Source organism: Tenrec ecaudatus, chromosome 2 (assembly GCF_050624435.1).
Source record: "Tenrec ecaudatus isolate mTenEca1 chromosome 2, mTenEca1.hap1, whole genome shotgun sequence".
NCBI lineage: Eukaryota > Metazoa > Chordata > Mammalia > Afrosoricida > Tenrecidae > Tenrec > Tenrec ecaudatus.
In genome coordinates, this window is record NC_134531.1 from 94,813,629 (window position 1) to 94,957,807 (window position 144,179).

The 144,179-nt window shown below is 41.3% G+C and overlaps 3 protein-coding genes and 1 non-coding gene across 6 annotated transcripts; 2 read left to right on the plus strand and 2 right to left on the minus strand.

Moving 5' to 3' along the window:
* Positions 1–5,619: 5,619 nt before the first annotated feature.
* On the minus strand, positions 5,620–79,618 carry SKIC3 (SKI3 subunit of superkiller complex). 2 transcript variants are annotated; one of them, XM_075541287.1, is made up of 41 exons: positions 79,516–79,618; positions 76,150–76,240; positions 74,759–74,902; positions 73,951–74,042; positions 72,900–72,975; positions 72,376–72,516; positions 67,773–67,871; positions 67,549–67,657; positions 65,462–65,602; positions 62,984–63,085; positions 61,623–61,762; positions 60,414–60,500; positions 60,206–60,309; positions 59,626–59,752; positions 58,132–58,311; positions 57,820–57,944; positions 57,232–57,485; positions 55,981–56,083; positions 53,168–53,344; positions 52,943–53,087; positions 52,666–52,744; positions 52,519–52,580; positions 52,363–52,419; positions 50,874–50,942; positions 47,905–47,979; positions 47,139–47,280; positions 44,772–44,865; positions 41,596–41,673; positions 40,402–40,526; positions 39,472–39,595; positions 37,549–37,770; positions 36,587–36,659; positions 30,106–30,159; positions 29,826–29,934; positions 26,541–26,669; positions 22,112–22,233; positions 17,842–18,000; positions 13,710–13,862; positions 10,506–10,636; positions 8,392–8,515; positions 5,620–7,806 (listed from the first exon to the last, which is right to left on the minus strand). In XM_075541287.1, exons 2-41 carry the CDS (start codon positions 76,237–76,239, stop codon positions 7,732–7,734), a joined length of 4,692 nt encoding a protein of 1,563 aa, XP_075397402.1. In that variant the 5' UTR covers position 76,240; positions 79,516–79,618; the 3' UTR covers positions 5,620–7,731. The 2 variants fall into 2 exon arrangements, with proteins under 2 accessions (XP_075397402.1, XP_075397403.1); XM_075541288.1 differs by lacking the exon at positions 79,516–79,618 and adding an exon at positions 79,021–79,315.
* Positions 59,162–59,296, minus strand: LOC142441546 (small nucleolar RNA SNORA2/SNORA34 family). Its single transcript, XR_012782918.1, has one exon. It is a non-coding gene; the product is annotated as a small nucleolar RNA SNORA2/SNORA34 family (small nucleolar RNA).
* On the plus strand, positions 79,476–110,731 carry ARSK (arylsulfatase family member K). Of its 2 annotated transcripts, none has more exons than XM_075541291.1 (8): positions 79,476–79,645; positions 84,319–84,448; positions 85,273–85,432; positions 95,444–95,726; positions 99,825–99,996; positions 101,769–101,993; positions 104,018–104,242; positions 109,328–110,731. In XM_075541291.1, the coding sequence occupies exons 2-8, from the start codon at positions 84,379–84,381 to the stop codon at positions 109,600–109,602; spliced, it is 1,410 nt and encodes a 469-aa protein (XP_075397406.1). In that variant the 5' UTR covers positions 79,476–79,645; positions 84,319–84,378; the 3' UTR covers positions 109,603–110,731. The 2 variants fall into 2 exon arrangements, with proteins under 2 accessions (XP_075397406.1, XP_075397404.1); XM_075541289.1 differs by lacking the exon at positions 79,476–79,645 and adding an exon at positions 79,712–79,968 and having other exon boundaries at positions 109,328–110,730.
* Positions 110,732–114,285: 3,554 nt separating this feature from the next.
* On the plus strand, positions 114,286–116,446 carry GPR150 (G protein-coupled receptor 150). Its single transcript, XM_075543075.1, has one exon. It carries the CDS (start codon positions 114,458–114,460, stop codon positions 115,721–115,723), a length of 1,266 nt encoding a protein of 421 aa, XP_075399190.1. The 5' UTR covers positions 114,286–114,457; the 3' UTR covers positions 115,724–116,446.
* The last annotated feature ends 27,733 nt before the right edge of the window (positions 116,447–144,179 follow it).

Consider the following 144,179-nt stretch of genomic DNA (forward strand, 5'->3'; position numbering starts at 1 on the left):
ATGTCAAATCTCAAAGTTCCTTCTGTGGTTACATTTTTCTGACATCTTTTCCATGTTTTCTGTTAGATTGGATTGGGCCCATCCCCCAAAAAAATCTAAAATAATCTCCCTGTGTCAAGACCCAATCACTTATTGACATCTGCAAAGTCCCCTTCTTGTGAGGTAAGGTACTCATGGACTTCGAGGGGTTGGGGGGGAGCGCAGTCATTATTATGCCCATCACAAGCAAAAACAGCAAGATACGTATTTTTCTTTGAACCATTTCTTCCTTTTTTTAAAAAATATAAATCTTTTTATTGGGGTCTCTTACAGCTCTTATAATGAAAAAAATATTTTTTCCTGTGAATTAGGTGAAAGTTTTACAGAGCAGCTCCTGTTGCACATTGAACAAGTCATACATTTTGTTTCAACTCATCCATTGCCATCCCAATGTACCATCACGTATCCCACTTCCTCATGTTCCTGTTTCCATTACCCCTTCTTCTTTCCTAAGCCTCTAAACTTTGTCCTTGGGAAAATGCTCTATGTTTGATCTTAAATGGTTGATTATTCTAGCATGAGGGTGAATTCAGTCTGAGACCCAGAGACTAAAGGCCATACCCTGGGGGTTCCTCCCACCCTCTATTTGACCAGTCACCCTGGTTTCTTTTTTTGAGTTATTTTCCACATTTATTTTCCTATTCTATCCAGGACCTTCTACTGTGATCCCTTTCTGAGCTGTTGGCAGTGGAAGCTGGGCACCATCTAGTTCTTCTGGTTTCAGGGTCGTGAAGACTGGTGTTTGCCTAGTCATTAGTCCATTTTCAATACTCACCACCGTTCTTTCTTCTGGACAAGGAGAGAACCACGAGTTGCTTTGCGCTTTCAAGACTCCGTTGCTTCTCACCAGAGTTAGATGTAGAACATCGTCTTTGTGAACTCTTAAGCCAATTAACTTGGTTTCCTCCAAGACCTACCGTCCTCGGTCGCCAAACCCCGCAACTCACTCCTTATAGGCATTTGTTATGTCTAAGAAGTTCTCATAACTTTGGCTCCTGTATGCTCCACCACTTTCAAAGCAAAGGCAAAGGAACAAATTTCCTATCAAACCAAGTTCCTTGTTTTCCCTCTAGCATGTGACTTCCCCTCCCTCCCCGTTCTTCCTAACCCTTTTTCTAATGGCGGTCTCATACACCATTTGTCTGTTTATAATGAACTGATTTCACTCAGCATGATGTTCGCCAGGCTCATGTGTGCTACGAGGCACCTCACCATTGTTCTTTACCGATGTGTAGCATTGTGTAGACATAACTTTATTATCCATTCTTCCTCTGATGGACAGTTGGGTATTCTATCTCTTTGCTATTACAGTGCTGTGATGAATGTAGGTGTGCGTATACTTATTCCTTTTATTTCTCTAATCCTTCAAGTGGGATTGCTGGGTCAAATGGTATTTCTACTTCCAACGTTTTGAGGAAAGGCCATCCCACTTTCTGCAGTGTTTGCACAATTTTACAGTCCCACCAACATGGTTTCAGGCTCTCCACATCCTTGTCAGTATTTGTTGCTGTATTTTTTTTAACTCTGTTGGTAATGCTGGGGCAAGGTGATATTTTCCCATGTCTGTGATCTCTTTTTATTTTTCATGAAATCTTCTGATACAGTTAAGTGTCTAATTTTGGGGGTCCTAGCCATCGATTTTATCATCTGTTGTTTAAAATTGTGTCTTATTGTGTGTATTATTAGAACCACAATTGAGAGCGCCTAAAAAACTCTCACTGCCATTGAGTCGGTTCTAACTCACAGTGACTCTAGAGGACAAAGTAGATCAGCCACTGTGGATTTACAGGACCATGTATTTTTATGGGAGTAGACAGTCTCATCTTTCTCCCACAGAGCAGCTGGTAGTTTCAAACAGCCAACTTTGCAGTTAGCAGCCCAAACCATAACGCTAAAAATTTGTCTCTATTTTTTCATCGATGATCTGTGCAGTTCTAGCTTTTACAGTCTAGATTTTATTTCTTTTTTGACAATCTGAATGTCTTTAATTTCCTTTTCTTGCTCGTGGTTCTAAGACTTCCAGCACAATACTGAAATTAATGATGATAAAAGGCATCTTTTGTCTAATTTCTGTTCACACAGGGCATGACTGGTTTCTCTTCATTGAGAGTAATATGGCTATTGATTTTAAATGTGTCATTTATCATCCTGTGGAATTGCCCTTCTATTCAGTGATTTTAGTTCTCCTCTTTTTTTTTTTTTGAGTGCTCGGGAGAGTGAGTGAGAGAGTGAGTTTGACAGTGAGTTATTGAGTGAGTTAGGGAGTTAGTGGGAGGGTGAGTGAGTTAGTGAGAGTGAGTGAGTGAGTGAAAGAGTAAGTGAATGAGTGAGTGGGAGGGTGAGTTAGTGAGAGTGAGTGAGTGAGAGAGTGAGTGAGTGAGTGAGTGGGAAGGTGAGTCAGTTCTTCTCTTTTAATGTGTATAATTGCCATAAATTGTGCTCTAACTCTTGCTTTTGTTAGAGCCCAGAAGTTTGGATAGCTTGCATTTTTATTCTCATTTTATTCAAAAAAATGTTTAAAATTTCATTTACACTACTTCCAATTTTTAAGTACAGGATTATTCAACTTGCATTACTTTTCCCCTTATATTTTCCTAGTGTTGATTTCTAATCTTATAGCACTATGGTGCTTTATATTTCATAACACACAGTTTTACATTTATTGAAGCTTGCTCTGTGGCCTAACACGGTCTACTCTAGAGAATGTTCCACATGCACTAGAAAATAATGTGTACTGTCATAATGTTGTTGAGTAGAATGTTCTGTATGTATTGATGAGGTCAAGTCTTTTGATTGTGTTCAGTTCTTTTGCATCTTTGTTGTTTCATTTTATCTTCCCTCAAATGTGGAGTATTAATGTCTAATACTATGCTTGTGGAGTTATTTCCTCTTCCTCAGTTCTGTAGGCTTAATGTATTTTGCGGCTCTCTCATTGCATGCATACATTTTATGGTTATGTCTTCTTGTTTCGTCAACCTTTATTAATTACATAATACCCTTGTCTAATGATGGATTTTTCACCAAAGTGTATTTTATCAGAAAAAATATTGCCACTTCTGCTCAATTATCATTAGCTGTTTTTTTCTATCCTTTGATTTTTTTAGTCTATTTTTGTCTTTGTGTCTAAGGTGTGTCTCTTATAGACAACATATTGATGGTTGTTTTTTTTAAATCTATCCTGCTATCTCTCTTGATGGGTACATTTAACGAATTTACATTCAAGTGTAATTGTTGATAGGTATGAGCTTAGTGTTATATTGCTGCATTTTTGTGGTGCTACTAATTTCTTTATTCCACATTATTTTTGTATTAAGTTCCTTTGGTTTGTGGGTTTTTTGATATTCTTTATTGCTGTTTAGTCCACCAAATATGACTTTGCACTGGTTTATTTTTATGAGATTTGCCATTTATATTACTCTTCCTCTTTATAGAAATATTAATACAATTCATGAGTTGCTTTTTATAAGAGACACTATACACAGGAAAAATATCTGGTGTAAAATGATGCCCAAATGACATTGTACACTGATTCAAACTCAGCAGTAATAAGGACATGCAACCAATCCTTTTTCCCAGTGTGTCCGCCAGTGAAATTAGTTTGTTCTTGGTACATTTTTCCTTAATTAAAACAAATAGGTGTTTTTCAATTATAAGTTAAAATATTTCAAACGTTTCTTAATAGCTATTCATTAATGAGTTAACTGAGCCTACGTTTCCTACTTCAAGACATTTGAAGTGTAATTATCATTAATATTTATTAACAAATTTTAACTGAGTAGGGGATTTGTTTAGGTACATTAGAATTTAAAATACTACCATTATAAGATTCCTATTTCATTAAAGAAAGGGAAACACATTACTATACAGAAGGGACAGGTACACATCATGAGTCATCTCTGAGTATAAGAGGGCTCACACTCTAAACAAAGGAATTTTCTTATTTTTTACTTGTCTATATGAAGTCTTATAGAAGCAAATATGGGAAAATACACAGAAATATAACAACTATATTTGTATATACAAAATACATCCTTCTAATATTAAAAAAAAACTTCTGGATAATTGGGGGTCAACTAACAAGCAGCAGGTGTGTGCTATACCTTATAACAAAGAGCAAAGTTACCTGAGAAGTCCCCTAAAGTAGGAAAAAGACTTGTTTCAAAAGCGGGGCCAATTTTAGCAACAAAAATAAGTCTCATGTTTTAAATATGCAAAAATTAAACTACAACTGCAAAATTCATGTCAGATATACTAAATGTTTGTGTTTCTATAAAAATTCCATTATAGATCAAATATGGAACCAAATATATTTTATATTTTCATTACATACCTGTATTTACCTAATACTCTATACTTAAAAAATAACTGTATCATTTAGTTCTCTTAAGGTACAACTAGAACATTGTGTCCAACCTCATTTTTGACATTTCCCAAGTTAAAGGAAGTTTGTTAATAACTTATAAAGTTAAGAAGAGTTCAGCATTTTAAACTATTGTTGTTTCCCGATAGAAACGAATGTCAAGAGCACTTCGGGAACATGACGGGGGGGTGGAGGGGGTAATCTTTACTGCCATTGAATCAATGCTGACTCACAGCGAAACAGCAGGCCGGGGTAGAATTGAGCTCCTGAGACTGTGACTGTTTTGGGGAGTAGAGAGTCTTTCTTCCTTGGAGCAGCTGGTGGTTTCAAACTGCTGGCCTTACAGGTTGTAGGCCAGCCCACAACCTCCAGGTCTTCTTGTGGCAGGAGGTCAGATGCTTACAGACATCCTCCCTGAAGACAGTTCATCACCAGACTCCCTGCTCCCTGCTGCTGGGGACAATGGATTACTTCTCCCTGAAGCTTGCATCCATTAGCTTGGTTCCTGTAGGTGGGGTTTACACCCTACTGATAATGGTTCTTATGGAGATCCAGAGAACAGGTCAAAGCTAAGCTGCTATCCTGACTCTAGGATCTTCCCATCTTGTCACATGTATACCCCCAATCCCTCCTCTTCCTATTGCATGTATGTCCCTAGACCACGCCTCACTGCTGTATAACCTATAGTGCAACCCTTCCTTGTGACGTGTCTTGCACGCCCCCAAAGGTATGTACATATGCCTCCCATCCTCACTCCCCTTTCCCCTTCCCCTCCTTCCCTTCCCCCTCTCTACACATGGACCATCAAGCAGGGCTGAGATGAGCATGCTACCACGGCTGACTCCATTATTGCAATATCTCTTTTATCTCTCATGCTCTCAATGTCTTTAATATAACACATATATATCTCAACCGTACAATTGTGCTTACTGAACCCGTGATTAGTGGTGGGGGGCTGGCATCCTCCCAACTCATACCACAGCTTAAGGAGTCAAGTGATCCCAAAATAGCAGATTATGCTCCAAGAATTCTGTTATAAGCTGTGATACACATTTTTAAATGATCAAATTGTCCATTAAAAACTAGGACATGTTAGCTGATGCCCAAAGAGTCTATGATAATCCAATTAATCAATAATAGCTACATTAATAAAAATTAGCAAATAATAAATTGTTAAAATTTTAAAGAAAAATAATTAATATGCTAATATTAGTACATCAGGACATAAGCTTTGACTTAATTTAGTAACACTTTTTCATCACTTCACACTTTCTTTGTTTTAAAAGCAGGCTGTGCAGCATTTCTCTGCTATCCTAACTAGAATTAAATGGCAATGCTTAAAACACAGCCCAGGTGATCCGAGTGAGCTACATAGAAGTTATCAGTGACTGGACAAGAATTTGAAGCAGCAGCAGCAACAAGAGACTATGTGAATGCAGCAATGCAAAAAAGAATTACCTGAGAAACTATTAACTACGTACGGTGTCTTCCAATCTTGCTTTCTAAACACCTGGATCTGAGATCCCTGGAAGCAGAGTTAGGCTGTGTAACCTTGATTTGATTAGTCTTGCCTGAAGCAACGGCTAACCAGGGATTGAAACCAGTCCAATCGCTACTGAGAATTTCCACAGATCATACATGTATGTATGCACGTATGGAAGAACCACACAAGGATCATGCTAGCTGGAGATTCTGATTCACGATATCCGAAGTGTAAGTGCAAATTCTCAGCAGGAGATCAGGCTGGAATTAGGGTTTGAAAGTCTGCTGTAAAATCCCAATCTAGGTGCAAGTAACCTTGGGAAGCAAGGGACAGGGCAGAAAGCAGATGGAAGACAAGAACTGAACCCTAAACCTTCCAACAAGTGCAGCCGGCACATCCTGAAAGCAGATGCTGAAGCGTTTCCTAAGGGAACAGGAGAAGCACAGGAACCAGGGCTAAGCAGGCAGCCGTTTTCTGTGCCTCTCTGGTAAGGTCTTTGGCTTGACAGTGTGAGCATAAGAAAGAAATGGACAGTGAATGATACTGCTTGATCCTGTTACGGAAGAACTAATGGAAAGACACATCATTCATTGGGTTAATCCAGTGGCTCACACACCTGAACGAGCAAAAGAATCCCAGAGGTGTTCCTTTACAATGCAGAGTCCTGGGTCTCCATCCTTAAAGATTCCGATTGCATAGGTCTCAATTTTTTTATTCATTTCAAATAATTACAATGTTCAGTTCAATGTGGGGTTAACCGCTTTTAGAGTTCAGTTCAGTAGATCACTGAGAAGTATATTTTAATACTGCATATCTATATATAACATGCATAGCATATAGGAAACAGCACTCAAAGGAACTGAGTGGCTTGCCGAAAACTGTATAATGCAGCAATAATGTGAAGGTGCTCATTTGGAAAAATGTATACATAACATATACAACCACAACCATTTCCATACAATAAATAAACATCAACATCTGAACACATTTCTAAAAGTCATAGTAAATATGAAGTAAAACTAAAAGTAAATGACAAATTTCTTAAAATATAAAAAGTAAAAGCCATTTGGAAAAAAAATAATAAAATAGATAACTGTGCTTTCAGGTTTTAAAATTTGGAGGTTACACCTGATAAAGAAAATAAGACACTATATTTTTTTCTATTTAAAAAGATCAGTCTTTTCATAATTGAAAGAATTACATGATTAACTATTGTCAGCACTACTGTCCAAACCATTCCATTTAATATTTTTAAATATAGTCACACACCTGAGTATAAAATTACATAAACAAATTCATTAGTAGTCTAGGACTCACTACAACATTTATGTTATGATTCTTCAACATAATCTGAGATGAACTAAAAAAATAGGTTACACGACTGGATTTCATCATGAATTGCTCTGCTGAAATGTAGTATTCATAGAATTTAATTTACTTTGACAACTGAAAATTCTACATTGTGGGAATCTGTTTTTGCATATTCTTGAGAATATTCTATAAGGCATTTTTAAGGGATTATAAAAAGAGGAATCCTATTGTGGACCACAGAAGATGCAGAAAACAATGGTTTACAAATGATTGTGGAAGAGCTCTGGGCAGTCATGGTTTTCCTTTCATTAGGGAATTTCCAAATTCAAACATGTTTTTCAGATTCAAGTTAGATGAAAAGTTCATGGAAATTACATCACTAGATTAAGAACGTCAGCTTTTTTAGATTTCAGAGAGAAAAGGAGTAGATAATAGTTAACTCTAGTTTAAAGAAAATTTTGCCTGCAGGGACGTCTTGATTCATTGCTTCATTCTTTCTTACAACTTCTTTGCTTGCTTATAATAAAATAATCCATTGTTACTGTGAGGACAACTTCTGATTCAGTTCCAAGGCTCTTATATCTCCATGAGTTTGGGCATTTTTTACTAGTACCTGTAAAAAATCAAATACAGAAGCATTACTCTGTACATTATCTATATTAAGTTATTATCATAGGAAAACATTCCTAGTTGGGCAGTTTTGAAAAGGCATAGGCAACTCTACAAGAAAATGTGATACAATCACTTCTCGGCCTTTTGGCTAAGATCAAGTGTAAAAGCGTGATACAACATAATGTTTCCACAGCTGCTGAACGAACTGCTTAGCAAGGCTAGTGCAGACAGAGCACAGTTTATTCACACGGTCAACATGTTGGCAGTTACCACGATCAGCAATGCATAGAGAAACACAGGGTTTACAGGGTGGCTTTGCTTACGATCTTGGTCACCTCTAAACCATTACTCAAAATGATTTTATATACAGAACTGTCCAACTGATGTCACCCACCTTTAAAATGATAGCTTAGGGTGCAGACTTTCATTTGTAGGCTCTACCAAAGAGCTATGGAAATGGTGGAAAAACCACAAAAACACACACTCATTTTATAAACGTCCAAATACAAAGAAGAGTAGTTTTGAAAAAGCAGCTCCAAAATGCTTAGAGCTGAGTGAAATTAAAGAATATATATATGTATCTTACATCAATTAGCTCATCATCATTTTTGGCATGTAAGTGTCTCAGCAGGTACCAACGAGCAGTTGACACAATAGATTTGGGATACCCAGGCTGATAAACCACTCTCTCCAACAGTCGCCGTGTCTCTCTGTGGAAAATAGACTTATATTTAGTCCAAAGCTTTTTAAAAAAATTATTTTATTAGCTCTTACAGATATCACAACATTCTCATACTTCAATCAGATCAAGCATAATTGTACAATTGCTACCACCATCAGTTTCAAAACATTTTATACTTGAATTCTTAGATATCAGCTCCCCTTTGACCCCTCCCTCCCTAGAACCCTTATTATTCTGATTATATATTATTACTTAGTCCAAAGCTTTTAAATTCACATAAGCTATTTCAAAGACTAGTATCACACACAGAGCACAATTCTCTTATTTTTAATAAATATGATATCTATTTTATTAATTTATTCAAGTAATAATACACTTATTAATTGTTATGCTAGGTATTATGCCAGTGTTTTACACATATGGTTATATTTAATATTCACAACTTTACAAGGTAGGTCACAATTATATTCCCATTTGGTAGATAAGTAAATTAAGGATCCCTTCATATAGAAAGGGAAAGGCTCCTGTTTTATGAGCACTTCTCAGCGGCCCACTTCTAATCATTTCAGAAAAGAAAATACATAAATCAGTCACTAACACACAGGTGATGTACGAGGTGGCCTGCAAACGTTTGTGGAAAACTTCCATTGTCTTTTAATTCCATTTCCCCACAAATATTTTGAAGTTCTCATGGAATGGGAGAAGTAGACATATTTAACACCTGCACTTGAGGTTTAGCATGTAACGCCCGGGTTGGGCTGGGCACAAGTGCATGCGTTGAAGGAGTGGAGGGTAGAGGCACCTGTGTCCTAGGGCTGCCCTTAGGAGTTGTGGTCTAGCCTTGTCCTTCCCGGTTTGGCACATCTGTGTTCCAGTAACCTCTATGCTGCAGGAACAGCATCAACAGCAGGTAACTTCAGAACTACCAAATAGGCCGCCAATGGTTGGAAGCAGGAGCGAAAGCAAAGATCTTCCAGCTGCTTTTGAAAAGGAAGCACCGCTTTCCTTAGGCTGGTTAGGGGTGGCAGCCATTGTGGGACGGGGGCAAGAGAAAAGGGGAAGTGTCGCTAAGCTCCTCTAAGGAGGTCACCCCACTGAGCAGCAGCAGGAAGAATTGGTTAGGGTGTTCGCACTAAGCTTAAAACATTTCCCAGTAAAACTCGTCAAAGGGGGAAAGGCTCGGGATAAATATTAATAAGATGCCACGGGGATGCTAGTTAGCCACAGTGTCTCAGCCTCCCCTCCCTGCTATTTGTGGCAGGACCTTTGCCACCTACTTAGGTGTGGAAGTTCAACTGCTACACCACCTGTTCTGTCCGCTTTACTTGCGGTTGCTTTTTTGGCTTGTTTTTGCATTATGTTTGATAGTGATTAGAACTAGGTGCTATTTTCAGAATTCTAAATAATCATCCCATAGAGTCCTCTATATGCTCTTTGAAGTCATTTTAAAAAATTAATTCCTCCCTTAACCCATGTCCACTCTCCAATAAAAATATTTGTAGCTTTTATATTTTAAACTGAGAAGCATTGGATTTTCCCCTTGTAAAATCATATTATTTGCAAATAATATGGCTCTGTCCCTTCAATAATACTTTTCCATCGCTGTTATGTTTGTGAAAACCTCTGTTACTGTGTCCTAGAGCCTCTGTCTTTCTGACTTAGGTCCTTTGGAGAAGCCACACCACACTGGTAGCTCATTCTACCGCAGGAGAGGAACCCCCCACCCCCAAGCCTTTCTCCTCTCCAAAGGCTGGCCAGCCAAACCTCCATCTTATCCTGCATGCCGAGTTACTTTTTAAAACAAATGCAAGATTTAATTTTCCCCATTATTGGGTTATTACAACCAGCTTTTCCAAAGTTGTTGCAGCTATAAGACTAACGTCAGTTTGTTACATGACTTTAACTCACTATAAAGCTTTCAATTCTAAATTTGTTTTATTTCCTCTAGAAGGGATGGAAGGGGACAAACATTTCTCAGAAACACGAAAACAAAAAAATGAAACAAATATTCTTCATACCTTGCACCCATTTTACAGTTGAACTGCAGCAAAGCTTGGACAAGAACAGCCAGTGGACAAAAGCAAAGCTTCAAGGCCTCGGTTGTGGCTTCTTTGACCAAGGACGGCCAGTGGTCACTGGATATATTTGCCTGTAAAGTGAGAAAGGCAGATGTTAAACTATGCACCCGTTTCCTTTCAGAGTGCACACTTCACCTCTCACCCCTGGCATCCACCGAGACAAATCCCCACGGGAAGGCTCAAGAGATCATCATGACGGCACAGCGGTCAAAGTCGCATGCCTTCCCACAAGAAGCTGCAAGAAATAGGACCAGCACACACTTTTACCTTTGTTTCCCACTTAGCTCTTCAATGGAAGTTGGATTTTCGTCCACTCCTGGATGGACACTGTAGGCCCCGTGACCCTTACACCCATGGTTCCTACATCCAGTCACAGTCTCATGAGAACGCCCTCTGCGTTCGCAACACTCCAGTATGCAGTCACAGGTAACACGGACACCCCACGCCCCGGCGCCCAGCCAGGGATGGGCACAGCGGCGACAGACGGCTAGCTCTTGTAGTTTCTGAGCCCCACAGAACTGACCAGAGGTTTGCAATTCACGGGAGCCTGACAGAGATGGAAAGCTCTTATTCTCAGGAAGAGATGCTCCTGGTTTGATCGGAAACTCACAGCTTCACGGGTGGCGTCTCATCTGAAGGAACAGCTCAGAGCCTAATGAAAATGGAGGCCCCTGTCCAGAGTGTCAAGAGCGTCATGATGGCAACTACAGAGCCTTAAGCAAGCACAGAGCTCTGTGCAACAGCGCAGCACCTGGCTTGTGACGCTAGCCCCGCTCCTGGCTAGTTCCACCAACCTGACAGGTGTACTCAGGGCTGCTTTGTCCCTTCCCCTCTCTAGCAAAGTGGAAACTTCTAGCTGCGACACTCGTTCTGGGCTCTCACAAACTCTGGGAATACTGCGGCCCCAAATTATAGCCACTCTCCTTCACTTGCTCCATCCCTATTCCAGACAGAAAGTGTATGGCTGCCCATTCTCTCCTGGAAGCACCCAGCCACTATCCAGAACACTGGGTCCCTCCCAGGACCTCAGACTAAGAGCCATGTATCAGATGCTCAACCAGATGCTTCTAGGCAGGTGCCTGCAGGGCTCCAAGAACACACATCAGAGCCTGCCTCTCTCTGGGAGCACGCCCTTGCTCACATTTGTGCTCAGGGACCCGAATGAAAATGTGTATTGGTAGTCCTCACAACCAGGCAATGGCTGTCTTCCTCACAGAGCCTTCCTCAGTGATGACTCTCTGCTGCTCACACCCTCACACTCACGACCATCCGGCCGATGCCAACCCAGGGAACCTCCAGGGCAGGGGAGAGCTGCCCCCACGGGGCTTTTCCATCTCGGGGTCTCCTCTGCTGTATTCTGCCATTGTCGTTAGCTTTCCAGACTTTCTGTTATGGACTTTACTACACTTTTCGGTACACGAAACCCGGGATGGATGAGTCAATAGAGAAAATAACTAGAATAAGGGTTCCTGGGGGGGGGGGTGGCAGGGCAGATGGGGAGTGGGGTCCATAGGGGCTGATATCAAAGAGTTCAAGAAATAAAATAAGTTGATATTGACTGTGACAGTGATTATAAACACGACTTGATAGGACTGAAGTATGGAATGATATGCTGTCTGGATTACGTCCTAATAAAATGGTTTGAAAGGAAAATATATATGTGTGTATCTATTTAAGTGGTCTCTAGCTATGGTGACATAGGTTATGCACTGAGTGGCTAACTGCAAGATCAGAGGTCAAACCTACCAACTGCTCTTTGGAAAAAGTTGAAATTCGCTACTCCCCTAAAAATTGCAGCCTCCGAAACACAAAGGAGCAGTTCAATTCAGTTCTGTGGGCTCACGATGAATTAGAATAAACTCAGTGAATGTTTTCTGGGTCTTTTTGGTTTGGTAGTTACAGCACCAACACTGAAAAGAGAATCCTAGTTCCTGTATTTCGCTGTGAGAGTGTGCGGTGACTGGGCATAAAGCACATCCGCCCTGGTTACTATGGAGAACACAGGAGGTAACGCAGGCCCGTCTCGAAACTTCTTCTGCTCATGCAAACTAGAAACCCAAATACTTCATCTTTTAATTAAAGAACACACATACAAAATGACTCAAGCACTATCAATGGCTATAAACTGAAAACTGCTCCTCTGCCATGCCTTAAAGCCACACCTTCGTCTCTAGTGAACTACTCTTAAGTTTCTTTTGTCTGTCCACTGCGTTCTTGAATTGCACTTTCCTATGTACCCATAAGAACATAGGCATGCTCATATATGCACACACAGGGCCATATTTAGAGATTTACAACCTTAAAAGTATACACAAAATATAAATACACCCAAGTCATGCTGCAGCCCCTATTTAAATGTTTATGATTCCACATCCACACATAAATGTTTGTCCATGCCAGCAGATAAGGCGCTGAGATGAATATCCCCAAATTGGTATAAGGAATCAGGATGTCAAGCCATAAATTTGTCAATCTTTAAAATATCCTCTAGTTCTTTAATGTTTCCTCCCTTTACTATTATGGTCTTAGCTTCACCTCATTAATCTTGTGAGACCTGTGCGTGTTCACTTGTATAACTAAGGTTGTTCAATACATGAAATCCAAGACAGAGAAACTCTCCAGAAATAGTGATGTTTCCCTGAGGGCACAGGAAGGCGGGGAGAGGGGGTGAGAGGGGGGAGAAATGAGGACCAATATAGCGATGATGACTGTAAAACCCCACTCAAGGGGAACGAATAACAGAATTGTAGATGAATGGACACATTGGATGGTGCAAGATAAGGCAAATAATAAGGGTTCCTGGGGGGAGGGGAAGAGGGAGGGAGGGAGGGAGGGAGGGAGGAAGGGAGGGGAATAAAGTGAGCTGATATCAAAGAATTCAAGAAGGAAATGTCTTGGAAATGATGGTGGCAGCAACTGTGGAATTATGCTTATCTAACTGAATTCTGGATTATTATAATATCTGTAAGACCTCCCAATAAAAAGATAAAGAGAAAAATGTAAACATGAATTGAGAAAATGGCTGCGGTGTGAATAGCTGCATCTTTAGGCTAATTCCAACTTAATTCACCAGAAAACAAGAATGCATATTCTATTACAGATCAACTCTTAATGTTCACACTCATGATTGTAATATGATCTTACCATGCAGACTTCTAATGCAAGAAGCGCTAGTCTCAGGAGACTCGAGAGCTTCCCACTCCAGCTGCCCTGTTGGGAGGCCACTTGTAGGCTCTTTCTGTAGCACATCTCTGCAGCACCCATCATTCCTTGAGACTGATACACATGTGCCAGCCACTAAGAACAGAAAAGAATGGGACCCAAAGACTCATTTCGTACAGTCTAGTAGCCCAGTCCAACAAATTCAGTCAGCTTGAGGAAGGTCACACTTTCACTTAACTACATTTACCCCTCACTTACTGACTATCCTATTATTCACATTCCACATTTACAATAGTAAAAAATCTACTATTTTTGCACATTAACAACCTACGTCTGGTAGTAACAAATGCCAGAGGCAAGATAACACTGGCAGTCATGGTCAAAGGTACGTGTCAATTTGGGTGTGTGTGTGTGTGTGTGTATGTGTGTGTCATGATTCTTAGTGGCCTGTGTGTGTGTGTGTCATGATTCTTAGTGGCCTGGCAGTTATGTAAGTATGCACTTTGACAGTTACATAATGATGTGAAGGTACCCTGGGAGCACAACAGGTGACCCATTGGTGGCTGACTGAAAGGTTGGATATTCAAACCCACCAACCACTCTGCAGAAGAAAGAAGTAGCCTGCTTCCATAAACATTTATAATGTCCAAAACCCGAGGGTGCATCTACTTTCTCCTACAGGATCGGTAGGAGTTGAAACACAAGTCTATGGCATGGGTTTGGTGTTTTGGTGTGAGATAATGTAATTTGGCAGTTGTGTAATGATGTACTTATCCTCTAGTTTGTAATTTTAAGTAGACAATATTCATTTTCAAGTAACACTGATTTTCTCATTAATGACCTGTCTTTGAAATGTAGCCATGTCAGTAAGTGAGAAGTGAGTGTACTGTTTTTATGTCTGAAGGTTTATGCTTGAAAAACAAAAACTACAGGTAAAAGTGACAGGACTGAAAAACTTATTTTCAGTACAGAAGTCTTCTAAAAACAAAATCAAGATGTCATGTGAAAGCATATAACTACTAGTCCAAAGCAAGTTATTTAATATCAGATAAAGTATCAGATAAAGATTAAAAATATTAAGATAGTACGAGATTTTAAAATAATTCAATAGGAAGCTACTACAGTCCTGTATGTGTACGCAAATCCTAACAGCTTCAACATTTATAGGCAAAAGACAGTAGAAACTAAAGAACCAACAGAAAATCAAGAATCCCAGTTGGAGTTTTAATACACTTATCTCACCAAATAATTTAGGAGACTGAATCAGCAAGAATATAATAGATTTAAACATGATTAAGCAGCTTGACTTCAATGACATCGTTAGAAGACTACCCTCAATGACTGGACAATATGCATTCTTGGCCAGTGTGTAGGACAATTTATTAAATTTGACGATATGCCCAAACATAAAGCAGACCTTAACAAATTTTAAAAGGTTGAAATTAATTTAATTTAATTACACTAGAGATCAGTAGCACATGACTAGAAAACTCCTACCAATTACTTGAAATTTTGCAACATGCTTTAGAGCAAAGGGGGAAAAATTAGTCAAAAGAAGAAATATTAGAAGATCTTCTGAAATAATAACAATAAATTAACTACATAAAAACTGAGAGGCTACACAAATTAGAGGAAGACTAAAAATCTCTAAGTTTCTATCTCAAGAAATGAGGGGAAAAAGAAGACAACTATATTAAATTCAAGGAAAGGAGAGCAAGCCAACAAAAAATGAAAGAGAAAAAAACAAAACAAAAACCAGTAATAAGTAAAAACAAACCAAAAAAGCACTGCAATAAGGACATCCAACAAATCCAAAAGACAGCTTTTTATAAGTTCAATAAAGCCCATCTATAGCTAATTAGCTATCTCGCCCCACCCCCAGAAGGCTAATAAGAAGGATGATTCAGACAAGGTGCAGTATAGCGCTGACCAGACACACATCACCCCTCTAGTCCCTGAATGCTTCACCCTGCCCCCACCCCCACCATGACTCAGTTCTACCTTACAAATCTGCCAGACCGGAGAACACACACTGGTACAAATGAGTGCTCTCCACACATGGAATTCAGGACAGATAACCCCTTGGGAACAGTAGTGAGAGTAGCATTATCATGAGGGGAGGGGGACAGCTGGGGAAGAGGTAGGGGGTCAAGGGGAACCCATCACAAGGTTGGATATACCCCTTTAAAAGGGATGAATAGCAGAAATGTGGGTGAAGGGTGACAATGGATAGTGTAAGATATGAAGTAACAACAATATATAACTGATCAAGGATCCACACGGGTGGGAGATTGGGGGAGGTAGGGGGAAAAAGAGGAATTTATACCAAGGGCTTATGTAAAAATGTTTTCGAAATGATGGCAACATATTTGCAAATATGCTTCATGCAATTGTTGTATAGAATGTTGTAAGAAAGAGCCCAATAAAATGATTTTTTTAAATAAAGGGGAAAAAAGTTGCTAAAGCTACCAAGAAAGAGGAGAAAACTCAGGAAGACTAAAAGAGAGAGAATCATTACAGATCTTACAAAAGCGAGTGTGATGAACTAACTTGATGCCAATATAGTTGACATTTAGTGAAATGTCAAAGCCAGTACCAATACACTTCACAGATCTTCCCGCACAGAGTCCTTGCAAGACACCAATGGTAATGAAGAAATCTTAAGAGTGGCATGGCTATTAAAGAAATGCAATCTTCATCTCAATTTTCTCACAAAGAATACTGCTTGCCTCAATAGCTTTACCAGGGAAATTTCCAAACATTTCAAGAGTAAATGACAAAAAAGTAAAAAGTGAAAGACAAACTTTTCCAAAAATTACAGGACAAGTAACAAAAATAAAAAATGGCAAAACCTAACGAGGACTTTATGGCAATGAAAAATCATGAGCTACAAGTAAAAAGGAAATGTTTTGAAAATGATGATGGCAACATATGTACAAATGTGCTTGACACAAGGGATTGTGATAAGAGTGGTATGAGCCCCCGATAAAATGATTTAAAATAAATAAAATTAAGAGCTATTCGTTCTTTAATTCAAGTGTAACATCTCTAAACAAATTGAATTCAGCAATATATAATATATATTCCAAAAATGTGATTTTGATATAGCACTTGAAAATCAACACAATCTGCTACATTAAGAGAAGAAAAGGGGGAGGAAAAAAAAGAAGAAAAGGGATCATCCCCACCCCCAAATTGGATAAATTCATCACCCATTCATAAAAATAAGCAAACAAATATCTCTAAAAAAATCAGATTAGACAAACTGCCTTAATCTGGTAAATATTCTACAAGTATCATACTTAATAATTAAATATCAGATAGTTTCTACCTGAAGTTGAGAATAAGTAAAAAATATTTACTTACCGTATACACTCATGTATAAGCCAAGTTTTTCAGCACATTTTTAGTGCAGTTTTTGTGGGAAAATTAGGTGCCTTGGCTGATATTCAGGTCAACTTATACTCGAATATATACGGTAATACTGTATTAGAGGCTATTGACAGTGCAATAAACCAAGAAAGCATTTTCAATATATTAGTATTAGAATGAAAAACGTTAAGCCATCATTCACAAATGTCAGGATTATGTACTGAGAAAATTCAAAATCATTTCAGAAAAGTGTACTTATTAGCAAGGTTGCTTTGCTGGAGAGTCAGTGTACAAAACTCAATTGCATTTTCTAAATGTTTGATCTACTAAAAACACATCCGGTACCATCAAGTCAATTCCAACTCAGAGTGGCCCTATATAAAGTTTTCAAACCTGTAAATCTCTACAGGAGAAGCAAGACTCATCTTTTGCCCACAGCATCCCTGGTGGGTTTGAACCGCTGACCTTGCAGGTAACAATGAAACATCTAATCTGTTAATGCCATAAAAGCTCCTTTACATACAGCAGAGCTGGTGGAAGACACTCAACAATTAAGAAAACGTTGAAGAATTACATAAGTAGATCCCAAATTAGTACTCAACTTCTTTAATTAACTACAAAACCCTTTTTATCTTGAAAGTAGAAAATCTATTGAGAGTTTAATAGGGGCAAACAAAAATGGAGCATGCCCCCGACCTCATCAAATATCACGCAGTATTTCCTGAGAAAGAAGGGAACATACCTGCCAGGCAGGAGCAGAGGTGGAGTTAGACAGAACTGCTTTTTGCAGCTCTTCAAGAACGGCATCTGAGAGAGGTTTTTGTGACTCCAAGAGTGGTTGACACTGAACTTGTCTCAAAAGTAAGATAACAGCTGGCTGATCAGGGTTACTCTTTAAATTCTGAAAATTAAATGCCACATTGAAATACATCAAATATGTTCTTAAATTTTAAATGTAAACAATAATTATGCTATTTTCCATGCTAGAAAAAAACATTTCTGGAATTAGATTCTTTTATGAAAGAGTAAATGACTGCAAAATCTGAATAAATACAACTTTGAACATCCTTGGTAATATTAAACTACATATTTAGGCATTCTTTAAAGACAGCTGAGTAATTTTACACATTATAAGCCTTTTCTTTTACTTTGTTTTTATTATCAGGTGGGATCCTGAAAAATTTAGGTTCTGGATATAGATAGCTGAATTAAGAACATATAAAATTAAGAGTGAAGGCAAGCTCTATTCCTTACTGGAACAAACTATATTATATAAATAAAGAAATATTCGCATTGTCTTTCTCAATCTCTTAAAAAAGGTATCTAATAAATGTCCTTTTCTAGGCACAAACTTCTTCAGATCTGGAGCAAAAAATTCACCTGTTTTCCCATTCCCCTAAGCTAATACGTATACTCTGAAGCGCATACACACATGTACTTCTGCATACATGTAATTCCTGAGGGTATCACACTCATCTCCTCCATCACAAACTCACTGCCCGCAAGTGGGTGCCCCTCATAGCAACCCCACAGGGCGGCGCAGAAATGGCCCTGCCAGGTTCCAGGACTGTAAGTCTTGGCGGAATAGAAAGCCCTTTCTTCTGCAGTGCAACCGGTGGTTTTGAACTGCGAACTCTGAGGTTAGCTCAGTGCATAACCACTCTGCCACCAGAGTTCCTCTTTCCAGACAAATATATAAAGTTAAGTAGTTCTTCAAATAAACCCCCTCTATTGTTTTAACTTCCTTTACTTTCACCTTTCTCTATTGCCTGTCCCTGAAAAACACACTTCTGCTTTTTATTTAGTCAATCACAGACATAAGTGTGTTTCTAACAAGCATTTGCTTTCTTCTAACTAAGACAACAACAATATAGGGAGGAAATGTCCATAACTACCTCACTTATTCTTTCAGAAAGCGCTCCACTGTCAATGAATGCTTAGTAAGTACCCACTGCATCTCAGCGGGCATTCCCGGTGAGGTAGGCACCGAGTGGTAAGGGGTCAGGCAGGAAAAGACCGAGAGTCTCTGAAACCCAAGGATCAGTTCCACTCCTTCCTTAAGGTCGCTGAGTCGGAACCTACTCAATGGCAGTAGCTTTGGGTTTGGAGTATATTACCTTGCCCCATCTCAGAAGGAATTCTTTAAACAAGACAAAATGTATTAATATTTTTCAGAGTTCAAAAACAAACAGATGGTTGTGACCTTCAAAAGTCCATCATCCTTTCTCTATAAAATCTATACTGATCTTTCAGAACACATTTCTAGGAAGGCAATGCCATCTTCCTGGTATGGAATATGTTCTAATGAAAAGTTATGCTTCAAGCTCTCTTTTTCTGTTGAATTATTTCTGAGTGGGTTTATGAAGCTGCTCCTTCATTCAATACATAGGCACTGATCCTCTACCCAGAACGAGGCAAACAGAATGCCCGACCCACAGCCGTGGTGTTTGCTCCAGCTCAGGCAACCACACCCAGGGTTTTACAAGGCTCTATGTCATTTTAAGGGAGCCTTAGCCTCACCGTTCTCCTGAACCACAGCTGAGGGGTTTGAGCCCCCGGTCATGCGGTTGGTTAGCAGGCCAATGCTTATCCCAAAGTGCCAGCCGAGCTCCTGGCCTACTAGACAAGGCACTAGGAATTGAGAAAAGAGTCTGCATTCACAGGTCCCTACAATCCTGGCACAGAACTGACAACTGAAGGTCTATATTTCCAGGTGTCCATTAAGTAACTGTCACTGTCATTCTGTATGGTCTAAAACTTTGGAAAATAAACGGGCATTAAAAAACAGCAGTCTGAAAGTAGTCATTAAAACTGAAAGTAAAATACTACTTCTCTAATGCATTTTTAAAGAAAGAATATGAAGAGTCAAGGTCATATAGTCAAGGTAAATGTGAGTTCAAATGTCAGTTTCTGGCTGAGAGGACCAAAGATTTCCCCTCTGTACCTCTACTGTTCTCATTTGTAAAGATGGGGATGCTAACAAATATCTGCAATGTCACAGAGGTGCTGTGAATGTTAACTATAAAGTGCTAGACATCGTGATTGGCTTACATCAAGTACCCAATATACTAGTATCATCATCCCTATCACCACATTCTTTTTATGAGATTATTTCCCAAGTAGAATAAAAATTAGGGAATCTCAGGGGCTATATCAGAAGGACTTAACATAGAGACCTAGCTGAATGAACTGAGCCCTGCCTCAAAGCTGCTTGCACCCTTAGGTTGAGGACCGGGGTAGTCAGATGGACGGTGATATGACAGGTTTTGATCTAGTGGGCAGGGATCTGCACTTGGAAGAACTGGTCCAGGAAGATTCCCCTGACTTCGATCCCCAATGCTTAGTGCAAACAGGGCAATCGAATGGGAGATGGAACTTGTAGCCAACAACTCATGGGTTGTGGCTCATGGTGGGACTGTACTCGCAGAGATGCCTCATATGGACAGTGCCCAGAGGGCCGTGTCACTGGGCAAATTGATGATGCTATCGGTGCAATTACCTTACACCCAGGGGGAAGACTGACAGTGTTGTACTTTTGTTTCTTTGGGTTTTTGCTTTCTTGCCTTTTGTTTCTGTTCGCTTGCTTGCTGGTTGGTTTGTTGCTGTTGTTGGAGCAGTTGGTCTTCTAGGGTTTGGATTTTGTCATAATATGACTGCCAAAGCCGCCCTGAGTCGTGCACATCCCAGGGACAGGCAGGTGGGCTCTGGCTCCCGCTCAACTCTAGCCCCGATGCAAGAACAGTTAGTTCTGATCACATGTCCCTGCTCCAGACTCACCTTCATGAAATGGGCACTGAAGATAAGGGTGCTACAGCAAAGTGTGGAGAAGAAAGAAGATGGTGTCCGGCTATCAAACCAGAATAATGTCTGGGGTCTTAAAGGCTTGTATTCAAACAAGCAGCCATTTAAGTGAGGAGTCAACTCAGTCCACATGGAAGAAGCACACCAGTTTGTGTGATCCAAAGATGACAATTACAAAATCCAAATATGATGAAGGGGAAAATATCAGAGCTTAAATTGGGAACACCCAATTTATAGGCGGTTATGGAGGACAGTGGGAGCCCAAAACCCATCTGCAGAGTATCTAGTCAGATTCAGACTTTGGCAGATCCCCTCCAGCCATAGGCAAGGGGCTCCAACAGCATTACTATCCGACAGAGATTATCGTAAACTGGATTATGCTGGATCGAACTTGATACTTGGTCAGTTGATCTCCCCCTTGACCCAACTTGAATTTGTTCTAGGCACTAGTATTTCTTGCTTCTTTCATGACAAAAATTTCTTCCCTGGCTTTTTAAAATACTGATGCTTGTCTTTTCTTTCTTACTCATTATTTGTTATTTTTATCTTGATCTCAGCCTTATCACTTTGTTTATTATTGTTTGTGAAACAGAAGGAGTAGCTGCACAGAGATGACAACTGATGCACGGGCTTCTAGAGGTTGGCTGTAGGGGTGGGAGGCGGGAGATGGGAGGGTAAGGGGATTTGGGGAGCATACAATGAATGAGGGTGGGTAGAGGGAGCACTAGAACAGATTGCGATTACACAACTCCTCTTAAAAGCAATTTAACCATGAAAATATATGATATGTGGGCACTACATCAAGAAAACCACGGAACAAGTTTTAAAAGAAACCAGCCTGGACCACGGGTGACTACAAGTGAGGGGAAGGGCTGCTGCGTTTCGGTCGATGGTGGAAGGACAGTTTGGCAAAGGACATCCCTGTAGCTGTGCAGAACAAAGAGTATGCGCGATGCACTGAAGTATACAAGGAGAAGTTGTGGATTTGGAAAATGCTCTTTGCGCATATTTTTGCCACGATTAGAAAAAATTACATGAATACCAATGACAAGGAAGAAGGAAATGTTCTAGAATTGAATATGATGACAATTATACAACTCCTCTTGATATGACTGAGTGACTGAACTGAATGGCAGGTGGGTAAAGTGCTAATAAAACTGTTAAAAGTAAAAGGAATCGGGGCATCCTGGTGCCTAACTCCAAAAAAATACCTTTGCACACAGGGCTTCAGCTTCAGACGTTCTTCCTGTCTCTAGGAGACCACTGACCGTTTGGGAGAGAGACCACTTCTCCAGAGACTGTTTATACTTCTCAGGGAATGCATTTTCTTTTACTAAACGAAATAGAAAGAAATTAAATGCTATCATCGTCTGCCATTTGTGCTCTCACAGTAGTAAATAGTTGCTAAGAGGTATTAGGTAGGTCATGCATATATAATTTTTTGTAGTTACAATAAAATACAATACAGTTTATTCTAATAGAAAAGCTTTATGTTAGTATTTGTGGTTAAAGAACTTACTATTTGTGAATTACATCAACAATCACTAAACCTTAAAAAAACTACAAGGAATTCATCCATCAAGACACACAATAAACCATGAGTGTGCATATCTTTAAGCGATACAATTGAATATTTTACTTTGAGAGTACAATCGAGGCGATCTTTTCCTCCTACACCTTTGTAATCACTTCTACCTCCAATACGCCCTTACCAACCAATCCCTTTATGCGGTCCCCAGGTAATCATGAATTAATCTGTTTGCTTTTATAGTAGACTTTATTTAATATTCGGGGAATCAGTGAAACTTTCGTCTATCAACAAAACTCATTCCCTTTATTGTTGAGCGGTATTCTATTGGCATAGCGATTCCGCAGTGTGCTATATCAATGGCTAACCGCAGTGTTTTATCATTTCACCCGAGGGACACATGGGTTGTTTCTAACTAGATATCAACTTGCTACAAACATTCGGGTACAAGACTTCACAAATGATCTATGTTTCCATTACTCTTGGGTAAATACTTAGGAGTGCAATGGCTGGTCTGTTGGTTTTTTGATTTTGGGCTTTTTCATTTGTAAGTAATTGTCACATTCCTCCAGAGTGGTAGAGCATTTCCACGTCCTCATCAGTACGGCAGGAGCATTCCAGTTGCTCTGCATCCTCAACATGCATTGTGGGCAGGCTTTATCATTTTAACTATCTAGTAGGTTAGTGATATATCACTGTGGCTTCAATGTCCATTTCCCTAGGAATATTCAATCATCTCATATGCATGTGAAAATGGATACTGAATACGGAAGATCAAAGAAGAATCCATGCATTTGAATTATAGGGCTTACAAAGAAACTGAAAGCACCATAGACTGTCAGAAGAACAAACAGATCTGTCCTGAAAGAAGTGCAGCCAGAATGCTCCTTAGAAACTAGGAGGGTGAGAGTGCACCTCATGTACTTTAGACGTGTTATGCGGAGACCAGTGCCTAGAAGGGAGCGCATGCTTGGTAAAGCAGGACAGTGAGAAAGAAGCAGCCCTTAGTGAGATGAACTGCACAGCGCTGCAGCAGTGGGCGTGAATTTAACAACTGTGAGGAAGAGGCAGAACCAGGCAGTGTCTCCTTCCGTTGGATACAGAACTGCAGAGTTAGAACCAGCTTGACAGTCGGCCACAAGTACTGTTACCCTACTTTTCATGTGCTTATGAGGGCTCTTCAAACATTTCTCAGGAAAAATGTATTGTGAAAAATTGCTCATTCCCCTCATCAAATAATTTCCAATTGTTATACAGTATATAGAGAAATATCAAATGTCCCTATTTGGACTGTGGAGGGCACATCTGACCTCTTCTGGCTACACAAAAGGGAAGGAGAATCCAACTCCACAGCTATGTAAGGATGACTCTTAGGAAGCAACGGTCTACACACCTCTACCTTTCAACCTGTTTTACCCTGTTATGACCCACCTTCTGGCCTTTACTGTATTCAGAGCCTACCTGTCCGTACCATAGTATTCACAGTATTTCTCTGCTGGGTTTGAGAATCAGTTGCAATGGCAACACAGAATTCATAGCTCACTCTCCTCATCATGGGTGGGTTTTTAGGAAAGAGCGCAGGTTATGTCAAGCCTGGTTCAGAAAACATTAAGGATACAGTCCTTTTGTCCGCAGCACCTTTTCTCAGCCTCTCTCTCTCTCTCTCTCTCTCTCTCTCTCTCTCTCTCTCTCTCTCTCTCTCTCTCTCTCTCTCTCTCTCTCTCTCTCTCTCTCTGGTCCTAGGCCTCTCAGCCATGTAGTCCATTGATCTCTGCCACATTTAGGCAATTGTTACAAAACTCCTTCAGCCTCATAAATGCTCAAAGGGCACCTCCACTCTGCAAGTCAGCCTACTGCTGGAAGATACTCATCTTTACAAACCAGCAGACCAGGAAGTCTTCCACTGTGTATCACCACTGCCTTTCCTCACAGGGATCTTGGATGTGCTCGGCTCCTGGCTCTTCATTCTTGGTGGCGATGAGATTCTCTCTTCCTGTTTCTCAGATGGCTCACTTTATACCCATTAGAATGAGAAAACTAACCAATCCTCTCCTATTAATTTCATACACCTTATTTGCATGCTCCCACACAGTCATTTGATGGACGTTACAAAGAATGTATAGAAGAGTCATAACAAGTAATTTTACTTCACTGCAGACCTGGTGACCCACAATGCTGCTAAATTCACTAACCAGCTGTTTTGTGTAGATTCCACAGGATTTTGTACATAACAATCACACTGCCTATTAATAAAGACAGTTTTATCTCTTCCGTTGCAGTTCATATACTCTTTCTTCCTCATTCTTGCCTATTGCACTGGCTGGAACCCCTATTACCTCTAGATGTACGCGAAGAATCTTTGTCTTATTCTTGATTTTATGGGAGGGAGTTCAAGTCTTCATCATCAAATGTTAGTGGTAGGTTCTTTCAGATGGCCTATTTCAAGTCTTCATCATCAAATGTTAGTGGTAGGTTCTTTCAGATGGCCTATTTCAAGTCTTCATCATCAAATGTTAGTGGTAGGTTCTTTCAGATGGCCTATTTCAAGTCTTCATCATCAAATGTTAGTTGTAGGTTCTTTCAGATGGCCTATTTCAAGTCTTCATCATCAAATGTTACTTGTAGGTTCTTTCAGACGGCCTATTTCAAGTCTTCATCATCAAATGTTAGTTGTAGGTTCTTTCAGACGGCCTATTTCAAGTCTTCATCATCAAATGTTAGTTGTAGGTTCTTTCGGACGGCCTATTTCAAGTTGAGGTAGTCCTCATTCTTAGATTACTAAGATTTTATCAGGCATAATTTTGTTACATATTTTTGCTTTTTTAATCCATCAGTATACTGAATTACACTGAATTTCACATGTCAAAGCAATCCTGCATTCCTGGGACAAACCTCATTTGGTAACAATGCATTATTATCTCTTTGTGTATAATTTTATTGATCTACTAATGTTTTTATTATGAATTTCTGCATGTACATTCAGGAGTGCTATTTTTCTAATAATGTCGTGTGAGTTTGGTATGAGGGTTATACTGGCCACATAGTAGTTAGGAAATGCTCCCAGCTCAATTTTCTGGTAGAATTTGTATAGAATTGGCCTTATTTCTTCCTTGAATGTTTCATAAAATCAGGAAAGCCATCTGATCCTGGAGTTTTCTTTATTGGATGGTTTTAAACAAAAGTCTCTTTAATATAAAGCTATTCCAATGACTTCTTCTTGAATAAACATTACTGTTTTGTGTCTTTTAAGGAATGCATCCAATTCATCTACATTTTCTAATTTAATGTCATAAACTTGTTTACAAGATTTTCTTGCTAGCTACCCCACCGCCACCATAGTTCATTGAGGGCAGCTAATAATGGTCGGTATTTTCTAGAAAAAAAGAGCTGATCGCTTAAAACAAATTCATTGAAAAACTAGTGCCCTAAGGCAAAAAGTAGGTTGGCTGCCTATTTTGATGCTATCTAGAGAGCAACTTTTCAATTAAGTGATTTATGGATATATAAGGCAAAAAACCCTCGGCACTGCTATGGCGTTGATTCGGTAACTGAATATCGTAACTGAAACTACCAACTCTGTCCACGATCCATGCGAAGATTCACCGGACAAAGTCAATGCTGGCTAAAGACCCTTTGCTGGTTCTGCGTATCCATGAAACAGCAGTCAAGAGAAGAAACAGGCGCACTCTGTGAAAGAAAGGTTTTCGCTAACAGAATATACTGGACTGTTAAGTCATACAGGAGAAGAAAACGCACACGCCCATTACCTTTCTCCATAGCTATTATACATGCACGACCCAGTGGCTTGTGATAAACGGCTAAACTAAGTGTTGGTGGTTCGAACCTGCCCAAAAGACTTGGTGGAAAAGAAAGGCCTGGTAAACATAGCCAAGAAAACCCAAAGCAGCAGCGTCCCCCTGTTACACATGGGGACAACGTGTGTTAGGGGCCATGGAGTGTAGATTTAAGGGCAGCTAGGGACAACATTGTACCTACAAATCTTTAGTTAATGTATCTTTATAACCTATGCAACTTAGATGGTTTGTGTTCCTGATTTTAATAACCCTTTAAGGAATGTGAATTAAATAACACCTAAATGCTTTTTAACTTACGTGAAGCAGAAATAGCAGAGAGAAGTGCTAAGTATAAATCCATCCTCTTTGGCTGAGCGTTGCTCACTAGAGCCAGCTTGTCATCAGCATAACAGGCTGCCATCAGCCCAGCCCAAACAGCAGGGTCGCCTAGAGACAGGGAATATAAGTCCATATTGCTACTGTCAACATGTTGCTTACAAATTACAAATAAAAACAGAGTTTACAAGTTCAAGAAAGACAATGAGTTGTATCCCAGAAATCTTGAAACAAAATGTCCCTTTCCGTGGGACACTGAGGACCTGGCAGAAAGTGTAAGCGGCCTACTCTGTGATTATATAGCCGGTCACTCCACTGATTTGCCCTACCTTCTTTCACACCTTGACAGAGCTTCAGGGAACCAGGAGAAGCTTAGCGGCAGAGGGCCGGGGAGATAGCTATAGAAAGAGATTATGAGAATAGACTCCTCTTTCTTCCAAAAACGCTAATTGTGAGAAACGGAAGTTGGCAGGAGATCGGGAACACAGGACTTCTTCGCTCTTTTATTTTTATAAATTTTGTAACTCACTTCAATGATTAATATTTTAGTCCTGCTACTCTTAAAAAAATTTTAAATCCACAAAAGGGGTCCTTGTTAAGAAGTCATTTAAATATAATTTTTCCTTAATTTTTCTGATGGCCCTAACAAATACCTGAAAATATACATCTATTTCATTTATAAATGATCACTCTTACCACTAATAGTACAACAATCATGATAAGTTTTACACAGATAAAAATTGATAAAAAAATTCAATTCATAAATCTTTATTATAAAAAATGTTTCAGGAATTTACATTTATTTTAAACAAGTATAAAAACAATGTTGAGATGTAATAACATTTCAGGATAAAGAAACTAGAACCATTGTCATATCATGGATCATCAACCCTCAGATCTGGGTTTCATGCCTAGCAAGAGCACTAACTTCCCATGGGGCAGTTTTTCCTTTGAGACTCATCTATCAAATGAGGCAACTGAAATAAATGAGTGACCTGCCATCTCAGTGTAAACTCCTGTAATTCCAATTGAACTGAAGTTGACTCAATTTCAGAAGAATACTAACTTACTTCTAAAATCAAGCGGGCACAATCTCTAGGGATCTTAGATATTTTATAGTTTAGATTTGAGGGATACTGAATAAGTATTAGCAGGCAGTAACGTTTTCCATACAAAAAATTTACTGTTTCCATTAATTCTTTCAAAGATATTCACTGATCCAAATTCTCCACGAAACAAAATGTCTCTGGAACAACACAAAATGACAAACTTAACAGAATTTAAATATGGTTTGTCAAAACTACATTTACTTCCTAATGTCAAAGAAGCTCTGATCAAAAACAAGTTGGACTCCATTCAGTCTGATTTCCATTTTCCGGGGCTATATTTAAATTCCTGAGAAGATTCCTATGAGTACTCTCTCTCAATACCATACTTCGTTCAACTAAAGACCCACGGAGACTAGGTTTACAGCCATCGCTTGTCGCTGTTGTTAGTCAAGTGTGTCCTGACCCACAGTGGCCCTGTGCGCGACAGAACAGAACACCGGAGCCATCTTCACAACCGTTAGGTTTCGACACCTGGTTGCAGCCACTGACGGTGCCAAGCGATTTCAGTCCTGGGTCTTCCTCTTTTTCGCTGCCCTTCAACTTTACCAAGCATGTCCTTCTCCAGGGATCGGGCTGGCCTGACAAATCCAAAGCACGTGAAGCGAAGGCTCGCCATCCTTGCCTCCAAGGGGCATTCTGGCTGCCCTTCTGAGGCAGATTTATCTGTTCCTTTGGCAGTCCATGGCACTTTCAATATCGTTAGCCAGCACCACAATTCAAATGGGAATGCGCACAACCGCATTACATTCACTGTCACTGGACCCCGGGACAAACCTCAAGCAGGTGCTCATCTTCCTCACTCGGTGCCTGATTCAAAGCACCTCCTCTGATGGCTGGGCCCTGCCCGAGTATGCATTTCTCTAGGAGATTATCAGACAAGACCTTCCCTGGGCAATCTTACTTTTCTAAAGTTTATGCCGCCTACACAGTCAAAGACGTACAGGTCGTCTATGATCTTGGGTTCAAAGTAAGACTCCTTGAGAATAATTCATTCTACTATTTGCTATCAAAAATCAGGAACTCAACCAATGCGTGTAATAGGCAAACTGAAGTCTCCCAGATATCTTGTTATTCATTGAAGAAAGTGGGATGTTGGTTTGTTTCCTTGTTTTACAGTATAATCTAGGAGATGTTGGATATTTTTCAGTTTAGTAAGGATGTTTACAATTTATTATGAATATAACATTCGATCTGAGTTTTGTTTCCCGGGACTCTAACCAAAAACAGTAATATTTGAACTAACAAACAGTGGATGTGTTCTGGGGAAATCACCGCTTATGCAATATTTCATATTTAAATAATAACGATACACTTCACAGCCCTGCAAATGCTACACAGTCAAGTCTTCTACATCATTTTCCCCAGAAAGAGCAATGATAGAGTGTCAACTGCAACCCCGCCTTGCCCTTTGTGATCACAAGAGCACAGGTTACAGGTAACTGGAATAAGGGAAGGCTAGCTCAGGTGAGGCCACACAAGACCCAGCTCCTCCCTTTAAGGTGAGAGCAACAACATATCAAAGCAACTAATTGTGCTCAGTAGCTGCAATTATTAAACAAGAGTGATAAAAAAAATAAAATACAACTACTTGGAAAAATGTAATTCAGATTTTTAGGAAACAGTACAAGCTGAACATCTAACAAGGAGGGAAGTTCTAACCACCAGCTGCTCCGGAGGAGAAAAATGATGCTGTCTGCTCCCATGGAGACTGACAACAGTGGATGCCCTCCCTCTCTAGGGAGACTAGGAGTTGGGAAGGGTCCCCTGGTAGCACAGTGGATCACTCGCGGGGCTGATAGACACGAGAACCAAGGAAGAGAGATGAGGCCGCTGCTCCTATGAAGATTTACAGTCTCAGGCAGTTCTACTTTGTCCTCTCGGATCATTGTGAGTTAGAATGGACTCAATGTCAGTGGGTTGTTTTTTTTTTTGAGTAAAATGGTCTCTTTAAGTAAGCATTCCTTTCAACCCACTTTCATAATTGATTATTTTGTAATTATTAGCAGCCTGATGCAGATAATCCAGTGACTGGCAAAATTTTAAAACATTTTCTTAAAATTCACTTTTGATCTTATTTCATAGAACTACAAATGCCACCTTTTTAAATCACAAATGCAACATGTAAAAATATTTAAAGAAATGATTATACTATATTCACCTGGAGAAAGGAAAGCTGCCTTCTGAATGGTCTTTAGAGCAATATTTTTTGCATCATCGGTTAGACTGCTCCCCATGGACAACTGATTCACTGCTGTGTACAATAGTGCCTTTTACATAATAAGAGAAAGAAGTATATGAGTCAATCTATAGACACTTTATTTCAAAGTAATTAAGGGATGCAAGTTCTTGATAATACGATACAATCCAGAAAGCCGTCAAGAAAATTAATTCTAGTCCTCCCTCCAGGTGAACACTCCTTGTGACTGGGGCAAACTCACCTTTCCATGATTTGAGTCCAGTATGTGAGCCACATGTCCTGCTATAGCACCTCCCTAAAATAGAAAATATTGATTATTTAGACAGTGGGAAAAACCTTCACTAATAAAAATTAAGACAGCTAAAATATTTCCATTATATCAATTTAAATACATGTTTTGCTACCTTCACAACTTTCAAATTCCTGAATGGTTTAATTACTACTCCATGGTATGAAGACCACTGGGATATTTGGGGGAAAGGAAATCATTTCTTTTGTGATCTGCTTTCAACTCTGTCCTTCTATGACACTCACAGAGTCCAAAGTGACATGATTTGACATTCGTATTAAATATGTTTATGCATTTCCAACAAATAGAAATATGAAATGGAAGAAGGGTAAGACACTAAGATACAGATCTGTACAAAAAGATAAACAAATCTGAATTGTGATAGTACATAGTATTAATAAAAATCACTGTCATTACTATTGACTCAGATCTGACTCAGAGAAACCCCACGGACCATGGATCTAAACATTACCTGTCCTGTGCCATGCTCACAATTTGTTATGTTTGATACTATTGCTACAAGCACTATTTTAATACATCCCATTGAGGGGCCCCCCCCTTTGTCATTGACATTCTGCTTCCCCAGCACAATGTCCTCTCTAGAGACAGGTCCCGTTCTGACTGTGTCCCACAGTGAGCAGACAAAGGATGGCCATCATTGTTTCTGAGAAGTGTTCTGACTTACTTGTACCAAGAACAAATAGTTCCGTTTTTGGCAGCCCATGGACATTCAGTATTCTTCACTCATGCTGCAATGTAAATGCATCAATTCTTCGTCCTCTGCCATATATTGTCCAGCTGGTTTTTTTTTTGTATTGTAACCTTTTTCCTTTGATTTTTCCAGAGATTTGTGCTGTGATAAACATTTAGTTTGTTTCTGATCTTTTGGGTTGATTGTTTTGGGGTGTTTTGTTTTGTTTTGTTTTTTTTTAATACTTTTATTGGGGGGCTCTTACATCTCTTATCACAATTCATACATTCCTCCAGTGTGTCAAGCACATTTGCACATATGCCGCCATCATCATTTTCAAAGCATTCTCTTCCCACTTGAGCCCCTGATGTCAGCTCCCCATTTCTTCCTGCCCACCCTCCCTCATGAGCCTTTGATAAGTTATAGATTATTTTTCCACATCTTAAATTGTCCTCCGTCATCCCTCGCCCACTTTTCTATTATTTGTCCGCCTGGGAGGGGATTATAGATTTATGCTTGTGATTGATTCTCATCTCTACACTCCTTGTTGGCCCTGAGGGGTTTATCTCTCCTGGATTCCCTGTGTTGAAGGCTCTTATCTGTAGCAGTGTGCATGCTCCGGTATGATCTGATTTATAAGGTAGAATTGAGGTCATGATAGTGGGGGGAAGGAAGCACCAAATAACCTGAAGAATGTTGTGTGTTTCATCGGTGCTATATTGCACCCTGAATGGCTCATCTCTTCCCTGTAACCCCTCTGTGAGGGGATGTCCAAATGTTTACAGATGGGCACTGGGTCTCCACTCCATGCTGCCCGCCACATTCATCTTGGGTATGGTTTTATTCTGGGTCTTAGATGCCTGATACCTGATCCCACGGATACCTCTTGATCACACAGGCTGCTGTGCTTCTTCCATGTAGACTTTGTTGCTTCTCGGCTAAATGGCCACTTGTTCACCTTCAAGCCTTTAAGTCCCCAAACACTATATCTTTTCATAGCCGGGTACCATCAGCTTTCTTCATCACATTTGCTTATGCACCCATTTTGTCTTCAGCAATTATATAGGGAAGGTTAGTATCATAAAATGCCAGATTGTTAGAACAAAGTGTTCTTGTGTTAAGGGAGTACTTGAGTCAAGTCACGATGTCCATCTACAACCTTAATACTTAACATATAGATGAGTGCATAGTTCTAATCCACTCTCATTTTATATATATATTTACGTATGTACATGCCTGCACTTAGGCCTCTAAAATTGTTCTTTGCCTCCTGGTTCTTTCCTCTATTTCCTTTTTACTTCCCTCTTGTCCCACCATCGTTTGGCCTTCATTCGAGTTTAGTAATTCCTCACTGCTACATTGCCCTTGATTGAGCCCCCAGTAGGCATCTTACAACCTTCCTTCCATTGATTTCAGTTCACTTGTTCCCTTGTCCCTGGGTTGCTCTCCCCTCCCCCCACTTTCTTTCTCCTACCTTCTCTTCTCCCGTTACTCCCTGGAACCACTGGTCCCATTATTTTCATCTCTGAATTATTTATCTGGACTATCTAGATAGACATGTAAATGCATTAATAAGTGCAACAACCAGGCAATGCCAAATAAAACAAAGGAAGTCAAAACCAACAGAACAATAACAACAGCAAAAAAGCTAACACAAAATAACAATAGCAAAAAGAAAGCCATTGACAAAAATGGAAATGCCTATCAATAGTTCAAGGTCTGTTTGTTGGCCTTTACAAGTGCTTTCCAGTCGAGTTGGATGGGGTACCACTCTCTGTCTCCCAAATCTATTTTTGGTATTCCCTGGGGGTTTCATCGCTCTGCTCCCCCTGCTGCTCTGCTGCACGCCCTCAGTGGCTCCCCCCTGCATGATGGGGCCAGACCGTGCACTATGCCCGCACTGTGTCTCCAGTACTGTCCCCGCAGTGCCATGGTTCAGTGAGGAACACCATGTCCCATGGTGGGGCTGGCCCTCCGGTCCTCCCCCTGCGTTGTCTTCTCCAAGCAGGAACATCATCCTTGGGCCTTGGTGGGCCAGGTTGTCCTCTCTTCCCTCTCCATCCCTTTGCATTTCTCCCATGGTCCGGCTATTTTTAGCAACATCTGAAGCGACTGAAAACACCAGGTTACGCAAGCACACTAACCCTCAAAGTGTTCTCTTTCCTATTTAATATTTTAGAGAGGTCTCTTGCAGCATATTTGCTCAGTGTGATACTTCATTTCATTCCTTGAGTGCTGCTTCCTTGAGCACTGATTGCGGATCCAAGCAAGATGAAATCCCTGACAACGTCAATCTTTTCTTTGTCTATCATGATCCTGCTTACTGGTCCAATTGGGAGGATTTCCAAACTGAAGGCTAAAATCCTTGATCTGCATCAGCAAGCGCCTCAAGTCCTCCTCACTTTCAGCAGCAAAGTTGTGTCGTCTGCCTATCACAAGTTGTTCATGAATCTTCCTCCAATCGTGATGCTGCCTGCATCACATGGTCCAGCTTCTCGGATTATTTGCTCAGCATATAAATTGACTAAGTGTGGTGAGAGGTAACAGCCCTGACACAACTTTCCTTATTTTAAACCAGGTAGTATCCCTGTATTCTGTTCTAATGGCTGCCTCTTAATCTAGGTTCCATACGAGCACAACTACAAAAGAACAAACAATAACATAACACTGTCGTCGAGTCAATTCTGCCTCATCCCAACCCTATAGGGCAGAGTAGAGCAGCCCATGTGGGCTTCTAAGACTATACATCTTTACAGGAGCAAAAAGCCTCCTCTTCGCCCTGAGAACAGCTGATGGGTTTGAACTGTAGATAGCAGCTAGCAGCCCTGTCCATAATGCACTAGGCTACCAGGATGTGACAGCACTTTCTTTGTTGTTAGAGAGAGGATTCCAACACAGACTTGACAGGTCACACTAAAACTGTTTCCTGCACTATTCCATATCTTTCCCTTAGAACCCGGAATGAACTCATTCATTGAAAATAACTCAAAGTGTGGAATAACCTGACTTCAAGAGTACTGTGTACCAGCAGCATCAGCCCTCACTGTAAGAGTGAAAAATGCAGAACCACAGGCCCCACGCCAGGTCTACTGAATTAGAATCTGCATTTTAACATGATTCCCAAGTGATTTTATTTGCATACTAAAATTTAAGATCTACTGGAAAAAATTTAAAATTTTAATATATGCCTAAAAGCACTGAATAACAAGTGCTTGCCAGGCCAAAATTGAAATGGAAAAGTGGAATCAAAGAGGGAAGCAAGTATGGAAGCTACTTCTGCCATTTGCAGATCAATTTTCCCTTTATTTTTCTAAAATTTTATTTGTTTTATTATTAATAATTTATTGGGAGCTCTTACCCATATTATAACAATTCATAATTCAGTTAGATCAAGCATAATTTACTTTTATATCAGCTCCCCTTTATTATTTGCCATATCTTATACCATCCAATGAATCCATTCACCTGCAATTCTGTTATTCACTCCCCTCAAGTGGGGTTATACAGTCACCATTGCTATCCCCCTTCCCATAGCCTCATTACTCCTGTTACTGTTTCTGAAGGTTATCTATCTTGGCTTACATGTATCGAATGCTCTTAATTATGCAAATGAACATACACAGGTCTAGCAAGAGTACTAAGGTAAAATAAAGACCATAACAGTAAGGGGAAGAAATATTAAAGAACTAGAGGATAGTTATGTGTTTCATCAGTGCTATGCCACTTCCAAAATATATCAACCCTTCCACTTGGCCCTTCTGTGAGGGACTGTCCAATTTTCTTACAGGTGGGGTGGGGGTCTCCACTTTGTCTATGCTCCTTCACATCAATTTGATTGCTTGCTTTTGAACTTCTGATACCTTTCCCAGTTGACACCTCATGATCACACAGGCTGGTATGCTGTTTCCATGTGAGCTTTACTACTTCCCTGCTAGATAGCCACTTTTTAAACTTCAAACCTTTAAGACCCCAGACACTTTATCACTTAGCCGGCCACCATCAGCTTTCTTCACCACATTTGCTTATGCACCCATTTTGTCTTTGGCAACCATGTCGGGAAGGTGAGTAACAGACAGTGCCACATCATTAGAACAAACTGTTCTTGCACTGAGTTAAGATTTAAGTAGGGGCCCAGAGTCCATCTGCTTCCTTGCTGTATTCACATGTATTGTGAATAGAGGCTTCATGGTGGTGCAGTGGTGATTCAAAACAACCAGCAGCTCCACGATAGACAGACTGGGCTTTCTATTCCCATCAACAGTTACAGTATCAGAAACCCACAATGCTGTCAATCAGCATGACTGTGAGTTTGGGTTTTTCTTGAGTTGGGCAAGTTAATTGAAACTAAAGCCCCAGGTCACATACGGGGAGAGTATCTAGGAAGCTCATCTCACAGTAAGCTGAGATCTTAAGAGGCTATTCCCTCAAACTTCATCTGTACCCTCAGATTAAAGGTGAGTGAGAAACCATACCTCAAATCTCCTTGCAACCCAGGCACACAGTAGCCCAGTTAGTCAAGAAGCCTCCAACTCGAAACCTTGGTCCCTGATTACTGGACGGCTAAAGCACCTGGCAGAAGCAAGCATCAATTCTCTCCATGGTAAGGTTCCTTAATTTTAGGTCTCAAATTATTCCTACAAATAGATTTTCAAGTATGTACGATGAAGTACATAAAGAAAAAAAGCTATCACATGTGAAACCAGTAGAAATAACAAACAAGAGACAAAGACCCACTATGACTTCAGGTGGGAGACTCTGGGGGCTACTACAAACAGTTAAACCGCTTGGTAGCTAAGCCAAGTATTGACAGGTTACCCAGGTTACCTCGTAAGCAAAGCCTAGCAATGTGCTTCCGAAGAATCAGCACTGAAAATCCAACAAAGCACAGCTCTACTCTGACATGCATCGGGTTGCATGGGACAGAACAGATGGAAATAGGGTACAGAAGACTTCTGACACTAGACTTAGATTTATTAACTGCTCAAAACATAATAGCTATCACCATGATGCTGAGTAAATGTTAGGTGAGCTAATGGGAAAGGATATTAGGCATGGAGGTTAGCAGAATACCTTATAGGCTCCTGAAAATATCTGGGTGATACAAACTACAGTACAAAATCTCTTAAAGACCATCAATATCTGTTCATATTTATATTTTTGACATTAGCAAGGATCTATTTATTAATGCCTTACATTAAAGTTCAAGGTCATTAAGTCAATTCCAACTCAGTGACCCTCAGAGTAGAATTGCTCCTTGAGGGCTTCTGAGACTGTAGGTCTCGAAGACAGCAGACTCCCTGGTCTTTCTCCTATAGCGTGCCTAATTGGTTAGAGCCCTCAGCTCAACATGTACCCCAGTGTAGCAACCACCAGGGCTCTCTCTATGGTCAAGGAGCTTTGAAATAAAATTAGATTTGGGGATCGGAAACATAATAAGGCTTATTATAAGGCAATATTACTATATACACTACTTCATAATGTAGCTATCAACATAATCTACATGTTTAAAAAAGTCCCCCTACTTCTTTGCCTCTTCCATAGCACCTAGAACAGTACAGCAGTGGACAGAGGCAACTCAGTGTACCACCTGTTGAGCGACTAACGGGAGATGGGGATCAGTATCACAACTCCGTCCTCCTATTAACTGTTTTCTAGAATGATCATTTAGATTTGTGTGATTTACCACAAGCTATTTACTCTTTTCATGTTATTGATTTTTCCCAGACTGATAACATTACTTACTTTTGCATTTCGCTGAGCATACTGAACAGTCACTCGAGACAGCAGAGACCAAAGAGCAGGGTCGGCTGGGTTACTGTGGAGACATCAAAAGCAGCAGGCTGAGGAATGGGGTCACTTTACCAAAAAAGACTATCAACAGCCAACATTTTATTTAGCACCTGAGTTTAAGAACTTCCAGACAGCTAAAACTATTTCATATTCATTATGCACATTTGGTGGAAAGTTTTAATTTGTAGAAAACAAACTTTATGGCTATTATAGATACCAACAATCCTTATGAAGGTATGAACAAATGGGCAGAAATGTGATAATTACAAAGTTATGCAACATGAAAGTTTATGGAAATGTAATAAGGTGGGTTCAGAGAAAATAAAATATGAAAGATTATAAGCCAAATAATGAGGTATGGAAGGAAAATGAGTTCAAACAGAAATAACATCATAAGGAATATGCTTCATATTTTAATAGCAAGCAAGGATTACCAGTAAAAATGTTTTACTGCGAAAACTATAATCAAGATTTCGTGTTGCTGTTGCTGACAGGTTTCTATTTCCTCAAATTGTACAGTTTTAGTTAATGAACAGTTCAGAGCACAAAAAATGCTTAAAATTATAACGTGGACAGTAGCAAATAACAGACTGATCATAATACAAACTCAAGATGCCATAAGAACTTTTATATTAAAATAGGTTTGGGCTTTCGCCTAAATAGGGGCCAAGTTTCTATTCTCTATCTCTTTATAAACTGAGTTTTAAAAAAAATCATTACAGGTAAAATAATATGTCCAGGCAGTCACCTGGTCCAATGTAGTTTCTTAAAGCCCCAATTTGGTTTCTATATATCTATGTCAATATAGACATGTCCATTCACACAGATACACACTTACCATTCTGTTAAGAATGTTTACATGTCACACTACATCATGAATATTACTGTCTCATATTCACACTGACAGAAGCTACCTGTGAACAGCTTTGGCGGCTTGTCTCTGTACGGCCACACTGTGGCCTTGGAGCCCGTAGACAGCTGACGTCAGAAGGCACCTCTGATACTCATTGTCTTTCTGTCTGATGTGCTTCAGTAGCTCATTAAGTGCAGCTTTGGAGAGTGTAACATCCTGCATTGCCAATCCTAGAGCACACAGGGCTTGGAGGCTTTCCGCGGTTGGTTCCTTTAAGATAGAACTGGAAATATACTTTTTAGTTGTCTATTGGCCATGAGCACGGTCATTTGTATATGCAACTGGTCAAACATTTAGCATTGAGTGCATAATGAAATTTATGCAAAGTTCACAAACTCTTTTAAAACATAAAACCAAATTTCTTGGCTTCCAGGAACACCCCCTGATTTCCTGAACCAGCTGAAAATACCAATGGTCATTCATGGAATAATATCCAAGTTTCTTTTCTGATCATTATATTTAATTGGATTTCAGTCCTCAGTAAACAGAGTACTTTTCCTAAAATGTTTAGTTTTAATAAAATCCTAAAAGGTATAATTAAGAAAAATAGAAAGCTTCTCCTTGATCTGAATTTTATCATTCTGAAAAAGCAATTTGCTAGATAATATTGAAACCAGATGTTTCTAAGTTCTAATTTTATCTACCTTTACCATATTCTCATTAATCATTGTATACATTTATGGCGAATTTATGGGTTGTATGCACTCAACTAGCATTCGTATTTCTCTATGAAATCAGATGCAGTCTAATGGATGGAAAACACTAATGCTTAAAAATCCTTATTAATTTTTAGAAAGAAAACCATAGCTGTTGAAAAACTTAATGCTTTAATAATTATTATTCATTTTTACTATAATAAAACACAAGAACCTTCCAAAAGATTCTTAACATTAAAATGTAATTAAAATTTTTCTTACATTAAAAATATCACATATTTACCAGTATGATTTCCTATGATTTTTCGGAAGGGCAAAAAAACTGTACTTAATTTTTGCAAACAAGTATGAATTCATGAATTTTCACAGGCAGGTCTAGAGTAAACAGTTTACTTTAAAATGTGCACCCAACTTTTTTTACAATAAAGATTGATACAGGAGTCTAAACATGAAGGAATGTTAATTAGCCAAAGTCAATTCTAAGTACACAGAATACCGTAAGTTTGTACAAGAGAAGCAATAAAAATAGTGATATGAATTCCAATATTAATTTAAAAAGAAAAAACAAATACTTAAATTCTTACTAATATACAAAAATTTTACAAATCAGGTGATGAATTACTGTTTCAAAAAATTTAATAAGACACCCTAACCCATTGCCAGGAGCACTAGTGGCTTGGTGGTTACAAGTAGGGCTGCTAATCATAAGGTCTGCAGTTCAAAACCACCAGCCACTCTGCAGGAGAAAGATGAGGCTTTCTACTTCTGGAAAGAGCCACAGTCTCAGAAATCCAGGGGGGTAGTTCTGCTCTGTCCGATAGAAATGCTAGGAGTCAGAATTGACTGTAGGGCAGCGAGTTTGGTTTGTTTGATTGTGTTTTTGGTAACCCACTGCCTCGAGTCAATTCCAATCGCAGTGACGCTGTAGGACAGAGTAGAACTGCCCCAAGAGCTCTCCCAGGTTGTATTCTTGATGGAAGCAGACGGCCACAGAACAGCTGCTAACCTCTGGATGAGCAGACAGGTACTTAACCACTCCACTACCAGAACTCCTTAAGATATGCACAAGGTAAGGAAAATGATGGCTCTGAAGCACTGATGGATCCAGGGAATAAAATTAAGCCATAATCTTCAGAACCAGGTAGGAACAATCCTTTTTCTCAGTAAAAAGCTCCTAAAAGGTTAAAGATTTCATTCACTTTACTTCAAATTTTAATCCAAAATTGAAGTTTCTGGTCATGTTTAATAATAATGCCAACCATACATACCATTTAAAGAGCAACGTCTTGGCTACATCCATTTTTCCTTGTTTATACTCCGTTATTGCCAGAGCTGTCAAGATATGTGCTCTATCTTGCTCTGATTCAACAAGAGACAAGGCTCTTTCATAGGCTGTTAATACAGTGAGAAAGAAAAATAAAACCAACCTTGACTGATGAACTGTTATAAAAAATTTTCTTTCCTAATCCTATTTCTTCAAAAAGACTTATGGGCTCTATTTTAATCATGCCTATTTACCATGTGGCAGTATATGAATTTATAATAATTTGAGTTTAACTGTTCCAAGGTGATCCTGGGGATGTCATTCGAATTATTATGTGACAGTCCTTGGCTTCTATCTAAAGAATCTGGGTCACCATCTTCAAGATCCAGTTTAGGCCATAAATGGACCCTGCCGCCTTTGAGACACAGCCAAAATCCCCACGTGGAGACCAGCAATTCCATCCTGTAGGGCAGCCACTTACAGGCAGCTAGACCCCTATACATGGACATGCACTAACATTTTCCGATACCCCAAATCTACCATTGCCAATAACAGTTGAAGTACTCATTTTTCAGACAGTTATATTTAAGCAGTGTGTGGTAATGAAGAGCTGTTTTCAAATGCTAACTCTGATCTCTACCTTAAGGAGATTAGGGTTCATGTTCCTCATCTGTAAAACAAAGATATCACTCAGCTCATAACCATCCTCGAAGGGCTATTCATCATAATCATGTATTAAATACAGCTAAAAAAAGATCAAATATCATTCTGACTCCTCATCACCTGATTCCTAATCTCATTTCATACAGAAGAGCCACCACCACCCCACCCCCATATCTTAATTCTCTTTCTGCATGTAAGCTCATCATGAATATGTGCTACCCAGATCTGCCTATGGAGGTAGATGCTCTGTAGCTTCAAGCAATCTACTCACCTTGGCCGCTCTCTTTATAGAGACCCTTCATAAATAAAGCTAATGCAAGACCTATGATGTCTTCCAGCTCTCCAAGGGATGTTGACTTAAAAGCCTGGATAGCTTTATCATATTCACCAATGGAACTATGAGATAAAAATGCAATTTACTTTTCACATAAAAAATAATAGCCAGTATTATTAAAAATATAATAGTGCTGTCTACATTTACATGAGTTACATTATGTACTATACTTTACTCCTTACCACGTTTGAACTATTTATAATAAAAACAGAAAGAAGATAAACTATTTTCAATGAAAGTATACATGTTCTTCTAAGATACTATGTTTATATTTAATGAAACATCAAAACTAAAGAGGACATATATTAAATTCTGTAAGATTTGCTAAAACAGTTATTCTCTGCTCCAAGGGACTGAGCTTTACCAATTTTAGACAGTTTAGAAGACCTGAAACAGGTGTGGATAAGATTCAGTTACAGGGTGACAACAGGAAAAGAGTTCTAGTTGGCTCAGATTTTAACTAATTGATGGAAGCACTAAAACAGAAACATCAAACTCAAGTTCTAATAATGTTTCATACAGAACCCCGTTCCATTTGGGGGAAGCTCGAAATTGTTAAAAAAAAAAAAATTGAGCCAGAAACCTTCTTCTCATCATACTTGTCCCTTTCTGGTCTGTGTACTACCCTCTACAATAACTGGTTTTCAGTATTTTTGGAGCAGATACCAGACATTTTTTAGAATCTCTACCCTCAAAATGCACATGTGCACACATACACGCACACACCCACAATTCTTTGCATGTGGTTTCAAAGGGATTCCTGGACCCCTAAAAGCAATATCAAATTAAGAAAACACAGTAAAAGACAAATTAAATAATTTATCTTCCAATTACCCAAGCTACCACTATACAGAAGTCACTGCCTCTCTTCCAAATGTCCTCTTGTCAGTCTGCAAACCATAAGTTGTAAACTTGATCTAAAGCACCAGCTCTCTACCCTGGGGTTAGGTGTAGTTAGAGGTTCAGGAAAGAAACATGGCCTGGTAGTGTGGGAATTACATATCCTGGAGGAATGTCACCATCTTCTTCATTTATTCATGCCCACAACCCTGAAAAACTGTTTACTGCTCCACTTCTTTCACCAGAAAATCCCAATAGAGTCACAGAGTTAATGGGAAGAAAAATGCTTACCATAACACTCTGCCATAATTTCTTACTGTAGCATTATAAGTACCTTGGTCTTCTGTATTCTGTAACAATAAAATTGCCCTTTGAAAAAGGACAAGGTATTTTAAATTAGCTATGTGCAATAATTTCATTCCACTAATTCTTTAATGCTAGTGAAAATTGGTACCAACAGCACATATAGTTAGATTTTTGGATTATTAAGAAAATAATGGAAAGTCAAACAATTTAATGAACTTGAGTTCTAAACACTCCAAAAACAATTCAGCTAAATATGGTGAACATCAACATTTTAAGTGTTAAAATACTTGGGGAACATGAGAAATATTCTAAAAAATAGTTATATACATGTAGTTGGAGCCACAAAATTGAATGTTTTCACGTGCCCTTGTTATATTCAGAAAATCTTTTCAATGGCACTGAGTTCAGAAATGAGAATGAGCCCTAAACAGTTCCATTGTAGACACTTTCAATAAACCCAAGCAAGCATGTGATGGCAGAATTAAAACACTGGGCTGCTAACTGAAAGGCGGGCAGTTCAAACCTCTCAGCTGCTCTGCCTGATTCTGAACAGATTTACCAGCATGGAAGTACTAGAGGGCAGGTCTCCTCTGTCCTACAGGGTCACTGACTGGAATAGGGTTGGTTTCTTTTATGTGCAGAGAACTGGCATTTCCCGTAAAATGTTTGTTTTTATTTTCTGTTGTTGAGTTGACTTAATCTTATTCTGACCCCGTGCGACAGGACAAGTGCCCCCACAGGATTTTCTAGGTTGTAATCTTTATTGGGGAGCCCTGGTGGCATAATGGGTTATGCATGGGGCTGCTAACCTTAGGCTCAGTGGGGTGAAACCACCAGCCGCTCTGCAAGGCAAGGCTGGGGCACGGAATGAGGCCTCTGCTCCCACAAAGAGTCCGTCACAGTCTCAGCAGCAAACAGGGGCGGTTCTAGCCTGTCTCACAGGCTCACTTGGAGTCAGAATGGACGCAATGGCAGGGAGTTTAGCTTGGGCTTTAATCTTTTTAGGTCGAGTGTAGGTCTTCCTCCTGGGGAGCCACTGGCTAGATTCAGATCAGCAAGCTTCCCAACTTAACTGTTGAGAAATAGTTAAGACAGGCTTTTGATCCCCCTGATGTTAGAATGGAACAAAAAAATCTGCTAACAGGTTTACAGAGGTTGAAAACCATAGGCTTTGTGGTTAGATTTATAACTAATATGGGTTTCAAGCCTCAAATATCTTGCTTAAGGAAGAAGAGTAACAGTGGTGACGACTCAAAGAATACGTATCTCCAGCGGCTGCTGAGTTGTCATTTTAAGTTGTCATAATGAATGTTGGAGTCACAATATCTGCAAGTATAGCAATACGTACAAAGGACGTTGCAAGCTGCCCAGAGCTGCCTGGGTTTCTATTTGAAAGTTGGTATTCTACCACATTTACACAGTTGGTTGAGTGACATTTATTGACACTGAAAGAAATACTTCATATAGTTTAAGTATACTTTCTAGCTTCCCTTATGTTGCTCTTCACATACACCTGAAAGGCAGTTTGATTATCCTGCCTCCAGTACCATCTGCTGATTACTCCTTTGAACTGCAGGTCTTTAAAGGGATCAGAAAAAACACTCGAGAGATCTCAGTTATTTACCCAGCCAAACTTCTTTTAAATACTTATTGACTAAATGATGATCTGAAATGTAAATCCCACCTAATTCACAATAAAAAGTTAAATATATATATATATATACATACATAATCAATTTACTTAAGATTGGGGCAATAATACGTCTCAGAGATTAAGCAATCAGGTCTCTGAACATTCATCCAGCAATTACTCATGAGAGCAATAGTGATTTTCTTATTTGCCAATCAATTCGTGTTCACACAGTGAAGGAAGTGAAGTTTATTTCCTGCCCCTCTCCCCACTGATCTTTCCGCTGGATCACACTGGTGTCCTGGTGTCTCAAACACGCGCAGTGCGCTCCTGCTTCTTGTCCCTTCCAGCTGGAATGCCCCTCCCTTGATAAGCCAGTGAGTGGATTGCTGCCCCTTCATATTAAGGTCAAGGCTCAATGCCTCCTTAGTAAATAAATCTTACACCTCTTACATTTATGTACAATGTCAGCAACCTCCTGATCCGGCAGCCCTAGTCCTTTACCCTCCTTAATTTTCCTTCCTCAATAATTCCATCCAGTGCAGATGCCTATTAGCTTTCTGTGTGTCTCTTGTCCCAGAATGTGAGTTCCCCATGAACAAGGACTGTGGTCTTTTAAATGCACCAATAAAAAGCACATGTTTGTCAATAAATACCGTATATACTCGTGCATAAGCCAAGTTTTTCAGCACATTTTTAATGCGATTTTTGTGGTAAAGTTAGGTGCCAAGGCTGACATTCGGGTCGGCTGATACGCGAGTATACACAGTATGTAGTATGTAGTAAATTAAGGCATCCTGGTGGCACAGCTTCCAAGTGCTGTTTCATATCCACCAGCTGCTCTGAGGGAGAAGGATGGAAGTGTGGGGCAAGCCACTTTCTTAAAGGTGGGTAGCCTTGGAAACCTTACGGAGGAGTTCCACTCCTATCTATCCTAGAGGGTTGCTCTGACTATGAACAAGAAGAATCAAAGTGATCATAGGGTTTGGGGGAGGTAAATATTAAAATTATTCAAATGTATACATCACAAAGTTCCCATTTCTCCTCTAAGTATATATATTTAATAAGGCTAAATCAGTTCTAAGGGGTAATATTTTTCAAAAACAAAGGTTTTTGGTTTTCCTCCTTTCTTTCCGTCCTTTTAGGTTAGGGAATCAGGAACAAAATGGGTTAAGCACTAGGCTGCTAACCATAAAGTTAACAGTTCAAATCCAGCACATAGAGCATGGGAGAAAGATGAGGCTTTCTATTCTGCAAACCCACAGCGACAGTTTTGCTCTGTCCTAGTGCGTCACTATCAGTCACCATTGACTCAAGGGCAGTGAATAATTTAGGTCTTTTTGGGGTGGTGGGTGGTGGTGGTGTTAGGCAACAAAAACAAAATAAAGGTAAAAACTTGGGGACTCCATCATTTCCCCATTCGTGTTGTACACGGAAGGATTAAGAATGGAGTCACAACACTTCCTTAGTTTCAAGAACTAGACTGATTAAGCACACCACCGGACACATACTCAGATACACATATCGTTACCTCTGGTACGCATGAGCCGCTTCCTTTTTCAGCAGTAGGTGCTCATTTAAGTAACCCAACATGGAGAAAGCTGGGGCATAATCCTGAAGTCTTTCTGGAAAACCAGAAATAGCGTTACTTCACATGCACACTGGCTGTATTTGTAAAATGTTAGTTTTATTTAAAATTTCTCCAAGATCTGAAGCCCCACACTACCCCGGCCCAAAGTTACTGGCATCGTTCAAAAGAATGCTCTGATCTTATCATGGATATAAGACGACAGCAATCATTTTATAGGTTCTGTGTCAAATAATGTTTGATGACTATGCTTTAAAGTTTAAGCATGTTTACTCTCTGTGATAAAATAATTTGAAAGTCTACCTCAGGTTAAAATTAATCGTGAAACTTCTGAGGAAATGCAGTTACGTGGCTAATCACATATGCCTTCCAGTGACTACATTTAGGAACAAGTACTCTTGGTGGAGTCCTCATTTCCACGTTCTTTAGAAAGTAGCTTGGTCCAGACACGAGAAACAGAAGACGATTTGGGCACTCAGTGCAGTCATTTTAACGCCGGAAGGCATCAACCATGTCCCGACGAACACTGGAGGGAGCGGACTGGTGAAAAGGAGTTTTGAGACGTGCGCCTTCAAACGGCTCTTTAGGTGACAAATTGGTTCTAACATTAAAGTTTAAGCTCAAATGAGGGAGTCAGGTTATTCTTGAAAAAAAAAAACCCCACAATCACCACACAACAAAAACTGAGTTCATCAGCTTCACCCTGAGGGAAAAACACTGACTATAAATGTCCACATTCTCTCTCTCACCCCCACCCCCTTCTCCTCTTCTAATTGCGTTGTTGAAAATATATACAATTGAATGAGTTATGTGAGTTTATAAATTAGCTCTACTATAAAAACCTAGCTATCAGAACTGATAGGAGATGGTTTACTTGTTATTTTACATATCTGAACTTTTCAGAGATTTATCTCTTCAAGCAAATCCTTCACAAATATTGTCCACCATTCTAGGAAACATATGAATAAAATTTCTAACCAAATATTTTCTCAGTAGCTCTAGGTGATCATTAGGGACATTCACCTGGGCATACTGCCCAACTTGGGAAAGCCCACAAGTGCTGACATTTATAAACCAATGCCCTTCTATTCAAGTTCCCCAGGCTCATAGCGTGAGAGGTTTTGTAATCCCTCTTTGCCCTCTCTTCCTTTTCACATTTCATCTGATTCTTTATACTACGGTATGTGACAGCTACCAGTGCTTCTGCCATGCTCCTGGCTTCTAATCTAATACTTGGCCAAGTATTTAGAGTTTTGCCAAGGAATAAATATAATTTCAGTGAAGCTAACATTTCTTGAGCACTGAGCATATGCCAGACACTGTGTGGTACTTTGCATAAGTCATCACATTTAAGTTCTAAGCAATATGTACATTTTTATTTATCTATTAAAAATAGAACAGGAGAAAGACAGGGCTTTCTATTTCCATAGAGAGTTGGTCTTCAGGGAGGGAAGAGAAAAAATGAGAAGCTGATACCAAGGGTTCAAGTAGACAGAAAATGTTTTGAAAAGGATGATGGCAGCATATGGACAAATTGGATGTATGGATTGTTATAAGCACTGTAAGAGCCCCCAATAGAATGATCTTTAAAAGAGTTAATCTTGGAAACTCACAGGGGCAGTTTTACTCTGTCCTATGGGGTCACTAAGGGTTGGAATTGACTTGATGGCAGTGAGTTTGGTTTGGCGTTATAGATGGGAAAACAAAACTCAACTTGAAAGCATGCTGAGGACCGTATCATGGTTGCTGAGCGTAGAGAAGGGATTAAATCCAGCGGCAGTGCTATGGAAGGAAGGAGGCTACTACTGTAGATCGTTACTATTTCACGGGTTGTCATTTTCCTAAGCCTACACTCATTTTTCAAATATCTTGAATAAAGATCAGGTGTTAAAGGAGGGGATTAGTGGAATTGGGTTGGCATTTCATTTAATTATCACAACTAACTCTACAGCCTAGGTATTATCTCCACTTTCCAGGGAGTACACAGAAGTTAAAGGAGGTCAAATAAATGGCCCAAGAGAGCAGAGCAAGGAAAACGGCAACTCAGTACTGTCAGGCCCCAAACGCTCTCCTCTGCAAGGAGTCTTGTAGGAGAGCACACTTGCTCAGGATAATAGCAATCCCATCATTCTTAAAAGCCCCTGCTAAAGTTGACAAGTAGATTGCTTAGCCACTTCTAAAAGAAACATGAAAAAGTCTAATTCAATTCTTGAATGGTATTAAGGTTTAATTTTGAATTAATTGCAAAAAAATTGTTTAAATTACTTCAACAGGTATTCATCTATCTTGCCAACACAGCAGGAACCTCACCTGTGTATTTACTCAACACGACCTGCGCTGCCGGAATTGCATTCATCTGGAGAATGTTGTAGCGGTACAGCTCTGTGTCCCTGTTGCTTTTATCTTGCAATGTTGTACACACCCAATATGCATAACCAATTGCACCCTCCGTCTTTAAAAAAAAGGAAAAAAGGTAGCAAGTGGGTATAGTGCAATAAATATACCAACAAAAATTAAGAAATGAGCAACACACTTCAACACAATAAGTATCCTATCTTAGCCTCATTTAAGTGAACTGCTAAATCCCTTAAATTAAGGCTCACTATGACAAAAGACATTTGTAAATCACTTGTTCCAATGTTACGTAGAAGAATCGAATGGGATAACTAGATAATGCAGAAGCAGCCACACCTAGTGGACTGGATTCCCCCTTCTCTGCAGCATCTTCATCAAACAATAAGCCTTTGAAACCAATAGCAACAAACAAAAGAATTCCAAAGGACTTTCATAAATAATGTGGCCTGTCAACCATGTCTGGTTCGTATCGAGATCTTTCCTAGATCTGTTTCTCTGCATGGCTGCTACTGTGCCCGCTCAATGCCAGTGTCGTTTCTTCATGAGCTGGTGGGAAGATGAAAATGAAACACATACTTGAAGACAGCTTATCGTTTCTTAGAAGGAATGAGTGCAGGCAAATGCTGTCACTAGCATCTTCTAGCATTACTGATACATTTGCTTAGCAAAGAGCACACCTGCTCCACTAATGAGGCCTCGGGAACAAGGCGCCAAGGCTTACATGCATCCTGAGTTCTGTCGTGTGTCGGAAGAGATCCATAGTGTCATAGCTGCCAACTGCCTCAGCAATAAGAGCCTACAGAAAGAAAAGAGATTCTTACTGTGTTTCACACCGGACAATTCATGTACATGAAACTGCTGGAAGGAACCCAAGGTCTATTAGCCAGGCTAAAGCCCATGCCAATTTCTCTTTTCCAGTCTTGGTTACTGTGGCTCTCAGGACCAGAATGGCTTGCTGATTTGACCCACTGACTAACAAAAGCTTCCAGAGATCCATCTGTGACCAGGCAGTGGTGAAACAGTCCACAGGACATTCCTTAGACACCGCTGAGGCTGCGCTACGTTGCCCACCCCTCATCTGTCCACTAATGGTACTTGGCGAGAGTGGAGGTTCACAGGAACCCTTGGAAAAAAATAGTCCTGACCCTAGAAATCTTGCTCCCACGAGTCTGTGATAAAGCTCAGCATGCTTTTTTAACTCGATATTTTTAACTCCTTCATAATTTCAAATATCATCTCTATGCATTTGACTTTATAAGAAATATATAAGTTAAAATAATTTTTTAATTCAGCTAGCTTTTATAGGAAAGTAACTATTTTAAGTTATCACATATTACTGATATCATCAGCCAATTAAGCCTCACTTCTATTACTATCATTGAAATGGAATCTGATACCTGCTGATTTAAACTACTTTAAAAAACAAAAACAACCTTTAAAAAATGTTTAAGTACTATTTGGGTGGCTCATATAAGCACCTGAAAGTGACTGAACTTGAGTACTACTATTCAAAGTGAGGTCCCTGAAGCAGAAACATCAACATCATCATTACTTGGGGACAGTTAGAAATGCAAATTCTTGGGTCTCATAAGCACAGTAACTGTCCCTGGGGGTACCCCACTTAGTGGGAGCTGTAGTTTACCTTTCATTCTCTGCCTGCCTCAAGGATAAACCTAGGTCTTCAAGAATCAGCCCTAAGAGTCAGGAGTAAAATGAAAGATGTCAGAACTCGAATAACAATCTCTGATACTGGTGATGAGCCTATCATCTTAATAAAAACTGTTTTCAACTCATAGCAACCCTTGAGGCAGGAAAGAACTGCCTTTATGGTTTCCTAAACCATAATCTTTGGGGAGCAAGTCTCTAGGTCTTCTCCCAATGGAGCTAAGAGGTCTATTTGAACTGTCAACCTTTGGGTTAGTAGCTTAGCACCTAACTGTTGGTGTCGCCACATATCTTTCAAAACCATTTACTACTTACCACAATACTACAATTTCATAATTAATCCAATCTACCTCTTTTTCAAGTAAATAATAAGATAAAAATCTAGAGCAGTAAAATGAGATAGTAAGGTAAAATAATAAGTTGGTGAAAATATTCAGATTTGTAGCCAATAAATCTATTTGACAGAACAAAAATCTAAACTTGAGGGAGAAGGAACCCTAATAAAAAGTGTCCAATTTTTCATGGGGAGCAGGGGGAGTTCACAGAAAGTAATGTTAAAACTGCAAAAAGTAATAAGAAAAAACCTGCCTCACAAGGCCTCCTTAAAGTATCGAAGAGCAAGGATGTCACTTCGCAGACTAAGATGCTTCTGACCCAAGCCATGGACTTCTCAGTAACCTCATGTGCATGTGAAAGTTACACAATGAATAAGGAAGATCGAAGCAAAATCGATGCGTTTGAGTTATGTACTAGCAAAGAATACTGAAGACACAAGGGACTGCCAAAGTATAAACAAATCCAGTCTCTCATGGAAGAAGTACAACCAGAATACTCCTTAGAAGTGAGGACGGCAAGACGGCCTCACATACTTTGGGCACGTTATCAGTGGGGGATCAGTCCCTGGAAGAAGCTATCACAGTTGGTAAAGTAGAACGTCATTGAAAACAAGGAAGACCCTCAACGAGACAGAGCGACGCAGGGCCTGCAATAATAGACTCAAACATCGTAACAACTGTGAACACAGGGTGGGCCCAGGCAGCTTTGTGTCATTGTCTTACACAGTCACACAACAACAAGAGAACATGATCATCAAAAGTACCTTTTCTTTGCAAATATAATATCAACAATGCAGTTTGGGATTTGTTTCATGAACACGAGGAGCCCGAGTGGCACAGTGATTAAGCACTCGGTGCTTCAAACCTACTCAAGCTATCCTGTGGGAGAAAGAGGTAGCAGCTGACAGCCTACATCTACAAAGATCTGCACACAGCCTGGAAATCCAGTGAGCTGCTTCTAGTCTTCCTCGAGGGTCACGACGACCCAGAGTCAACTCAACAGCAATGCGGTTTTTTATAAGCACTGATGTCGTTCCGAGTTTCCCAAATCAAGCTGTGTGACCTTGAGCATAATACTAAAGATCTCTGAACTTCAATTTTGTACACCTAAAAAAAAAACCAAACTATAACAATGACCACCAACTCAAAGGACTGATAATGAAGATATTGATTGAACTTGTTCTCCTAGAAAGATATGATAAAATCATAGCCTCTATGTTTGTGAATGTGATCCTGCTTCGGACCAGGGCTCTTTGGGGGCATGTTAATGAGGTCCTATTAAAGTACGTGGGTCCTAAACCTAATCCTTTCTGAGAGTTGTGTCAAGAAGGAAAAACATGCACACATACGGGGGAAGGTGGGTCACAGGACGGCATAGACAGACACATCTATAAGCAGCAAAGGAGGGCAAGGGCCAAGGACTGCCACTCCTGTGGCACGAAGACACGAAGAGTGAGAGCACCTATTCGGAACTCACTCTTGTCTCCAAACTGGGAGATAATAAAATTCGCTTCTTTAAGCACTTGTAGCATTTTTGTTACAGCAACACTGGAAAACTAAAAGGATTTACTGAAAGAATTATGCAAATTGCTTAACATAATAACTGGCATGAAATAAACCGCCCAATTTGCCTATGATCATTATTGCTAATGACAATGGCAGCTTATCAGGAGATGTACTAAGAACTTACTTGTCCGATCCAGCACATTAAATAAGAAGGCTCTAGAGACTGGGCGACTTTGAAGGCTTCATGTGCTTGCTAGGAGGGAAAAAAATGAAAATAAATGACAAGAACATATCGTATCAAGTTATTTCATAAATTTAACAGTAAGTTGCTTATCTTAAAAAGCCGACAATAAGAGAACTTTCAAAGGGAAGACCTCTCACCATAAGTGTGCATGAACCTAAAACTTCACAGTAAATACCCATTTCGCAATGCTTAAGGCAGTGTTCTGGCTTCATAGTGCCTTACCAGAACAGATTTCTCTCCAGGACCAAGAGGTTCAGTTCCTGAGTGAAAAGGGCAGCACAGGTATAATGTGCTTTGCCATTCATCAAAGGACATGCGTATTAAAAATGGCCGCATCCCCTGCCCTTTCTTTGAGCTTCACAGTGGAGGTACAGACAAGCACCTGGCTAATGGAAGAAAAGCAACTGGGAAGCCCCACACTCCGACACATTACGGTACACGCTCTTTGTCTGCTACAAGGAATAGCATTGTTATATGCTGCTTTGTTAGTATTTATGTTGTGTTCTCCATAGATCTATGTGTGGCAGGAAACTGTCTTTCATTTCCTGTAAACTAGCAAATTCCCATAGCACCACACTCCTAACTTATTCACTAAGGTGTGCTGTGTTATTAAATTTTTCACATATTTCAAGATGCAAATATTTGTAGTCCATCTAATTAAAATCCTCTAATACTACTCCTCTTTGAAGTGACCTCATGTTGCTGAGATTATTATTGAAGCTAATCAAAATAGATGAGATTTAATACACTGGTTGACAGGCAAGAGTAAGATGCACTGATAGCTACAGACTTGAGAATTTCCAAACATGACCTATACACACTCCCCCTGTTATTTTCGTTCCAAATCCCTGATGTATACAGCTCCAGTATGACAAACTACATTGTGGTATTTAAAGAGATTTAATATCTACTGAAGTCAAATCTACATTACCCAACCAAAGGTTAAATTTAAGTTTCTATAGTATGAGTATAAGTCACCTCCCTCCCTTTGCCCACCCCTCTCCCTCTCCATCCTCATCCAGCCTACACAGGGCATCGCTTACAAATGGAGGGATAAAAAGTAAAATTCTCAAAATAATTTCAAATAGATTTCTTTAAATCTCTAAATGAAATACAGTATATACTCGAGTATAAACCTACCTGTATATCAGCCAAGGCACCTAATTTTATCACAAAAACTGCATTAAAAATATGCTGGGGAAAAACAGCTTATACACAAGTATATACGGTAAGTATATATTAGGAAACCAGACATTTCTTGAATATATCTTGAACATATATTATTCAATAGGATAAACTGAATGTCATCAGTTAACTAGTATACTTGAGGATACATGAGATAGGTAACCCTGTTTCAAGTATTTCTCTACAAGAAGTGGCTGACAGAAAAATTTCTATTTTAATATAGCAAAACAAGTAACACGTTTACCTCAATATTTTCATTTGCAAGGTATAACACTCCCAAGTTTGTCCATGCAACAGCATTCTAAACAACAGATTTAAGAAAGAAAAATCAGACCCGTGGCCTGTTTACGTAACCAGCCTCCTAAGTTGCAAAGTTCTTTCGCACACAGGGCACACTCACGATGTGTTCCGACTGGATGGACTTGATGAAACAGTGCTGAGCGAGGGCGTAATTTCTAACACCTGAGAAACAGAGAGTTCGATGAAGCTGGACTTTATCATCTGAAACAAGTACTCTACTGAAAACTAAGTAATATGCAATTCTCACCATCACAACAAGTGACTACACCGAGTGCATTCCAGTATAAGTGGTTATTACTGTCCAGTCTGATGGCCTTTTTCAGACACTGAAAAAAAGTTAGATTCAATCTTATTTCTTGAAATAGCAGCACGTTCGCAGAGGGCGCCAGGGGTCAGAACTGGCTTGCTAGTGTAAACAGGATTTTACGTGAAAACATGACAGTATACAATGTGCCAAAAACACCTTTCAGGAAAACATTCAGTGTTTTCAAAACTTTATAAAAAAAACTTGCTCAAAGCCATACATGTAAAGATTTCTCCAACAACTCTTTAAGGTCATCCGTGTGGCTGCCTGTTTCCGCTAACTGCTGCGCTTGTCGGTAATAATTAATTCCAAGATCGCACCATGTACTAGATGTAGACATCAGCTGCAACGCACGGCCGTAACACCTACACGGGAAGATAAAAGTGAGTGTCGCGTCTTCTTACAACCGTCTATTCCGTTTGAATGTCAGTAACGAGTAAATTACCTTCCCCCAAGATGGAGGAGCTCATTTTTCTTCAATACTTGTTTGCCTTCTTTCTGACCTAGAAGGATTCCGGAAACATTAACATTCACTTTAGCCGGAGAGACCGCATACAGACTGGTGCATGCATCCCCCAGCAGCTTCCAAAGGCAAGACATATCAGCGCGATGCTGCAGCGCCCTAAGACAGAAACAGGGAGATTCTTTGTGAATTATACTGAGAAGGCACCGAGTTTGTCTCATTACTATGAAAAATTAAAACAGAAACACTGTACATGCAGTCCTAATTAGGAGCTACTTCTTAAGGGCAGCAACTGCTTTGCTAACCTACTAACTGAACAAGGAAAAGCTGGAAGGAGACAGAGGCAGAAAGTTATTAAACCGAACAGCTTCTGTGTTATGGAAATCCTTTGGCAGTCCAGCTCATGTTCAGTAGAAGCAGCAGAAATCATATAAATAAACCAATAAATTCCCCAGGACCAATTTGATGTTCGTTTTAAAACAATACTCCTCCAAGGTGCCCTGGTGGCACACAGAGATAAACGGTGGACTGCTAACAAAGGCTGGCGATTCAAACCCACCAGTGGTCCTGCTTCCAAGGTATGCATAAGCCCAAGGTGTCCATGGGCTCAGGCACAGGAACAATTGTGAGGATGGCCCACGACCACGCAGTGTTTCCTTTGATTGTGCACAGGAGTCCCTATTGGTGGGCCCTGACTCGATGGCATCTACCACCAACAAGTCCCACCGCAGGAGCAAGACACAGCAGCCCTAGCTGTAAAGCCTACGTACACCCTAGGAAACTACGGAGCAGCTCTGCTCTGTTCTATGGAGCCACTGAGCGTCAGAAACAGCTCACAGGCCATGGATGATTCTGGATTTTATAAGCCTTTTGCTTATTTGCATGCAAGCCTGCTTCAGCACTGGCAGCGGTGATAGGTGGGTAGCTCTTACCAAACCCTGGATTTTGTTTTCCCAGAACTTCCCTCAACTTAAAAAACAGCAGTAAAAGTATAAAATATATCAAAATACATTTCATGAGCCAAATAATTTTTAAGATCTAACATCAATCATAATAATAATCTAAAAATGACAGTGGGAAAATTCACATTTATTAAAGCCAGTGTGAGCAGTTCAATGGGCAAGCTCTAAAGGTAAAAGAAATATTAAATATATTGATAGAGGATCAGAAAACCTCTTTTTAGGAATGATAAACCTTCAGCAATACACTTTTCTTCATTTTTATGCTTTTTCAGATTTTACACAGAAAAAAATTCCTTGAAGCCAAGTCCAGGCAACCAACCATCAAACAGCCATGTTACTGGCAGATGGACAAGCAGATGGAACATTTGTCATAACTTTAATGCTCATGGAGTTCAGCCAAATCATTTTCCAGTGTCTTCCAAAGATATAAGATTAAGCACTGCAGCCATGTCTGAATTTTTTCATGAGGACCAAAAGTAAGGAAAACACTATTTGGAGTTACTTTGCCTAAATATCCCAGCAAACATTGTAAATTGACAGCATGGAAGGAGGAAAGCTAAAAATAAGCTGTTGACTCATGGCGACCCTGTAGTGCAGAGCAATCTGTGACCTTCTAAGATTGTAACTCTTTACAGAAGCAGAAAACCTCATCTTTCTCCTGCGGAGCAGCTTGTGGTTTAGAACTGTTGTCCTTGAAGTCAGCAGCCCAACTTGTAACCACTATACCATCAGGCCATACAGGTTGGTAAAAATTTACAATTTCTTTATTTCAGCATTAGTGGTTGGTGTATAAACTTGAATAAATCATATTAACTGGACCTCCTTATCTCAAACTCTCCACCATCAACTGATGCCAACTCAGAGGGCCCTCTAGGACAGAGTAGAACCGCCCTTGTTAGATTTCCAAGACCATAATCTGGATAGGAGTAAAAAGCTGCATCTTCCTCCTGAGAAGCAAATGGTGGTCTTCACATGCTGACCTCTGAGTTAGCTGGTCAATGCATGGCCCACTACACCACCAAGGCTCCTTGGACCTCCTTACAGGTGTATGGATGTTATCTATCACTGGCAGTGTTACACTTCAAGAAGGACCCAGAAATGCTCCTTTCTAATGTTGAATGCGATGCCATTTCTCTCCAATTGTCATCCCTGACCGAGTAGACCATATGGTTGTCTGATTCTACATGGGAAATTCCAGCCCATTTCATTTTAATAATTTCTTAGAGAGATCAGTCCCTAGAAAAGGACTTCATGCTTGGCAGAGGATCATCAAAAGAGAGGGTGACCTCAAAGAGGTGGACTGACACAGTGGTTACAACACCAGCCTCAAACACAGCAGTTCTAAGGATGGCCCAGAATTGGGTGGTACTCTATTCTGTTGTAGGAAAACTCTATCACATATATTTTGTACCTGAACACCCATATTCCAGTCCGTTTGAATGAGAGATAAGCTCCCATTTCCAGGTCACCGGAAAGAAGGCACTGGCATGTGGTTTCAGACCTGTGGTTTCTCTAGCAAACTGTTTCCTGCTTGCCAGTCCTACCCAGGCATTCAGCGCAAAAATGAAAAAACCTGCATCTATTTCCTAGAAAACTGTATGTATGTATGTATGTATGTGTGTATATATATATGGCAGTCCTGGATCTATTTCCCAGAAAACCAACTCGAATACTCTCTCTATATATAAATATATATATATATGGCAATCCATTATGCTGTGCTGAACATTCAGAGTTATTACTAAATCTAAAGAATAAATAAAATTATTCTCTAAACTTGGCTTTGTGAAAATACTAAGAAATAAGCACCAGAGTAATAAGAATAATACAAACCAAGTAAAATATTCCAGTGCTTTTTCTACGTAGTCTACAGCTTTCCCATCAAGGTAATCGGCTAGAGCTGCCTGTGCCATCGAGAGATGGCATTCACCCAGACCTAAAATAGGTAAGTTAGAAGCAGTCATTAAAACGTAAAAAGAAACACGTAGAACAAGCTTCAAATACATATACTGGTATTGTTTTAAAGCACTCTCCAAAAAGTAAATCTTAATGATATATATACAATTTTCTTTAAGTATTATTTTGTATTCATTTAATCTATAATTCAAATGGCAAGGTATTACTTGAGTAAGTATAAACTAAAATTGATAAACTTACCTATTAGTAAATTGATAAACTTACCAAGAATACATTTCTTGACTCTAGGCAAGGTACTTACCTCTTTAACTTTGAAAATGTAGATATTATCTGAATGATATCTATATTATGTTACTATTTATTAACCATTATGAAATAAGATTTTATTTTTTGATATTTGAATCGGTAACCAAGCTATACTATAAAGGTCAAATAATGTTTTCCTAATGTAATTAATAAGAATCTAATAAATGTGAGTTCTTCCCTTGAGAAAAGATTGTTATAAAACTAAAAAGGAAAAAGTTTCAAACCTTAAATTGCATGTTATTTAAAATATACAATATTTGTTTGATTTAAATCTCAGATGCCTCTTTAAAAAGTAAAAGGAAAGAGTTGAAAAGCAGTTACAAGGGGCTCCAGGTTTTTACAAAGGGCTAGATACAATCTTAAAACTTTTAGATTATGTATGGATGGTGTTTCACTTTATATTATCAAAATAATAATTTATTAAGGAATATGTATGTTCAGAGGTACTAAAATTAAGGTATTATTAAACAGTTCTGGTTGCAAAAGTATTTTAATTGAGCTTCTATAATTTACAATGCAATAAAGGGTATTATAATAATCTAGGATATAGGGAATTAACAAATAAATCAGAATGCAAGAGATACCAGAGAAACTCCTGCTTTAAAGATCCCTTTTTAGACCCAATAGTTATAATACTGCTTATCTAAGTTGAATCTCTATCATATTACTATTTATCTTTGTTGTCAAACAAGATTCAATGTTCTTATATCCAAATTTGTATGACACGCTGTATTAGATTGGTTGACAATGAACACCTACTATTGACTGAAGAAGTACTTTGCAAGTTACTCGATGCATTTATAAAACTTACTCCAAGTTTTTATAATTTAACACAACAAAAGATCAAATTTTTAAAAATACCTTTCAATGCAGGTACATAATCTTCGTTCTTTTGAATAATCAGCTGGTATTGCGACACAGCCTCCTTATATTTCCCTAGGATTTGCTGTATTGCCGCAACCTTAAACACACTGTATGTGGATTCTGGGTTCAGCTCACTGGCTCTGATGAAGGATTTCAAAGCAGTTGTATAGCCACCTCTGCTTAAGTATGCCTCTCCTAACGACTCCCAACAATTGAAGTCCTTGGGGTCTGCCCTTAAGGCTGCCTGTAAACTGAGGATTGAAGATAAAGGAAAAGAATTCAAAGTAAGAGACCGAAGTCCACATTCGAAAAAGAATGTAGCAGTAATGCAACTAAATCACCTGTCTCTAGGGCTCCCCAATTGAAAAGTGCTACTAAAGACCAGCACACCTCTTTCTTTATGGTCTGCATTACGTTTAATACTAAGAATTTTATTATTACTTTACAATCAAATAAGAACAAACTACGTTTGGGAAATAAACTGCTCAGAATACTATTTTCCTTAAATATCTGACTTGCCTCGCACTTGTTTTCTACCCTGTCAGTTTGCCGTCTAGCAGAGTTTAATATAATAAGGAGTCTTACTCAGCCACTGCTTGAGAATGTTGACCTGCTTTCAAATAGTAGAGTCCCCGCCTAAGCCAGGCCCATTTTGCAGTTCCAGCACTTGCCTTCTGAGTTACTGCTGTTAGGATAGCTAAGGCAGTTTCCTAATAATGAAAGATAAATATTAGAGACTTTGAATATTATAGAAATGCAGACTACAAAAGTAAAATACAGATCTATTTTCCCTTTCAGCTTCTGATATATAATGCTATACACATACACTGTAAAATTTTCCATTTAAATACCCAAGATAAAACAACAAAACAAAAGTGTTAAAGTTATTTGACATACCATCTCTTCAAGCTCTACACTGAGGTCAACTGCTGCAGCTCCTGACTCGGCATCAGTGTCATCTAATTCAAACGCTTTCCTGTAACACCCGCGGGCTCTGTTTTTATCTCCCACTACATCTCTGTAATAATGACCTAAATAGCAGAAAACTTTGCCCATGTACGTATCCAGTCTTGCAGCCTTTGAAACAAATATTAATATGAACAACATATAAAAGCTTCTTTGGATAAGTCTCTTTAAAACATAAAAGATAAATACACAAATGTAAAAAGGAACAATTTTATGAAATATTCATAAACAGGCCAAAACATTTTTCAACATAAAGTTTAGTTCACACTTCCTGCTTATAGAAGGCATATACAAGTGTAAAAACTCTGATATGTTTTGTTAAAAGAAATGTGAAATTGGAGCTATTATTATTATTTTTTTTTTTTCTGTTGAAAACATGCACAAGGTTTATTTATTTCACCATAGGAAGAACGCTTGCTCTCGCAGCATACAGATAAGGAGATGGCCTTTAGAGACTTTGTCAAGTCAAGCAAAGTGAACAAGATTTGGATCTTCTGTTGTTATAGATCACTGGTCTATCAAACTTGGATTTCCATTTAATTGTAACAACTAAGACAAGGATGACTGCTGAAAATCTACCTGGCTAATAGACTGGTCACCAAGAAACAAAAATCATAGTCATATCTCTTAGTGAGGCTGGAGACTAAAACCCTAAACCAAAATTACAACTGTAGGTCATAGCCTACCAGAGTGTTTGTGTTCTTCATGTTATGTAGAATTATGTTGCAGATGGACAATAAGTAGGAAAGGCAATATAGCAGATAGTCAAGCATTCCCATCTCTTTATTGTTTCAGTTACTTATTAATATTTATTTTAATCATTTTATTGGGGATTCATATAGCTGTTACCACAGTTCATCCATCTATCTATTGTGTCAGCACATTTGTTGCCATCATCATTTTATTTTTATTTATTTATTTTTGGTTTTAAAATTAAACAAAAAGGCATTTATTCTATAGACTATGTTTCTTCCAAATGAACTGGCCACTTCCCTCTGGGGTACAGAATAGCCAACAGACCATAGGAAGACATGGCTCTTGGCTCCTGTTTGAAACCAAAAGTTACTGCAAACCATTGGTCTTGATTCAGGGCCTTTGGAGCTATTATTTAAGGGAATGTAAGACAACTAGGTATTAGCTGAAAACAAGAAATAAGACTCCAATGCTCAAACACAGTGGAAATTCCCTTTTAAAAAACTGTCACCTAGAGATAATCTATCAAGTCTTCTGTAACATGCATTGATCAAAGTAACACTGACATACTTGTGTTTAACAGCCATCTGGGGAGCCCACATCACATTCACACAAAGCCTCATCTGAGAGATAAAGCATGCTGAAACAATTCAGCAAAGAGTAATTTTATGACTCTCGCTTTTATGTAATGAATCTAATTCAATTAAGATGCCACTCTGAGCATGTCTTTACCTTCAGAAAGTGGGTAAAAGCCTTTGTCTTATCTTTTCTTGTTTCTTCGCCCATGGACCAGTATGTTACCCCGAGGTGGTAATGGTACTCAGCAACTTCAGGGTCTTTCTCAAGAGCCCTCTGAAAACTAAGCACCAAAAGAGCAAATATGAGTCCTCAGGCAGCACTCTCAGCGTTCAAGTGACTCAATGACAGCAAGTTAGAAACCACACGTGTACTTTAGGAGTTATACTACAATGTGGACAAAGAAAGATTTGAGCTATTTTTTTAAGAGAAGCTTTAAAATGTAAGCTGCTCTTTTGCACTACCAATGTGTTAGGTGTTCAGAGCACACACCAAGTGTTAGAAACACTTAATAAAGATTGTGATAAGCTAATTAGATTTCAAACTCATCCACAGATTTTTAAAAATATTTATTGCACTACATAGACAATACATTTCTTAAAAAATACTAAGACTGGATGCTTACAAATACAAAATGTAAACACAAATCTTCATCAAGTACACTCACTTTGAATTATTGAGAAACATAATAAACAAAGATGTGACTGGATTGATGAACCATCAATGGTTTCCTTACCATTTTTCTGCCAGTAAGTAGTCCTTCTGGGTAAAATGAATCCAAGCCTGAAGGGCATGTACACTAGCAAGGTCAGGGTAAGAAGAAAGAAGGTCTTCCATAATCTATAAAGAAGACACCTGTTAGTTTAAATCCAAACGGAAATGACTCTTAACTCTTAAAAAAGGCTCAGTTTTAATACTAAAAACAAACAAACATAAAAACTCACCTTGGTAGCGTCATCTAGTAAGCCTTTGTTCAGATAGGCCAAACTCCTGAGAACCAGAAGTCCTGGGACATTATTTGCATCAGAAACCTAGAAAATAAGTGGTAGGAATTGCTACTCCTTTCACATAATTCATCCCTACCCAAGGAAGGTCCATAGCACAGCTGGGTCCTAAATTCAACTTAAATATATGCAAAATGAGACCAAGTATATAGCGAGCCCATGTGTACCCATCATCAGACTTAAAATGATCGGCTCAAAATCAGTATTTTTTCCGCTATGCCTCCACCTCTTTCACTACACACCAAATCAGATTGCTTTGGAAAAATTCCCAGATAACATCAACTTTTATCTGTAGTACCTTAATAGCTTCTTAATTTTATAAGGATCATTTTAAAGTAACATACCCACATTCCCATTATCACATCTAAATAAAAACAAAATTAAATCCTTAATACCATCAAATCAGTAGCCAGTATTCAAATTTTCCCAGTAGTTCAATAAAATATTGGAACAATTCGTTTGTTTTCCTTCCAGATAAGGTACAAGCATCTCAGTTAACTGTTAGGTGTCTGACGTAACAGCTCAAGTCTGAATTTTGCTGACTGTATTCTTCTGGTGGGTGATGCAGTGAATAAGCTCTCAGCTGGCAGCCGAAAGGCAAGTGTTTCAAAACTACTAGCTGTTCCACAGGAGAAAGATGTGGCACTCTGCCTCCTTACAAATTCTAACTCTGGAAACTGCAGGGCAGCTCTCCTCTCTATGTCAGGGTCTCTCCGAGCAAGTATACACAACAGCCAACAGGGACAGCATCCTCAGGATGTTAACGTATGTCAACTGGTAATTAGAGCTAGAAATTTGATCTGATTCAGGTTTGATGCTTTAACAATCATACTTCATGTCAAAGTGCATCTTGATTATTTGTTCTTTTCGTGACATGAACAAATTAATGCCAAGTTAATTGGAATCAAGTAGTTGTAATCTGAAACGGGGAGGAGGGGAAATGAAAGAAGAACATGCAATGTATGAGGAGTACATAAGCAGATAACAGACAGGAGAGCTAATAACTCCAAGTGTTAATTATTGACAAAAGCTCCAAAGTGGTGAACTCATATGCCTAACACAAATGTTTCTAAGTAAATGCTTGTGGTAGAGTGTTTGATGTCTGGTTGACTGAAAACGGAATTAAAGAAGATTCAGTGAAAAAATTACCTGATCAAGAACTTGAAGAGCTTCCTTTGAAGCTTCATAATCTGAAAGTTTAATCAAAGCCTCTGCTTTCAAATGAAGACAACGATTCTTCTGATGAAGACTGCCAGCAGACACCCCGAGATCATCTATCTTCTTCAGAGCTGATGAGATTAAGGACATTCAAATGAAGACAGCCATATAACTTCACTGTTTTTAAGAATAATATGACATAGGTTACAGGTCCAAAAAGCATAGATTATCAAAACAATATAAATTCGTTATGTTAGGAAATGAGTGTGGAGAAAGTATTCGTGAAGATCCTGGAGCATTCTGGAAATCGTCTTCATTCAAAGATCGAGCCCTTCCACCCAAACCTAAAAGGATGCTTTAAAAAGAGCTTTAATTCTCCTGGAATCCAGGCTTCTGAGGTCCATAGTTGTGGTGACTCCCAGGCCATTGCCCTAAGATGAATTGTTGAACCTCGAGTCTGGAAGACACTGGTTTCTGAAAGTCACCTTTCAACCCACCAGCGGTCTAGATAAATTAGTCAAGACAATACAGTATCTTGTGGAATTATCTATTGCAGTCAGTTCTAAGAAACAGAGATACCAAAGGTCAGGCTAGATCAAGGTTTTAGAGCAATTCAGTAATAATTCTAATTATTCTTCAAGACAATGCTGTACACTATCCTTCCTTACTGCAGACTGTTCAACCAGTTTTTCCCCGCCCTTTGTCAGGGCAATGTCGATACAATAAGGTATAAGTCTTTAGAAGTTCTCACATCATTGGAACACTTTAGACTCCTGAGATTGGAAATCAGGTGCAGGGTGTCCCCAGTTGATGAAAGGTTACAATAAACTGCACTTAGATTGTTATTGGTTGGGGGTTTTATTTATTTTTTGGTTTTTGGTACATCTTATCATTAGCAATATGTACCATATATAATATTGCAATGTATACTTGGCTGATGTCCTCATTCTCGGGGGTTTACTCTCAAATGTTTAATATTATGATTTACTGTTTAAAACACTGCCAATTAGCAGCAGGCTATAGCAATAATAATATAAACTTTTTAAAAAGTTATTTAGCTTACATCTCAGACCTTAGAATGGGGTTGTCAGAACAGAACCCTATTATAAATGTCAACCAATTTCTAGTATTGGTCTTATATGGTTTGGTTCAAACATGATGTTACTCATTGTCAGTTAAAAAACAAATACACTAGTAGAGACTGATGCAGACTTGCATTCTTTTAACCTCTTCAATAAGATCTACAGTCGCCACAACTTACAGTACAAACTATAGCATGGAGGTTTACAACTGCTCGCTCTCTTAAAATTAAGGCGGGCCCTCTGTGTAAGCCTAGAAGCGATCAAGCGTACCTTGATTGCATGAAAGTATCGCTTCCTTCGGTTTATGCATTTTGACCTGGGCTTCTGCCAGATGATACCATCCAATTGTGCAGAGAGGGCTTTCCTTTAACCCTAAAAGAATATAAAATAAAAAAAATCACAATCCCAAAGTGGTGCCACCACCTAACACTTCAATCAGATTGTTCTCTTCTATTTTGTCTCACATCACAGCAGTCACATTGATTCCATGCCAAGCCCATTTCCCACTACACACCTGTCTCCATTTATTTCACCACCACTTCCCAGCCCTGGGATCCTAGGACCTTCTCCCAGCCTAGTGCCTGCCCAGTCCTGGGATCCTAGTATGGGAAGTGCTTGCTACCCATAAATTCACTCTCTACAGTTGTATTTTTAAAAATACAACTCAGATTATAAATTTACCCTACTTGAAACCTTTTGGGTTTCCCACTGTTCTTCATTAGGGAAAGGTGCAAACTCCTTAACGAACTTTCCAGGCTCCCCTCCATCCTCACCTCTTGGCCTTCTGGTCCCTGTGCATCAGTGTCAATGCCTGCTAAACGAGCAGCCTCCCCCAGAACACCAGCTTTTTTTTCTCACTACAGGAACCTTCACAGCTGCTTCCCTTGCATCTGACGAGGCCAAGTGAATAGCACTTGGGACTCTGAGCTTCCCCTGTGTTTAACAGTCACCACTGATTCTGTATTTGCCTTTTGACAATCACGTCTGCACTCCTAGTGCATAAAAACTATGGAAACCAACAACTGAAGTGACCCTTGAAGAACACACATACAAAAACAAATAGGCAGTAACAGTGAAGGGGAAAAATATGGCTGTGATATAGACATATTTTAACTTCCAATATCTTACTGCCACTTTAAAAACAGCACAAAAGCCCAACAGTATTTAAAAATAAGAAAAGGGGCTTATTTATGTATTTGCTTCAAGGAGAAAAAAAACACTAAGCATGAAACAATCAAAGTCTGCAATGTTATTTTTAAAAGTTTTGTAGACTAGTAATTCCCAGACCTTATACAGAAAAGACTTTGAAAGAAAACATCCCTTCAAGTCTTACATCATTAAACGTAATGCATCAAAAGCCATCTGATTTCTTCCTATTAACAGGTTCTTCCCCCATGTTTTATTTTATTTTTAACCTTTTCTCCTATTTCCTACAATGAAAATCAAAGAAATAGAATGGTTCTAGAGAGAGCTATGAGCTCTTTTTGCCAAATAGTAGGGCTACCGGATTAGAACTTATACAAAAATCATGCCAGTACCACTAACAAATTAACCAAATTTTGGAAAAGTAAAATGAAAAAAAAAACAGATAATAACAAAATATGCTTTCAAGGAATCATCAATTTATGACAAAATAAATACAATGACAGACAGCAGATTTTCAGAGATTTTTAAGACTTTCATAAATGTATTGTTTTTAATACAATACGACACACCTTTGTTTTCAAATAGAAATCTTTGCAAGTCTCGCATCTTATGCAAGTAAAAAGAGTGAGGATTTTATTTTCCTATTTAATTAAGTCTAGTACCTTGAATGATGTACCTGAACTAAAAGAATTTTAAAGGCTCTAAAGGCAATCAAGATCTAAAGATAATCTCGAAGATACCTAGAAATAATTACTCAATTAAGATTCAATTTGAAAAATTATTAAAACTATAACTATAGTAAAGAATTAAAGTGATTTTTTAAATTGTTCTAGACAAACAGTTACTATTGAAGTCTACAGCGCTGTTATCTGTCTACATTACGAATTTCCTAGAAAGCACGATTAGAAAAGAAGAGAAAATCCCCAATTTTTTCCATGGTGATTTTGAGTCAACAGATTTGAGACTTGGTGGCCCTGAGAGTCTTACAAGCAAGTAGGTTGAAAAACAAAAAAACATTTTAAACAGGTATTTTATGACTGACTACACAATGGTAAAATCATATTTGTAAGTAGGTATATTAATAATACCTATTGTTAATAATACCTATTATTATAATCATCCACAGGTACTTTACAGGTAATTCACTGTCAAAGTTTTAGGACATAAACTACAATGTGAATATTTCTCTACTCTAAGAAACATTCTTAAACAAGTTTGGTTTCTATACGTAATATCATGATGATTTTGCTAATACCTTACATTGTTTTCTAGCTACTATAATATTAATAGCAAAAATTTACTGAAACTGGTACTAGACACTTATTCAAATCAAGTAATAACAGCCATAACAAGCAAATTATATTATTGCCTTTATTTTACACATGAAAATATGAAGCCACAGAAATTTTGGTTACGTTTCTCAAGGTCATGAACTTAGTAAGTGGCAAGGGTGGGAAATCAAACTTAAGCAGACTCTAGAGTGTGTGACTCCAGTTTTTGCCTTCCATCTGAGATACATAATCTTCAAAGAAAGGCCAAGGATAAATGCCTACTGAACAAATATCCTGACACCCCATATACTACATATTATGAACACTGCACCTTCTGCGAGGCTCTTTACAGCATCTTCATACTTTCTGTCGTGTGAGGCTTTCAGGCCTAAGCCAATGAGGCCTGGACCACTTCTTGAATCCATTTCCACTAATCTGCAATAATACTGTTGTGCTTCATCAGTAAGACATCCTGGATTTAAAAGAAAGCATGATTAGCATGAACATGCATACCTCCTGGTTCTAGGAGCAAAACCTGAATGTTTTATAAAGAAAATCATGCTGTTTCAGCTTCTGAAATATTAGAAGCAACGTTAGCCCACAGACACTAATGTGAAGTGATACTTAAGAATTTCAAACACGAAAACGCTACTTTGCCATTAGGCAAAGACACACAGACTGGAGCAACTCTGAATGTAAAATACAGAAATCTCTGTCAAAGGACACTATCTTTGCCAGTCCCCTTCCACAAATGTCAAAGACAAGTTCTTTGCATGATGCCATTTAGTTTATAGATTTAAAATATATCTTATAATCTTTTATAAACAGATTTACAAGTCCAAGCTAATACGGAAATTGAAAGCATTAATAATAGTTTCAACCCTGTCTGGGACAATATAAAAACAAAGGGGAAGAAATACTTTGATAAGCAAGCCAGTAAAAAAGACATAAGCCTGATGCTATTATGTCTCAACAGGAATTTCCTGGCAGTATTACCTGCCAGTAATTGCTTTAAAAATTATAAATTCCCAAAACATGCAAATCTAGCTCCACATACCTCATATACTCCCAAACAACATGGTGGATTTTTCTCCCAGCAAGAAGTATTTTCTAAGCCACTAAATGTCAAGCAGTGCCATTGATCAAAATCACCAGAAGTACTTGGGCCCCACCGCAAGGTTGCTAATTCAGTAGGCTTAGGATGACACGTGAGAATTTGCATTTCTAAGTTCTCAGCTGATGCTGCTCTGGGCACTGTACGAACCACAGGTCTGCACTACTGTCTACCCTCTTTATGACTGATCTTATATATGCTCTGTCTTTGAATCTAAACGTACTTTCTGGAAGGAAGGGACTAGCAATGGTATCTTGTGCAAGGTAGAAATTCAGTAAATAATGCTTGCAATGATACTTTAAAATGTCATGAAAATACCAAGAAAATTTAGTTGTTAACAGGTAATAATAGAATTGCTATGGGAAAAATTTAAATCTTGCCTTTTGTTAAAATAAAAAGAAACAAAGAAAACTGTTTATTAATAAATCTTTGGTGCCTCCACAGAAAAGAGTAACAGAAACAATTTGTTGACAGACAAGTGAGGTTGCATAGAGTGCCTTCATTACAGAAAGCACATCTGAGAATGATAAAAGGAAATCCCATCATTCACTGCTCAATGACCCTGGTGTGAGCTACCTAAAAACTGCACGCAGGTAAGCACACTGTGGGAGGCAAGTGAAAACAGATTCCAAAGGCTGAGATGAATACAAACAACTTAACTCACTAACATCAAATCCCAACCGACTCAGTGACCCTATATGAACAGGGCAGACCTGCTCCTGTGAGCGTCTGAGAGTGTTACTGTTGACAGGAGTAGGACGTGTCATCTTTCTTCCACACAAAAGCCAGTGGCTTCAGACTGCTGACCTTTTAGTCAGCAACCCAAAGTGTAACCACGACACCCCCAGGGCTCCACTTATGTAATACAGTCCAACCTATTTTACAAAAAGATGTCTTTTTTATTCCTTCCACTACAGCAAACAAACCTATTTTATCATTCCAAAAATACACTGTGAGGACCTAGCTCCAAATTACTGCTCATGCTATACAGAGTTTCTTTCACCCACTCCTGTCTTTCTCTGACTTCTGTAAATTCAATCTCCATTTCAGTTCACAACCCCCAAAATACCACTAACCGACAACGAATTCGGTAACTCAAGTTCCTCTGGCACACTGTACTTGTGCTCGTCAGCCTTTCCTGGTGGATAAAGTATGGTTTATAGTATGCTTTCCTTTATGTCTAGAAACACCAGGGCAATATCTTATACAGGGCAGGTGCTACAATGGTTTCTTGGTTCACTGACAGCACTCTCCCTCCCAAGCTCCCCACTTTGGGCACAATAACATAATAAAGAAGAAATTACCTGACTCAATTAAATGCAAACAAAGCACTTCTAATGGATATTGCTCAGTGGGATAGAGATTTATCATTCCTTCACAGGCTTTCTTCAACCGAGCAGTCTCATGAGGAAACTTCAAAATATCAAAGAAAAATAAACTAAGTTCCAGCACCAGTAAAATATACTTGTGAATACGCTGCTATTTTAAAACATATAGGTCCCATGACAGATGTTTTCAGTCCATTTACCTTGGACAGACACTGAATGAACTGTCTGTAAAGTACTTGGAGTTCGTCACTCGGAACCTTCTCTGTTAAGTCCAGTGCATTCTCAAAAGCTGTCAAAAGCTGAAACAAAGAAAAAGCAATTATCTGTAGCATATTTAGATGATGCATGTAATAAGTGGCAGAATGCATATGACTCCCTTGTATAAATTATACCCTTAACTAACTGAAAATATATATCATTGCCTGATCTTAACAATTTCATGAGAAAAGAAAAAGGAATTTTATATATATCTATAAATTTTGGAACTATGACCAGTAGACAGCACTGAACTCATACTTGTCAACGATAAATGAGGAAAAATTCATTTAATTCAACACAACATTTTCTGTTTCCTGTCCTCTCCAAAGCAGCCCACCAGAGGCATTGTAAATGTACAAGGCAGAAGGGTTTTTAAAAACATAAATAAATAAAACTAATCTAAATGGAAAATAGGTGCTACACTTTTTAACATATTTAAAGAAAGCAGTTATCTTTAGCATTTGAGGTTTTAAAAACCTTAACATTCTTTTTCCTCATTTTTAACAGCTAGAAATCAATTCTTAACATTTTAAGGATAGAACAGAGCACTAACGCACCCACAGGGAGCATACTGTTTATGTCTCCACAGGAAAGGGAGAGAAGGACCAGACTTCATCACGGTGCGCCAAGCCTTGGGGGCAACATACTGGCAGAGTGCAGTGAAATAAGAGAGAGGGCTGTGGGCCGCCTCCAATCCCAGCTACGCTGACCCCCTCCCCAAAAGAATATGTACTACAGAAGTCAGCACTGAAGCCACTCTCTCTGCAGCTAATGCAGAGAGGAACACAGGGCTGGCCCCACCATGACACGTGAAGTCCCCTCACTGACCCACAGTGCTATGGGGGACAGCCCTGGAGACACAGTGTGGGAACTGTGCCCAGTCTCTCTCTCTCTCTCTCTCTCTCTCTCTCTCTCTCTCACTCACACACACACACACACACACACACACACACACACACGGGCAAAACACGAAGGGTGTGCAATAGGGCAAGGGGAGCAAAGCAACAAAACTCTGAGGAACCCTAAAAATAGACTTCGTACTGGGGGCAGGACTTGGCACCTCATCAGACCCCATCAGAAAATATTCACAAGGGTCAACAGACAAACCTGGAACTACTTATGGATTTTGTTTGTTTGTTTGTTTACCACCCATATCTATCTATATAATATAGGCAGGATTGTTTACAATGCAGAGTAAAAAACACCGAGACTAACAGTTGGGGGGCAGGGTGGAAGGACATGGTGGGAGAGGAGGTGGTGGGGAAAAACGAGTGGGGAGCCAAGAAACTCAGAGACAAGGCAACAACAACAAGAGATCTAAAATCGATGAGGAGAGCATAGAATGCCTGATGGGGTTGATCAAGTGAAATGTAGCTGAGAGAAATTATTGAGAGTTGAATGAAGGTCCAACACAATAGTGGGAAAGGAGGAAAGTAAAAGGAAAAACAGGAAAGAACTAAGAAGCAAAGACTATTTATAGGGAGATAAATAAATGCAGGTATGTACATATATAAATATATTTATATACAGTGCTAGGGACATAGCTCTATGTGCACATGTTTATACGTAAAGTATCAAGGTAGCAGACAGACATGGAGCCTCCCTCAATGCAAGAACACTTTGTTCTAATAACCAGACATTCTGTAATGCTCACCTTCCCAACAAGATCTGAAGACAAAATGGGTGCATAAACAAATGTGCTGAAGAAAGCTGATGGTGCCCGGCAATTAGAAGATATAGTGGCTGGAGTCTTAAAGGGCTTAAGTTAAACAAGCAGCCATCTAGCAGGGAAGCAAAAAAGCCCACATGGAAGAAGCACACCAGCTTGTGTGATCAGGAGATGTCAATGGGATCAGGTATCAAGCATCAGAAGACCCAAAACAAACAATGAAATCGATCCAAACAAGGGAGGATAGCGAGGAGACCCAAATCCCACCTATAGACAATGGGACATCTCCTCACAGAAGGGGCAAAAGGAAGGAACGAATCAGCCAGAGTGCAGTATAGCACTGATGAAGCACACATTCCTCTAGTCTTTAATGCTTCCTCCTCCCACCACTATCATGACCCCAGTTCTACCTTACAAATCCGGCTAGACCAGAGCATGTACACTGGTACAGATATGAGCTTTCAACACACAGAATCCAGGGCAGATAAAACTCTCAGGAACAGTAAAGGAAGTAGCAATACCATGAGGGTAGGGGGAATGTTAGGGGAGAAAGAGGGAACTGATCACAAAGATCAACATATAACACACCCACCCCCAAGGGGACAAAGAACAGAAATGTGGGTGAAGGGAGACAGCAGACGGGGTAAGATATAAAAATAATTAGAATTTATAAAGGGTTCACAAGGGAGGGAGGGAGAAAAGAGGAGCTGACATCAAGGACTCAAGTAGAAAAAATGTTTTGAAATGATGATGGCAACATAGATACAAATGTGCTTGATATAATTGATATATTAAGAGCTGTAAGACCGCCCCAATAAAGTGACTTATTAAAAAAATTAAGTATAATTCAATTATCTTTTATGAAGGAGCAAATTATAGGCAATAGAATTGTATTGTTTTACTAATTTTGATATGTTTGGTAATTTGATAATCTATACTATTTCAAAGAAAATAACAAAACCATATTATTAGAATGTGATTTAAGAAGTTGGCAAGTTACCTAATTTTTCAATGAATATTTACTGCTCAATTTTACCCACAATTGAATCTGTACATAGGTAAATCAGCATTGTCACACAAACAAGGGCAATTCTTACTCTCACATTTTTATCCCCAGCACTTAACACAATACTTCCACATAGTGGATTCTCAAAAAATGTTTTTGAATAAGACTATTTAATGATTGAAAAAATAATAACAAATAAATTCATTTTTAATTCTCTATACGAAGCTTAAAAGCACAAAATTCAATTTGGTAACATACATAATAAAAAATTAAATTTACTTGTAAACTTAGAAAGCAAAAAAATGAAGCTTATTTTTCAATTATAGTTCAAAACCAGTGATTTTTGTCCTTAAATATCCTTTCAGTTACTTCAAAATCTGAACATTAAAATATATTTTTAGATAATGAAATACTAAATATAAGTACTCTAAATCCTCTAGTTGAATTATTAAACTTCAAAGTAATATAGTTCATAAAGAAACCTAGCTTTAAAGTATATCTTTTTTTCAAATTATAGATTTCCTAAAACCCAGTTTTAGTTTTTCTCTCACAGTGATTGTTGATTCACTGTGAATTCTTAGGAACATAGGGAGTGAAATTCTGATATATGGAGTACCAGTTCCACTCTCCAAACGTCAGTGTGAGAGGGCAGACTTACATTCTGAGCATCAGGAAGAGCTTCTCTGGCAAATGAAGGATGAGCATGATAGTGGGGCAGGAGGAAGGCCAAAGGAAACAGAGGAAAGACTGAAATAGTAAAACCATTGATAGAGGTAGAAACACAGTTGTGTACAGATGTAAATACATCAATGCAAGAACACTTTGTTCTATTAACCTGGCATTCTGTGATGCTTACCCTCCTGACACGATCACTGAAGACAAATGTGTGCATAAGCAAATATGGTGAAGAAAGTTGATGGTGCCCAGATATCAAAAGATATAGTGTCTGAGGTCTTAAAAAAAGTTAAATCAATGGTCATCTAGCACAGAAGCAACAAGTCCACATGGAAGAAGCATGCCAGCATGTGTGATCACCAGGTGTTAGTGGGATCGGGTAACAGGCATCAGAAGACCCAAAACATAATCATATCATTGAGAACGAGGGGGGTCGGAATGGAGACCCAAAACTCATCTGTAGACAATTGGACATTCTAGCAGAAGGGACAAGTCAGCCAGGCTGCAGTATAACACTGACGAAACACGCAATATTTCTCTGGTTCCTTGAGGCTTCCTCACCCCCATTATCATCATGACCCCAGCTCTAGCCTACAAATCTGGCTAGACCATAGCATGTTTACTGAGACAGAAAAGAGCTCTCAGCACACAGAATCCAGGACAGATCACCCCTCAGGAACACAAATGCAAGTAGTGATACCAAGAGGGCAGGGGGATGGTGGGAGGAGAAGGTGGAGAAAAGGAGGAACTGATCACAATGATCGACATATAACTACCGACCCCACTCCCAAAGGGGACGAACAACAGAAACATGGGTGAAGGGAGATAGATAGTGGTCGGTGGAAGATATAAAATAATACCAATTTATAATTTTTCAAGGGTTCACAAGGGTCAGAGGGTGGGGGACGGAGGGAAAAAAGAGGAGCTAATAGCAAAGTCTCAAACAGAAAGAAAATGTTTAGAAAATGATGATGACAACATTATGTACAAGTGTGCTTGATACAATTGATGCATGGACTGTTATAAGATTTTTAAGAGCCCACAAAAAAATTATTTTTAAAAGCACTGCCCTGAATGTAATATTGAACATATGTGTCCAGTGTGACACAGTCTCTTCTACACTGTTTCCCTAGGCTTGCCCTCCTAGATGACTCATCTTCCTGAAACAAACTTCGAGGACGAAATGGGTCTGTACCGATTGCTGCGTTTCATTATTCTGCTCCTCGGTACTCTCGGCCAGCAAATGGGTCAATTTCCTCCATAGCTGGAAAAGTTCCTCGTTGTCGGCACCTTCTTCTTTCCGGGTTTTTATCAATTTGTGCCATGCTCGGGCCACCTATCAAGGAGATTTTAAATGATTTGTTTTATGTTAAAATAATTAAAATGCCAACTTTAAAAACTCAGAAAATATGCTAATACAATATTTCTTTCTGCTCAGAATTAAAAATAACACAAATGGGTCACCAAGTTCCAAGATGACAATTTACTTATTTATTTTTATACCTTGTCCAGTTTCAAAGAGGCTTGGAAGTCATGACACCTTACATTTGAATTCCAATTGATGGTTTTCAAAGGACTATTACTTGTATTAAATCTTCCAATCCTTCAATAAACACATTAACCATGTAAATCCTCAACATGCCCATTACACGAAATGAGCTCTCTTGTAAGAATGGCTTCACTAAAAGAAACCCAGCACCCGGCTAATCCATTACCAACCTCAATGTGTTTCTTTTCTTGGTGATACAGATCCACGAGTTTCTTACAGACATCACACCACTTCTGTTTGTCAACACTTGGAGGAAAACAAGCAAACAACAAAAAACAAATATCACTTTTTTTTAAAAACCAAAGACTTAGGCACTAAAACATTTGAATAATATCGTCAAGTACTATTTTAAATTAGAACATGCCATCTTTCGGACTACAGTAAAGTCTCATAAAGTGAGTCTTTCAAGGAAAGTTTAAGAAATATTATCTCCATGATATGCATTGAAGATCTCATCCAAAAATCCCAAATTAGTTCTCTTTGATTTAATTCCAATGGCAATCAAGAGATTCTGTAAGAGTGAACACTAACACCCAGAGGTGGGGTGGGGGCATGCGCCTCAAAACAACCAGATCCATGAGAACAAAGGGCAGCACTTGCCCAAAAGCAGACAGCTGTGATGGTAGGAAGGGGTGTGAAAACTGAGTGAGTGGAAAGCGGGGACCCCTGCAAGGTAGAAACGGGGAGAGTGCTGACACACTGTAGTGCAGTGGTTCTCAACCCTCCTAATGCCGCGACCCTTTAATGCAGTTCCCCCTGTTGTGATGACCCCCAACCATAAAATGATTTTCGTTGCTACTATATAACTGCAATTTGGCTACAGTTATGAATTGTAATGTAAATATGTGATGCGCAGGATATATTAGGCAACCCCTGTGAAAGGGTCCTTTGACCCCCCCCAAAGGGGTTGCGACCCCCCGATTGAGAACCGCTGCTGTAGGAGCTGCAACCAACCTCGCAGAATAATCTGTGTGTCACTTGCTGAGTGATTAACTAGCTTGCTCTGCCAATTTCCACCTAAACCACAAAAAAAGTTCAGTATTTCTATATAAATTAAAATAAATGCAAAAATAACCCAAAAGGTAATTCTGTAGAACAGATTTTAAAACTTATCTGATTGCCATTTAATGTTGAGTTTACACTATACTCAGTGCCAACCTCGTCAGCAGTTTACTCTAATTCAAGTTACTAAGAAGTGGCTGTAGTCCGTACATTCGTTACCTTTCATATAGATCTAGAAGCTTTTGGTAGACACCAGGTAAGTCGTCCTTAGCGTTTATGTGATTACATTTCTCATATAAGCTTGCTAACCCCTGAAAGAGGAAGTAGTACTGATTAGTCTTACAAAAACATCTGATATTTCCACATTACATTCTTTTGCTGAAGTGCACTTCTATTTAAGAATCTTTATGACAAAAGATTGCAATTTATAGAATTCTGGGATTTGCCACCAAATAGGCAGGGTGGAAGGAACAGGTAATAGTACAAATTTTAAAATACACATGTTGACCATGGGGAGCTGAGCAACGGACACAGAGGGATTCACTGTACTGTGTTCCCTACTTCTGAAAATCTTTGCAATGTTTCAAATTATAGAACAACTCTTTAATTGTTATCACACCATCTTAACTTCTAAGACATTAGGATTCCTACATAAGAAAGAACTTATACTTGAAGATAAATAATTTTTATATTGTTTTTAAAAAACATCCATATACATTTACTTTTCTCTCGGGTAAGCATAAAGAAAAATATTCTGGATAACTGTTTACGTCTATATGCAATATAGTTGGTGATTTAAACAATCACATCTCAAATCCTCATATTTGGAAATAATCCGTTAGATTAGAAGCTCAAGGGAAAAATAGCATTCTTGACACCCCTTTTTAAAAAATAAGCTTTCAGCTTTAGACCAATAAATTTTTATAAGGAGAAAAGAGAGGGTTAAAGGCTTAGTTTAAAGGTGTAACAGAATTTTGATAAATGAAAAAAAGTCATTTTCTGTCATGTAAAATTTCTTTCGACATACCTGCCATGCTAATAATTGGTCTGGCTCTAGTTCAGCGGCTTTCTTATAGGCACCCTGGGCCTGGTCGGGCTGTTCCAACTCGGCCGCAGCAACACCAATAAAAACCCAGGCATTGTAGTTATTTTTCTCTTGTTTCAAAACTGTCTGATTGAAGAAATTTTAAAAAGCAGATGAGTAAATTTTGAAGAGCAATAAACAACAACTGCAAGAAAAGAGAGGTCTACTTGAGGCATCAGGAAATAAGGGCCCAAACACGTGTGTGTTTGCTGGTAGGGAAAGAAGTTGTTGACCTAGATCAGTGATGACAAGAGGTCTAGAACGTCGGGGATATTATTCTAAACGCTGCCTATGGGATTCCAATGATTTCCCCACACTGAAGATCCAGTGGATACTGGGGCCAATCAGAGTCCCAGTCTCCCGACTACTCAGCCATCCAAAATCTGGATTCCCATCATGTTACTATTCTGCCCCTTAGGCCTGTCCCCCAAGTATAATTATTCTAATAACTCCAAAGTGGTAACTCTTTAACTTCCTATAACTCTAATTACTGAGCCTTGCTTCCCTGCTCATCATCTACTCCTCATTTTCCTCCTTCCTTTCTCAGTTCAGACTTAAGATCACCACTGCCATCTCACCCATATACACATCCTTACCTGCCCTTCACCTTTCTCACCATCCATCCTTAAACCCAATACCACTGTTTTCCCACTCTGAATAAAAGCCACTTCACATTTTCTTGGGTGTCAAGACTTCTGTGCCACTCCTCCCTGCACTCTCAGCTTCTTTGTCACCAAGTAAACAGAACATCTGCCCCGCAGCACCACATCTGCAAGCTACCTGACACTGTGGCCCTCCGCCTACCTTCCTTCCCTCCTGTTAATAATGAAGAAGGATCAAAAGCTCCTCACTCACATTCCAGAACCCAACTCTCCCCTGCCCGGGCCTCCTCTCCTCCCACCCCGCCCTGCAGCATCAATTTCCTCTTTTGGACTAGAGCACTCCCATGTGAAAAGGAGACTGAAAAACTTGACTCTGAGCCACAAACTACAGATTCAATGTATCAATAGCCCATTAAAGAATGAAAACTTCAAGAAAACAGTAATGTTTTATGATACAATCTATCAGAGGATACTTTGTAGATATTCAGGCTTTGAGAATTTGACTTGTTTCCATACAGAGAAAGACAAAATTAAGTGTGACAGCAGTAGCTTATCCTGATAATTGGAGTTAATTAGCCCAACTACTCCAGGGTCTTAGAATGGTTCCAATACACGGTCTTACACTCTTACTGTTCTCAGATAGTCAACGATTCACAGATTACAGATAGTTAAAACTGAGATATGGGAAAATGCTTGAATCTTGAAGGGTAAAAACAAACAAAAAAAGTTTACCTTACAATGTTTCAAAGCTTCCTTGTATTCTTTGTTTCTGATAGCATCTCTAGCATTTTTGAGAGCTGTCTTCACTTCTTTACTTGACATTCTGTCAAGGAAAAGTTGGATTAACTCCATAATAATACCTATCTAATCTTAAGAACCATTGCATTGGGTTAATCTGTACCACCAGACCTCTTTAGAGCACTGAAAAACAAGGACGTGACGTTGAGGACTAAGGTGTGCCTGACCCAAGCCATGGCATTTTCTATTGCCTCGTGTGCATATACAAGCTAGACACTGAATAAGGAAGAAAGAAGAATCAATGCATTTGAATTGTGGTGCTGGAGAACAGTATTGAAAGTTCCATGGACTGCTAACAGTACTGTTGAAAGGATTTGTCTTGGAATAAGTACACCAGAGTGTTCCTTAGAAGGACGGTGAGACTTCGTCTTGCACTGTGGACATGTGGACAGGACAGACCAGTCCTTGGAGAAGGACATCATGCTTGGTAATGTAGGGGGGAAACAGGAAAACAGAGAAGGCTCTCAACAAGACGCATTGACACCAAGGCTACAATGGGCTCAAACATAAGAACAATTGTGAGGATGGCACAGGACCCGACAGTGTTTCAATTCTGTTTACAGAGGGTTGCTATGAGTCAGAACCGACTCCACGACACCTAACACCAGCAACAATCTTAAGAACAATTCAAGATTTACCTTGAAGTACAGTGCTACATGTCATAAGATAGTATCTCTACACCTACAAAGAAGAAGTTAATATTGGTCTATGATTCCAATTTACCCCCCAACAACTAAAGCCAGTGAAGAAGAAATTGAAAATTCCAAGAATTGCTTTAGTATCAAATGGATCAAATATGCGATCACGACGATGATTAGATAGTGAAATTTGGAAACAAAGAGGAAGACTAGTAGCAGGAAAATATGCCCTGGTGATAGAAATGAAGTTGGAGGTCGCATGATTGCATTTGGCAAAGCCAATGCTTCTTCATTGCAAATACCATTGTCCAACAGCATAAATGGCGACTTTATGATATGCAGTGCACAGGGATCAAAATGCCTACATCTGAGGGAAGAGATAATAGAGAAGCTCAGAACTACCGGTCAAACCAAGGCCAGGACCCACCTGTGGAACAGATCATCAATTGCTCATACACAAGTTGGCGATGGTTAAAAAGAAAGAAAAAACAGCCTTTAGCAGATCCCGCCTGACTTCAGGGGCCATGTCAAGTACAGGTTTAACACACCAAACACCAAAGATGATGTGTGGACTGTCATCAAAACAGCAGCCACGAAGAAAGCAGAAAGTTACCAATAAGACAGGAAAGAGACAAAAGTAGATGCCACAAGATCCTCTGAAGAAACATGCCCTTGTAGATTAGCTAAAGCACATGGAAGAAATGATGGAGTAAAAGAACTGAACAAAAGTAAGCCACCTCTAGAAGACAAAGTATGCAAAGACCTAGAGTTAGCAAACCAAAAGGGAAAAACACAGCATTAACTCAAGTTAAAACAACAGAAGAAAAAATTCAAGCTTCAGGTTGCACAAATACAGGAGTTGCTGGGTAAAATCTGGAACCCTGGTGACCATGCAGTGATGACGCATTGGGGGTGATCCCCAAGGTTGGCATTGGAAACCAACAGCTGCTTTCTCAGGAGAACATCAGAGCGGTCTACCCCCAACAACCATTTCACTCTCCGAAACTCAGAAGTTCCACCTGTTCTTTAGGGTCACTATTAGGAGGCACCCACTCAATGGCAGAGAGTTTGATTTCTTTGGTTTTTATGGGTCAAATGTTGAATAAAACAGGAAGACAGAAGAACTGATGCAATTTAATTATGGTGCTGGAGAATAATAATGATAGACTGCCAAAGGCACAGATAAGTCTGTCTTGGCTGAAGTACAGTCAAAAGCAAGGACATGAGATTTTTATCTCAAGTGTTTTAGACATGTTATCAGGAGAGATCAGTCCACGGAAAAGGACATCTTGCTTGGTAAAGTAAAAAGGAAAATGAGGAAGACGCTCATCAAGACAGATCGACACCGTGGCTGCAACAATGGGCTCACGCATAACACTGTGAGGATGGCGCTGGGCCAGGCAGTGTTCCATTTTGTACACAGGGTCACTGAGTTGGCAGCTAGCAATAACATAACGCAAGGCATCACACTCGTTAAGGAGCTTACATGTATTATCTCCCATGCTGTATGTTACTTTTGCACCCCTACTGTCAACTCCTTGGAGACGGCCAATTTTTTATATTTCTGAATTGTCCCACAGAGCTTAAACATGCTGCTTGATTTAAAATTCTGCTTCAGCTAACAGGAATGGAGCTCACTGGATTGTCATGGCATTTTGCAATTAACTTGTAACGAGTTAAGGCACAGACGGCTGGAGTACACGTCCTGCTCAGATTGGATGTCTGTGTAACTCTGAACTCAGTTAAACTCTCCAAGCCCCAGTATTCCTATCTGCCAAATGGTAAAAGCTAAGATTACTGAAAACAGTCCATGTAAATAACAGTAACAGGTACAAGCTAAATGATCGATAAATGCATAGTATAGTGCTCAGCACGCATAAGTGCTATGTGTATATTAAGTAAAATTTGGCCCTGATTACAATTACCTTAACCAAAAAGCTGCCAGGTATTGTGCTAACAGTCGAATGTATGTTTACTGAGTAATGGAACGCCTGTTTCCTGTTAGAGTGCTAAAACGACTCGTGGCGTGCCAATTATATACCTGAAACAATGAAAATGAAACTTTTTAAAAAATGGATCTGGGTCAGAAATCTGCTTCTTCTAGACTTCTCTAAAGTCAAGAGGCCTGGGGTTTTTCAACAGGCAAACAATGGAGTTCTGAACCTACGTCACTTAAGGGAACACGTCACAGTGCCCAACATTTCTTCCTTCCAGCAGAGCTGGTTCGTCTCTCTCCTTTGCACTTGGAGGTAAGGGGCATCTGCGACGCTTCTCCCCGCCTAGAACCGAAAGCGTCTTCCTCACTAGGCCCCGCTCCTCTGCCCACGGAAGCTCAATAAATCGGGAGTGCTGAGGCAAAGCGAGGCAATACGAAGAGGTGCACTGGAAATTCCTTGAAGGAGGGTATTCAAGGGGGCCCAAGAGCTCCAGATCGCCCCTAAGGCCATCCGGTCTGAGGCTCCACAAAGCGCCTCCCATCCAACTGAGTGACAGACGCGCTGCCACCTCACCATCGCCCAGTCTGTCGTCTCGCCTAACCCTCTGTCACGCTTCCGGGGCGCAAACCGAGCCCATCCGGCCCACGGATTCTTTCTCTCTCTAGGTATGGCTTCAATTGCCCACTGGATCCAGCTTCCCAAGAGCCCCACGGGCCCGAGCTGACCTGGACGGACGCTTCTCGCCTTCAAACGCCAACCCTGGAGCCGGGGCGCGTGCGCAGTCCCCAGCCGGCGCTCACGTGACTGGAAAGGGCTGGGCTTTAGTTAGCTCGGTACTTGATTAACAGGTCTCCGGTGAGTTGAGGCCGGGATCCTCTTCCACGCATGTCCAGCCTCTGCGCCTGATGGGAGTTGTAGTTCTGTCGGGGGGGGAGTTGAAGTAGGAAAAAGTTCCGGTCCCAGAGCTCCGTTCTTCTGGAGGGAATTTCAGGAAGGAGGCGGAGCCAGGGGACAGGAGCTGGGCGTTGACGCTGCCGGCGATGCTGTCATTGTGGATGTCAGTGGTCGCAACTTCTGCTGTTGCCTCGCCCGCCCCCGGAGCAGCTGTGCCGAGGGTGCCGGCGGGTCGGGCCCAGCCCGAGGCGCCCAACGTGGTGCTGGTCGCGAGCGACTCTTTCGTAAGTAGGCCGGGCCAGGAAGGGGCCCCGTTCTGACCGGCGACCAGCCCATCTCTTGTCCTGTGCCGCAGGCTTTGGGGAGCAAAAGCGGCGACATTTTAAATGGGCTTCATTTACCCTGATGCACGTACACTACATAAACATGCTTATTCAAAAGCTTCTAAAACGGAAAAAAAAAACTGCTGTCACCCTGGCTCATAGCGACCCTGTTGCTTTCCGCGGCTGTAAATCTTCATGCGCGCAGAAACTCTCATCTCTCCTCCCAAGGAGCGGCTGAGAAATTTGGACTGCCCCCCTGGTTGGTAGCCTTAGCCAGCCAGGGCATAACTCGTGGCATGGCCAGAGCGCCTGGGGTGGGCGCGGGGTGCTTAGTGTTGACATCAGCCTACTAAACTGTTTTACCACTCCTAGTGAACTTTATGTTGGGCGCCCTGGTGGTGAGGTGATGAAGCGATTGTGGGTTCTCCTGCGATCCACGTGTTCCGAAGTTCGAAACAACCAGCAGCTCCGAGGGAGAAAGACTGGGCTTTTGCTCCTGCCGAAAGCAGTTACCGTTTTTGGAAAGCCACCATGGGGCCCAGGAGGCAGCATTGACTCCATGGCAGTGAAAGTGACCCTTGGAGGTGCCTTGGGTGTAGTGCCCATGGGAGAAAGACGAGACTCTGCTCCATAGAATTACAATCTCAGAAACGCATAGGGCGGTTCTACCCTGTCCTATAGGGCAGCGATAAGTCGGAATTGAGAAAGGTTGAGTGAACTTTACGAAGGAGCTTTGGTGGTGTCCCGGGTTACATGTTGGGTTGCTACCAACTAGGTCAGCAGTTTGACACCACCAGCCTCTCAGACGAAGCTTTCTACTCCAGTTAAGCTTTGCATTCCCAGAAACCTGCAGGGCAGTGCCTCTCTTGTCTTGCAGGTCGCTTTGAAAAAGAATCTACTCATGGCAGTGAGTTGAGTTGAAAGTGAACTTTGTAAGGTTGCTCTCAATTTGAAACGATCCATGGGCTTGGACCTGAACTTTCTCAGAGTCATAATCAACTTCACCTACTTTTCTATTGTCTGTCCCTCAGGGAGGAGATTATATGTAGATCCTTGTAATCGGTTCCCCCTTTTTACCCCCTTTCCCGATATTGCCACTCTCACCACTGGTCCTGAAGGGATCATCTGTCCTGGATTCCCTGTGTTTCCAGTTCCTATCTGTACCAGTGTACATCCTCTGGTCTAGGCCAGATTTGTAAGGTAGAATTGGGATCATGATAGTGGCGGTGGTGGGGAAAGGAAGCATTTAGGAACTAGAAGAAAGTTTCATTGTTGGTACATCGCACCCTGATTGGTTCATCTTCTCCCTGCAACCTTTCTGTAAGGGGCTGGGTCTTGGGTCCCCAATCTGCACTCCCCCTCATTCACAATTTGATTTTTTGCTCTTTGGTGCCTGAAACCTGATCCCTTATAGTGGCCTGGTAGGGCCGAGTAATCTGCCCTGTGGGTTTCCAAGACTATAAATCTTTAGGGGAGCAGAAAGCCTCATCTTTCTCCACCCAACACTTGGTGGTTTCCAACTGCTGACGTTGTGGTTAGTAGTCTGATGTATAATCTACTATGCCACCAAGGCTCCCCCATATACCTTTGGGAATAATAAAGCATGCGCTCATACTGATAATATCCATTAAAGGTCATTTGTGAGGCCAAAGGAACAGACAGGAAGCAGAACTTTATAGCTGGAGAGTTGATTTTCTGTATAACTTTAATAGTAGCCTGGGTGGACTATATAGACAGTTCTCAAGCTCTATGAATGCTTCAGAGTTATCCCCGTTGGGGTTAGAGAACCAGGCTTTTCTACTCATACCGGGGTGTTCATTGGTTGTGGACTGCCCCAGAATGAAACATATTCTTGGGGGTGGATCACCTAAATTTTCTCCCATTGAGCAACTGGAGGGTTTGAACCATTGACCTTGCAGTTCGCAATCGAATATTTACCTGCCAGCACCACCAGGGGTCCTAATTTAAGAGGACAGGGGTATTCATTCTTACGGTTTTACATGTGTATCTCTTTTATGTCAAATATTTTAGATCCTGAGGGCACTAATATACTTGTGTATTTGCTCTATTTAAATAAGTATTCTTATTACCTGCTGTTGAGTTGATTCTGACTCATAGCAACCCCATAGTCGAATATGCAAAGTAGAACTTATTCCATAGGGTTTTCTGATCTACAAGGGCTTCCTCTTTGGGGCATCTTTGTTTCCTCTCTCTAAATTCTTCTGTCCCCTAAAAAATTAACTCATCCCCCTATTTCCCCCAGTACCATGGATGGGCTAAAGACCAGGATAGACTGAGCTCCATGTTCCTGTGTGTCCCTCACAATCTACTTCATCTCCCTGTCTAGAAATCTCATCATCTCAAGGGTTGATTTATGTACCATATTATCAGATTAGTACATATTCTAAACAGTCACTGGCTTACATTCAAAAATCATATAGCTGTCACTCTAGAACTGGAATATCTGTGTGTGTGTGTGTGTGTGTGTGTGTGTGTGTGTGTTTTGCTCCTTAACAAAGGGAGTACTTCAATTCTCAAATGCTTCTCTTCAACACAGCCATCTTTTGTCGTCTTCTCACTCATAGACCAAAGCAGACTCACTGCCATCAAGTTGCGGCCGACTCAAAGTGGACCTGCAGGTCAGGGTAGAACACTCCCTGTGAGAGGCCAAGACAATAACTCTTTCCAAGAGTAGCAAGCCAAATCTTTGCCCTTCAGAGCAGCTAGTGGTTTGGTTAGGTTTCTGGGTTGCTTTTCCCTGATTCTTGCTTCTCAACAAAGAATTCACATGGCAGAGCACATCTATAAATCCAAGTAACTTTTATGAGGGAAAGGGAAAGTTGCAGGTAATACAGTCTCAGATAGGACATGCTATCTTTGGAAAGCATGCAAGGCCGCTGCGACGGGACCATGCAAGAGTTCGCAGTGACCAAAGTTGGCTGCTTCAGGGGATCGTGGAAAAATCAATTAAGAGGAGGCCACTGAACCAAAAGAGGAGTGTAGGGTACTGTCATAACCCAAAAAGAAAGCTCCAGACTGAAAGTGATAGGGTCCTCAAAGGAGAAGGTGGCTCCAGAGACAGAGTGCGGGCGAGAGAGCCAAAGAGAGGGAAGAGTGCAGCAGAGAAAGGTCTGAGAGGCACCGGCATGCAAACTGAGCATGCAGAAAGATCCTGCCCACTGAACTGAACAGAGTCTGTCCCCAGTTTCTACTTGTTATCCCATCCTACCCCCACAAGGGTTGGGGGTGGGAAGCATGGTTGAGCGCATTGACTGTTCTTAGTATCTGACGCCGTGTTCCTGGTCTCTAGTGTGCACACCCAGGTTGCCTTCATCAACATGCCTAGGTGATCTTCATCTGCACCTAGGTGACCTTGATCTATGCATGTCCAGCTTTGGACCTTTCCCCATAGGTGTCTAATGTGTGCCTGGTTTCTCTCTAACCCTCCCTGTGTTGCGGCATGGCCAGCTAATGTTCATGTATCAATGGCATTGGTGGAGACAACCCCTTTATCCCAATCTTCCTACCTCTCAGTGTTGAGCTGCTGACCTTGCAGTTAGCAGCCCAGTCCTTAACCACACCCGGGCCCTTCACACTGATTTCCATCTCATCTAAGTGAAGTTTCCTTCATGATCCTGTATCCTGTATCCCGGGTTGTCTTCAAAGCCCTTACCACAATTTGTAATTAATAGTGGTTTATTTACCTTTTGAATGTGTACCTTCTCCACTAGGGTTTAAGTTTTATAAGGATAGGGATTCTGTTATGGTCACCATTGTACCTCCAGCTCTTGCATAGTGCCTGGCATACAGTTACTCAGGCACAATAAATGTTGGTCCATCATCTCTCAAAAGAGCTTTCTTATATTCGATTGAATCCCAGTACAGCTCTGCCATGAATGCTAGCTACTTAGATGGAAATCTCCAGAGACATTCTACACTTGCTTTTACCTCTTAAGGATTCTTAAAATCATATTAAAGTCATTTGCCACTTACGTTGTATACAGTGAAAATTAAAGGAAATAAACTTCTTTTGTAACGTAGCCATTGTTATTTAAATTTCTTTATTCTAGGATGGAAGGCTTACCTCAAATTATAGCCATTTGCTCCTTAAGTACTTTACAGTGAAAATTAGAGGATATAAACTTTTTCTTTTGTAATATAATCTGTATTATTTAAATTTCTTTATTCTAGGGATGAAGACTCACATCATGTGCAGCTATCTGCTCCTTAGGTATTTATGGTGAAAATGAAAGGAAATAAGTGTCTGCTTTTGTAAGGTACTGAAGAGTTATTTAAATTTCTTTATTCTAGGATGGAAGACTCACTTTCCACCCGGGAAGTCAGGTCGTGAAGCTTCCTTTTATCAACTTCATGAAAGCTCACGGAGCTACCTTTCTCAATGCGTACACCAACTCTCCAATTTGTTGCCCATCACGAGCAGGTATGAATAGGCAGAGTCCAGCAGAAGTACCTTGAAATCGCATTCACAATGAAAACGAGCATGCCCAAAAGTGGAATAATAATCATGTGTGTTATTTAATACGTTTAGGTTTTTGTTTGTGTAAAATTAGCGAAGTGCAACATCTGACCTCCTCAGACTTATAGAGACTATGAAGAATGAGCAAGTAATTCATTGTGGTTTATTTCTTTGTTTTTCTTGTGAGATAGGTTTTCAGCGATCAGTGGGAGTATTAGAATTTCTAATTAATTTTTCAAAGACAGGAAATCAAATGATGGGTCTCACTGAGCAAATAAGCTACAAACTATCTCTATGAAGTGTTAAAAAGCAAAGACGTTCCTTAACGATTAAAATGTGCCTGATCAGGCCATCAGAGTTTCCATGGTATAGTGTAAGTGGAATTTAAAAGTACAGTTGCCATTGAGTCAGCTCCAACTCATGCTCACCCTGTAGGACAAAGCAGACCTGTCCCTACTGGGTCCCCAGGCTCTCATCTTTAAGGAAGCTGTCTGTCACATTTTTCTCTCTCAGAGCACCTGGTAGGCTAGAATTGCTGGGCTTGCAATTAGCATCCAAGTGCTTAACCACTATGCTCACTTATTAAACCACAAATCATTAAGAAACAGGAAAAATAGTGTTTCTATGAATTCTGTTGGTCTGTAGGACTTCTGACAGGAGTTGTTTTTATTTTTCCTTTTTCTGGTTTTGGAGTGTTTGATTTGGAACCCACAAATAGCATCTAACAATTTAGTTTAGTTCTTTAGCTACTGGTATAATTTTTGCCACTATTTTGTATTATTTTTCAGCAATGTGGAGTGGCCTCTTCATTCACTTAACACAGTCTTGGAATAATTTTAAGGGCCTAGAGCCAAATTATACAACATGGATGGATGTCATGGAGAAGCATGGCTACCGAACACAGAAATTTGGAAAACTGGATTATACTTCAGGACACCACTCTGTTAGGTAAATAGATAAAAGTATAGAGAATGCTGTGGTAGGTCAGGTTGACTAGAGAAACCAATGTGTGAGGACGAGCTTTATATCAAGAAGTGGGTATATATCAGGATATCATCCCAGCCCAGTCCAAATCAAGTCCATAAATCTGATACGAGTAGTCTATAAGTCCCTCTTCAGACTCACGCAGCCACATGCAATGATGCAGAATGCAGAAAGGTCACAGGCCGGTGCGTGCCAGGTCTAGTGGAAATTCAATGGCTCACTTCATCTGTCATGTCTCAGAGTGACTTGCCGGTAGGAGGTGAAGGCAGAGAGGAAGGGAAAGTTCCCAGGATCCTCCTTATGAGAAGGCCACGCCCACAAGGAGGTACCATCAGGCTGTGACCTGATTGACAGGCGAGACTTGTTACAGGTGCCATGTTGGCCCAAAGGATCCATAACTATCACAAATACTAATAGGCAGCCTTCTGCTATAGCCCATATGTGGACTCTTTTTAACTTTTTTTGTACCCCTTGCTCAAATGTTAATTCCTTGATTATATTAATCTAGCATAACTTTTAGCTTTCTGTAATCTTCTGGAAACATTTAAATTGCTAATATGCTGGTCATTTTGTTTTTCTTAAATATTAAAGGGCCATAGTGTCTTTAAAATCGGTTAAAATATGATTTATTTTTATTGACTTCATGATATAATAGCTACTTTATTACTGATCTTATAATCTGCTTTTAAAAATCACAATCCTTTTTGCTCCTTACCTACGTAGTTCTTTCCAACGTGAATCTATTATAGGGCAGTTCCTCTGCCCTACGCCTGCTTGATTAAGTCCCCAAGCACCAGGCCGCCCAGCGCAGTGCTTCAGAGTGCAAGTCTAGAATCAGACTGTTCCATCTCTACCAAACTTCTCTCGTATTGTCCTGGGCACAGTACCGAAGCTAGCTGACCACACTTCCATTTCCTTGCTGTGATGATTAAGTGTAATAGCACGTGCTGGAAAATGCTAGCATATTAGGCTTCCAGGTGAGTTCTTGACTGGTGTCTAGAAAATTGGAGGTTCCTGGTTCACCCAACATTTCCTAACTGCTAAGAGTGGCTCTCTGTCCCTAAACCCTTTGTGCGGTGTTTAGCCCAAACATTTGCTCTCTTTCAGGGAGTCTGGAATTTTGCCGCTTATTAGGCAGAGAACAAATCAGAGAATGATCAAATCTCTCTAGGAAGAAGTGCAGCCAGAATGCTCCTTAAAAGCGAAAATAGTGAGACTTTGTTTCATGTATTTTGGACATGTAAGCAGGAGGGGCCCATGCCTGGAGAAGGATAGCGTGCTTAGTAAAGTCGAGGGTAAGTGAAAAAGGTGACAACTCAGCAAAGTGGGCTGTTACCGTGGTTACCCTGGGCTTAAACATGGGAGCAGTTATGAGGATGGCGTAGGATCAGACAGGACTTCATTCTGTTGGGTTATATAGGGTCCATGTGACTTGGAACTGACTAGCAGGCAAAAATGCCTTTGTGAGCAGCCCCCAGTAAAAACCCTCTAATGAGTCAACTTGGTAAATGTTCCACTCATGCTGTCACAATTCAGTGCTGGAGAAATTAAACATGCCCTGTGTGTCTCCAACTCATTGTCTGAGTCAGTGACCTTTTAGGATGGAATAGAACTATCTCTTTGGGTATCTGGGGCTGTAAGTCTTTACGGGAACAGAAAGGTTCATTTTTGTTTCACAGAGCAGCTGGTGGGTTTGAACTGAGCACCTTTTAGTTAACAACCCAACTCCTAATCCACTAGGCTACCCAGAGCAGTGACGTCCTTGTTACACACTGGGCTGCTAATTGCAAGGTCGGCAGTTTGAAACGACCAGCTACTTCTCAAGGGAAAGCCGAGACTTTCTCGTCTCCTAAAGAATTATAGTCTCGAAAACCCAAAGGGGAAGTTCTGCCTTGTCCTATGGGGCTACTGTGAGTCAGAATTGACTCGATGGCAGTGTGAGTTTTTGAGCTTTTTGTGTGTCTCCATTGGAAAAAGATTCTGGGAAGCTTCTGCCTGGTTTATTCCATACTATCCTGAGTCCTTCCCCTTTGGTTGTCCTACTTTGTATCGTTTCTGTCTTCTAACTCATAGCCATGAAGATAACTATTGTACATGCTGAGTCCTTTTAGTGAACCTTAAGATGAGCTAGGGACCCCTGACACAGCACTGGGTAAGACCTTAGAGCAGTTCCTCTTACTTCCAAAGAACCATACTCACTGCCACTGCGTCGGTCCCAACGCATACCGACCCTATAGGGCAGTGTAGAACTGCCCCTGTGGGTTTCCGAGACTATTTTTATGAGAGTAGAAAGCCTCATATCTCCCACAGAGCAGCTGGTGGTTTCAGACTGTTGACCTTGCAGTTAGCAGCCCAATGCACGATAGCAGATATTAAATGAAGTTAATGGTAGTAGTAGTAAATTAAGATAAAATAATTGTGGTAAATAAGAACATAAAAACTTTTATTTAAAAAATGGTGAGTTGGAGTAAACTGGTAATAACTTAAAAAAACAAAAACACTGCCATCAAGTCAATGGTAACTCCTACTAAAGTATAGGGTAGAACTGCCCCTGTGAGTTTCTAAGACCATAACTGTTGACGGGACTGCACGGCCTGTTGTCTTTCTCCTGCTGAGCAGCTGGTGGTTTTGAAGCGCTGATCTTGCAGATCACAGCCCATCACGTAGCCACTGTGTCACTAGGGCCCCCTAACTGGTAACAACATACCCTAGAATAAACCTGAGTATTAACTTTTCTCATCTGGTTATTTTCTTTTTTCTTCTTTTCTGACTTCCAAAATCTAAAAGGAAGTAACACTGAAAACCCAGGAGTGTTCCCAGCATCTCCTCTCTACTTCAGTCTCCTCAGTCCTCACCAATCGCTGTCCTACTTCTAAAATAGTTGTCCTTTTTATTCACTTCTTACCACCACCACCAGGCTATTATCCCTCCTGTGTAAATTACCGATGTGGCTTTCTAACTGGACTCTTCTAACATTACTTGACCCAGTTTCCTTAAGTATCCAGAATGACCCTTTTTAAATGTACACCTCATTACATGACACACCTACTGAAAACCCTGCAGGATTGAGCCTTTGCAGGTATATCTTGAAACCCCAAATCCGCAGCATGGATTTATTATAACCTACATGATGATCTAGCCCTGACCGACCTCCAGGATCATGTAGTCGCACTTCCTCCCTCCCTCAGTATGCACCAATCACTCAAGTTTTCTACGTTTCTGAACATGTTTTTAATGATCTCTGGACCATTGCAGAATTGGCCCATGTAAAATGTTCTCCCTCCTGCTGCCTGGCTAATGTAGAAGAAAGAAAGGAGGGAGGAACAAGGGTAGCATATAGTGAAAAGGTTTTTAAAGCTTTTATAATTTGAATAATAGTTATGCTAACTGGTTTTCCTGTAGGTGTACTATAACACTGTACTTCAGGATAGATCTTAAAATGTTCTTTTTGATGATAAATGCAAAATTGTTCCTCCCAAATGTGTCATTTCCTGCATAGTAGCCCGCGTGATTGCCCATTTCAAAATGGCCAAGACTGTCCGTTTCAGTTCAATAATGTTACAATTAATCTGAAACAGATCAGACACGTCACCAAGGTACACTGAGAATTAGTAGTTGGAATTTGAATACAAGAGTTGGAAACATGAAGAAGGATCAATATTTGAAATACCAGTACTGGTGATAGAAACAATACCAGAGAGCATGTGATAGAATTCGATAAGACCAACAACTTATATCGCCTAAAGTCCTTTTTCCTTTTTTAAATTAAGTATTTTTATTGAATAAATCATTTTTAGGAGCTCTTAAAGCTCTTATAACAATCCATATAGCAATTGTATCAAGCACATTTGTAGATATGTTGCCATTATCCTTTTCAAAATGTTTTCTTTCTGCTTGAGTCCTTGGTATCACCTCCTCTTTTTTTCCTCTCTCCCCCACCTTCCTACCCTCATAAACCCTTGATAAATTCCTAGTTAAGACCTTTTTCCGTAACACAAATGTCAACTCTACACAGGGACCTCACCAAATGGAGTATGTAAGGAACAAATGGACTACATCTATGGAAAAAGATGGTAGAGAAGCTCAGTATCATCAATCATCATGCAAGTTCTAATTGAAGCTAAAGAAAATGAACGCAAGTTTACAAGAATTAAAGTTCAACCTTGAATTATTTCTGAATTTAAAGACCATCTCGAGAACAGATTTGACTTATGACACTAATCTAATGGCTAGATCAGAGTAGTTATGGGATGATATCAAACATAAAGCAAAAGTGCATCCAAAAAGCAAGAAAAGGTCAAAATGAATGTCAGAAGAGATTTGCTCTTGAGCACAGGGTAGCTAATGTGGAAGGAAGAAATGATGAATTAAAAGAGCTGAATAAAAGATTTCAAAAGGTGGCTTGAGATGACATGTAAAACAGTACAATAAAGCATGCAAAGACCTGGAGTTTGAAAACTAAAAAAACACAGTATGCATTTCTTAAGCTGAAAGGACTGGGGGTGGGGGGGTTGTCAGCCTCAAGTTACAATACTGAAGGAGTCTATAGGCCGAAAATTGAATGTTGCTAGAAGTAGCAAAAGAAGATGCAGAGAATATAAGGAATCACTGTACCAAAAGGAATTGGTGGACATTCAACCATTTCAGGAGGTAGCATGTGATCAAGAACCAACAGTACAGAAAGATGTCAAAGCTCACTGAAGGCATTGGAAAACCTAGGCTTCGGGAACTGACAGAAAGCCAGTTAAGATATATTTACATATAATAAAAGATAAATAGATCTATGTACATATATTTATATGTTGAGTATCAAGCTAGCAGATGGACATTGGGCCTTCACTCAAGTACTCCCTCAACTCAAGAACACTTTGTTCTAGTAATGCGACATTCTGTGATGCTCACCTTCCTGACATGATCACTGAAGACAAAGCGGGTGCATAAGAAAATGTGGTGAAGAAAGCTGATGGTGCCTGGCTATCAAAAGATATAGTGTCTGCAGTCTTAAAGGCTTGAAGATAAACAAGCGACCATCTAGCTGAAAAGCAACAAAGTCTACATTGAAGAAGCACAGCATCCTGTGTGATCATGAGGTATTGATGGGATCAGGTATCAGGCATCAAAGACCCAGAATAAAAAAATCATATCAATGTGAATGAGGGGGAGGAGGGTAGAGACCCAAAGCCCATCTGCAGACAATTGGACATCCACTTTCAAAAAGATCACAAGTAAGAGACAAGCCAGTCGGTGCAGTGTAGCACTGATAAAACATACAACTTTCCTCTAGTTCCTTAATGCTTCCTCCTCTCCACTATCATGACCCCAATTCTACCTTACAAATCTGGCGAGACCAGAGCATGAACACTGGTACAGATAAGAGCTGGAAACACGGGGAATCTAGGACAGATAAACCCCTCAAGACCAATAATGAGAATAGCAATACCAGGAGGGGAAGTTTGGGGCAGAAAGGGGGAACTGATCAGGGATGGACAACAGAGAAGTGGGTGAAGGGAGACAGCAGTTGGTGTATGACATGAAAAAAATATAAGTTATCAAGGGTTCATGAGAGAGGAAAGGAGTTGTGGGGGGCGGGGGGGGGGTGCGAATGAGCTGATCCTAAGACTCAAGTAAAGAAAATGTTTTGAAAATGATGATGGCCCCAAATAAAATGATTTAAAAAATAAAAGCTATGAAAAAAAAGATGGCAACATATGTACAAATGTGCTTGACACAATGAATGTCTGGATGTCATGATAAGAACTGTAAGAGCTCCCGATAAAATGATTTAATAAAAAAAATTTGTCAACAAAGTGATGCTGTGCTCACTTGCAGAAGATTAGATCACTTATCCAGAACCCTGGTGGTGTAATGGTTACATGTTGGGCTATGATCTACGTGGTCAGCAGTTCAAAACCACCAGCAGCTTCTTGGGAGAAAGACTGGGCTTTCTACGCCCATCAACATTTATAGTCTCAGAAACCCACGGGGTGTTGCTATGAGTCAGCATTGACTTGATTGCAGTGAGTTTGGAGTTTTTTGGTAGGCATGGACCAAGAGACATTTGCTGAACCAGAACAAGGCGATACAGAATGGTTCAGGATCAGAAAAGGTGCGCAGCAGGGTTGTAGCCTTTCGGCAACCGTATTTATCCATGTGCTGAACCAGTCGTGGGAGAAGCTGGTTTATATGAAGAACATGGCATCTGCACTGCGCAGATGACACAGCCTTGCCTGCTGAGAGTGACAGTGCCTTGAAGCACTTACTGAGAAAAACCCAAAGACCACAGCAGCAGCCTCCAGCATGAACTACACCTTATCAGAAGAAAACAAAAATCCTGACGCTGAACCAATTAATAGACAAAATACTGAAGTTGGATGAATAATCAATACCCATGGTAGCAGCAGTCAAAAAATTAAACAAATCTGCTACAAAAGACCTCTTTAAATATGGAAAACCGAAGATGTCACTGTGGAAAGTAAAATGTGCTTAACCCAAGCCATGTCATGCCCAGCCACCTTCTGTGAAACACTAGGCAATGCATAAGGAAGACCAAGGACTAACTGATGCACTTGAATGATAGGGAAGATGGATGCGCTCAAATAGGGTAAAGAATACTCCCTAAACCATTGGCTGCCAGAAAATAATGAACAAACCCGCCTGGGAAGCTGGACAGCCACGTGTTTCTTAGACCTCATCACATGTTCTTCGCACATGTTATCCAGAAGGCCCAATACCTGGAGAAGGCCATTACGGTCGTAAACAAGAGGAAGACCTTCAGCAAGATGGTTTGAGGCTGGCTGCATGGTGGGCTGGCACATTCCTACTATTGCAAAGATGGTGATGGAATGTAGAAGGTGTGAGCCAAGCCCCACCCTTTGTTTCCTTGGGGATGTGGTCTACTGAAAGACACAAACCATGCCTCCACCCAAGCCACTCCCAGTCCTTTGTGTATGAGTGCCTTCTCAGAAACACAGAAATCCTAGGACCAGCAGGAGAAGAGGCCCCAGAGGAACACATTCGAGATCTTTGAAGTGGGAGAGGCCTATGCCAGAGGCATCAGACACTGCAGATGGAGACCGAGGGGTGGGCAGAGGGAAGCTGTCTCAGACAAGAGGCTCAGGCAGGGAAACCTTGAGAGAGAGCAGAGGAGCTGCACCCCAAGTATGAGCCTAATGCCAAGCAGCAGACGGGCTGCCAGGTACATTGAGGCAGAAGCCAAGGGACCATATTGCTAAGAGACTCGGCTGCTGGCTGAGAAGAGGTGTTGCTGTGGACCAATGACTCCATCCTTGCTGACTGTGGTGACCTGTTAGCGTTCCTATTTAACCCACATAATAGTGAGTGTTGTCTCTGAGTTCTGTGTGACCATGGCAACAAATTGTCAAACCTAACAAAAGTAGCATTATGGGAGGAATGGTTGGTGGCAGAAGGGAGATCAGATATGATATGGCCTCTGTGTCATTTACCCAAAGACCGAGGAAGAATTGACATATCTGAATTACGATGTTCTTGATGACTATTGAATAGGTCCTGGTTGCACCTAGAGTTAAATCTTGAGGTAATCTAAAGTTGCCATTAGTTAAGTTGTATTACAGGCCTGCTCGTAATTCCCCAACCATATTTTCCCATGTAACATTTCCTTGATTGAAAAGAAAGCTCTCTTGATTATTAAACAGTTTGTGTGTATCTTAATATCCTAATCCTGCTTATCTCCCAAAACTTGGACTGTACCATGACTATTACTTATGTTAAAAACAAACAAATATACCATCAAATTTATTCTGACTCATAGCAACCCTATAGGATGCACAATGTCACTGTGGGTTTCTGAGACTGTACATCTTTACAGGAGTAGAGGGCCTCATCTGTCTCCCAAAGAACAGTTGGTGGTCTTGAACTGCTGGCCTTGCAGTTAACTGCCTAACACATAACCCACTTTGCTACTAGGGTTCCACTACTGGTGTTAATAATCCCCTAAACTCCCACTCCTCTGTAATAACTCTTAAGGATCACATAATGAGCTTTCAGCAGTGATTTAACACTGAGAAATTAATGGTATGTTGTTATGATAAGACAATGCTATTTTAGGAATGCCATCTGTTAGAATATGTAATTCTTTTGCAATTATATTTTTTAGACTTTTATCAAAGCATTGAATATCTACTATGAAATAAAAACAATTTTTATATTGCTGCCTAAATTTTTACTTGCGGGCAAAAAATAAAATTGTTTGTTTGACTTCTCTTTGGGCTTTGAAGGAGACCTAGTGGCATATTGGTTTACACAGGCTGCTTACTGCAAGATTTGTGGTTCACACCCACAAGCCACTTCTCAGGACAAAGATAAGGCTTTCCGTTCCCCCCAACATTCCCTATAACACCTTGTATCAGTTATTCTCATTATACATCCACTCCTCCTCTGCTTCACAGCTGGGGGACCCAACAGAAGACAATGGAAAACAAGTCGTACTCAGTGGTAAGGATAAGATCATATAAAGACGGTAATACAAGCAATGAGAGGGAGAAGACCCCATCAACATTCAAGAAGCCAGGGAAGAAATTGCCGTCATGGAACATCTAAGAGACACTTGCACCCAGAAAAAATTCAGGTCTTATCTATAGAAAGGTCACCTGGCCAACTAATGAGCTCAATGCAGCATAATCAAGATTACCGTGGTCTCTGCCTGGTAGTAAAGCTGTCGGGACTCTTGCCTTTGGGTCGAGAAGGAAAGGGGATCTTGGGAGTAAATAATAAAGGAGGAGGCAGGGGGCAGAACTAGAACTATTCATGATTGCACAACTCATTTTAAAGGCGATTTTACCATGCTGGGGGGATGGGGCACAGAATGCTCTTAAATAGATGCAGTGCTGAATGTACAATTCCCCTTGATATGACTGAATGATTGAACTACTCAATTGTATGATATGGAAATGTATGGAAAGTCAGAGGGGCAAGCAGTTCTACTCTGTCCTAAGACAGGGTCATGATGAGTTGGAATCAACTCAGTGGCAATGAGGTTTTCTTGGACTTGGGTCCTTAGGTAGACTGAATGTTTTATCAAGTGGAGTAAAATTTTAGGTATAAAATAGTATTTATTTTCAGATTTGTATCTGAATTTTTTTAATTACCATAAATGCTCGAGTATAAGCTGAGTTCTTTCAGCACATTTTTTTTTTTTTGAGCAGCATGTTTTTCATGCTGAAAAGGCCCCCGTTTATTTGTGGTCAAATTAGGTGCCTGAGCTTATACTCGAGTATATAGGTATATGCAACTTCAGAGAAACTTGCCTCATCTGCAACTTATAAAAAAGAAACTTCTTAGAAATATCCAGGACTGTTTCCTAAACCACTTGCCCTCTACATATACTTAGACATTGACTGAAAAAAAAAGAAGATAAAATAATCTAGAGATTTGGACAACTTGAATTGATCGAGTCATTGACTCAAAATCAGATAGCAACGAAAATAGCTCTAGTTTAAGTAATGGATAAGAAATTTGTATTACTATGCAATCGCTCTGACCAAAATTAAAACTGTTCTTAAAATGAGAAAGGATACATCTGAAAGTAATTCTTAATTGGGAAGTCAAGAATATATGAGATAGATATGAGGTATGAATTTTAAAAATACATTTAGTGATAAAAAGAAATTATAGTAGCTATCTTCTAACAGGAAAGGAGCAACATAACAAAAAATTCAGTGAATAACAAGAAATTCTAGGGATCAGATACATTGTTATTTGATCATCTTGCTCCAAGAAAATATAATCATTATGAGTAACTTACAGTTGTAAGAACACACAGGCAAATGTGTGATTCTTGGTATGGTTATTTTTCAGTTTGTTCATTAACTTCCTTGTTGAGATCTATAATTTTTTCCTAAACTGGCTGAGTCTAAAAAATTGTTTTCCATATTATTTTCTTATGTTTTAAAAAATATTTTAATATCTTATGACACATGTGTTGGTTTGTCCCCACAGCAATCGTGTAGAAGCATGGACAAGAGATGTTGCTTTTGCACTCAGACAAGAGGGCCGGCCTGTGGTTAGTCTTATCCCTAGAAAGACTGAAGTAAGAGTGATGAAAGGGGACTGGGTAAACACAGACCGGGCAGTACATTGGCTAAGAAAGGAAGCGGCTAATGAAACGCAACCATTTGCTCTTTACTTGGGATTAAATTTGCCACACCCGTACCCTTCACCGTCTTCCGGAGAAAATTTTGGAGCTTCAACTTTTCGCACATCCCTTTACTGGCTTGAAAGAGTAAGTGTTCTCGCTGTGTGTTCAGATGTGCAAGCCAACATGTTCTCTGGAGGGTTCTGGAATTTGCTCATTATTTCTTTAATTATCACTTGTAAACTTAGTGAAGCTTGCACATTCTCCTTCACACTTGACCACTGCTTAATTTAAAAAGGGGGAGGGGCGTCAATCTTACAAATATTAAAGAAGTCTTGAAACTCGGAAAGCTACTTCAGAATGGAATCTTATTTGCTCAGGGTGGATGTGCAGAGTACAGACATCCTTGCTTTGCCTGGTAACACAGGTTGTAAAAGTATCAAGCAAGCCAAAACCTTATAAAGATATCTTAATAATCAATAGAACCTTTAAAAATATTTGTCATTTTATAAATATATGGGGGGGACAAAGAAATGTATGGGGAAATGGAAAGTAATAGTGAAACTAGTACTTATTTAGTAAACTATGATTGAAAACATTTTTGTTTAATAAAGCAAACAAGAACATCACCAGTAGTACATAGTTTGAACTGTGCTTACCTTGTTATCACTCCAGGATAAGATGTAAGGCAGGTGTGTCTCCCTCATGTTGATGAACTGACCTGTTCCTTTGTAGGTTTGAGTCACCACCAGCAATTTTTCTTTTGCTCTTGCCATGCAGTGAAGCACTCATCTCCTTTATGTGGAGTTCTTGCTGGTTTATTCCTCTGAGACATGTTCAGTCTTCTGAGTCATAGCCGCTCTCCTCATCTGTAGGTTGCCTTCAGGGAACGCTTTCTGCTACAGATCAAGCGTGCCTCAAACAGTAGCAGTGTAAACATTCCCAGGGTCTACTGTGTCCCCAAACTGCATGTAGGTTTTAATCTAATAGCACGTCCAGCATTATGACTTGGTTTTGTGCTGGGTAGTTTCCTTTCATGTTTGTTAGCCAGGTTCCTCGTCTGAGTGTTGTAAATTGCCCTGTGGCACTGGGAGACGACGGGCAGCACCGCCTCACATGCGGTTCTGTGCGTGAACTGAGTAACAAGTGTGTCCTGGCCACGTACTGACAGAGTGTGAAGGAAATGATGAGCTTGGTCATTGCCCGATGCAATTCTCTTATTTGCATAATGTTTACAGACAGATAAGCTGGCCGCAAAGTTTTTGCTTCGTACAGTTATAATTTGTATGAGGATAAGTAAAAAAAGTATTGCTACAAAGTCATGGAATCCATTTTTAAACAATATGTCCAAATCCAAAGTTGTTTCTTGACATAGCTTCCATCAGGTCTATACGCGTCTGAAGGCATCTTTGCATCTCTCGAACCCTTTCCCAGAGAATTCTGTGCTCTGCAATTTGCACCGTGTCAAAGGGGGAAATCTGGGACTCACATCACACTCCTTTGAAATGTTCTTTGAGTTTGGAGAACAAACCATTCTGAAGGGGCATGATCAGAACCAGAAGGTGGTGGGGAAAGGCTACCCAATGAAATTATCACACGACAGCCCATGCTGCCCTTGAAGGGTGAGCAGGTGCCACATTGTGTTAGAAAACAATTCTTCAGCATCACTTACCTGGCCTTTTCCTCACCAGTGCAGTTTCCTTTAAAGAAAATGTTTTTCCTAATAAACCCCCTGACCTCCCCGTGTCCTTCAAGAAAGTCTAACAAGATTGTCCCTTTGGAATCCAAAAAACAATCAACACAACCTTCTGAGCTGTTCTTTCGATCTTGGCTTTAACTGGCCCAGCAGATCCCCTCAGAAGCCACTTTTGATTGGACTTTATTCTCTAGATGGTCTTGGTAGATTCAAGACTAGTCCCTGGTTGTGGTTTGTCCTACAAATCATCTTAACTTCAATCCTGCTTAAAAGACGGAGGGGAAGAGCAGCTCTTTGAGTGAGTTGACCTCACAACACTTTTGCCCCATGGAGTCCAAACTTGCCAAAGTCAAGCTGCTGATTAAACTGCCAGCCCATGGGAGATTCCCAGCTTCAGTGACAACTGCACCACTGGTAACTCTGTGGATGTCTTCATCGTCATTCTTGGCACATGTTTAAGGTCTTCCGTAAAACACTGGGTCTTTCTAAACCCTGTTGTTTTGCATGGAGCGGCATTCTTATAAACTTGTTCACAGCTTCCTTTGGAAAGATGTACACCTGAGTTTGTTAAAATTTTGATATTAGCCCTAATCTCAAAATCATATCTTTTAAATGCACTGGAAAATATCCTTCTTAATGGCACTCCAATGAGATTAAAAAGGAGGCCCTGGTGGAGTAGTGGTTACAAGTTGGTCTGCAATCCTCAAGGTCGGCAGTTTGAATCCACCAGCAGCTCAGCAGGGGAAAGACGGGCCTTTTAATTCCAGTCTCGGAAACTCCCAGGGCCGGTGCTAGCCTGTACTATACGGCCACTGTGAGTCAGTATTGACTTGATGGCAGTGAGTTTGTGTTTTGTTTTGGAATGGAACTAAGACAAGTGTATTACTAAGAACATTTTTCCACGGTCATCCATTGATCGCACAGACATGCCTAAACATGAAATAAACCAGGGCATTATAAAGCAGGCGCTTAGCAGCTATACTTTTTGACTTGTCCTCATATACCCTGGTCACTGAAACTTTCCCTGGGCTGTACGTAACTAAGCCATTGTAATTGGAATCCATACACGCTTTACCAGTGCAAAAGATCAGACTATTTGGAGTATGTCATCCTAAATCAAATTTAAGTTACTTTAAAAGTTCTAATCAAAAACCATTTTAGGGCATTCTATTTTAATCAGGGCTTTAATTACTTAACACCATCTTTAAAAGTTCTGGGTAAATGGCAATACGAACAATGCTATGACATGGGCAAGCCATGAAAACATTTACGTGAAACAAGCCAGACACAAAACGACCAGTACCGTAGGCTACCGTGAATTCTGTCAGGACTACTGCAATAAACGAATCACACCTGGGCCTTGTTTCTCGGTGCTTTTAAAGGTTATGCTTGTGCTCTGGTCTATTAAGTGTTCAAAAGTGTAATGAGAGAGTCTGAAATATTTTGAGAATTATCAAATGTGACCCAGAGACAGGAAGTGAGCTCGTGCTGTTGGGAAAATTGCTCTACCCCGTTGTCAAGTTGGCAGGGGGTTAGGAAACTACCACAGACAGGGATTTGACCACTGGAAGAGGTGAAGGGAAAATACAAAGGAGGTGCTATCAGCCATCCAAAGAGATGAGCTTGAAAAATGTTTCCAAGAATGGAATTGCGGGATGACAAATGTGTTACGTGTAATGGAGAGGACTTTGACTAAGGTTGCTTTGTAAAAAAAAAAAATTAAATACAAAGCTTTGGGGGAAAAAATCCCGTTTTTTTTTAGGTACCCCTTCATATACTTATTGGTGAGTGAGAGAAATAATACTGCTACATTTTATTGCTCAGCTGAAAACCAAAAGGTTAGGAGTTTGAAGTCACCTTGCTGTTTTCTGAAGAGGACATAGTTGTGGGGTACAGCCCCACAATGGGCCCAAGGAGTGACACATGCAAATGAAGAAGAGGAGTGAAAAAGGGCTCAGGGGACTCAACTCCATTCTCAGGAGAAGCGAGAAAGGTATAAGAGCCCGGAGTTCATTCAACAGTGGATTTGTGCAGTTCTTGAGGCTTGCAAGCCTCTCAGTCATCATATACATCAAGCACATGAGCAGTGTAGTAGTCTTGGTATTCTGAGCATTCAGAGGGAGTCGTTCAAAGAGAGTGAAGAAGCATGCAAGTGGGGCAAACCTGCTCTGAGATGAGCATCCTTTATCGTCTGTGAGGAGTCAAGCGTCCGTAGAAAACAACTCTGCCTAAGCATCGATGGGGAGCAGGTGTGCTGCGGAGAAACATCTCCTTCCTGGAAGCTTGGGGTTTGAGGCTTTTTCCTAATGTCTGACTGCAGAGGCTTGCCTCATACACGGAATGGCGTGCTGGCAGCAGACCACGGACACGTCGTTCCAGGTCCTCGGTTTCCCACACGTAGCGTTCGGCTTCCATCCAGGTCACAGCCAGGAAGACCCCGTTCACTGGGTCACGTGAACTCCCAGTGAGTCATAGAGACTCAACAGTACCCAAGAGCCGCACAAGTACAGCTGTCTCGTGGTTAACTAAGTGTTCTCTCACTCTTTTAGGTATCGGAGACGACCATTAAAATCCCAAAGTGGTCTCCTCTGTCAGAAATGCACCCAGTGGATTATTACTCCTCTTATACCAAAAACTGCACTGGGGAGTTTACCAAGGAAGAAATTAAGAAGATTAGAGCATTTTATTATGCAATGTGTGCTGAAACAGATGCCATGCTTGGTAGGTGGTATAGTTAATAAATAATTACATGAAAAAAACATAGTGTATTCCTCACCACACTGCTCATGCTGGTGAGTGATATGTATGAACATTGTCAAGTATTTCCTTTAAACAGTTACTTTAGTACTTCAGGCTTACAGTCATAGAAATCTTGATCCATATAAAATTAGGTATTTGCATTATTAATAGAAAAAATTCAAAGTCTCATCTTTCTTAATTACTCATAAATTAACAAATGCCCAAATTTGTTCAAAAGTAAAAAGAATATAGAAGATTAGCATTTGCTTGAAGCAAAACTTTTTATGGACTTTAATCTAGAACCTATTCAGCCAAACACTGGTTGACATGTGGAAGATGATTGGAAGGCAGCTTAGGTTCTGGGAAATGAGAACATTTACTATAGGATCTTCAATTCTTCTAGACTTGTAAAAACTGTCAAACAAACAAATTCCCTGGAATTCCTTTAAAGTCATGTCTATTCTGATCCATAATCAGACTGAATTTCCTTCTTGTTGAGGCTCAAGTTCAGCTCAAGCTAAACCTCTTTCTCTAAGATTATTATCAAGGTTCTTGTCTATTTATTCATGGTAATTTTCAGTTCAGACGTGGAGACAGTAGCAAAGTTTGCATAGAACCATATTGTTTATTTTGCTGCACATGGAAGTAGAATGATATTGTATTGGTGAAGTATGGGTAGCCCGTCTTCTGTACAAAGCAAACCTTGGGACTGAACAAAGAATGGTATTAAGAAATAACCATGGGAAAAAACAGAAAAGTATGCAGCAGAAAGCAAAAGAGCAAAAAAAAAAATTAAAAATTTTTAAAAATTTAAAAATTTAAAAAATAAAAAAAAGAAAGCAAAAGAGCCATATTGACAAATTTATAAATAACTTTATAAAATATAGCATTATAAAAAATGTCTTTAAATCAAAAACAAAGTACTCACTGCCGTTAAGTAGATTTCAACTCACAAAGTCCCTCTCAGATAGAGTAGAACTCCCCTGTGAGTTTCCATGACTGTAAACCTTTCCAGGAGCAGAAGCTTCATCTTCCTCCCATGGCGAGCCTGCTGGATTCAGGTTGCTGACCATGTAGGGAGCAGTCCACACATAACCCAGCATGCCCGGGGGGGCGGGGGGAGTGCTTAGTGTGTCTGAAGTCCAGTCCAGTCAGAGTTGAAAAGGACTTCCATAGAACTTGTCATTTTTGTACATATCCGTAGTTATCAGTTTGTCTAGGCTATTTATTGGCAGCTAAAGCAGTATGCGGGGTAGGTGCTCAAACATTCATATTATAATGGATATGCATATTCACGAGGCTAAACACATAACTGACACTTCAAGAGATGATTCTCAGTTTACAGTTTTGGAAAACAATAAAGCAAGCATTTTATATGTAAAGACTAATTCCTAGGACCTGCAATTCTTCCTCCCTTATGAGTTTTATGTATTTATTATTTTTAATTTTAATAAATCATTTTATTGGGGGCTCTTACATCTCTTATAATAATACATCAATTGTATCAAGCACATTTGTACATATGTTGCCATCATCATTTCCAAAATATGTTCTTTCTACTTGAGCCCCGTTGGTATCAGCTCCTCCTTTTACCCCTCTCTCCCTCATCTTCGCCCTCCCCTCTGTGTTTTAAAAGATGCTAAGAAGTGTTCTGAAAAACTTTCGTAGCATATAGCTTATAAATTTAATATGATAGGAAAAATCATGAAGTAGAAGCGAGTTCAAACGTATATTTGTATTGATCCATGTTGTAGGTGAAATTATTTCGGCTCTTCGCCAGTCAGATCTCCTTCGGAATACCATTGTTATATTCACGTCAGACCACGGAGAGCTGGCCATGGAACATCGACAGTTTTATAAAATGAGTATGTATGAAGCCAGCGCCCATGTTCCACTTTTGATGATGGGGCCAGGAATTAAGACCAACCTACAAGTGTCGAATGTGGTTTCCCTTGTGGATATTTATCCTACTATGCTTGGTACGTAATGCATTTCTGTGAATGCTTATCTGAATAATACCAGAGCATGACAAGCGCAGTAGTCAGAGGCCCTGCCAGCTCCTAGGTAACCTTAAGCAATTCATTTAATTGTGAGTCTCATCTCAGACTTTGAAAATGAAGATAAGACTCATCCTTCTCTGCCCTCCACTTGCTATAGCCATCAGAGATGAATAATTCGGGTCTGCTTATAAAGGCTAGTCACTTAAGATATTCCTAACTTTACAGATAATGATTTGTACATCCTCCCATTCCCTAAAGTCTGATCATTTCCTTTTTGGATTATTCCACATACTTTGAAGCTATGCCCAAACCAATTGCCATCGACTCAGTTCTGACTCACGTGACCCTAGAGGACTGAGTAGCGCTGCTTGCTGGCGTTTCCCAGACTGTAAGTCTCTGGGAGGAGGAAGTCTCATCTTCTACCCAAACTGCTTGCTTTGTGGTTAGCAGCCCATCCTGTGACCCATGCCACCACCGGGCTTCTTATTTTAAAACGTTAGTGTCCTTTCATCTGCTGTGTGAATATTTTGCCTCAAAACCTTTAGTTAATTTTTACTCAGTGCTTCTTAATGTCTATAAATATAGCGAAAGATTGGGAACAGTGATACTTAGGGTTTGTTAACAGCTTTTGTGAAGATATTAAAATAATGTATAATTAAATGTAAAGAATTAAACCTATATAGAATTGGCAATTGGTTTCTAGAGGATTTGGCAGTTTTTCATGAAATACGTGGCAGTTCATTATTTTATTCAACTGTTTAATTGCTAGCATTATTTTCTATATTCTATCAAATACTTTATTGTACATTAAAACCTGGAGCTCTCAAGCTAGAAAGAGGGTCACGGAGACAACCACAGACTCACAATAAGACTATTCTGGGGTGTGGCTATAATCATAAGTTTCATATAGCAAAATGTGGACTTCCATATAAATACCTTTAAATCACTTTTAAAAAACAAAATGTGTTTAAGTTAGACATTTCTCATTCTATTGTTTTGTGTTTGATAAGAAAAAAACATATTATTTCCCCCAAATCAGTATAACCCTAAAAATGTACAAAACATTAACCTCTTGGAATGCTCCTTGGGGACAGGAGAGTTCTACCATTAAAAAACTGGGAGCATATGATATACAATATACCACTCAAAGATTTATAGTACATATTAGGAATAAGTTTACATCTACAACAAATATACTTATCACATTTTATTTGACCATTGCTTTGTAAACTTATGTAACTACTTAACTCCCCTCTCATAAAGTTTGTATTAATATCCCATTGAGCAAAGTTGAGAAGCAGCTGTGATTATTAAATCATTCTGGGAAAGAAAAGGGGTCCTGATTGATTATATTAGCTAATATTTGTTGAGGGTTGTCTGTGTTCCAGGCACAGTTCTAATCATTTTACCTAAATTGTTTATTTAAACCAAAAAAAAAACCTTTAAGGTAATACCAAAACCAAAACCCACTGCCCTTGAGTTGCTTCAGACTCATATTGACCCTATCTAATAGAGTCGAACTGCTTTTGCTTTCTAAGACTGCAAATCCTCATTGGAGCAGAAAGCCTCACTATTCCCTATAAAGGAGGAAGGAGCCTTGGTAACACTATTGGATAAATGTTGTGCTGCTAATCACAGGTCAGCAGTTCAAACCCACTAGCCGCTCCTTGGGAGAAAGAGGCTATCTACTCCCCTAAGGATTTATAGCCTGGGAAACCCTACATAGGGTCTCTGTGAGTCAGAATAGAGTAGATGGCAGTGGGGCCGAGAATGTGTGACACGAGGAAGCCGAGATTCCTAGAGGTTAATAATGTATCCAGGGTCAAATGGAAAGTGGAGTAACCATTTACCATCAGACATTGCATTTGCAAAATCCATATACAATCTCTAGTCTCTGTGACCTTGGATTATAAGGTCACAATGTAAATTATGTCATTTATGAATGCTCCACTGATAAAAATGAGTTGTTATTATGGTTTTTTAACTTGGTTTTTGTTACATAGATATTGCTGGAATTTCTCCACCTCAGAACCTGAGTGGATACTCTTTGTTGCCATTATCATCAGAAACATTTCAAAATGAAACCAAATTCAAACACCAGCATCCACCCTGGATCCTGAGTGAATTCCATGGATGTAATGTGAACGCTTCCACCTACATGCTTCGAACCAACCAGTGGAAGTACATAGCCTACTCTGACGGTGTTTCAGTGCTACCTCAACTCTTTGGTAAATTTGCTGATAGATTTTTTTTTCCTAGTGTAAAATACATGCAATGAGCTAACCTACCCCACCTTTCTTACGGGACCTAGTAATCATTAAATAAATTAATATCTGCTACTTCTCAAGCTGAGACAGTCTACGTAAGGTTGCCTGTGTGAGAGGTAGCTTGTTTACAAATAAGCTTCCAAGTTTCAGAGCAAATGGTTTCAGAGCAAATGTCCTTAAGGCTTTTGATTTGGGGCCTGTGATGAAAATCACTTCTCCTCTAAGGAAAACTCACTGCCAGTGAGTGGATTCCAAGCAGCCCTATAGGACAGAACAGAATGGACCGTGTGGGTTTCCAAGATTGTTTGTCTTTACATTGAGCAGAACGCTGAGTCTGCTGCTGGTTTCAAACTGCTGACCTTGAGGTTCGCAGTTCAAATCATAACCCACTGCACCACATCTTTTCCAGTTAGCAGGCAAGGTCCTACTGCTCCACAGGATTAACTCCTGTTTTAGGAAGCCTGGCTTTCTACCTCTATTATTTCCTTGCCTGCACAAGCCTGTCCGATTATGCTGTAGGGAGTCAGAGAGCTCCAAAGAGCCATGCAAGTTCTCACACCCAAGACATGGGAGGATCAGGATTTCAACACAGGTCTGACGCAAAATCCCATGCCCGTTCCACACCATAAAAAGTACCTAAATAGTTTCACCATACTCTGAATTCATTTTTAAGTAATATTATTGGATTTCAAGTTTTACTTAACATATTCCCACTGCTTTGTACTTAAAATATTGCAAGATTCATTATTCACATTCATTTCTTTCTCATTTCCTTCCCAGTTACAAATATCAAAATCATTAATCCAAAATAATCGTTGACTCATCCTCAGCTCTAAGAGCAAGACTCTTTAGCTTCAAAAGGATTCAAATTCACTGCCATCAAGTCAATTCTGACTCCTGTCAATCCGTATGACTGGTTTTGAACCACCAGACTTAAGGTTAGCAGCCCACTGTACACCCGTTCTCCCTTAGCTTCTAAAGCAGCGGTTCTCAACCTGTGGGTCGCAACCCCTTTGGGGTCAAACGACCCTTTCACAGGGGTCGCCCGATTCATATCAATAGCAAAATTACAGTTATGAAGTAGCAATGAAAATAATTTTATGGTTGGGGGGTCACCACAACATGAGGAGCTATATTAAAAGGTCGTGGCATTAAGAAAGTTGAAAACCACTGTTCTAAAGGAAACCCTTAACTCTTACTCTTAATGAGTAAAGAGGATTATTTTTCCCTCTGGATCATTCGTTTTCCTGTTCTAAAACTAAGACAAAGGATCAGTGCAGGAGACAGCCTTTGCTTCAGTCTTTAAGGTTCGACTTCCTTTTCGTAAAGAGCAAAACCACGTATGTCTTCAGTTGCCTCATGCGTAATGTACTCAGATAGGCCCATTGCAGTTTTCCTCAACATAAGTTGTCATTTCTTAAATCAGAAGATTTTTTCATTTGCGTTTTGCCAATTAGGTTGGCATCCTAATTATAGCCTATCTCCCCACTTCACGTGTAAAAGAGTGTGTCCGGGTCTGAAGTGTTTATTGCTTCCCTGCTGGTGATGATGGAGAGAGTTGCCCTTCTCCAACTCCCACCACACTCTATGGCTATTTATTCAAGTGGACAATACTGAGAATAGAACTTGCCAATAATTCAAAACCAAATGCTGAGGTATAAGAAAACTAGGACTAAGTGAATTTGTAAGAACAGACCCTGGCTATATCAAAAATTCATTTTAAGAGTTTTTTCTGTTATTCTTAATCATTTTATTGGAGGCTCTTACAACAATCCATACACCCATTGTGTCAAGCACATTTGTACATATGCTGCCATCATCATTTTCAAAACATTTTCTTTCTATTTGAGCCCTTGGTATCAGCTCATTTTTTCCTCCCTCCTCCAGCCTCCCTCCCTTATGAACCTTTGATAATTTATAATTATTATTTTCATATTTTGCACTGGTCCAAGGTCTCCCTTCACCCATGTTTCTGTTGCTCATCACCTGGGAGGGGGGGTTGTGTGAAGGGGTGTTATACGTCAATCATTGCGATCAGTTCCCCCTTTCTCACCCCACATGGTATGGCTACTTCCATTACTCTTCCTGAGGGGTTATCTGTCCTGGATTCCCTGTGTCGAGAGCTCCTATCTGTACCAGTGTACATGCTCTGGTCTAGCCGGATTTTTTTGTAGGGTAGAACTGGGGTCATGATAGCAGTGGGGAGGGGGAATATTAAGGAACTAGAGGAATGTTGTGTGTTTTATTGGTCATATACTGCACCCTGGCTGGCTCAACCCTGCCGACCCTTCTGTAAGGGGGTGTCCAGTTGTCTACAGATGAGCTTTGGGTCTCCACTATAATGCCCATCATTCACATTGATATGATTGTATTGCGTCTTCTGATGCCTGATATCGGATCCTGTCAACACTTCATGATCATACAGGCTGGTGTGCTTCTTCCGTGTAGGCTTTGTTGCTTCCTAGCTTGATGGCTGCTTGTTTGTCTTCAAGCCTTTAAGACCCCAGATGCTCTATCTTTTAGTACGCTGGCACCATCAGCTTTCTTCACCACATTTGCTTTTGCACCCGCTTTGTCTTCTCCAGTGATCGTGTCAGAAAGGTGAGCATCACAGAATGCCAGGTTATTAGGACAAAGTGTTCTTGCACTAACAGAGTACTTGAGTAGAGGCCCAATGTCCGTGTTATTTTAATACTTAACATATAAATGTATGTACCTAAATCTATGTTCCTATCAGTGTGTATGTAAGTATATTTATGTGCCTGTATTTAATAGCTCTTTAAATGTCCTTTGTCATTGTAAGGGTTTTGTTGACATATAATTCACATATCATATGATTCAAAGTAAATACACTGAAAAGTTTTGCAGTCTTCACCACAATCAATTTGAGAACATTTTCTCCATTCTTGTACCCATTGTTATTAGCTTGCCCCAACCTTTCCTGCCATAACCCTAAGCAACCACTAGTCTAGTTACTGTCTCTATAGACTCGCCTATCCTAAATTTCATACAAAGAAAATCATACCAAAGTGAAAACAGAATAAGACAGAAAAAGTTCCATCCATCCAAAAGAAAGCAGAAAGTAATAAAAACTAGAACAAGTTAAAAGTGAGTCAAAAGGGGAAACAAAATGAGAAGAAATTACATTTTAACTGTATGTGCAGTAGCTGCTCTAGGTTTCCAACCACAGTAGCTCAGACCCACCAGCCGCTCTGGGGGAGAAAGCCTGGAACGAGGCCACTGCCTCCCGCAAAGACCCCCAGCCCAGAGGACCCCACGGGGACAGCTCCGGGGTTGCCGTGAGTCAGAGCCAGGCAGTGGCAGCGGTGTGAGTTTGGTAACGGCAGTACTGCACTTCCAGTGCACGCTGTCTCTCCGAGGGCAAGGCTAGTCACATCCCTGGAGAATGGCTCCAGGAGATTCCATGAAGACTTGTCTGCTTGAGGACCATGCAAGTGCATTTGGGCCTTTCATTGTCATCCATAGCTACCAAGAAGTTTTAGATCCAGAAAGTTTGGGCAACTGGATTGGACGGCATAAACACGACTCTATTTTTTCTCTGCAAGTCAAAAGAAGTAAGACAGTACAACAGAAAGAAGTGGGTCTGCATCTGCCACTGTGAAGGGTTTGACTAGTCCTGCAGTCTAAGGGTGAGTGAGAAAGCTAGCAAACTCATTATAGCAAGATGACGGAAGGAAGGAAGTTGGAGGCTCACACTTAGCATGAGGCCTATTATTCTGCCATTCACATGGCCTTTGTGCACGGTAATGAAAGACTAGAAATAAACCCGCCGTAGCGTGTCTTTAAAGAGACATTTACCAAAATATGTTTGTTAGCTGACAACTGTTTTTTTTTAATTTTAACAATTTATTAGGGGCTCATACAATTCTTATCACAGTTCATACATATACATTCATCAATTGTATAAAGCACATCTGTACAGTCTCTGCCCTAATCATTTTTTTCTCCTCTTTTCTTTTTTTACATTTTATTAGGGACTCATACAACTCTTATCACCATCCATACATATACATACATCAATTGTATAAAGCACATCCATACATTCCCTGCCCCAATCATTCTCAAGGCATTTGCTCTCCACTTAAGCCCCTTGCATCAGGTCCTCTTTTTTTTTCCCCTCCCTCCCCTTTCCCCCCTCCCTCATGTGCCCTTGGTAATTTATACATCGTTATTTTGTCATATCTTGCCCTATCCGGAGTCTCCCTTCCCCCCTTCTCTGCTGTCCCTCTCCCAGGGAAGAGGTCACATGTGGATCCTTGTAATCAGTTCCCCCTTTCCAACCCACTCACCCTCCACTCTCCCAGCATCCCCCTCACATCCTTGGTCCTGAAGGTATCATCCACCCTGGATTCCCTGTACCTCCAGCCCTCATATGTACCAGTGTACAGCCTCTGTCCTATCCAGCCCTGCAAGGTAGAATTCGGATCATGGTAGTTGGGGGGAGGAAGCATCCAGCATCTGGGGGAAAGCTGTGTTCTTCATCGGTACTACCTCGCACCCTAATTAACCCATCTCCTCTCCTAAACACCTCTATGAGGGGATCTCCATTGGCCGACACTTGGGCCTTGGGTCTCCACTCTGCACTTCCCCCTTCATTTAATATGATATATATATATATACACACTTATACATACACACACTTATACATACACACACACATATATACATACACACATATATCTTTTTTTTTTTTTTTGCATGATGCCTTATACCTGGTCCCTTTGGCACCTCGTGATCGCACTGGCCGGTGTGCTTCTTCCATGTGGGCTTATTTGCTTCTGAGCTAGATGGCTGCTTGTTCACCTTCAAGCCTTTAAGACCCCAGACACTATCTCTTTTGATAGCCGGGCACCATCAGCTTTCTTCACCACATTTGCTTATGCACCCATTTGTCTTCAGCGATCCTATCATGGAGGTGTGCAGTCAATGATATGATTTTTTGTTCTTTGATGCCTGGTAACTGATCCCTTTGGGACCCCTCGATCACAGCTGACAACTGTTTTGACAGATATTTTTTTCTTTTAGACCTTTCCTTGGATCCAGATGAGCTGACAAATGTCGCCGCAGAATTTCCAGATATTACCTGTTCTTTGGATCAGAGACTCCGCTCTATTGTAAACTACCCTAAAGTTTCTGCCGCTGTTCGCCAGTACAACAAAGAGCAGTTCATCAGCTGGAGACAAAGTCTAGGGCAAAACTATTCAAACGTTATAGCCAATCTCAGGTGGCATCAGGACTGGCTGAAAGAACCAAGAAAATACGAACGTGCCATCAATCAGTGGCTTAAAAACCCACATTAGCCCAAGAGTTTGATCACAAATAAGAAGGGAACATTCCAGTTACTTATGAATATGTGACAAATCATAATCATTGATATATTGTAAATATTATAAAAGGCATGACTAATTTTCATTTTAAGGAATTTATTATATTTTTAAAATAAAATGCTAACAGTTAAAGAATTCTCTAGTTCTCTTTCCCAGTGGCTGCTACATAATGTAGCGCAGCTGGGCCGCGGACTCTGTCTGACTTGTGTTCCATTTACTGTACAACCTGAAACTGCTACTATTCTCTATAAACTCACTTGGATCACACACACACAAAATTCTCTATTTTCAAAATTACGATTAAAATCATACTCTAATTACCAATACCTAACAACTTAATGGAAATATCAAAGGCTGGGAAGCAAAGAATGTAACATAAAACCTCATTTCTCTAAGATTTATGGATTATATAGAGGAATCCATAAGAGAGCTCATTGTGTTTAATGACACGTCAACTGTTTGTCCAGCCCTGCCTGTGCCTGACATTGTTACTATGTTCTAAAATAAGCAATATTTTCCCAGAGTGTGTGCTCCAAAAGGTATAATAAGCTTAACCCTGAACATGAAGCCGTCCCCCTCCTTTCTTGGTCCCCCAGCCACCAAGGTAACTGCTAACCTATATGCATAGACAAACATATTTTCTCCCCACATAAATGGGAGCATATACCCATTTTTCTGCATCTTGCTTTTTCTCCCACCTGGAAGTGAGACTGCTGGGTCAAGAGTACCTAGAAAAATTTTACTAATTCCTGCCCAGCTCCCTTTCAAGATGTCATTCCTATTAATACTCCCGCCAGCAGCGCATGCCCTCACGCCCTTGCCTGTATGTACGTTATCAAGAAACTATCTTTTGTCAACCTAGTAGATAAAAATGATTATTATAATGTTCATCTTTCTAATTTTGAGCAAGAGAAATGCTATTTTTATATATTTCACAGCCATAGGATTTCCTTTATTATGGCATGTCCTGTATCCTTTGACTATTTTTCTTTTAAATTGGTGGACTCTTTTTTCCACCTATTACAATAAAAGCTACTTATGTGTTCTTTTCCAGTACATCATTTTTGTCGTTTGGCTTTGCCTGGTGGCTTTTAACATACAGAAATGTGTCTATTAAAAAGAGAAAGAAATGTGTTTATGTAATAAAATTTTAAATCTATTTTTTTCTTTTGGGTTTGTATGCCTTTGCCGTTTGTGCCACATTTAAAATGAGCAACACCACTCATCAGCTTCAGTTAGGGTTTATATCTACCCTTAAATGTTTGATCCATCGGGAATGTATGTTATGTTAGAGATCTTTTTTATGTATAGGAATAAACTTTATATCAAAGAGTAATCTAGTCCAGTCCCGATCAAGTCCATAAGTCTGATGTTAGCCCATATGTCCAATACCAGTCTGTAAGTTCTCCTCAGAGTCACACAACACATGCAATGACCAGTGGATGGAAAGTCCTGTGGGTCCAGTGGCAATGAAAACATCTCAGCGCTGGCATGTGTCTCCATGGGGCTCCTCCAGCTCCAGGGCTCTGCCTCCATCAGCATAGTTCCATGTGGCTTGTCAACAGGAATGTCTCGAAGGGAGACGAAGCAGAGTGAATGTATCTGGCCTCCAGTGAGCTATTTATCTCCAGCTCATCTCCAAAGATATGTTAGAGATCTTTATGTCTTTAGATTATTTCTAATATATCTTTATTTTTAAAGATGGCTTCAGAGTTGACCTTTTATTGATGGAGTAAACTTTTTTCTCGTAGGTCTGAAATGTCACTTTATTAAATACTTTTGTTGAGTTAATTATCCTTTCCCCATTGATTAGAAATGTCATTTTGTATTCCTAAATCCTATTTATGTTTGAGCCCTTTATTAAAATTTTTTCACTGGGTCATTGTAATAAACTTTAATATGTATCAATATCTGGTAGGCCTAGTCCCTTTTCATTGGTGTCTATATTGGAAGTGCCCTGGCTACTGTTTTTGACGTACTTTTTTGGGTATAAATTGAATCCATTTATCTAGTTATAAAAATAAATAATCCAATTAATCTTTTGAATCACTTGTTGGGGAGAGTTAGGAGTCCAATGCGCTATCCATTGCGCCACAGAGCCCAGCTAATCCAATTAGTCTTTTGATGAAGTCATATTAGACATGTAGCCAAATGAAGTGAGAATGGAATTCTTTATGATATCCATTCATTCTAACTAATGTGGTGTTTCCCCTTTTCGGGTCTGTATCATCTTCAGTATTCTAAATTGTCTCCACATAGATCATTTACTTCATGGAGATTTCTACAAGGCCGGGACCTTGAAAGCATATTACCAAGGTCCCGCACCCTAGTGGTATAACAGTTCAGTGCTCAGCTACTAACCAAAAGATTGGCTGAAGCTGGCTCCCACCCAGTGGCTGTGCAGGAGGGAGACCTGGTGATGTGTTTCTGTAAAAACTACAGCCAAGCTCTCTCTCTCTCTCTCTCTCTCTCTCTCTCTCTCTCTCTCTCTCTCTCTCTCTCTCTCTCTCTCTCTCTCTCTCTCTCCTCACTTCCTGCGAGACATCCCTGAGGAGAAGTCACATGGACCTATCCTGATGCAGTCCTAGGAACTGGAGGAGTCATATGGAGACCCCTGCCAGTGCTGAGATGCTTCTACCATCACTGACTTTGCACCCAGTGGCCTGTGATCTTTCTGCATTCAATGTCATTGCATGTGTGTCATGAGTGTATGGATTGGTATTGGCCATATAGGCTAATGACAGACTTATGGACTTGATCTGGACTGGGCTGGGATGCTTCTTCAATAGTCAACTGCTCTTGTATATAAAATTCTGTCTTATACACACACACACACACACACACACACACAAAAGACTACAGCCAAGAAAACCCTTCTGGCCACTTGTACTCTGCATGATAAGGTCAGTGACTCGATGGCAGTGAGATTTGTTCTTAGTGTTGTTTTGTTTATTGTGAGGCGCTGAGAATACGAGGGTGATAATTACAGACGTATCTGGTGGTAGAACAGTTATCTCAGGAAAATGGGTTCCTATAGCAACTGGCAGCCTTTAATCTACTCATGTCCAAACACACTCACCCAGTGCAAATGTTTCCTTGGCTGGGAATGTGAACACTGTCCTATGCACCACACCTCCAGGACCCCCAGACTACCAGAAGTTCAGGAAACTCTTCTTTCACTGTGATTGACGGCCAGCCAGCGTGCATTAAGAAACCAACTGATGCTTCCAACAGAAAAACTAAAAATCTGCTTCTTAGGAGGTAGGGCCAAGCGAAGGAGAATTTGCGCTAAACCATTTCCTGTGCCTTAGATTTCTTTTTTAAAAATTGGCCGCCTTTATCATTTTCTTAGTCACCTCTCTAGACTCATTGGAGGCGTAGTCCCTCCTAACAGCCTTCCCATCTGCTGGAACATGGAACCAAGAGAATGATGACACATCCCGCGGTGGATGAGAATACCAAGGGAAAAGAAAGACGTGTACGATTTACATGAAGCCTATGAATGCCTGCTTCTGACCAATAAAATGGATTTTATATCAGCAAGGCAGCAGCTGCAATCCCCTGCTTCTGGAAATGAGTCTTTGAAACAATCTGCAATGCGGTTGCTTGGCAATTCGGCGGAGCACTGGTTTCACTGCTGCTCTGAATTGCCAAGCCACGTCCTGGACGATCGTTCTTCGCAGTGAATTGCTCTCAGTCCTTGACCTGAGGGAGGCATGTCTCTCTTCGTTGTGCTCTAAAGCAATTACGTCTGGCGTCCCAGTTGTTCTCTTGCTACTGCCAATACATGGTATCTCAGCACCCCTTTTTTTAATCAAAAGAGATCACCCCCCCTTACTGGCAACCATGAAAAAAATTTTGGACTTTAGTCAAGAGATTCCTCTGTCGTGTGTTCCATGTTAAAACTCAGACAAAGCTTTCCATTTAAAAAGCAGAGAGAAATGCTTCCTCCGCCCCAACTACCATGATCTGAATTCTACCTTGCAAGTCTGGATAGAGCAGAGGTTGTACACTGGTGCAGATAGGAGCTGGAGGCACAGGGAATCCAGGGTGCATGATACCTTCAGGACCAGGGGTGTAAGGGGTGATACTGGGAGAGTAGAGGGTGAGTGGGTTGGAAAGAGGGAACCGATTACAAGGATCTACATCTGACCTCCTCCCTGGAGGATGGACAACAGAAAAAGGGGGTGAAGGGAGACACCGGACAAAATAATAATTTATAAATTATCAAGGGCTCATGAGGGAGAGGGAGTGGGGAGGGAGGGGAAAAAAAGAGGACCTGATGCAAAGGGCTTAAGTGGAGAGCAAATGCTTTGAAAATGATGAGGCCAAAAAATGTACAAATGTGCTTTACACAATTGATGTATGTATGGATTGTGATAAGACTTGTATGAGTCCCTAATAAAATGTTTCAAATAAATAAATATATAAAAAGCAGAGAGGGCCTCCGAACCGAGAAACTCCTGGCTCTTCCCAGGACTGCGTGGGGGTCGCATCCTCTGGCTGCAGCATCTGGAAGAAGATCCTGAGATGGGAGGTCTGGGGAGGGGGAGCCCAGAGGAGGCTGGCGAATAGGAATCACGTGGGCTCCGCCGGCGAACAACCCACATTGGAGCAGCAAATGAGCAGAATACACACACAAAAAAAAACTAAAAAACGAAGCGCAAACCCGCCCGCAGCCTTCCTCCCGCTCTCGGTGAGTGTGCGTTATCAACTAACTTTGGGAACTTGTAGATCCAGAGTCGCGCCCGAGCTGCCAAGCCGCCGCCGTCGTGGTCTTGCCCGCCCTACCGCCCTCTTCGGTGGCACCTCTTCTTCTGAGCTGAGGATGGACAATCCCTTTGGCTCCTCTGCTGTGTCGCCGGCGCCCAACGTCTCCATCCCCAATTCGCTGGGCTGGGGTCTCAACCTTACGCCCGGGCAGGAAGTACCGGTCTGGGGACCCCCGCCCGGGCCCCGCGTCCACCTGGTCTTCCTCGGGGTCATCCTCGTGGTGGCGGTGGCCGGCAACGCCACAGTGCTGTGTCGTCTGCGCAGCGGCGGCCGCAGGCTCCGGCCCGGGCCGAAGCGTCGCCAAATGGACTTCCTGCTGGGACAGCTGGCCCTGGCCGACCTGTACGCGTGCGGGGGCCACGCGCTCTCGCAGCTCGCCCCGGAGCTGCTGGGCGAGCGGCGCGCGCCCGCGGGCGACACGCCGTGCCGCCTGGAGCAGCTGCTGCTGGTGTCCGGCCGGGGCGCCGCGGCCCACCTCGTGGCGCTCGTGGCCTTGGAGCGCCAGCGCGCCGTGCGCCGTCCGCTGGGCCCGCCGCTGCCCGCGCGCGCCCTGGCCGCCCTGGCCTGGCTGCTGGCGCTTCTAGTCGCGCTGCCCCCGGCCTTGGTGGCGCGCGGGGGCGCGCCCTCCCCGCCGGTGCCGCCGCAGCTCGCTGCGCCCGGGGCCGCGCGCGCCTGGCCGGGGGAGCGGCGCTGCCACGCGGGCCTCCTCGCGCCCCTGGCGCGCTGGCACCTGCAGGTCTACGCCCTCTACGAGGTCGTCGCCGGCTTCCTCGCGCCCGTCGCGGTCCTGGGCGTCGCCTGCAGCCGCCTGCTGGGCGCCTGGTGGCAGCGCCGGCCCCGCGCCCCGGTGGCCGCAGCGCCCGGGTCGGCGAGCCCGGGTCGCGCCTCCGCGCCCGGCGCGCTGGCCCGAAGCAAGGTGCAGAGCCTGAAGATGAGCCTGGTGCTGGCGCTGCTGTTCGTGGGCTGCGAGCTGCCCTACTTCGCCGCCCGCCTGGCCGCCGCGTGGTCCGGACGGCCCCCGGGGGCCGCGGCAGGCGAGGGCCTGGAGGCGGCGTTGCACGTGGTGGAAGCGGCCAACTACGCGCTCCATCCCTTCGTCTACCTCTTCTTCCAGGAGGGCCCCGGCCGCCTCTGGTGGAAGCGCCTAGGTGGCGTCTGCTGCGGGCGCCCGCGAGGCCCCGAGGACGACGAGGTAGCCGAGGGCCACCGGGCTCTGCACCGACACCGCTGGCCTCACCCGCACTATCACCACGGCCGGCCCGGACCCAGACCCCCACCGCGGTCCCGGGCGCCGCCCTGCTCCTGCGAAAGCGTCTTCTAGGGGCTCGGTAACAGAGACAGGTCGTCCGCCAGCACCACGAGCTGTCCACGCAGGACGAGGGCAGATGGGGTAGGTGTCGGTCAGAGACACCATGACGAGCAGGGGTGTCTCCCGAGTTACCCTGAGCCCGCCTGCCCCCTCCCCCTCAGTCCACTGTAAAGATCTCCTGAAGCTGACCTCGTCCCCGCATTCCTGCGGGTTCTGTCCCCTTCCACCCCTCTAACCTTTCTCCCACTCCGTCTGGAGACAGCGAGCCACTGGGAGCTTGGAAAACACCTTTCCTATGTGTGCAGTTCGGTTCGCGTTCAGTATTTGCTGTTACCATCTATTTCTTACTCAATTTGAATCGTGTTTAAATCCAAGTGTCTCTTCAGGAACAGAGAATGTGCCTTTATTTCCAGGAGGGAAATTAAAGCCCCACCCCCATCCCCCCCCACACGCACCCATTGCTCTCCCTTGGGAGAAGGGAAACTGTGTGGCACCACTGTCTGAAGTGGAACGTGGTTTTACTGTAGAGGCACGGAGTTATTTGCAAAATAAAAATACTTCCCACTGAGCAATGAGTATGTTTGTTGTTTTTTTATGGCAATGTGTTTTCTCAAAGACAATCTGTTTGGCCTTTATTTCCAGTAAAAGCTGGGATCGTTAAAAAGGAGGCATAAAAGCTTGCCTTGCTAAAAAAAAATAAAATAAAAAAAGCTTGCCTTGCTAATAACAATGCGTATGAGAATGAAGAAAATGCTCTAAAATGGATTGTGGTGGGGATTGTACAGCTGTATTTTGTGTGACTAAACTTGAATGGTATGATATATGAGTTACATGCTAATAAAACTATTGAAAAATAAACTATGTAAATTTTGAAAGTAGAAACAAAAGATACATTTTTTAAAATTACTTCCCTGGTCCCTTTCAGATATGCCATGTCTGTAGGACATTGTTCCTGTGCCCAGAGCCGTCTTTCACACTGTGCTGCTCTGTCCGGGGACCTTCTGCATGCGAAGTCCCCAGCACACTGGGGTATGCCACAGTGGAGTCTGCACAGGGCTTCCCCTCCCAGAGAGAGCCTCACACACAGGTGTGCAGGGGGAAGAAGCGCGGTGATGAAGGCCATGCTCATGGTGTGTACTGCTGAGAACGAGGGCAAGACGCTGTTGAATGGGTGGCTTTCGCGTAAATGTCCTTGGTTCTGGAGGGAGGAGGTAGCACTTAGGAACAAGTGTTCTCATAGTCTACAAACTTTCCAAGAGAGAGCTTCCTGTTCACAGACAAATGCAGGACTAAGCTGCAGACAGGGGAACTGATTGGGCAACGTTTACTTACAGAGCTAATAATGCTTTCAAAGGGCAGGGATGATTTTTGTTCACAGATACATCTTAAGCTCTTAGAACAATGCTTTTGCACATCGTAGGCACTGAGGATATATTAGTTGAATCATTCATTATATGGGCCAGGTATAGATAAAAGAAATTTCCATTAAGTTTACCTTGTCTTTCTCTAACATTTTGACAAAGGATATTCCAGTTTGGGATTTCCCTTCCTCTTTCTTACTAGCCTGATGAAGATGCTAAACACCAGAATAAGTTACCAACAGAAAACACACGCTTGGGACTCAAGTCCCGGATTTAGTATAGTCTATTCATTAATACGCGTTTATGACTAGCTTGTTTTGTGGGAAAATAATGTGCTAGGAAGGAGTCCCAATGGCACCATAGTTAACCAAAGCGTTCATGATTCAGACCAACCAGGGGTCCTATGGGAGAGAGATGCGGCGGCCTGCTTCATAAAGATGACAGCCTTGGGAACCCTGGGGCAGTTCGCCCCTCTCCTCCAGGGTGGCAGCGAGTCAGGATGCCCTCATCAGCACAGAGTTTGGCCTTGTTTGCTTATGCTACAATGAGTAAGACACGTCTTTCCCTCGGAGCCTTTTTGGTCAATGGAGGACACAAATAATCTGACAATTACAACACAGTGTTACAGGTGCTTTCATGGGGGGGTCCAGTCAAGGTCCCAGAGTGGAACATCTATAAATGGGGGATGCTTGCCTGGAAAGCTGGGCTGGAAGTGACCCATCAGACAGGGAAGGGACTAGAAGCAGTGGGAACAGCACTTGTAAAGCACGTCGTTGTTGTGAGGTGTCGTCAAAGACAGTTTCCACTCATAGCGACCTTATGAACAACAGTACAAAACACGGCCCACTTCTGCCCCATCCTCCCAATTGCTCTGTCAGGGCCCATGGTGGCAACCATTGTGTCAGCCCATCCCATTGAGAGACTTCCTCTTTTTTCCTCACCTTTTTTACCAAGCTTGATGTCCTTTTTCAGGGTTTAGTCTCTCCTGGGAGCCCTGGTGTTGGGCTGCTAGCTGCCAGGTCAGCAGTTCAAAACCACCCACCTCTCTGAGGGAGAAGATAAGGCTTTCTACTCCCATGAAGAGTTACAGTCTTAGAAACCCTCTGGAGCAGTTTAGTGCTGTTCTCTAGGATCACTGTGAGTCAGATGTCCCTCGATGACAGTGGGTTTGGGGTTTTTGTTTGTTTTGTTTTCAGTGGCTCTTGGTAATGTATCCAAAGGATGTAAGACAGAGCCTTGTTATCCTCTCGTCTAAGGATGCTTCTGCTGTATTTCCTCCAACACAGCTGTTTGTTTTTCTGGAAGTCCATGGTACTTTCAATTTTATTCATCAACATCATAATTCAAATGCATCTATTGTCCAGTCTCTGTAATCCATTATCCAACTTCCATGGGCATATGAGTCCATTGAAAATACTATGATTTGGGTCAAGTACACCTTAGTCCTCCGAGTGACGGACTGACTCTTCAACACCTCAACAAGGTTTTTGTGCAGCAGACTTGCCCGAAGCAATGTGCCACTTGGTTTCTTGATTGCTGCGTCCATCGGCATTGATGGTGGACCACAGCAAGATCATTCAAAATCATGGAAAACTTGACCTATCTCCATTGATCATGCTGCTGTCTGTTGGACCAGTTGTGAGGATTTGGGTTTCCTTTACAGAATTGTAATCCACAGTGAGGCTGGCGGTTCTTGATCTTCAGCAAGTGCTTCAAGTCCTCCTCACTTTCAGCAAGCAAGGTTGTGTCATCTGCAGATCACAGGCTGTTAATAAGCCTGCCTCTGATCTTCATGCCACATTCCTCTCCATGTAGTCCAGCTTCTTTGATGATTTGCTCAGCACACAGATCGAACAAGTATGGGGAAAGAAAACTCTGACATAAACCCTTTCTGAATTTAAACTATGTCCGCAAACGTTTTCTGTCCCACAACTACCTCTAGATCCATGTACAGGTTCTGAATGTGCAAAAAGTTCTCTAGTTCCCCTTCTTCTCAAGGCTTTCCATGGTTTGTTATGATCCACACAGTTGAATGTCTTTGCAGAGTCAATAAAGCCCAAGTAAACATCTTTCTGGCATTCTCTGCTTTCAGCCAGGACCCATCTGGCATCAGCGATGATATCCCTGTTACGTTTTCTTTTGAACTCACCTTGGTGTTCCTGCAGCTTCCTGTAAGTGTACTGGTGCAACCATTTAAAAATTACCTTCAGCAAAATTTTATCTTCAAGAAAAATTAATCGCATTGCTCGATAATCCCAACATTCAGTGGAGACATCTTTTTTGGGAATGGACTTACAGGTGGTTCTCTTCCAATCAGTTGGCCAGATAGCCATCTGTGGTGGAAGGCCAGCCCCCACAACATATCGCAGGTTCAATTGTACGGTTAAAACATATAAAGATTATAATAAAGTCATAGAGAATAAGGAAATGGAAAAGAGATTGAAATTATGGAGTCAGACACATTTCATGGTAGCATGCTCACCTCAGTCCCACTCTGTGGTGGTCTATGTGGAAATGGGAGACAAGAGGGCAGGAGAGAGGGGGAGGGGACAGGGGAGAGAGGATGGGTAGGGAGGGGACCAGGAGAAAGCTGGGGGAGTGAGAGCCAGGGAGAGAGCTCTTTATTTCTAACCAAGGTTTATATATCTTTGGGGGACATGCAAGCCCCCTAATTACAGGTAAAGACATAGGTCACAGGAAAGGGCTGTACTATAGGTTATACAGAATGAGAGGAGGATGATCTAGGGGTATACATGCAATAGGAAGGGGAATGATTGGGGCACACATGTGACAAGATGGGCAGATCCCAGATTTAGGGAGGCAGCCTGATTTTGGATGTCACTGACCAGCTTTGACCTGCTCTCTGACTCTCCATTGAAACCATTACCAGTAGGGTGGGAACCCCCACTACAGTGGACCAGACAGCAGTCTGAATGCCTTCAGGGAGAACATCTCTAAGCATCTGACCTCCCACATGTGTTGGCAAATAGCCTCTAATGTTTGGCATGTCTTAGCAGGGAAGTCTTCTGTATCTCACAGTCATCTTCCCTTTGTCGTGGCCTAGACAAGGGAGTGCTTCCACTGCCTCATGGGCTTGTTGAAACACTTCAATTGGTATCTGTCAATACCTGGAGCTTTGTTTATCACTAGTGCATTCAGTGCTGTTTGGACTTCCTCTGGTATCATTCTTAAAGTGGTTGAATGTCAACCAGCTCTTTTTTGATACAGTGACTCAGTGTTCTTTCCATTGTCTACTGATGATTCCTGCATCGTTCAATAGTTTCTCCACAGAAATTTCAATAGCTTCCAGCCACCACAACATGTAAGCCACAATAGAATGACAAAATGACAGACAAGTGTTGGTTGTAAAGCATGGGGGAGAGTAAGCATGGCATGTGATAAGGACTGACAATAGTTTGAATGTCTAGCACTAACCTGACAGGCCCAGTAAAAGGAAGGTCTTATGCTCCATGTCAAAAAAGCAAAATGTGATCTTTGAAGGGTTGAATCAAAGTGATACCATGATCAGGTTTGACATTTATAAAGACCAATCCAATGGTGAGGCAAAGGATCAACTACCTGGACAGGGACTTCCTGGAGGCAGGGATAAAGGCAGTATGCCTCAAAGTGCAACACTTATGCTCTCCACCGAGGCAATAAAGTTCAGGCAGCTGAGTTGCGTTTTCTGATAGCTGAAGGTGAGAGCACTAAGTAACAGAAAAGAGGCATACGCTGGTTTCAATGTGTATCTCACATAACAAGCATGGCCGTGCTATGGTTGCCCACGGTTTATTCGTTGAGTAATGTAGGTTCACACTTCCTTTCTATCTTTTCCTTCTGTCATCCTGAGTTGATGGCCTTGACACAGAATCTCCCTGGTAGCTTGCTTGCCAGGACTACACCACAGATTCAGATCTGTCATTGCAAGGGAAATAGGGCCACTCGGGGGTAGAGGGACTTGCAACAGGAAAGGGTTAAAGTAAACGGGGGGGGGGTTTCAGGAAACAAAGATGGGAAGGAAGTGGGTGTTTGTTGAGAAGGCAAGAGCAAAAATTTAAATGCTTGCATACTTGTTAAAGAGATTTATTTTTATCATAGTAGGGGAGTTAAACTATTTCCAACTGGAGATTCTAGCTGGGTCACAACTATCAAATACCAGCTAAAGTAGTTGATTTATAATTCAATAAACCCTAGATTAAAACTTACTGTAGATTTTTTAAAAGGCTACTTTATTGGCATATAATCCACATATCATGCAATTCAATAGTTTAATAATATTATCCTAGATCAGTGGTCCTCAACCTTCCTAATGCCGCTACCCTGTAATATACTTCCTCATGTTGCGGTGAGCCACCCCCTCCCAACCATAAAATTATTTTCGTTGCTACTTCATAGCTGTAATTTTGCTACTGTCATGAAGCATAATGTAAATATCTGATGTAAATAGCAGAATGAATTTTCATTGTTACAAATTGAACATAATTAAAGCATAGTGATTAATCACAGAAACGATATGTAATTATACATTTTAAAATATGTCTTTCTTTTTTTAAATCGTTTTATTGGGGCTCATACAACTCTGATCACAACTCTTTACACATCAATTGTGTAAAGCACCCTTATACATTCGTTGCCCTTGTCATTCTCAAAATTCGCCTTCCGCTTGGGTTCCTGGAATCAGCTCCTCATTTTCCTTTTTTCCCTCCCCCTTCCTCCCTGTTCCCCACTCCCTTATGAACCCCTAATAATTTATCCAGTGTCTCCCTTCACCCACTTCTCTGTTGCCCCTACCCCAGAGAGGAGGTTATATGTAGATCCCTGAGATCGGTTTCCGCTTTCTAACCCCCCTTCCCTCCCGGTATCACTACTCTCTCACTGTTGGTCCTAAGGGGTTCATCTGTCCTAGATTCCCTGTGTTTCAAGATCCCATCTATACCACTGTGCATCCTCTGGTCCAACCAGGTTTTCAAGGTAGAATTGGGATCATAATAGTTGTGGGGAGGAAGCGTTTAAGAACTAGAGGAAGGTTGTGAGTTTCATTATTGCTACACTGAACCCTGAGTGACTCATGTCCTCACCACCACCCCTCTGCAATGGATGTCTGGATGTCTACAGATGGGCATTGGGTCCCCATCATGTGCTCCCCTCATTCTCAATTATGTGATCCCCCCCCACCCTGACTTTGGTGCTTGAAATCTGATCCCCTTGGCCCTTCATGATCACACATGTTGGTTGGTGTGCTGCTTCCATGTGGGCTTTGTTGCTTCTGGGAAAGATGGCCACTTGTTTACTTTCAAGCCTTTAAGTCCCAAAACGTCATATCTCTCAATAGATGGGCACCATCAGCCTTCTTCACTACACTCAGTTATGCACACATTCGTCTTCAGAGTTTATGTGGGGAAGGTGATCACAGAGTGATGGCTTTTGTTCTTTGGTGTCTGCTACCTGATCCCTTCAACACCTCGTGTTCACATAGGCTTATGTGCTTCTTCTCAGTGGGCTTTGTTGCTTCCGAAGTAGATGGCTGCTTGTTTGCCTTCAAGCCTTTAAGACCCCAGACACTATATCTTTTGGATAGCCACGCACCATCAGCTTTCTTCACCACGTTTGCTTATGTGCACGTCTGTCTTCAGCGATTATGTCGGGAAGGTGGGTATCATGAAATGACTGTTTAGCTGAGCAAGGTGATCTTGTATTAAGGGAATGCATGGGAGGAGGCCTAATGTCCACCTGCTACCCTACTACTAAACTTATAAAGATATGCACATAGGTCTATTTCCCCCATAATCATAAATATATTTACACATGTGCATATCTGTATTTAGTCTTCTCTGTATGCCCGTTGCCTCCTACTCCTTTCCTCTATTCCCTTACACTTTCCTCCTGTCCCACTACCATGTTCAGCCTTCATTCTGGTTTCAGTAATTCCTCTCAGTTACCTTGCCCTTGGTCACTCCCTACCAGTCCTCCCATCCCCTCTCTCCACTGGTTTTGAACCACTTGTTCCCTTGTCTCTGGGTTGGCCAACACCTCCTCCCTTCCCCTACCTCCCACGCTCTCATGTCCCTCCGGGACTGTTGGTTCCGTTATTTTCTTGTCACATTGTTTGTCCAGCCTATCTTATCTAGGTGGACCTGCTGATATAGTAATATGTGCATAAAACTGGGGATGGCCTTGACAGCACCAAAGTGGCACATAAGAACATGGTGATGACAGCAGCAACACCGACAAGCTAACAAACAAAAAAGCCACTGAAATACAAAATTTAAAAGATAAAAAAAGAAAAAAACACAACAAAAAGACAGCAAAAAACAAAAGGCCTGTTAGTAGTTCAAGGTCTGTTTGTTGACCTTTAGGAATGTTTTCCAGACGAGGCTGATGGGGTACCACTTCGTGGCCCCAAAGTCCATCCTTTATACTCCCTCGGGACCTCCTTGCTCTGCTTCCCCCGCCGCTCCATTGCACACCCAAGTGTTTTGCCTCAGTGTGCTGGGGTCAGCTAGTGGCACATCCCCACTGTGTCTCCGGTGCTGTCCCTTGTAAGGCCATGGATCAGTGCAGGATGTTTCATCTCACCGTGGGGCTGGCTATACGGTCCTCTCTGTACATTAGACCCTCTGAGCCAGGCTATCATCCTCTGAGCTTGGTGGGTCCAGGTGTGCTCCGCTCTGTTCTTCCTCCCTCCTTTACTTCAGCTTCCTTCTGGGTGTGGTGTGGTAGGTCAGTTCCTTTCCCACACCAGACGATCTGTTTTCATTTTCTGTGGAACTCCCTTCGATGGTCAGGCAAATTCTGGTCCAGTCTCTTTGTGGATTCTTCGGGGCATTACGTTGCCCTCCTGGTTTGAAGTGTCATGATGGTGTCCGTATGCATGTTCCAGTTCTGTGGGGACACAACCCGCTGGGTGGGTTAGTGCCCTGTTCCCCCACCTCCTCTGTGCCACCCACTCGGTTTCTCCCCACTCCGCTTCTCCCTCCTCGGCCCCCTTTCCTCTTTATGTTGGACTCTCATGCCCTCCCTCCAACTATCTGTGCTTCCACTCATTTATTGTGAGATAGGTGTTTATTCTTCTATTCCTGGCATGTTGATTGTACTTACCTCAGGGGACTCATGTTATACCTGTACCTCACCTAACATGATTCCTTCCAGCCCTTCCCACGAAACGACGTGTTTCATGTGATTGTCCGGGCTTTTCAGTGCTGCATAGTACTCCATTGGGTGTATGTGCCAGAGTTTACTAACCCACTCATCAATCAATGGAAACTTAGGATGCTTCTAAGACTTTGTGATTGTGAATTGGAGTGCAGATGACTGGTCGTGTTTTATTTGTTGCCTCCATCGTGTATATGCCCAGTAGAGGGATGGCTGGGTCATAAGGTAGATCAATTTCCATTTTCTTTAAGTATCTCCAGATTGCTTTCCACAGTGGCTGTGCAAATCTGCACAACCACCAGCAGTGGAGGAGGGTTCCTACCTCCCCACAGCCCCTCCAACACTTGGTGCTCTCTGATTTGCTGATTTGGGCTAGCCTCAGGGGTGTTATGTGGTATCTCATGGTTGTTTTGATTTGCATTTCTCTTATGGCTAATGACATGGAACACTTTCTCATATGCTTATTGGCCATTGGGTCTCCTCCCTAGTAACAGTTATTTTCTGTTCTTTTGCCCACTTCCTTAGGGGGTTAACTGTTTTCCTCTTTTTGCAGGCCATGATGGTGTTCTAGGCTTTAGTAAGGAGCCCTTTGTCCATGTGTCATTACTAATATCCTCTCCCAGTCTGTGGGTTGTCTTGTCACCCTATTGGTAAAGTCTTTCGAGGTGCACAGATGCTTTATTCTTATTAAATCCCATTTGTCGATTTCCAGTTAACCTATGTGTGTACCCTTCCCTATTGCAGTGAGCCTATGAGTTCCCTGGGCCAGTGCTCTGAGGTAAGTCCCAATTCCCTCCTTGATGGTCCTAATGGTTTGGGGTTTAGATTCTAGGTCTGTGGTCCACCTTGTTTATTCTTGTGCATGGGGTGAGGTAAATGTCTTGTTTCATCTTTCTACATGTGGATATCCATTGTTTTCAGCACTACTTGTTAAAAAGGGCATCCACTTCCCACTTGATGGTTTTGGGACCCTTGTCGAAGATCAGTTATCTATATGCTGATGGTTTTATTCTTGGGTTTTCTATTCTTTTCCACTGGTCTGAGTGTCTGTCATTGAGCCAGTGCCATGCTGTTTTGACCACTGTAGCTATGTAATAGGCATTAAAATCGGGTAAGGCAAGTCCTCCAACTGTGTCCTTCTTCTTCAGGAGTTCTCTGCTAATTCTGGGTTTCTTCCCTCTCCATATGAAATTGGTGGTCAGTTTTTACAATTCTTTGAAGAAGGTTGATAGTATTTGAATTGGTATAGCATTGAACTTGTAAAGTGCTTTAAGTTAGACTGTCATCTTTACTATGTTAAGCCTTCCAATCCATGAGCAGGGGATGTTCTTCCATTTGTGGAGGTCGCTTTTGGTTTCCTGTAGTAGGGTCTTATAATTTTCCTTGTATAGGTCTTTAGCACTTTTTGTTAAATATATGCCTAAGTATTGCAGTTTGTTCTTAGCTACTGTGAAGGGTACTTCCTTCTTAATCACTTCTTCTGTGGTCCTGTCTGATGTGTATAGAAAACCTACTGACTTCTGTTTATTGATCTTATATCCTGCTACTCTTCCATATTCCTCTATCGATGTAAATACTCCAGCTGTGGAGCTTTGGGGGTTTTCAATGTACAAGATCATGTCGTCTGCAAATAGCGATAGTTTCACCTCTTCTTCTCCCATTTATCCATGGCTTCCATGTTTCTGAATTCACTAGAATACAGACCTTCTTAGTACTTTTTGATTATCCTTTTAATCTCATTGGGGTCTGTTGTTATTGCCCCTGATTCATCCCTCATCCTGGTTTAACTCCGCCCTGATTTTTATTATTTCTTTTCTCTTGCTATTAGAGGAGTTGTTCTGCTGATGTTGTTCTAGTTGTTGAAGGTTTTGTGTTAATGTATCTGTCATATGCCTCTCTTCTTTTTTTACATATGCATTTAATGATACCAAGCCACCTCTGATAACTGCCTCTGATACTCTGATAACTGTATCTTAATGGATAACTTGGCAGGGTAAAGGATTCTGGGGGAAGCATTTTGTTCTTTCAGCTTTTGGAAGATGTTGCTCCATCTCTACTCCTCTTCATGGTATCTGCTGATAGGTCTGAGCACATTCCTACCTGTGCTCCTTTGTAAGTGACTGTCTTCCTTTCTCTTGCTGCTCTTAAATTTTTCTCTTTTTCTTCTAAGTTGGATATTTTTACTATTATATGTCTTGGCGTGTTCTTCTTCAGGTCTAGTCTAGCTGACTTCCTTTCTGCTTCTTTTATGTGTGCCTGGTTCTCCATTGTTAGGGTGGAAAGGTTTTCTTCCAGAAATTCCTTTGCTATCTTGGCTGTCGACTTGTGTGTTGTGTTGTACTCTGGTAGACCAATTATTCAAACACTATTCCTCTTAATAGCATCTTTCATTGATATCAAGCTATCTTCTGTTTCTTTAATTTTCCTATCTGACTGTCTTTCTTGCTTGCTTAGGTCTATTTGAGTGTCCTCGAGATCAATGATATGGTTCTCTGCCTCCTCAAGTCTAATCCCAAATTCTGTGACCTACTGTGTGGCTGCTACTACCTCCTCTATTAGCTTCTGCAGTTCTCTTTGGTGGGTGGATTTCATCCCCTCTATTGTAGACTTCGTCCCCTCTACTGTGGACTTCATCTCCTCTTTCATTGCATCCTTATACTGGGTTTCTTCCCTCAGTGTCTATATTACTGCGAGCATACTTCTGAAGATTTCCTTCTGTGGTACATGTGTATCTGTTTCTTCTATGAAAGACATTAGCTCTTTTACTATGTTTTGTCTCTCTGTTGTTGTTTTTTGTTGGGAGTGATGTGGTCTTTTGATTTTTTTTCTCAATCCTTTCATAGGCCCCATGCTTCTGGGAGGCCAGGGGAGCCTTATCTGTGTTACTGTTAAGGATTCTTTCAGGTGACTGCCTATGACATACTATAAGGATCGGTCAGACTGCTGTGTAGGCAGAGTTCCCTGAAGGTTTAGTGACCCGCAGTGGTGAGATGTTTCAGCAAATGGAGGGGGGACTGTAGCCTCAGTGAGAGCCCTCAGGCGTCTATGACCCGGTTTGTCAGGGTACCCTTAGCAGCCCTTTTTATTGTTTAGTAATAAAAGGTAAGAATTTAAAAGTCTAAAAATTTAAAAATAATTTTAACAAAATTTTGGGAGGAAAAAGAGAAAACTGCAGCGAGAGGAAGAAGGGGAATCTATAAAAGAGGAGAGAAAATATGTGATAATAGTGGAAGTGGAAGGAGAAGAAAGAATACAGAAGGAAAACCTATACAAAGAGGCAGAAGAGAAGTACTAGCAGTAATGGAAAAAGGAGGAGGAAAGACGAGAGAAAAAGAAACACAGAAAGTAAAAGAAAGAAAAGAGAAAATCCAGCACGAGATAAAAGATATATATACATATATATATATAATTTCCCCCCCTCTTTTCCCTCTAAGTTCTAGTGATGCCTAATAGAAGGCGGAGGTGGGCAAGGACTCACAGCCATGGGACGGGACGTGGTGCTGATCTGGGCTCCGGAGCCGCGCTATGTGGGGGTGAAATGGTCTTCAGATCAGCAAGCCCTCCCAGGTCCCTGCAGGCCTGTAGAGTTGAGCCTGTGGGCAGAGGCTACACAGGCAGGACCAGCCCCCCAAGGGCGGGCCCCCTGCACCGGACAGAAAAGGCTAGGGTCGCAAGTCGTCCTGAGAGAGGCACAGGTCACCGTGCCTGCCTCCTATGCCAGCTGGGGAGGGCTGAGGCAGGCTTAGGGGTTGGTGCTGGGGACCCCACAGGGCCCCTCGGTGGTGAGAGCCGGCTGGGGCACACAGATGGCTCCGACGGGGACTGCAAAGCCATGTCCTAGGCTCCCTAGCAGGCGGGGACGTTTATTGCTTAAACCACCAGCCCTGTGAGTGGTGCCGGTTCCGCAGCGAACAGTGGCGGTTCTGACAGGAAATAGCAGCAATGACGCTTGCCTTCAGCCCTGGGAGGAATGTTTTAAGGCAGGCTCAGAGCTCGGAGCTGCAGGCCGCTGGGATCCCCGCAGCGCACTGGGGAGGGCAATGCTGCTCTGGCATGAGTGCCAAGCCCGGTCACTCGCGCAGTTGTGCCCACTGTTATGCCCAGGGTTGTCCATGTTGGAAGGGGGCGCTGGGGCAGGCAGGTCTAGCACCCCAAGCCGTGGGCACAGGGCTCCACAGTCGCGCTGGCCAGACTGAAGTGGCTTGGGTGGCCGAAACGCAGTATGGGGGGTAGAAGCAGGATGTGCAGGCCGTGCCAACAGGAAGTGCTCAGCGCAGGTTCCCGGGCAGTAAGTGGAGCAGTGCTAAGCTGGTGGGGGTGGGCGGCCGGGCAGACAGGTGCAGGTGGAGAGGTCCCAGGCAGCAATGGGGGTGGATGGTCCCCCGTGGGGGTCGCCCAGGCAGCCCCCGGTGGCCTTCAGGTCAGTTACCCTGGCCTTGGATGAATGGAGGGAGGCACACGGGCCCAAGGGCAGATCAGTGCCACGTGGGGAGACCAGAGGGAACCACAGGAAAGGGAAGCTTCTCTCCTAGTGGGGTCCCACGGGTGGGCAGCTGCTATAGGGGGTCCCTGGGACCACTGCACGTGTCTTGGCAGAGCAGGCAAGTGATTATGGGCTTGGGGTCCTGGTCTGGGGATGGAGTGGACTATAGCTAGTCGTGGCCGCGATGGCGGCAGCCTAGTGACCCGAGATGTCCCACGAATCAGGTCCTGGATCACCTAGGCTGCGGCTCAGGAAAAATGCGTGGGGTGGGGTGCTGTCCCGGGGGAATATTTCACTCACCAGACTCCTACCACTCGGCTACCTGGACACCAAACCCACTTTGGTCAAAAGAGCTCTCCGAGTATGCGGGTCCCCTGGTCTGCCATCTTCCCAGAATCCGAAATATTTATTTCTAATTATAAGTAAATGAAAGTTTGTCCTGAACATGGGGTAACATGGGTAAGTCTTCCCACCGGGTACCCGTGTGTGGATGTATCTGCATGTGGGCAGAGCTCATCAGAAATGTTTTCCAATGGTCTTAGGTGTCTCCTGTGAACGGGTTATTTGACCACCAAAGGGGTCAAGACCCACAAGTTGAGAACTGCTACCCTAGATTTTTATGGAAGATTTGGTTAAGCCCAATTCATACTGAACTAACTACGGAACTTCCTTAACTTCTGACTAAATTTGAAAGTTAATTCACACTGGAGGCGTTTGTAGATTAAGAAATTTGAAGCACCCTCTCATAATGGCCATTCTGTTCATGTTGATCCTAGGACATCCACAGTCATGTAGGTGGTGCGGAAACTTGTCCCAAACAAGGAGGACCCAGAAGACTATTTTAGATTTGACCTTTTCTAGAAGCCCAATTTGGAAGCCTTGCCACCTACCTGGTCAACCACCACAAAGAGATCCACATTTTTACCCATTCAAAGGGGATAGAGGGTGACCCCACAGGACTCACAGATTAAAGAATAATATTGATATCACATGCATGTGAAATTTTGCTGAAGATTATTCAACAATGCTTGCAGCCGTATATTGAAAGAGAACTGCCAGAAATTCAAGCTGATTCAGAAGAGGCCGTGGAACAAAGGATATCATGGCTGATATCAGATGGATACTGGCTGAAAGTAGACAATATCAGAAAGATATTTACTTGCATTTCATTGACTAGACCAAGGCATTTGACTATAGATAATAGTCCATTGTTGGATGATAGCCAGCAATGGATAGCCTTGCTAAGAATGAGAATTCTAGAGCACTGTAGCCTTGCTAAGAATGAGAATTCTAGAGCACTGTAGCCTTGCTAAGAATGAGAATTCTAGAGCACTGTAGCCTTGCTAAGAATGAGAATTCTAGAGCACTGTAGCCTTGCTAAGAATGAGAATTCTAGAGCGCTTCATAGTGCTATGTGGAACTTGTATGTGGATCAAGAAGCAGTTGTGCAAACATAACAAAGGAATATTCCATAGGTAAAATCAGGAATGGTGCAACAGGGTGGCATCCTCCCACCATACTTATGCAATTGGTATGCTAAGCAAATCCTCAGAGAAGCTGGGTTTTATAAAGAAGATTGTGGCACAAGAGCGGGAGGGAGGCTTATAACAACCGGTGATGTGCAGATGACACAGCCTTGCTTGCTGAAAGTGAGGAAGGCTTGAAGCACTTGCTAATGAAGATCAAGGATTGCAGCCTGCAGTGTGGATTGTGACTCAATGTAAAGAAGACCCAAATCCTTGCATCTGCATCTATAGGTATAAGTGGAGAAATTAATGAAGTTGTTAAGGATGTTTTCTTGCTTGGATCCATAATCAGTGCTCATAAAACCAGTAGTAGAGACTCCATAATGCATTGAATTGCGTGAATCTGCTGCATGAGACCTCTTTAACGTGTTTAGAAGCAAGGCTGTTACTTGGATGACTGAGGTGTGGCTGATTGAAGCCATGGTGTTTTCAACCACTTCATATGCAGTGGTAGGATTCAGCCAGTTCTCACTGGTTTGGCAGAATCAATACCTAATTTTTAGTTGAATTTGGCAACTGGTTGTTAAAATAGAACTAGTCATCAGATTGGGAAATGGTAACCATAAGATGAGATAGAAGAGGTTGTTACAGTAATTGCCCCCGATAAATAACTCTATAGTATAAAAAATTAGACGGAACTCCGCTTGTAATAGAAGCAAAGAATATTTCAAGTGAGGATGCCAATCAGAAAAATATGGAAATATCTGAGAAAAATAGTGGGTTTTTTGTTTTGTCAGGTATTATTTAATATTTTTATTTTTATTTTTAATTTTCTATTTATTTATTTATTATTTATTTTAACAATTTATTGGGGCTGATACAATTCTTTTCACAGTTCATACATATACATACATCAATTGTATAAAGCACATCTGTACAGTCTTTGCCCTAATCATTTTTTTCTCTTTTCTTCTTTTACATTTTATTAGGGACTCCAACAACTCTTACCACAATCCATACATATACATACATCAATTGTATGAAGCACATCCATACATTCCCTGCCCCAATCATTCTCAAGGCATTTGCTCTCCACTTAAGCCCCTTGCATCAGGTCCTCTTTTTTTTCCCCCTCCCTCCCCATTCCCCCCTCCCTCATATGCCCTTGGCAATTTATACATCGTTATTTTGTCATATCTTGCCCTATCCGGAGTCTCCCTTCCCCCCTTCTCTGCTGTCCTTCTCCCAGGGAAGAGGTCACATGTGGATTCTTGTAATCAGTTCCCCCTTTCCAACCCACTCACCCTCCACTCTCCCAGCATCGTCCCTCACATCCTTGGTCCTGAAGGTATCATCCACCCTGGATTCCCTGTACCTCCAACCCTCATATGTACCAGTGTACAGCCTCTGTCCTATCCAGCCCTGCAAGGTAGAATTCGGATCATGGTAGTTGGGGGGAGGAAGCATCCAGGATCTGGGGGAAAGCTGTGTTCTTCATCGATACTACCTCACATCCTAATTAACCCATCTCCTCTCCTAAACCCCTCTATGAGGGGATCTCCATTGGCCGACACTTGGGCCTTGGGTCTCCACTCTGCACTTCCCCCTTCATTTTATATGATATATATATACATATATACATATACACATATATACGCATACATACACACACTTATATCTTTTTTTTTTTTTGCATGATGCCTTATACCTGGTCCCTTGGGCACCTCGTGATCACACTGGCCGGTGTGCTTCTTCCATGTGGGCTTATTTGCTTCTGAGCTAGATGGCCGCTTGTTCACCTTCAAGCCTTTAAGACCCCAGACACTATCTCTTTTGATAGCCGGGCACCATCAGCTTTTTTCACCACATTTGCTTATGCACCCATTTGTCTTCAGCGATCCTATCATGAAGGTGTGCAGTCAATGATATGATTTTTTGTTCTTTGATGCCTGGTAACTGATCCCTTTGGGACCACTGGATCACACAGGCTGGTGTGTTCTTCCATGTGGACTTTGTTGCTTCTGAGCTAGATGGCCGCTTGTTTATCTTCAAGCCTTTAAGACCCCAGTCACTATCTCTTTTGATAGCCGGGCACCATCAGCTTTCTTCACCACATTTACTTGTTCACCCACTTTGGCTTCAGCCGTTGTGTCGGGAGAGTGAGCATCATAGAGTTCCAATTTAATAAAAGAAGGTATTCATGCATTGGGGTAGTGTTTGAGTAGAGGCCCAAGGTCCTTCCTCCTCCTTAATACTTGACCTATAAATATAGACACATAGATCTATTTCCCCATCCTCCTATATATATTTGCATGTACATGTCTTTGTCTAGACCTCCATGAATGCCCTTTGACTCCTAGCTCTTTCCTCTATCTCCCTTGACTTTCCTCCTGCCCTACTACCATGCTTCATCGCCACCTGGGCTAGAGTATACCTCTTCTCTAAGCAACCTTACCCTTGATCATTTCCCACCAGTCCTGCCACTCCCCCTTCTCTACCATTTGGGGTCCCATGTTTTTCCCTTGTCCCTGGGTTTGTTAACACCACTTCCTTACCCCCCCCAACCCCCCCACCCCAAGTCCCCCCGGAACTGTCGGTCCCGTTGTTTTTCCTCCAGATAGTTCATCCAGCCTGTCCTATTCAGACAGACCTGTGGAGTCACTAACATGCACGAAAACTAGACAGAGGAAAACAAAGCAACAGTATACAACCAGACAACAAAATAACAAAAACAAACCACTGACAAAGAACAGAACAAAACAGTTCACAAGAGAAAAGCTTGTAGTTAGTTCAGGGATCGTTTGCTTGCCCTTAGGAGCGTTTTCCAGTCCAGTCTGTTGGGGCACCACGCCCTGGCCCCAAAGTCCACTTTCAGCATTCCCTGGGGACCTTGCCACTCTACTTAATATTTTTAATTAATGTTTTAAATCTCTCATAATTAGTTTGTATAACTCTTTTCTTTCTCTTATTTAAGTATCAACTGTATGAAACAATAAGTTACTAATATATATACTTAAAGTGGTTTTTAGGGCATCCAACCACTGCTTAGATCCATGTGGAAGTTGGATGTTGAATAAGGGAGGCCGAAGAAGAATCCATGTATTTGAATTATGGTGCTGGTGAAGAATATTGAAAACACAGTGTGTTGCCCAAAGAATCAACAAATCTGTCTTGGAAGAAGGACAACCAGAATGCCCCTTAGAGGGAAGGATGGGAAAGCTTCATCTCACGTACTTTGGACATGCTGTCAGGAGACAGCAGCACCTGGAAAAGGATTGCATGTTTGGTAAAGTAGAGGGGAAACAAAAAAGAGGGAGACCTTGCACCCAATGGACTGACAGAGTAGTTGCCATGACGAACTCAACCCTAACAAGCGTGAGGATGGTGCAGGACCGGGCAGTGTTTCGGTCTGTTGTACTTAGGGTCAGAATCAGTTTGATGGCACCAAACAGCAGCCCCCTGCAGTCCTGATGGCACTGTGGGAGAAGCAGTGGGCTACTCACAAGATTCGAACCCCTTTAGCTGCTCTGTGGGACTAAAGTGAGGGTTGCCAAGTCTGAAAAGATTTGTAGACTCAGAAATGATTTACAGGCTCAGGGAACAGTTCTACTTGACTCAGTAAGGCCACGAGGAGTCAGGATCAACAGGATGGCAGAGAATTTTGGATTTACATAGTGAACACACCCCCATTTACATCACCAAGCAAAGGTGGATGGCCAGGTTGACCTGAACTTGTCTCTTCTTATCATTCAAATAGGAAATGGCAATGGAGAAACCAGATCCACATACTTGAAAATGGGAAGGAATCCACTTGGCCTCATAAAGTTGAGAAATAATACTCCCTGACACCCCTCACCCTACCCACCTACCCACCTCCATACATTCCCCTTGGAGTTAGTTTTCACTCAGTCACTGTGCACAGATCTGGATTGTAAGACTCCACCCCACTGCTATTAGTATAGATGATGGTGATGTGAATGTCACCTCCAGCTATGCGCAACATGGTGACCCTGCTCTCAATTTGAACGTGACATAACGGATAATGGATGGATTGTGAAAAGAGTTGTATGAGTCCCCAATGAAATGATTTTTAAAAGGAATAATGAAAGATTTTGCAATACAAAAAATCAGAACTTTAAAGACTAAATAAAAAGAATTCAATATATTTAGGAAAGAGCTAATCTCATAGTAACACACAGCTGCAATAAGTAGACATGATCCATTGCATAACTTGAAGCAGAAGCTGTGTAGAAAACAGCCAAACAACCAAGTAAATCAGCTAATGATTTATTTCAGTGTAACTAATACATTGAAAGTGTCATCTCAAACCCAAACCAAACTCATAGTCATCAAGTCGATTCAAACCCATAGTGACCCTATAGGATGGGTAGCACTGCCCCTGTGGGTTTGACTGTAACTCTTTATAGGAGTAGAGAACCTCATTTTCTCCTGAGGAGCTGCTGGTGGTTTCAAACTGCTGACCTCGCAGTTAGCAGTCCAAGTCCAACGCTCGACTACTACACCGCTAAGGATCCTTTTAAAAGCATTATTGTCTAGCTCAATTGTGAGAGAGGAGATCACTTTACAGCCTTTTTGGTTTACCCCCCAAGCCATTTCCTAAGTAATAGAAGAATGCATAAAATCTGAGTTTTCCTTCTATTCCTAAAATGTTTTTACTCGATCAAAGAGCAAATGTCATAATAATGTGAATGACTACTAAATTGAACTGCTGGTTTGCGGACTAGGAATGCAGTGAAATAAAGTGAAAGGAGCAGAGTCCTTAGAAACTAAAGGGCTCGACTTGAAATTCAACTCTGCTGCTCGGTAGCAGTGTGAATTGAGGTAGCTTGTTGAATCATTTTAGAGCTTGGTTTTCTCAATAATAAAATGAAGTTCATATGACCTAGTTCATAGGGTTATTATATGTAAAGTATTTGATAGGGGGTAGTAGGTATCGTGTCTGCTTTTCTCTTTAGACTCACCGTAGAACTCAAGAGATAATAGTTTATAACTCTGGGCTGTCAAAGACGAAATCTCATGGAGTAAATACTGCACAAAGAAGAATCATCATGGAGATTAATATAACAGTAGTGGGATCCAGTAACATAGAAATGGGGCCTTGAACAAGGTGAAGCAGACATGGATGATTGCCTCCCTAAATGGATTTCTCCTGTGTTTGTGTGCGTAGACTAGAGAAACAAATCCATGGACACACATATGTGTATATGAAAGAGCAACTGAACATTGAGAAAACATCCCAGCCCAGTCCAAATCAAGTCCATAAGTCTGATATTAGCCTATATTTCCAATATCAATCTATAAAGTACTCTTCAGACTCACGAAACACATGCAATGACACCAAATGTAGAAGATCACAGGCCAGTGGGTAGAAAGTCTTTGGATCTAGTGTCATTGGAAACATCTCAGAGCTGGCAGGGTTCTCTCTGTGGCTTCTTCGGCTTCCGAGGTCTGGTTGCATCCATGTGGCTTGTCTTCTGCAATGTCTCCCAGAGAGTAGCAGAGAAAGAAAGGTGTCTTCCACCTCTAAGGAGGAAGTACCAGATTTCCCAGAATTCTCAGGAGAAGGCCATGCCCACAGAAGTCTCATTTGTTCTCTCCAGATTGACAGGCTAGACTCCACCCCGACACTCTTAATCTTTAAATTGACACCAGATGAGGTGACTGCCACACTTCCTAACCATTTTCAGATTCTCATTAAAATTTGTCAGTGTTATGTGTTGGCCTGTGATCGCTTGGTGGGCAGTTCAAAACCCTCGGCAGCTCCGAGGGAGAAAGACTGGGTTTCTAGGCCCACAACAGTGACAGTCTCGGAAACCCACAGGGATTCCTATGAGTTGGCATTGACTGGATGGCAGTGAATGAGCTACCTTTTCTGAAGGGTCCAGTGCTTTGAAGGAAGCAGACCCTTCTCAAACTCCAAGACTAGACTTTGATTCTTTAGCTTAAGCACATCAACATAATTCCACCTCCCTCAGCAGCATGTCTCTTGGTCAGGAATGGGCCTCTCAGTGAGGCCAGTGAGATAGGAGGGGAGGCTTGTTAGGGTCTTTCAAAAGGAAGCTCTTAATTCTTCTGGGAGAGATATGGGAGCCAGCATAGCCTGTGTTTTCTCTCTCCCAGTGAAGGCAAACGAGGGAGCATGGAACCCTGAGAGGTGATAGCACATCCCAGACCAGGAAGGAGGCCAAGCCGAGGATGAAGTCCACATGATGGATCTGTGTGGCAGAGTGGAGACCCAGAAAGAACTTAAGCCCTTGTTGAACTGTCTTAAAAAGAAAAAAAATTTCACTGAAGCCCTGTGAAGTCAATCAATATGCTTTCTGTCTGCTTAAGGCAGTTGACTTGGATTTTCTGTTATTTGCAGCAGCAAGCAGCCTCTAACGAAGGAAAAGCTTGGCAAGAGCTAGAGTCCCATTTTAGCCTGTTGCATAATGCTTTATGTTCTTTATTAAAGAAACAGGAACATTTTTTAAAAATCATTTTACTGGGGGTTCATATAACTCTTATCACAATCCATACATACAACCAAAATGTGTGTCCAGCACATTTGTACATTCATTGCCCTCATCATTCTCAAAACATTTGCTTTCCACTTAAGCCCTTGGCATCAGCTCATTTCCCCCTCCCTCCCCGCAGCCCTCTCCCTCATAAACCCTTGATAATTTATAAATTATTATTATTTTGTCATGTCTTATACTGTCCAATATATCCCGCTCTTCACCCACTTTTCTGTTGTCCATCCCCCAGGGAGGAGGTTATATGTAGGTTCTTATGATCAGTTCCCCCTTTCTACCCAACCTTCCCTTCACCCTCCAGGTTCACCACTCTCACCACTGGCCCTGAAGGGATCATCCGCCCTGGATTCCCTGTGTTTCCAGTTCCTATCTGTACTAGTGTACATCCTCTGGTCTAGCCGGATTTGTAAGGTAGAGTTGGGATCATGATAGTGGGAGGGGGGTGGGGGGAAGGAAGCATTTAAGAACTAGACGAAAGTTGTAGGAAACAGAAACATTTTAAGGGTGTTTTCACTTCACACATCAGGCAGTCTGCGTTGAGGGATTGTAATGGACATTATGTTGGACATTCAACTCAAACTAACTGTCACCAAGTGGATTCCAACTCACCGCGATTCTAGGACAGGGAAGAACTGTCCCTGTGGGTTTCTGAGACTGTAACTCTGTATGGGATGTGGAAACCTCATCTTCTCTTAAGGAGCAGCTGGTGGTTTCAAACTGCTAACCTTGTGGTTAGCAGCCCAATGGTTTACCCACTACACCAACAGAGCTCCCTATGTGTTGGACCCAGTGAGGCAAATTTGTATTCTACAAAGAACTATAATATCTATGATAGGGACTTTGTTGGGAAATGTCAACCTACAATTATTAATGTTGTAGGACATGTTTTTCCAACTATTGCCATTGGTTATTTTATTCATTAATCTGACATTAATTTTGAATGATCAATCATGTACAAAGCATATGATAAGCTTTATCATATATAGGCATATGACATCATGGAAATAGATTCCATTTAAATTTTAGCTTCTGGGTAGGAACATACTGTTATTTGCTATCCTTTTTTATGACCAGAGAAGCCCCCTTGGTATAGTGGTTGTATGTTGGACTACTAACTGCAAGGTCAGCAGTTTGAAACCATCAGGCACTCTGCAGGAGATAAGACGAGGCTTTCTACTCCCATAAAGAGTTACAGTCTTGGAAACTCACAGGGGCAGTTCCCCCTTGTCCTGCAGGTCATTCTGAGTTGAAATTGACTTGATGGCAGTGAACTTGGGTTTTTGTTTCCATGAACAGATTGGAAAATGCAACCATAAAATGAGATAGAATAGGTTGTTACAATTATGTCCCCCAATAAATCACTCCTCTTGGCATCCAGCCAATGAATTTTCTCCCATATGTAGTCATGTGACTTGCTTTGGTCAAGGGAGAATCGGCGAATGTTTCAGGAGTAGGGGCTTGATAAGCATTTATCCATGGAGACTTGCCTTCTCCCTCCTCCCATGAGAACTACAGTTTCTGTGATAAGGACTTGTTGACAGTCCACCTCATCGCGGGTTTCCCTCTTTGCCGCTGCCTCTCTACTTTGACGAAGCATGCTGTTCTTTTCGAGGGACTGGTCTCGCCTGACATGTCTGAAGCCCATGAGACTAAATCTGGCCCTCCTTCGAAGGAGAATCTGGCTGCATCCTCTTGAGACGGGGTTGTTTGTTCTGGTAGGCCGTGGCAGTCAGTATTCCTCATCGTTTTTTATTTCAGTCTCCTCATGAAAGTGCTCTATGTAATATCCATTTCCCGGGACTCTTGAAGCGCAAAAGGATGCAGCTGATGAAAGCTGGAGCCTGGCTCGTTTTCCGTGGGGTGATGCTGCAGTAAAGGAGGTCGGTTCTACATCCTCACCTCCCTGCCGCTTAGTCAAGTCTGACTCACAGCAACCCTGGGGGTTTCTGAGTCTGTAACGCTTTCCCAGAGTAGAAAGCCTCCTCTTTCTCCTCAGGAGCAGCGGTGGGTGGTTTTGAACTGCTGATCTTGTGGCTACAACACCAGGGCTTCTAATGTATACTAGACATTCCGTCATCGCAGGCATGCTGTGGCCTTCGTTTGTGTGGCCCTTGAAGTCACACCATTATGTTCAATATCAGGACTGTTTAATTAGTTAGCAAACAAATCTGTTAACCAGATGAGTTTTTTATTCCTAACCACCGTTTGAATTTTTCAAAAATATTTTGTATTCTTCATGAAGTGTTCAGCATTATTGGACATTTTAAAATAAAATGACTAAGAGTCTGTTCTAGGTTAATGTGTCCCAGAGTGGGCTTTGTAAATCAGTTGACACCTTAATAATAAGAGAAAAAAATAGTTTTGTCGTCAAATATGTTCAGAACACAGTTAAATAGGCTTCTCTATTTTTCACACCATTTTATCATAAAATATAAAGAAAAGTTGAAAGAATAATACAAAGGTACACCTACATACTCATACTGATATTCAAGTTGAAAAACAACCAGTTTGTCATATGTGCATTCTGCCCTGCAGTCAGTTATTTAATATGGCTTGTCTAGCCAAGGCCTTTGTTACTCCCACCAAATGACCTTCCTTTTCCTGATGGGTCTGGTTAAGGAGGTGGAGGAAGACACTAATTGGATGATATGATTCAGCTGTGAGTGATGGTTAACAAGGTTAATTGTGGTTGTCATCCTGCTGGGTATGAAATGAACCCCCACAGAAGAAGAAATCGGGGCTCTTCTTGCAGCAAGAGCTAAGGGCCAGCCAGGAGTGGAGTGTATCCTGTGGGCTCTGAGCTCCCTGTGGACTAAACCTCCCTGATCCAGAAGACAGCTTTGACACCAGCGGAGCAGCAGCAACAGAGCCAGAGCATGGGAGGAAGCCGTGAACCTGCCCATCCACGGTCCACTGAGCAAGTAAAGCTGAGTGCTTTGGAGCGGGATGCTGACCTGTGAAGAGGGCCCTGGGGCCCGTGGGCACTTAATTTGCTGACCCATATTGCTGGAGCCCAGTGCCTTCGGGCTGAGGCGTATAGTGGACTGGTGCTCCCTTTGGGCATTTATTAGCAGCTCTAGAAGGGCTTGAGCAGGGCAGATGCCAGGTCGAGAGGCTGAGGGCCAGAGAAGCCTGCCTGTGGGCACAGCGCAGATAAAATGGTCCTGGTTTACCACTGTGGCCAGAGTATTTCTTACCCGTTAACTTCCCCAATGAACCCCATAATCACGAGCTCTGTTTATGAGTTCTGTAGCCACTGCAATGCATCATCAAACACAGGCCCAGAAGCAGAGTGCTGGGTGATGAGGGACGACTGGAGTCAGGGTAGAGGAAAGGGAACGGAGATGAGGGTAGTCATAGACAACACAGGGTTCCAACATGTGAGTGGAAAAATGGAATTAAATTATAATACAATTTGCCAGTGGACTTTCTGAAGCCCTTTGTGTATTATTCTTTTTGCTGAATAACTTGAACTTTATTATCTAAATACTTGAGCAAGCATCCTCTACCCATAAAAGCAGAATGACATCTAAGAAGTTGAACAATTCCATAATATCGTTTATAACTTGGAATCCACGAGCTGGCAGTGGGTTCGGGGTAGTTGACAATGTCATTTAGTACAAGGCCATATTCACATGTCCTTTCTTGTCCTCAAGTTGACTTGAATGGATTTTTTTAAAACTTGAAACAATATCCAGTTATCATTTACATATCATATTGAAACATATATTTTTAGTTTTGTTTTTATTGTAAAACAATATTCCCTTAAACGATGCTATGTTTTTAATAAAAACCAACCCAGTTGTCTTGTATACTATCTCACTTTCTGAATTTTTCTGATTTTTTTCCCATTGTATTTTATAATTTTCCTTCTATTTCCAACCGAGTTTCTTTATCGCAGTAGTTCTCAGACATTTCAATCTGTTAATGTGCAGAATGATTCTCCAAGTGGATACCTTTGGAGCCCCTGCCACTTCACAATAACCTTTTCATTGAAAATTGATCCCCATCCCCAGTACAGAGAGAGAGAGAGAGAGAGAGAGAGAGAGAGACCTCTAGTGTTCAGTTATGGATATTGCCATCCCACCTTCCTAGCCAGTCCATTAGAACTAACTCTGATGCACAGGGCAGATAAGACAAGTGGTAACAGAAACGTGGACAAAATTAAGGGCAGGGAAGACTGAGGAGTTCAGGGTAAAACATTCAGCTATTGGTGAGCGCAACAATGATGTCGTTATTCTAGCTGTGGATACTGGTGATGTGACCACTTCGAAGGAGCAGGCATAAGAACTGTGTTGAACAGGCCTCTAGGGAAGGCGCAATCAAATGGCACCTGCTACAGTGGAGCCGGGCTGGCCAGTAACACAGAGAGTACAGGTCTTGCTTTGAGGGCCTTCTGGTGGAAGGTTAGCTCCTTTTGGGCTCATCGAACTAAAGGGAAAAGTGTTTGTATGGGACATGCATTGGATAGGCCCAAGGGGGTAAGAACGTAGGTGGAAATCAAGAAGAAAATCAAGGCACTCAGGTTTGGCAAACCATTCGTGTGGAAGAGATGGAAAGAAACCAATTTAAGTATCAAGGTAAACTGTAAGAAACTCAGCTGAGCTTTCCCTCTCCGGGATCACTGTACAGTGAAGGGAATGGAAGCACCGAGCACTCAGACATTCAAGGCCCGGAGAAGAAAGGGACTGAATGTCTTGAAGAGCAAGTGACAGGGGCCTCTCCCTCCCCCAAACCGAGGACACCAGATGCAGCAGCATCAACAGCAGCCGCCAAGGGCACTTTACAAATGATCCTGCACATGGTGCCACCATGAGACATCCTGGGAAATCAGCCCTAAATAAGAAATGAATTATAGAAAAATAGCCTTCAGATCCTACGCAAGGAAAATTCTGCCAAAGACAATTCAAAAATGATTACAGTGGTAATTGACAGTAAACTGCAAGAAATGCAGTTGGATTCAAAAGATTATGTGGCATGAGGGATGTTATTGCTGATGTCCAATACATCTTGGCTGAACACAGAGAATACAAGATAGATGTCTACTTGCGGTTTTTGATTATGCAAAGGCATCGAACTGCGGGGAGCCTAACTAACTCTGGATAACATTTCAAAGAATGAGAATTCCAGAACACTTCGTTGGGCTCTGGCCGAACTTGTACACAGAGCGGAAGACAATCATTTGAATAAAACAAGGAAATACTGCATGCTTTAAAAGCAGGAAAGGATACATTGTTTCCTTTCACCGTAACTACATATTCACGCTATATGCTGAGCAAATAATCCCAGAAGCTGGACTGTATGAAGAAGAATGTATTATCAACATTGGAAGAAAGAGCTCATAAACAACTTGAGATAGATAGATGACACAACCTTGCTTACCGAAAATTCAAGAGACTTAAAGCACTTACTGATGAAGATTATAGACTTCAGTTTTCAGGATGAATTACAACCATATCCTCGCAACCTGAATCAGTGGTTCTCAACCTTCCTAATGCGGTGATCCTTTAATACAATTTGTGTCGTGGTAACTCCCCCAACCATAAAATTATTTTCATTGCTACTTCATCACTGTAGTTTTACTACTGTTATGAATCGGGCGACCCCTGTGAAAGGGTCGTTCGGCTCCCAAAGGGATCACAACTCACAGGTTGAGAACAGCTGCCCTGAATCCTTACAGCCAGACCAATAGACAACATGATTTAAAAAAAGAGACCGAGGTTGTCAAAGATTTCATCTTACTTGAATCTACTATTAATGCTCATGGGATAACATTAGGAAAAATCCGAAGCAAAACTCCAGGCTATCAGCCAATTTGGACTCCTCGTGACTCTACTGAACAGAACAGTATTGCCTTTTTGGGTTTCCAAGGCTGTGAATCTTTATGTGAGCAGAAATCCTTAACACTCCCCATAGAGTGGCTGGTAGATTTGAACTGGTACCCTTGAGGTGAGCAGCCCAACACATAACCCACTAGGCCACCAGAGTGCCTGCTCATGAAAGTAGCTGCTAAGAAACCAAATAACAGTATTTCTTGGGCCACTGTGCTGCACAAACCCATTTAAAAAGTTAGAGCAAAGATATCACCTTTGTAAGACTAGGGTGAAGATCATGAGGATAGCCTCGGGTTCAGGTCAAATGAATCAGGGCCAATGCAACAACAGCTAACAACCACAGCCTAGCACATATGGATTCATGGGTTACCTGTTGAGCTGCTAGCAACAAGGTCAGCAGTTCGAATCCACCTGTTTGGAAGAAAGATGAGGCTTTCTGCTCCTGTAAAGATCCACTGCCTTGGAAACCCACGGGAGCAGTTCTACCCAGCTCTAGAGTCACTATGAGGTGGGGTGCGCTGTAGCACCCATGAAACACACAACTTTCCTCTGGTTCTTTAATGCCTCCTCCCCCCACCCCACCCCACCCCCACTATCACGACCCCAAATCTACCTTACAAATACAGAGAAGAGCTAGAAACAGAGAATCTAGGACAGATAAACCCCTCAGGACCAATAATGAACATAGCAATACCACGAGGGTAAGGGAAAGATGGGGGGGGGGGAGATAGGGGGAACCAATCACAATGATTGACATATAACCACCACCACCCTTGGGGGGATGGACAACAAAAATGTGGGTGGAGGGAGACTAGTCAGTGTAAGACATGAAAAAAATGATAAATTATCAGGGGGTCATGAGAGAGATGGGGTGGGGGAAGGAGGGAAAATGAGCTGATACCAAGGGCTCAAGTGGAAAGAAAATGTTTTGAAAATGATGATGGCCACATATGTACAAATGTGCTTGACAAAATGGATGTATGTATGGATTGTGATAAGAGCTGTAAGAGCCTCCAATAATATGATTTTTTTAATGGAAACAGAGGAGAAAACTGAAGATATCTATGAGATGTTACATTAAATTTAGCTATGTTGTGAAGATAAATAAACTTAATAGTCCAGTGGCTGAACACAATAAAGTTCATTTCTTACTTAAGTTGCATGTTTTTTGCAGATTGGTGGAAGCTGAGGAGGTGAGGGCCCAGGCTCACTCTACATCATCGCTCAAGGACCCAGGCTGGTAGAGGCTCACCATTTGGAATGTTGGTGTGATGGTTACCTAATCTGGGGTCAATTTGAGGATTAGGAGTGAAGGGGTGGAGTCTAATCTGTCAATCATTGTATAGCCAATGAGGCCTCTGTGTGGGCATGGCTTTTTCCTGAGAATTCTAGGAAATCTGGTTTTTCCTACTTGGAGGTGGTAGAGAGTCTCTGCTCACACACTGAGAGACATCGCAGCTGACAAGACACATGGAACTACCTAGTGCCTTGAGCTGGAGAAGCCACATGGACCTACCCTGATGCAACCAGACCTCTGACGTCAGAGATGCCACGTAGAGACCCCCGCCAGCGCTGAGATGCTTACAATGCTAGTGGATCCAAAGACTTTCTACTCACTGGCCTGTGATCATCCTGC

Coding starts and splice junctions, on each gene's coding strand:
- GPR150 (XM_075543075.1), top strand. CDS start 114,458: ATGGACAATCCCTTTGGCTCCTCTGCTGTGTCGCCGGCGCCCAACGTC.
- SKIC3 (XM_075541287.1), bottom strand. CDS start 76,239: ATGTCAAGTAAAGAAGTGAAGACAGCTCTCAAAAATGCTAGAGATGCT. Junction 67,872..72,375: donor ATAATGAAACGCAGCAATCG/GTACAGACCCAT, acceptor TCTTTGTTTCAG/CTTTTGACAGCTTTTGAGAA. Junction 30,160..36,586: donor ATGCTCAGCGAAATGCAAAA/GTAAGTAATGTT, acceptor TTTCTATTTTAG/GGAGGTGCTATAGCAGGACA.
- ARSK (XM_075541289.1), top strand. CDS start 79,831: ATGCTGTCATTGTGGATGTCAGTGGTCGCAACTTCTGCTGTTGCCTCG. Junction 99,997..101,768: donor TGAAACAGATGCCATGCTTG/GTAGGTGGTATA, acceptor TCCATGTTGTAG/GTGAAATTATTTCGGCTCTT. Junction 101,994..104,017: donor TATTTATCCTACTATGCTTG/GTACGTAATGCA, acceptor TTTGTTACATAG/ATATTGCTGGAATTTCTCCA.